Source organism: Schistocerca gregaria, chromosome 5 (assembly GCF_023897955.1).
Source record: "Schistocerca gregaria isolate iqSchGreg1 chromosome 5, iqSchGreg1.2, whole genome shotgun sequence".
In the NCBI taxonomy this organism is placed as follows: domain Eukaryota; kingdom Metazoa; phylum Arthropoda; class Insecta; order Orthoptera; family Acrididae; genus Schistocerca; species Schistocerca gregaria.
The window spans coordinates 25509714-25653892 of record NC_064924.1 but is presented as its reverse complement, the minus strand read 5'-3'; the positions used below and the strand labels follow the sequence as shown (position 1 = coordinate 25653892).

At 41.3% G+C, this 144179-nt stretch overlaps 1 long non-coding RNA gene across 1 annotated transcript; it reads right to left on the bottom strand.

Moving 5' to 3' along the window:
* Positions 1–82436: 82436 nt before the first annotated feature.
* Positions 82437–138174, bottom strand: LOC126272267 (uncharacterized). The gene is made up of 3 exons (XR_007549200.1): positions 138105–138174; positions 137713–137796; positions 82437–82507 (listed from the first exon to the last, which is right to left on the bottom strand). It is a non-coding gene; the product is annotated as an uncharacterized LOC126272267 (long non-coding RNA).
* Positions 138175–144179: the final 6005 nt, after the last annotated feature.

The following is a 144179-nucleotide window of genomic DNA, read 5'->3' as shown; positions in this document are numbered from 1 at the left end:
GTGATGGCAGTCCTGAATCTGGTTGACCAGAGGGTGGACTGGATAAAGAGCTTAGAGACTGAGAAGAGGGCTGAGCGAATTTAAGAATATAATATACTGTATCCGTTTATGTGACGGATGTATTGGACAGCGTGTAGAACAGTGTAGAGTTCTGCAGTAAAAACCGAACACTGGTCAGAAATCCGAAATCTAATAGGGGTGTCATCAATAATATAGGCACTCGCAACACCAAAGGTGGTTTTGGAGCCATCAGTATAAATAAATCTGGCATCCTCCATTTGTGCGCACAGAGCAGCAGATGTCCGACGATAAACTATAGGGGGGGGGGGGGAGGTATTATTCTTGGGAAGCTGACAAATGTCTAGGGGAGGCAAGTCTGGAGGTGAAGCAAAGGCGGCACCGTAGCCCCTTTTGTCAAGAAAGTTTTAGGAAAGTGGAAGGAAAGGGAATGTAGATGTCGATGGAAGCGCACTTCCAGTGGTAGTAGAGAGAAAGGGTGGCCTGCATATCCTAAATCTAAGGAGGCGTCTAAAAAAAGGATATGGATTGGATGAGCAGGCATGGAAGACAGATGACTTGCGTAACGACTCAGGACACTTCGCCGATTGGACAGAGGAGGCTCAACAGTTTCGGTATAAAGGCTCTCCATGGGGCTGATGTAAAAAACTACAGACGCCAAACGCACTCCACAGTGGTGGGCAGAGTCTTGATGCCGAAAAATAGATGGCCGTGCAGAGGGGTAAACTATGCTTCCATAGTTCAATTTCGAGCGCATTACGGCACGGCATAGGTGGAGGAGGACCACTCGGTCCGCTATCCATGAGGTACCACTCAGGACACTGAGGGTGTTGGATCTCAGACACTGAGACGAAAGATATGAAACATGGGTAGGCCAGCATAGTTTTCTGTCAAACAGACGTCCCAAGAATTTGGCGACGTCCGCGAATGGAAGGTGAACAGGGCCTAGATGTAAGGAAGGTGGATAAAATTCTGTATGACGCCAAAAATTTTCACAGACAATTTTACTGAGAGAAAATCGGAAGCTGGTTTCAATGCTCCATGAGTGGAGGCGATCAAGACGTCCTTGAAGACATCGTTCAAGAAAGCTGGTCTGTTGAGAGCACCAGTAGATTGTAAAATCGTCGACAGAGAGGGAGCCCAAGGCTTGGATCCATGGCAAACAGTACAATACTTAGCATAGAGACCTGGGGCACCCCGTTTTCCTGGGAGAGAGTACAAGGGATGGTTGGTTGGTTGGTTTGGGGTATAAAGGGACTAAACTACATGGTCGACAGTCCCTTTTTCCTGATTCAAGCTAGGCTGAAGGTAAAAATCACCCAACACCCCACCTAAAAAGGAAACAAACGGAATGTACAGAACACAGGGAAAACATACACCATAAGGAAAAGTGGAAGAAGATATGAAAATCATAGAGCATATGGTCTGGGCTAGTTGATCACAATAATAAAAAGAGGATGAGCCAGCCACTCTGCAACACATTAAAATGTCCATCCCAAAAAGACAAGGCGAGATGAACACATGTAGAGAAAACACGACCACCAAGATAAACAAATGCAAAGAAAGTGTGATAGAGTTAAAATGGAGGGAGGGTGGCGGCCTCTGAGAGAAGGGTAAATGCCCACCCTTAGATGGTATGATTAAAACCCTAATCATGAATAAAACGTAAAACTGAATCTGCTGTTGAAGCACTTTCGCCCAACACCAAAGGCAGTGTGCTGGGAAGGTTAAAAGTCCGCCGCAGAGCGGCTAAAGGTGTGCAGTCCAGAAAGATGTGGACGACAGTCATATGTGAACCACAGTGGCACCGAGTTGGGTCCTCGTGACAGAGGAGGTAGCCATGTGTTAGCCACGCATGGCCAGTGGGGTGCCGACAGAGAACCATAGAGTCCCTGCGAGAGGCCTGTAAGGAAGTCTTCCACACATTCGTAGTCTCCTTAAGGGCATGTGTGTAATGAGATTACGCCATTCCGTGTCCCAAACCTCAAAAAATTTGAGGTGTAATAATGATTGCAGGTCAGTTACATGGACACCGATCTCTAGAATCGGTTTCCACATAGCCTGTTGGCAAGTTCATTTCCTGGGATTCCGACATGACCTGGGGTCCAGACAAACACCATGAAACGACCGGACTGATCCAAGGCATAGATGGATTCCTGGATGGTCACTACTAAAGGATGGCAGGGATAGTACTGGTCGATAGCTTGTAGGCTGCTCAAGAAGTCAGTAAAGAGAAGTAACGAATCACCACAGCATGAACAGATGTGCGAAAGAGCACGAGATATATTCACCAGCGTGGTAGTGAAAACACTGCAGCCATCAGGCAAAGAAGCTTTCCACTTAATCTGACGAAGGTGAGGAAGCCAAGTCAATCGGGCATCAAAAACCAGTTCTAAGAATTGTAATGTCTGCACTACCGTGAGTGGATCGTCATTAAGGTAAAGTTTTGGTTATGGATGAACGGTACGACTTTGCGGCCGAAAACTGGAAACTGTGGGCTAGAGCCTATGACTGCGCCTTCTGGATGGCTCCCTGTAGGCACTGCTCAGCAACACCAGTACTGGTGGAGAAGTATGAAATGCAGAGGTCTTCTGCATACAGAGAATGTGTGATGGACAGCTGTACAGTTGCTGCTAGACCATTAAAGGCCACTAAAGAGAGATATACACTCAGCCCTGGTGGACCCCATTCTCCTGTATGTGGGGGAAACCATGGGAGGCACCAACTTGGACACGGAAAGTACGAAGCAACAGAAAATTTTGGATAAAAATCGGGAGCAGGCCTTGGAGGCCCCACTCGTATAATTTGGCAAGGATATGATGTCCCCAGGTCATGTCATACACTTTTCATAAATCTAGAAAGACGGAAACCAGGTGTTTAAGTCTGGAAAAGACTGTTTGGATGGCAGACTTAAGGGACTCAGTGGTAGAACGACGCTGGAGGAAGCCGCTCTGACATGGAGCCACTGACCACGCAGCTCCAGGACCCAACCCAGCCGCCAACACACCATACATTCCAGCAGGTTACAAAGAACGTTGGTGAGGCTGATGGGCAGATAGATATCCGAATCAAGTGGGTTTTTACCACGTTTGAGCACTGGAATGGTGGTGCTCTCCCACCATTGCGTAGGAAAGACACCTTGGCACCAGATCATGTTGCAGATGATGAGCAGATGTCGCTTGTAGTCAGATGAGAGATGTTGAACCATCTGATTGCGGATCTGATCTGGCCCATGAGCTGCTTTGCGGTAATGTGCAACGGCAATGAGGAGTTACCACTCTGTAAAGGCGGTGTTATAGGATTCGCTGTGGTGCATAGTGAACGAGAGGACTTTCCCGTCCTGACGCCATTTGAGAGTGCGAAAAGCTGGAGGGTAATTCTCTGATGCAGATGATCGAGCATAGTGTTCAGCAAAGTGCTCAGCAATTGTGATTGCATTGTAAAGATAACACGCCATTTATGTTAACACTGGGAACACCTGTTGGGGTCTGGTATCAGAAAACACGTTCCATCCTTGCCCAAACTTGGGATGGTGACTATGGCACCCAATGGTCGAGACATCTCTCTACCAACACTCCTGATTCCGTCGTTTGATAAGTAGCTGAACACGGGCACGGAGCCGTTTAAATGCTATGAGGTGCTCCAGGGAAGGGTGCCGCTTATGCCACTGTAGAGCTCCTTAATTGCCTCAGCAAATTCTGGCGACCACTAAAGGACTGCCTTTCGCCAAGGGCACCCTAAAGAGTGAGGGATTATCTTTCCTGCCTCAGAAACGATTGTTGTAGTCACCTGCTCAACCATCATATCAATTTTCCCGTGTGGGGGAGATTGAACGGTGACAGCAGAGGTGAAAGTTTCCCAGGCTACCTTGTTTAAAGTACATCTGGGCAGGCGTCCTTGTGCCTGATACTGGGGCAGTGACAGGAAGATGGGAAAGTGGTTAGTACAACACAGGTCGTCATGTGCTCTCCAGTGGATAGATGGGAGAAGTCCTGGGCTGCGAATTGATAAATCAGTGGCCCAGTAACTACCATGAGCCACACTGAAATGTCTGGCGACCGCAGTACTTAAGAGGCAGAGGTAGAACTGAGACAGTAAATTTTCGACATCTCTGCCAGTAAGCAGTGTGCCACCCCACACGGGGTTATGGGCGTTAAAATCTCCCAAAAGTAGGAAAGGTTTAGGGAGTTGATCAATCAGTGCAGTTAATACATTCAAGGATACTGCACCATCTGGAGGAAGATATACATTGCAGACAGTTGTTCACTGCGTCATCGTCATTCTGACAGCCACAGCTTCAAGAGGGGTTTGAAGGGGCACAGTTTCACTACAGATGGAGTTTAGGACATAAACGCAAACTCCACCTGACACTCGATTATAGTCGCTATGGTTACTGTAGTATCAGTTATAGCCATGGACGGCAGGGGTCTGCACTGATGGCAACCAGGTTTCCTGGAGGGCAATGCAGAAAGCAGGTGTAAAGCTTAACAGTCGCTGTAGCTCAGCCAGGTGGTGGAAAAAACCGCCACAATTCCACTGGATGATTACGTAAGGGTGAGACTGGGAAGGCATGAAACACTCAATGAGGCAGTCTACGCCTCAGGGTCACCTGCTGCCACCAGATGAGTACCTGTGCGATCGACATCCATTGTGTCTGAGGGCTGAGTGAGATCTAGGTCCTCAGCGGATGCCAGAACCTCCACCTCATCCTCAGACACAGAGCTTGTAGGTACTGGTGGTGTGAGTGCCACTGCAGTGCCTTCGTTCTTGTGGGTCTTTTCCTTTTTAGGCTTCTCTCGCTGCTCCTTAGGTTTGTCTGGCTGTGAGGGCTTCACTGATTCAGTCTCAGGGACTTAGGATGAGTGTCAAGCCCTATGAACAGCTGTTTTTGGGTTCTTCAGCGACTGGTGAGTGTTATCTTTCCCACTAGCAGCAGGTGTGCTAGGAGCAACAGGGAGGGAAGTGTCCCCCACCATCAAGAGGGCAGGTGGAGTCTTCCAGCTCTGAGAGGTGACTGGGGTTGGCGGAGCTGATAGGGGTAGAACTGTTCTAGCGGCAGCGTAAGACGATTTCATATGTGCAGGATGTAGATGTTCAAATTTCCTCTTATACTCAGCGTAGATCAGTCGGTCAAGGGTCTTTTACTCCAAGATTTTCCCCTGTGTCTGGAGAATCCTGCAATCAGGCAAGGAAGGTGAATGGTGCTCTCCATAGCTGACACACATGGGACGTGGAGCGATTTTGAGAGGAGAAAGCAATACGTCGCACTTCCGCTGCTCATTTCTTTGGGAGAAAGGCTGGTGGGTAATTTGAAGAGCTCGAAATCTCAGCAAAGCGCTGACTCAATGAGTTAGAAACTGCGACTAGGTCCACTAAGGTATCTTGCAGAACAGTTAGCCCAGAGTTTGGGGATAAAGTAGATGTGCCAGATAACTGACGAATTTGACTCCAAACTGCGGATGAGGGTGTGAAGGTTTTAAAGGAGTGCGTTTAGAAGTCCCAGCTTGCCTTCTTGCTGTCACCTATGACGCAACGGCATCACGCACGTAACTGCTTATGGCATACGTACAATGATGGCGGGAAATGCTAAGAGCATGTCACTGATTGCGTATTGCATCACGGCATGCCTCGTACCACCAAGGAACTGGGGGGCACCAGGGCAAAGGGGAAGTACAAGGCGTTGAATGTTCTGCGACTGTAAAAGTAACTTCTGTAACATGGGTGACCTGACCGTTGATGCGAGGAAATTGGCGGCTATCAAATGTTTTTAAAAAGGAGAAAAGTGTCCAATTGGCTTGGGAAAACTGCCAGTGTCTTGGGCCCATAGATGGCAGTTGTGGCTGTAATCTAAGGACACATGGAAAATGATCACTCGAATGTGTATCAGCAAGAGCAAACCACTTGAAGCGCCAAGCTAGCTGAACAGTACCAACAGAAAGTCCAAATGAGAGTAGGTTGACGTGGAGCCAGACAAAAATGTAGGTTCCCCAGTGTTGAGGCAAACAAGATCCGCTTGGTGAAAGAGGTCAATCAATAGCGAGCCTCTTGGACAAAGATGGAGAGATCCCCAGAGTGGGTGGTGGGCACTGAAGTCCCTAACCAGCAAGTAGGGGGATGGGAGCTGACCAAGAAGATAATGGAGATCGACTCTTGCCATTGGTGTGGAAGATGGAATATATATGGTACAAAGAAAGAAGTTGTATCCAGAAATGGAAAGACATACAGCTACAGCTTGGAAGGAGCTATGTAAAGCGATTGGGTGATAATGGATACTATCATGGAGAAGACTCACATGTCCCCCGTGGGCCAGAACTCCATCGACAGTGGGGAGATCAAACCAGACTGACTGGAAACGAGGGAAGACAAAGGGATCATGGGGATGTATCTTTGTTTCCTGAAACAGAAGATGACTGGGGAATAGGACAATTCATCCTGATAGGAGTGAATTCTGCAGATATTCCAATGGATAATTGACATAGGGTGGACTGAAAAGGGAAATATCTCACCACGGTTGCCGTCAACTCAGAAATCGTTGAGAGCCAATGACCGATGGCATGAAATGGCATTCAGCCAGTAGCAGAAGATCCTGACCCGTAGGTTGTTCACGGACAGCTCCTGCCGCCAGTGATCGGCTGGTTGATCAGCGACACGGAAGACGGCCGAGAGTGGCTACCACTGGTTGGCGATGTAGAAGAGACATGCCGTGGTGGAGAAGGAAAAAAGCTTTGTTTCCTATGTGCCTTCTTGGAAGCAGGACGTTGAGAAGAGGGAGGAGAAGATGGTTGTGAGGTTTTGGTACATAAAAAATCTTCCCAAGTAGGCTCTTTTTTGGAAATCCAGGCATACGATTTTGGGGCCATGATTTAGCAGGAGCCCATGAAGGTTGAGCCTTAGAGTGAGCGGGTGCTAATGGGGAGGTGGAACCAGCAATCTTTGGACTGGCCGATCTGACTATTCTGGCGCTACAGGTGAGATCGCAATGTGCGTGGCTATCTCCTTAGTAGGCGGAGGAGAGGCAACGACAGTGCTATATGTACCTGCTGGGAGCACAGTGGGCTTTCTACTGGCAAATAACTTACGAGCAGCAGTCCTTCACTTGGATTTCCTTTAACGGGAAACGCAAAAAAAAAGAAAAATAGGACAATCTCTACAGGAAGGAGCGTGGTCGCCTATACAGTTGATGCTGCGAGGCGATGGGGGTGGACAATCACCATCATCGACATCCCTGCCACAGGTAACGCATTTGGCCATATTGGAACATGACTTGGTGTTATGATTAAACCTCTGACACCGATAGAAACGCGTAGGGTTGGGGGTGTAAGGGTGAACTGAAATGATCTCATGTCCCACTTTAATGTTCGTCAAACATCAAGAAGGGAGTCCAGGTCAGTACCAATCCTTTTCAATGCATTTCAATACTCAATGTACGGCCGTTACTCACTCATCAGATAGGTAATGTTTAATGTCCTCATTTGATTACCCGTCAAGAGATCAGGTATAAATCAGCCTGTGTGGTGAATCTAACATTGGCACCAGGACAGGGAAGGTGTGTAACAGTGCAGTTTAAAGCAATTTTTGTGTCTGTTTCTAACAACAAGGTGCCATTTCGTAACCGGGAACAAGACTTTATAGGACCTGAAATTGCGTCGACACCTTTCTGAATAATGAGTGGGTTTACTGTCGAGAAGTCTTGGCCTTCGTCAGACCAAGAAATAACTGGGAACTTTGGCACTGAGCCAAGAATTTTCTTTGGCTGAGACTCATCTAGCTTTCTTTTGTGGACAGAAGTTGTAGAAGTAGAAGAAACCATTGCAAAAGTATCGCCCATGATTATGGGCGTCTGTGATGGGGCGCTCCTTCCTATTGAGGGCTCTCTCTGGGGTCACTCCCACCTTAGGTGATTGTCCACACCTCCCAATAAACAGACAGAAGGACCAATCGGCACGTTCGGAAGGCCCCAGCTCTTCTAATCACACCTCCTTGGGCCTGGCCTTTACCAGGGGGTACGTACGTGTCCTACTTGTCTACCTGGAGTGGCTACATGTGGAAACAAGTGGGTAAGCCTTCAGACGCGCACAGGGAGGAAAGGGAGCCACAAATAAAAGGAAAGAAGAGATGAATTCTCAAATGCCACCGTGGAGGAAAAGGTAAAGAGAAGAATCAAGAAAAAAAGAAGGACAAAGTAAGGACAGACTCTTTCCGTTATAGAGATAAAAGAAGAGAAACCTTGTCCTACATTCAGATGCGTCCGTCTCTGGATGTAGGCACAAAACATACTCGCAAAGAGAGGGAGAAGGGGAAGGGAAGGGGCAGGGAGGAAGGGTGGGAGGATCGTGGACGGGGAGGGACGTGGAAAAGGAAGGCATGCAGCTTGAAAAGGAAAGTGAGCTGCACTAGCTCGGGGTCCCGTGCTCGCCAAGCACGTATCCACAAAAGAGATGTGGACCCACTGGGGGTTAATGTGTGTGTTATTTCTGCAGAAGAAGGTATAGAATTTGACAGGTCTGAAGTATTGTGGAATTTATTGAAAGAACCAGATCCTGAAACTGTTGAATCATTAGGACAACTGGTAATAGAGGTAGCACTTTTTGGTGAAAAAGTTCCATATTTACTTGATAGTGGCTCACATGTTTGAGCAGTGTCAATAAATTTTGTAGATGCTATTACCCATTGGAAAGAAACTGTTATTATGCCCATCTCCAGGATAAACATTTTAGCAGTCACACATCCCAATAAGGAAACAGTAACTCGTGAGGTCACGCTACCTATAAAAATTTGGGGCGAGCAACTATACCAGAGCCTCCTTATAACTTTTGGGTTAAGTGTGGAAATGTTGGCTGGGGCAGATTTTTGCAAAAATACATAGGGGACGCCGATTTTGGGAATAAAGAGGCTGTCATTACCGTAGATGGAAAGCATTTAACAGTGACATTTGGAGGTAGTATGCAAATCTGGCATGTGAGCAATGTGATGTACCTATATGTTGCTATAGGAAAAAAGACTACATTATATGGTACAATGAATTTGAAGAAAGGAGGGAAACATGTTCCGATGAAATACACTCCTGGAAATTGAAATAAGAACACCGTGAACACATTGTCCCAGGAAGGTGAAACTTTATTGACACATTCCTGGGGTCAGATACATCACATGATCACATTGACAGAACCACAGGCACATAGACACAGGCAACAGAGCATGCACAAAGTCGGCACTAGTACAGTGGATATCCACCTTTCGCTGCAATGCAGGCTGCTATTCTCCCATGGAGACGATCGTAGAGATGCTAGATGTAGTCCTGTGGAACGGCTTGCCATGCCATTTCCACCTGGCGCCTCAGTTGGACCAGCGTTCGTGCTGGATGTGCAGACCGCGTGAGACGACGCTTCATCCAGTCCCAAACATGCTCAATGGGGGACAGATCCGGAGATCTTGCTGGCCAGGGTAGTTGACTTACACCTTCTAGAGCACGTTGGGTGGAACGGGATACATGCGGACGTGCATTGTCCTGTTGGAACAGCAAGTTCCCTCTCCGGTCTAGGAATGGTAGAACGATGGGTTCGATGACGGTTTGGATGTACCATGCACTATTCAGTGTCCCCTCGACGATTACCAGAGGTGTACGGCCAGTGTAGGAGATCGCTCCCCACACCATGATGCTGGGTGTTGGCCCTGTGTGCCTCGGTCGTATGCAGTCCTGATTGTGGCGCTCACCTGCACGGCGCCAAACACGCATACGACCATCATTGGCACCAAGGCAGAAGCGACTCTCATCGCTGAAGACGACACGTCTCCATTCGTCCCTCCATTCACGCCTGTCGCGACACCACTGGAGGCGGGCTGCACGATGTTGGGGCGTGAGCGGAAGACGGCCTAACGGTGTGCGGGACCGTAGCCCAGCTTCATGGAGACGGTTGCGAATGGTCATCGCCGATACCCCAGGAGCAACAGTGTCCCTAATTTGCTGGGAAGTGGCGGTGCGGTCTCCTACAGCGCTGCGTAGGATCCTACGGTCTTGGCGTGCATCCGTGCGTCACTGCGGTCCGGTCCCAGGTCGACGGGCACGTGCACCTTCCGCCGACCACTGGCGACAACATCGATGTACTGTGGAGACCTCACTATCCACGTGTTGAGCAATTTGGCGGTATGTCCACCCGACCTCACGCATGCTCACTATACGCCCTCGCTCAAAGTCCGTCAACTGCACATACGGTCCACGTCCACGCTGTCGCGGCATGCTACAAGTGTTAAAGACTGCGATGGAGCTCCGTATGCCACGGCAAACTGGCTGACACTGACGGCGGCGGTGCACAAATGCTGCGCAGCTAGCGCCATTCGACGGCCAACACCGCGGTTCCTGGTGTGTCCGGTGTGCCGTGCGTGTGATCATTGCTTGTACAGCCCTCTCGCAGTGTCCGGAGCAAGTATGGTAGCTCTGACACACCGGTGTCAATGTGTTCTTTTTTCCATTTCCAGGAGTGTAGAAAACATTAGGATCAGAACTGAAGAAAAAGTAAAGGAGTTATCAGCTTTGTCAGAAACACAGAAAAAGAGATGAAGTGGGTTTTAAGTAAACACAAGGGCATATTTTTAGGACAGCCATGACTAGTCAAAGATTGTGAATCAAACAATAGAAAATCGAGGATGGAATGTAACAGTATTATGAAAAGTATAGTTGTAACTCACCATATAGATGCTGAGTTGGAGACAGGCACAACAAAAGACTCTAACAAATAATGCTTTTAGCCATTAAGGCAGATGTACTCTCTCTCTCTCTCTCTCTCTCTCTCTCTCTCTCTCTCACACACACACACACACACACACACACACACACACACACACACACACACAACTGCAGTCTCAGGTAATTGAAACCACACTGCAAGCAGCAGACCAGTGAATGATGGGACTCTCGACTGGGTGGAGGTAGGACGAGGCTGGGGTGGGGGAGCGATAGTATGGTGGGTGTAGGGAACAGTGAATTGCTGTAGGTTAGATGGGCAGGGGAGAGGTGAGGAAGGGGTGGGGGTAAAGTAGCGGAAAAGGAGAGAAGTAAAAAAAAACTGATTGTGATGGTGGAATGACAGCTGTGTGCTCTAAAGGTAATAGGGAAGGGGCTTTATGGGTGAGGAGAATGACTAATAAAAGTTTAGGCCAGGACATGTGTGAAACAAGCTGGGATAATTTTAATTCCCATCTTCTTTTGCTATCTGTCTCCTTAAATTCATATTTTCAAGTTTAACTAATTACCATTAACATATGTGAATGTTATCGGCATTTTCATAAAAGAGAAAGATTAGACCTTAGTTTTAAAGAATGGAATACCAGATAATTTTGTTTCTAATTTATTTCGGCTATTCCTAGTTAGTATCTTTTGTTATAGGATGAAATCAGTAATTGTCTCGTAACTTAAATTCTGTTGTTGACATATAAACAAATATAAATTCTGTACTAATTATAAAAATTTGGAAAATGAAATGCACTAACGTTAAAGTATCTGTTTGGCTCTAACCGGAAACATGTTAGCTAAATCAGCCCTTTATTAATTCCAAAGTGATTAACAGTTCTGTCAAAAGTATTGTTTGTGTCTCTATATTTATTAATTTCATGGTTTAAACAAATAATTCGGCCTAATTATGGTAGTAGATGAAACTGTTGAAACGATAGAAATTTGTGATGTATTCATTTAATTTAATGAGTTAAGTTTTAATTGTAATTTCTGTAAATTTAACTTCGAACAATATGTAGTTTCAGCAACTATTATTGTTAGACTATATGAGGGCCCGATTTTTGGGCCCGAAACAGTCAGTCCATTGCCGAGTTTCAGACGAGGAACCTGTGTCACTTAGAATGACAACAATGTATCAACTTAACAGTGACATAAGTGTTACACCAATAGAACCGTGTGTTTAAGCAATGACAGTGACTGTTCAGTTTATTTGATGGACTGTGAACTATGTGTGCTCCCTGCCGCCGTTGGATAAGCAGCTGCAGCAGCAAGTCGTATACTCCTAGCTCACTCATTTGTTACATAGTTTAATTCTTAATTTCTTTGCGTGTTTTTGGTACTTGCATTGTTTAATTCATAAATTTCGGGCTTATTATAGTACTTGAGAGTTGTAGCATCGCGTTTTTAGTACCTGAATAGTGTAAAATCGCGTAGTCTCCTTCCGCCGCCAAGCAGTGTGTCAGCAGTGCGCAAGTAGCAGCATTACTGCATTTACTAGGTACTCTTGTATTTTAATAACCGTTTAAATTTTGTGTCGAATTGTTTGTGCTCTCTGTAGATTAATTCAGACGTTCTTTGCACAACAGTTTATAGCATGGATAGGGACTGCAACTGCTGTGTTCGGATGCAGGCTGAGTTGGCATTCCTTCGTTCCCAGCTTCAGGCAGTGTTGGCTTCGGTCACACAGCTTGAGGCTGTTGCCAATGGGCATCGCTGTGGGGGTCCAGATGGAGGTTTGTCGGGGACGGCCAGCTCGTCCCATGCATCCCCCGATCGGACTACGACTGTGGCTACCCGGTATACTGCCCACATTGAGGCTGATCCTTCACCTGTGGTAGAGTGGGAGGTCGTCTCGAGGTGTGGCAGGGGGCGAAACACATTCTGGAGGGCTGAACGGAAGGCCTCTCCAGTTTGTCTGACGAACCGGTTTCAGGCTCTGTCTCCAGCTGATACTGATGTTCGGCCGGAGATGTCTGCTTGTCCCGTTCCAGAGGTTGCCCATCAGTCTGCAAGATCCGGGCAGTTGCAGAGGGTGGGCTTACTGGTAGTTGGGAGCTCCAATGTCAGGCGCATAATGGGGCCCCTTAGGGATATTGCAGAAAGAGAGGGGAAGAAAAAAAATGTGCACTCCGTGTGCATACCGGGGAGAGCCATTCCAGATGTGGAAAAGGTCCTTCCGGTTGCCATGAAGGGTACAGGGTGCACCCATCTGCAGGTGGTCGCTCATGTCGGCACCAATGATGTGTGTCGCTATGGATCGGAGGAAATCCTCTCTGGCTTCCGGCGGCTATCTGATTTGGTGAAGACTGCCAGTCTCGCTAGCGGGATGAAAGCAGAGCTCACCATCTGCAGCATCGTCGACAGGACTGACTACGGACCTTTGGTACAGAGCCGAGTGGAGAGTCTGAATCAGAGACTAAGACGGTTCTGCGACCGTGTGGGCTGCAGATTCCTCGACTTGCGCCATAGAGTGGTGGGGTTTCGGGTTCCACTGTATAGGTCAGGAGTCCACTACACTCACCAAGCGGCTACACGGGTAGCAGGGGCTGCGTGGCGTGGACTGGGCGGTTTTTTAGGTTAGATGGCCTCGGGCAAGTACAGAAAGGACAACAGCTTCAAAGGGTGCGGGGCAAAGTCAGGACATGCGGGGACCAAGCAGCAATCGGTATTGTAATTGTAAACTGTCGAACTGCATTGGTAAAGCACCGGAACTTCAAGCGCTGATAGAAAGCACCGAAGCTGAAATCGTTATAGGTACAGAAAGCTTTCTGAAGCCAGAGATAAATTCAACCGAAATTTTTACAAAGGCATAGACAGTGTTTAGAAAGGATAGATTGCATGCAAAGGGTGGTGGCGTGTTTGTCGCTGTTAGTAGTAGATAATCCTGTAGTGAAGTAGAAATAGATAGTTCCTGCGAAATATTATAGGTGGGGGTTACACTCCACAACCGAGATAGGTTAATAATTGGCTCCTTTTACCGATCTCCCAACTCAGCAGCATTAGTGGCAGAACAGCTGCGAGAAAATTTGGAATACATTTCACATAAATTTTCTCAGCATATTATAGTCTTAGGTGGAGATTTCAATTTACCAGATATAGACTGGGATACTCAGATGTTTAGGACGGGTGGTAGGGACAGAGCATCAAGTGACATTATACTGAGTGTACTATCCGAAAATTACCTCGAGCAATTAAACAGAGAACCGACTCGTGGAGATAACATCTTGGACCTACTCATAATACATAGACCCGAACTTTTCGACTCTGTAAGTGCAGAACAGGGAATCAGTGATCATAAGGCCGTTTCAGCATCCCTGAATATGGAAGTTAATAGGAATATAAAAAAGGGAGGAACATTTATCTGTTTAGCAAGAGTAATAGATTTCAGACTACCTAACAGATCAAAACGAACATTTCTGTTCCGACACTGACAATGTTGAGTGTTTATGGAAAAAGTTGAAGGCAATTGTAAAATGCGTTTTAGACAGGTACGTGCCGAGTAAAACTGTGAGGGACGGGAAAAACCCACCGTGGTTCAACAACAAAGTTAGGAAACTACTGCGGAAGTAAAGAGAGCTAAACGCAGCCAAAACCTCTCAGACAAACAGAAACGATGTCAAAGTTAGCGTAAGGAGGGCTATGCATGAAGCGTTCAGTGAATTCGAAAGTAAAATTCTATGTACCGACTTAACAGAAAATCCTAGGAAGTTCTGGTCTTACGTTAAATCAGTAAGAGGCTCTAAACAGCATATCCAGACACTCCGAGATGATGATGGCTTTGAAACAGAGGATGACACGCGTAAAGCTGAAATACTAAACACCTTTTTCCAAAGCTGTTTCACAGAGGAAGACCGCACTGCAGTTCCTTCTCTAAATCCTAGCACGAACTAGAAAATGGCTGACATCGAAATAAGTGTCCAAAGAATAGAAAAGCAACTGAAATCACTCAACAGAGGAAAGTCCACTGGACCTGACGGAATACCAATTCGATTCTACACAGAGTAAGCGAAAGAACTTGCCCCCCTTCTAACAGCCGTGTACCGCAAGTCTCTAGAGGAACGGAAGGTTCCAAATGATTGGAAAAGAGCACAGGTAGTCCCAGTCTTCAAAAAGGGTCGTCGAGCAGATGCGCAAAACTATAGACCTATATCTCTGACGTCGATCTGTTGTAGAATTTTAGAACATGTTTTTTGCTCTAGTATCATGTCGTTTTTGGAAACCCAGAATCTACTCTGTAGGAATCAACATGGATTCCGGAAACAGCGATCGTGTGAGACCCAACTCGCTTTATTTGTTCATGAGACCTAGAAATTATTAGATACAGGCTCCCAGGTAGATGTTATTTTCCTAGACTTCCGGAAGGCGTTCGATACAGTTCCGCACTGTCGCCTGATAAACAAAGTAAGAGCCTACGGAATATCAGACCAGCTGGCTGTGTGGCTGGATTGAAGAGTTTTTAGCAAACAGAACACAGCATGTTGTTATCAATGGAGAGACGTCTACAGACGTTAAAGTAACCTCTGGCGTGCCACAGGGGAGTGTTATGGGACCATTGCTTTTCACAATTTACATAAATGACCTAGTAGATAGTGTCAGAAGTTCCATGCGGCTTTTCCCAGATGATGCTGTAGTATACAGAGAAGTTGCAGCATTAGAAAATTGTAGCGAAATGCAGGAAGATCTGCAGCGGATAGGCACTTGGTGTAGGGAGCGGCAACTGACCCTTAACATAGACAAATGTAATGTATTGAGAATACATAGAAAGAAGGATCCTTTATTGTATGATTATATGATAGCGGAACAAACACTGGTAGCAGTTACTTCTGTTAAATATCTGGGAGTATGCGTGCGGAACGATTTGAAATGGAATGATCATATAAAATTAATTGTTAGTAAGGCGGGTACCAGGTTGAGATTCATTGGGAGAGTCCTTATAAAATGTAGTCCATCAACAAAGGAGGGGGCTTACAAAACACTCGTTCGACCTATACTTGAGTATTGCTCATCAGTGTGGGATCCGTACCAGATCGGGTTGTCGGAGGAGATAGAGAAGATCCAAAGAAGAGCGGCGCGTTTCGTCACAGGGTTGTTTGGTAACCGTGATACCGTTACTGTGGCAGACTCCGCAAGAGAGGCGCTCTTCATCGCGGTGTAGCTTGCTCGCCAGGTTTCGAGAGGGTGCGTTTCTGGATGAGGTATCGAATATACTGTTTCCCCCTACTTATACCTCCCGTGGAGATCACGAATGTAAAATTAGAGAGATTCGAGCGCGCACGGAGGCTTTCAGACAGTCGTTCTTCCCGCGAACCAACCGCGACTGGAACAGAAAAGGGAGGTAATAACAGTGGCACGTAAAGTGCCCTCCGCCACACACCGTTGGGTGGCTTGCGGAGTATGAATGTAGATGTAGATGTGGTTATGTTATTACTGCTCGTAGATGTTCAAAAGTACACTATTGTAGCAGTAAGAGATGGTTCGCCTGCTAACTATTTACGAGGTTTATGGAAAGGTTAAACAATAGTGCACTTGACATATAGATACAAATGTATATTAATGGGGGGGGGGGGGGGGGGTTATGCAAAGTGAAAGGAAAAGGCAGTGAGACATAACTGCTCATGTGTCGGCTACATTATTCATCGTAGTCAGCGTCCAAATTACAAACCCCCTTTTTCAGCCAGTGTAGCAACGCAGTACATCGTAACCCAGAGAAACAATCAAAATAAACAAATCAGGTGAAATCGCTTGATGTGCTGCCTTGCTGGCTGAGAAGTATTGTACGTAACCACAATAAGCAAAGACTCACGAGCTTTGAAAGGTGAAATCAAGAGCGGTCTACAGTGTAGTGATGATACAGCCAATCAGCACTGAGGTTTCATGGCCACAGTAGGATAGCAGCCAATCAGCGAGCGGGTTCTATAGAAGCAGCCATTAAGTACATGAGCAGGAGAGCAGCACACAGGTGCACACAGCTGATCGAGATGAACAAGATATTTCGCCGAAAGAATTATAACTTGCAGCAGACGAAAAATTGAGATGACAATTGCAACAGCGGCAGCAGAGCAGCAGAAGATGAGTAATTAAAAACAAGGTAATTCATTGCAAAAGCAGTTTTGTATTATGTGATACATAATGAGTGACTTTAAGAAACAAGACAGTGTGACAGGGAACAAAGTTGTAGAGGTTAATTTGTTAAATGAACAGTAAGACCTAAGTGAGACTGTTTCAGTAGACTATTATAAATCAAACCTGAATGTAACTTTGAAAGATAGGGACAAAAGTCCTATTGTAGATGGGATGATAAAAGTGTCATACATTGCGTGGTGATGTGAGTGAAATGGACAAAAACGGTACTGAAGTGAGTGAGATCGTTAAGGCTAAGGAGGAGGAATCTAGTAACGAAAGTCAGCTAGTGCAAAAGTTGGTGGCAGATGAAAATTTTGGAGTAATGTTAAGGCAAATTATGAGTTGTTTGAGTAATATGAGCACGATGGAAGACCTGGAAAGTAATATGAATAGGCTGGAAAGTAGTATGAAAGAAGACATTAGCACGGTGCAAAACAAAACTGATAGCATTAGAACTGACATTGTTAGCTTAAAGGCTAAATTAAACAAAGAAAATGAAAAGGTGATTCAGGTAGTCAGCTCTAAGCTTTCATAATTAAATAAGAAGGCTGAGTCAGAAGCTAAAGATTGTGTAGAAAAGATAAAGACGGTAATACATAACACTAATGAGAAATAAGCATTGATGAGTAGCAAATGTGTAGGAGAGAGAAATAAGCTTTGTGATACTGAAAAACAGTATTGAAAACTGGGTTAAACTTGAAATCCAAATAGATCAGATGAAAAATTCTTTTGAAACGGAGGTAGAAACCAAGACTGCAGTAGTGGTAGAGAAATAACTGGTAAAAGTAAATAAAAATGTTGATTCAAAATTGGCTGAAATAGAGCAAAAGATGGAAAAGGTACAAAATCTGAAGCATAGAGTAGGTAATGTCCCAAACAGTCCCTCATTTGTCAGTTGTAAGAAATTTAATAATTTTGAACCATATGGGGAAATGCATCCACTGGATTTCATTAGGGAATTTAATGATTTGTCTGAAACATGGAATGACAAAGAGAGGTTTTTTTGAAGGGGATGCTTATGGATGGGCACCTCACATAGCCGATAGTTATACTTTGTGGCAAAGGTCGGAGAAAGCATTTTTAGATGAATATTGGTCCAATGAGAAGCAGCAGAGAATTTTGAATGAATTTTGGGGAGGAGGTATGGCGAAAGGTTTCTGTCAGCTGTGGATAAAAAAACTGAAATGTTTGGACAAAGATCTAGGTAATGAACCAACAATTATGGGTTTAGAAACTATGTTGCCTCAGAAACTTAGAGAATTGCTTCTACCTGCTCCTTGGGGTAATATTAGTGATTTCTTAAATTATGTTGATAAACTGGAGAGGATAAAGCCCTTGTAGAAGGAATTTTGATGACAATAATCAATCAGCAAGAGAATTTCATGTAAACAGCATAAACAGGACTACTTATAGTAGACATTCAAGGAATGGTTGGGTGGAGGATAGGCAGAATGGACACGAAAGCGGTAGGAGGAATTGAAGTAAAAGGAATGAGGAGATGACTTTCATTCTGGACCAAGCCATTTGAACTACATAATGGCCTCACACTCGAGCAGGTAGTGATGAAAAGCCTGTAATCACAGGTAAGGGTAATTGAAAATGAGAATAGTAAGACGAATGTAATTTCCAATTCTAGTGAGAAATGATAGCGTTGGTAGTAATGTTTATCGCATAAAAGGTGAAGAGGAAGTTACTATAATAAAAATTAAGCGATGAAACAGAGAGTGTTAATCTTACTCAGGACGTCCAAAGTGTCGAAATGGATGTTAAAATGTTAAGAGCACATAAGGAAGTCAGGTGTTTCGCTCTGTAGTCTAATACTGGAAACTAGGATCAACTAATTAGCAAAATATTTGAGGATAGTGAAAGTGACAATTGGCCTGATTTTGACAGTAGTTGTAATGATGATAGCAGTGATGAATCAAATAGTGATGATGATGAGGTATTTGAATTTACGATGGGTGGAACTTTAATGGTGGCAAATATTTATTTACACCTTATACAAAATAGATGCATGTTTCGAGGTTTTACTGACCTTCAAAGTAGTCACCAGCATTGTGTATAACATGTTGTCAGCGATGTGGAAGTCGTAGGATAGATACTATTAGCAGTCCCAGTTGTGTTGACAGTTCGAGCGGCACGTTCTATTGCTCGACGAATTTGTAGCAGTTCTGAAGCGGATACCGTGAAGTGTTTCCTTCAGTTTAGAAATCATGTTAAACTCACGAAGGCTTAATTCAGGGGAGTGAAGTAGGTGGTACAACACTTAGCAGCTCCACCAGTCAAACAAATCAGTAACAGCTTCCACTGTACGTGCTTGAGCTCCCTTAACCAGAAGGTCATGCTGGAGTCGGTATCGATGCCTGATCTCCACAATTGTTTCACTTGTTTCACTGGAGCACTCTGTTTTTCCGTTCTGGATTTAAATCAGGACTGTTACCAGATATCACTTACTGAGGATTTTAAGCATGTAACCACCTTCGCAACGGATTGGAATCTCTTTTGAGTTCAGTCGCTTTTCCTTTGTACTTGCTAGTGGAGTAGCAGCGCTCTCCCAACTTTTGGATAAATTATTGGGTGATCTAAAATTTATCTGTGTTTACAATTATTTAGACGACGTTGTAATCTACAGGCGTAGCTTTGATCGACACTTACAACATCTGACATTGCTTTAGACCGCTTGAGTAAGGTGGGTTTGACTGTCAACACCGATAAAATTAAATTTGTCGCGGAGAGGTTTCCTTCCTTGGGCACTTGGGTTCAGCTGATGGCATTAAGATTGATCAGGAGCGTATTGTCACCTTAAGGGCTTAAGGCGGACATGGGACACACGCACATCCCTCCAATATTTAAACAATTAAATATTATGAGTTTGCGTTAACCAGTGCGTAGGTAGAAAATCACAGGAACAACTGAAATAGCGCATTGCTTCACTGCAATTTGAATTTATTGTAACACTTGATAACAGGCCAAGAAAATTTCGCGTGTTACACTTGACAGATAATAGCACTAGAACAATAATAAACACCTGATTCAGTTTTCTGAACTTTAGTTAAAGTTCAACAGGGGAACACATTTTAAGTTCTCCCATAAATATAAATATGCGCGTAGGCGCGTTAAGGAACTGGTTATGAAACAGTCACATATAACATCAAGGCAGGTACGCTCCATGTAAAGAGAAAATAGCAAGTTTACACCTTGACTAGAACATTAAAATGAATAACAGGAAAGTGTACCGTCCACAACACCTTACAGCAACAGTTAAACGCCAATACTTTCCTCTCTTCACAATATGACATTAATGGTTCAAATGGCTCTGAGCACTATGGGACTTAACATTTGTGGGCATCAGTCCCCTAGAACTTAGAACTACTTAAACCTAACTAACCTAAGGACATCACGCACATCCATGCCCGAGGCAGGATTCGAACCTGCTACCGTAGCGGTCACGCGGTTCCAGAGTGAAGCGCCTACAACCGCACGGCCGCACCGGCCGACGATATGACATTAAGTACAGCTAACTAGTAATAAAAAAATTTAGAATCCACCCATACGCGCCTGAGCAAAATTAAAGACTGGTGCAAAAGCAATGAATTGTAAATTGACAAATCTATGCTCAAAGGGGCCGCACTCCATCTAAACAGCCCAAAAATGGCAACTTAATGGACACCTAGAGTAACAAATTAAGAACAGCATGCCTATAGATTGACTAGAATAAAGCAATAAATAAAACATGCACGGCTTCTGACGGCTGACAAACTGTGTTGGGCTATTGAGCAGTGATTAATTTAAAATAGGCACAACATACGCTAAACAGGTTAGTGGCGTATTTAAAGACAAGCGTCGAGCAAGGACCTTGGTCAGAAGGTAATCAAAACTAGCAGGATTCCCTTACACGGCAGACGTGCCAAAACATCCGTTCATACCCCAGAATTAACTAGATCAACATAAATCATTGACACATTTCAGATAATATTTTAAAACAACATACTTAAATAAGACTGTTTACCACAAGCCTTAATTAGTTAACAGGTTAGTCTCTGTTAATAAGACACGCAAATGAGGTAGCAATTTAAGGTCTACAATTCTTCTTTTCCATTTAACACGCTTAGTCACTACTTGGAACCAGTACCTGACGATCAAATCAACAGACAAAGGCGAAAGTCAAGTTTACACTCGCAAACAGCACACGAAGAACTCTAGCATAAGGTGAACATTAAATAAACTCCTCCTTGTTCAGTTATATACACACACTGACGAAACAAATAATCTTCGCCGAATGCCCAGTTGCTTGCAAATAATGCAAAATAATGGTCAAAATGTCTACTTAAAGTCTGATGACAAATCATCACAGCCATATAATGCTGCATCATTAGCAGTATAGGTTATAGAAAAACTTCTGTTTGTGTTCTGGGGAACAAGTTTGTTAATTAAATGATAACTGTGGTGCTAGACTGATGTGAAAATTTCTGACAGATCAACTATTAGGTACCATTTTGTGATGATTTAATTTTCTGGTGGAATGCGAGTAGTTCTAAGAGTTGAGTATAGAAGTTGGGCAATGATTTGGTACAACTTCCATCCCCTTAATTTTGATCTGAATAGTAATTAAGCTATGTAATGTTGACTCTGTTGTGTTTTATAATGATCTGTCAATCTATGCTACTGCACATCTTAAGTTTTTACTTGAGGTAATGCACATTTTGAGTTTTTGCTATGATGAAAACGGAAGAGAGATCCAAATCTTTCACGTTTAACCAGTTTCAGTCAGAGATATGAATAAGAGTAATGTTTTGTAGTGTAATGTGCACTTGATTTTTAAATTTTTACTAGTCCACACCTTTCGTACTATAGCCAATTTTAGTGATAATTATTAGAATGTTATTTGAACTATGTAAAGTACACTCCTGGAAATTGAAATAAGAACAACGTGAATTCATTGTCCCAGGAAGGGGAGACTTTATTGACACATTCCTGGGGTCAGATATATCACATGATCACACTGACAGAACCACTGGCACATAGACACAGGCAACAGAGCATGCACAATGTCGGCACTAGTACAGTGTATATCCACCTTTCGCTGCAATGCAGGCTGCTATTCTCCCATGGAGACGATCTAGAGATGCTGGATGTAGTCCTGTGGAACGGCTTGCCATGCCATTTCCACCTGGCGCCTCAGTTGGACCAGCGTTCGTGCTGGACGTGCAGACCGCGTGAGACGACGCTTCATCCAGTCCCAAACATGCTCTATGGGGGACAGATCCGGAGATCTTGCTGGCCAGGGTAGTTGACTTACACCTTCTAGAGCACGTTGGGTGGCACGGGATACATGCGGACGTGCATTGCCCTTTTGGAACAGCAAGTTCCCTTTGCCGGTCTAGGAATGGTAGAACGATGGGTTCGATGACGGTTTGGATGTACCGTGCACTATTCAGTGTCCCCTCGACGGTCACCAGAGGTGTACGGCCAGTGTAGGAGATCGCTCCCCACACCATGATGCCGGGTGTTGGCCCTGTGTGCCTCGGTCGTATGCAGTCCTGATTGTGGCGCTCACCTGCACGGCGCTAAACACGCATACGACCATCATTGGCACCAAGGCAGAAGCGACTCTCATCGCTGAAGACGACACGTCTTCATTCGTCCCTCCATTCACGCCTGTCGCGACACCACTGGAGGCGGGATGCACGATGTTGGGGCGTGAGCGGAAGACGGCCTAACGGTGTGCGGGACCGTAGCCCAGCTTCATGGAGACGGTTGCGAATGGTCATCGCCGATACCCCAGGAGCAACAGTGTCCCTAATATGCTGGGAAGTGGCGGTGCGGTCCCCTACAGCGCTGCATAGGATCCTACGGTCTTGGCGTGCATCCGTGCGTCGCTGCGGTCCGGTCCCAGGTCGATGGGCACGTGCACCTTCCGCCGACCACTGGCGACAACATCGATGTACTGTGGAGACCTCACGCCCCTTGTGTTGAGCAATTCGGCGGTACGTCCACCCGGCCTCCCGCATGCCCACTATATGCCCTCGCTCAAAGTCCGTCAACTGCACATACGGTTCACGTCCACGCTGTCGCGGCATGTTACCAGTGTTAAAGACTGCGATGGAGCTCCGTATGCCACGGAAAACTGGCTGACACTGACGGCGGCGGTGCACAAATGCTGCGCAGCTAGCGCCATTCGACGGCCAACACCGCGGTTCCTGGTGTGTCCGCTGTGCCGTGCGTGTGATCATTGCTTGTACAGCCCTGTCGCAGTGTCCGGAGCAAGTATGGTGGGTCTGACACACTGGTGTCAATGTGTTCTTTTTTCCATTTCCAGGAGTGTATATACATGTGCGAAGTAGTGACCATCATTTGCCATTAGTGTTAAACGATTTTTTCTCAGACATAAGTCAGAGGTAAAAGTAAGTGTACCAAAATAGGGAATTTGGTCTAATTTTTTCATGTACTGTAGGGGAGGGAAACAAGTTCCAAGGAAACTAATCGCAGCGCACTTCCTAACTAACCGCCACTTGGACCTGTTGAAGGCGTAGACAGGAGTGGACCCTCCACCACACACCGTCAGGTGGTTTGCGGAGTGTGGATGTAGATGTAGATGTAGGAAGTGTGAAAAAATTCATTGAAAGAGTGAAAGTGCTAGTGAAAAATACTGAACATTGAGCAAGTGGACTGCAGTGTAATTTAACTTTGTTTCTTTTTTTTTTTAACCAATGAGCATTTATTTTGTTTAGCGAGATAGAAATTGCACAAAGTGGTATGTGTTTTAAAATGTAATTCTTGATTAACCCAAAAAGGATGTCTCTTATGATAAAGATACATAAATTTTGTTAAAAGTACTAGATTTTTGTGATTTGTATGCAAATATTTTGCACAGCGATTCTCATATGGCGAGTTCATATAAGTTAGAATTTGAAATCATATTTCCTTTAGTTCTTGATAACATTTCCTATGTAATATTTCTTCTGTGTGTAGATTTTAAACCCAATTTCTGGCCTCGCTTGTGGTCACTGAATTGCCCATTTAGCTATTAGCAATATCTATCTGGCCAATCCAATGAGGGGGTGATGTGACAAAGCAAGCTGGGATAATTTTAATACCCCTGTGTTTGGTCATTTGCCTCCTTAAATTCATTTTTTTATGTTTAACTAATTATCATTAAAATACATGAATATCACCTGCATTTTCATAAAAGAGAAAGATCGGACCTTAGTTTTAAAGGATGGAATACCAGATCTAATGTTGTGCTTAGTTTTAAGTATGTAATTGATTTTCCAATTTATTTTGACTATTCCTAGTTAGTAACTTTTGTTATGGGGTGAAATATAAACAAATATAAATTCTCTACTAATTATAAACATTTGGAAGACAAAATTCTAGTAATATTAAAGTATCTATTTGGGTCTATTCGGAAACTTGTTAGCAAAACCAGTCCTTAATTAATTCCAAAGTAATCAACAGTTTTGCCAAAAGTATTGTTTGTTTAGCTATATTTGTTAATTTCACAATTTAAACAAATAATTCAGCGTAAGTTTAGTAGTAGAAAACACTGTTAAATAGACGGAAATTTTTGATGTATTCAGTTAATTTAATGAGTTAAGTTTTAATTGTAATTCCTGTAAATTTAACTTTGAACAATGTGAGGATATATAAGGGCCCAATTTCTGGTCACAAAACAGTCAGTCCACGGCCAAGTTTCAGGCGATGAAACTGTGATGCTTACAATGGCGCAACAATGTATCAGCTTAACTGTGAAATAAGTGTTACAAAAAAACGTCCAAACGTGTGTGAAATCTTATGGGACTTAACTGCTAAGGTGATCAGTCCCAAAGCCTACACACTACTTAACCTAAATTATCCTAAGGACACACACACCCTTGGCTGAGGGAGGACTCGAACCTCCGCCGGGACCAGTCCATGACTGCAGCGCCCTAGACCGCTTAGCTAATCCCGCGCGCTAAGTGTTACACCAATAGGCTGTGTGTTAAAGCAATGACAGTGGCTGTTCAATTTATTTATTGGACTGTGAACCATGTGCTCTCTTCTCATAGATGTTCAACAGTAAAATATTGTAGCACTTTCAGGTGGTTCCCCCACAAACTATGAATGAGGAAGAAACAATTGTGCGCTGGACAGACATACAGGTATAAAAATGTGTATCATTGGGGGGGGAGGGTTGTGCAATGTGAAATTAAAAGGCAGTGAAACATAATTGTGCATCTGTCTGCTACATTATTTACCATAGTGAGCGTCCAAATTACAAACCCAATTTTTCAGCCAGTGTAGCAACGTAGTACGTCGACACTGAGAGCACCAAACAAAATAAACAAAGCCAATGGAACTGATAAAAAGGGTTACAGGAATGTAGGCTGTTTTGCAGGGAGAGTTCCCATCTGCACAATCCAGAAAATCTGGTGTTGGTGAGAAGGATCCATATGAAGCAGTAATTGAAATGAAGGATGTTATGTTTGGCAGTGTGCTCGACCACCAGGTGGTCCACTTGTTTCTCAGCCTCAGTTTGTTAGTGGCCATTCATGTGGACAGACAGCTTGTTCGTTGTAGCTTAGCTTGTAGAGCATATGACTCGTTTCACAGATAGCCCTGCCTTTGATGGGATATGTGATGTTCGTGACCAGAATGGTGGTGGGAGGATATATGGGACACGTCTTGCATCTAGGTCTATTACAGGTGTATGAGCCCTGAGGTAAGGGGCTGGAAGGAGGGATTGTGTAAAGATGGACGAGTGTATTGTGTAGGTTCTATGGGAAGGATGGAAAGGATAGTGGGCAAGACATGTCACTATCCTCACCCATCCATTCCCTTGCCTGTTCCTTCCACTGCTCCCCCCAGCCACCAACCCATGCCCTCTGTCTAACCTGCTGTACTTCACTGTCCGATACGTCCACCACACTATCCATCCCTCTCCCCACCCCAGCCTCCGTCATGCACTGGTCTGCTGCTTCAAGTGTGGTTTCAGTTGCCTGAGACTGAAGCCATGCGTGTGTGTGTGTGTATGTGTGTGTGTGTGTGTGTGTGTGTGTGTGTGTGTGTGCACCTATGTCTGTTGTCGACAAAGGCCTTAATGGCTGAAAGCTTTATTTGTCACAGTGTTTTTGTTGTACCTAACTGGGACTCAGCATCTCTGCTATACAGTGACTAGCTGCTATCCTTCTCATAATATTGTCAAAGTTATAAATGTTATCTATTGGTAAAAGGTGATGAACAGTTGTGATAGTGGAGGTGCATAAAGAAGTGGTAAAGGAAATAATTCCGGATATGCTTCAAAAGAACATAATCAAAAAGGTCAATAGTGTATATAATAATCTCTTAGTTTTAGTCCCAAGGAAAGATGGATCGATTAGGCTTGTGCTTTGAACAAAATAATATTGCCAGAAAGTGACAGGCCCAAAGATATAGAGGATCTACTACAGATATTTAAAGGCACGAAATTTTTTATCTATATATGTGTAAATTGTGGCCACTAAAACCTTCTGTTAGTAAAAGAATCATGGCAGTACACAGCTTTCCAATTTGAGAGACGGTGTTACCCTTATAAAGTAGTTCCCTTTGATTTGAATATCAGTGTTTGTGCTTTTGTCAGGACAATGTTCTGAGTATTAGGTGACAAATTGTTGGAGCAAATAACTGTGCATGTGGACGATGCATTAATCTCAACTCTCACTTGGGAAGAACATTGCATGTTACTGGATAGAGTTTTGGGAGCCTTAGAAAGGGATGGAATAAAGTTAAAATTAGACAATACCAAGTTTATGAAGAAAGAAATAAAATTCTAGGGGCATATTGTCAGTAAAGAGGGGATCGTGCCAGACCCTGACAACATAAAAGTTATCTGAGAACAGCCAAGTTCTGAATCATCCTTATTTCTCCAAGCCTTTCTGCCTAGCATCAGATGCCTGTAAGTACAGTCTGTGTGTGGAACTGTTTCAAACTGAAAATGAATGAGGAGAGCAAGTCCACAAAATAATAGCATTTGCTAGTAGATCTTTGCAACAGCCTGATAAGAACTATGGCATAGCCAAATCAGAAGTTCCCACAGTTACATTTTGGTTACAAAAATTTCAACATTACCAATACATTATAAAGTAATCACTTACAGTGATCACCGTGCTTTGACATTTTTGCAAATTTGTAAGTTAAAGTACCCAAGACTAACAAAATAACTATAGAAATTTAATGTATAAAGGGTTCTGAGAATGTGCTAGCTGATGCATTGTTGCACAGTATAGAGGAAAACCAAGGGAAAATAGAACCAAGATAAGATCCAGGAGAGGTACAAATTTTTAATATAACAATCCACACTGAAGAGGAGGGACAAGTGAAGATAATTTGTAATGACTTTAGTAGAGAACAAAACCACGATGATAAGCTGAAATTAGTTAAAAGCAGATTAGGTCATCTAAATTTTCCAAAATTATAGCACATTATAAATTGCATCATGATACCATGTTTAGACAAAACAAGAAGGAGAGGGAGGACTGGTGACTTTGATTTCCAGAACAACATGTCAATTTATTAGTAAACTATATGCATCGACAATATGGGCAATATGAGGGCAGAAAACACATCCAAAAGTCGAGTGAAAAAGTAATTTACAACAACATGTGGCAAAGAGTTCAAAAGTATTTAGAACCCTGTGATAGATGTCAAAAGGTGAGAGCTACCAACAGAATAGTACAGAAGTGGATATAGTCGATAGAACCTCAAAGTAAAGTGGATTCAGTGGCAATTGATCTATTTGGTGCACTGCCTTCTTCAAGGGGGGTTGTGAGTATGTATTTGTATAGTTGATGGATTCCCTAAGTATGTTAGATTTTGCCCCATTAAGAAGGCAAATTCCAGAGGAATGGTTAGTAAACTGGAAGATGGCTTTTTTATGAACATTGGTATACCAAAGTCAATATTGTCAGATAATGGGCTACAATCTGTATCTAAAGGATTTGAAGAGTGTCTGAGAAATAGAAATGTTGAACTCACAAAGATTTCTACATATTACCCACAAGGAAAAATGTGTGAACAAATAATGAAAGAGCTGAATCACCTGTGCAGGACATATTGTCATAAGGAACACTCAGCTTCGGCCAACTATCTTGGATATTTTGGAGAAATGATTAAACACGAAGCCACTGGATTTGCGCTATAGAATTGATGTGTGGGATTAAACCCAATAATTTATTGTTCAGGCTTGTGAAAATCCCCTAAACTAACAAAAGCGGTTATGGAGCAGAAAAAGAAAATAGCAAAGAACAAATATTATGAAGAAGGCCTTATAAAGAAAGAGAAGACATGATTCTAGAGTGCCTCCCACAAATTTTCGGTTGGTACTCGCTATAACTAAGAAAAGGTCAGAAAATCTGGCTAGAAGCCAAGAAATTCACAGAACAATAAGCAGGTCCTTTTAGAATAGTGGACAAGCCACATGTGAATCAATGCCTACTGGATAGAGTATTGTAAGTCACACAGACTGCTAGAGATATACACAGAAAGACGATGAGGGCAGTAGTAACTAACTGGCATCAGGGGATGCTCATTTCTTAGGACTTCAGGTGTCTGCCGAACACAAGGCATCCCAGGTCATTTCGTTTTCGTATTGTCAACCTACCTCATCCTCATTCAGTACTTATGATATCATTTGTTCTTTCTTCATTATCTTGTGTATATAGTGTACATAGTGTTTTATAGGAGATAAGAGTTATTGACAAAGCATTTTTGAACTAATTTCAGTACTGAAAACAGTACTAATACACTAATTAGAGGATGGGGAATGAGTGAGGAGAATATGTGAAAATTTTGTAGAATAAGACAATTTAAAATGCAAACGTAATGAAATTTGCTCCTACCAGTATGTGTAACAGTTTAAGAACACATGCATTATTGTTATGGTTATCAGTGTTCAAATCCAAGAGATTTCGTACAGAGATGAAGGTGAACAGGTCCTGCATTTCATGACAACTACAAATTTAGATGCATTGTTATCAAAACCAAATCATAAAAATTCGATGTAATACTGTAACAGAGTTAAATGTTTCATACATTTTCATTTTACAATCGACTTTACGGCATTCAAAATTTTGTACAGAATCGGTAGGTAATTAGTTTCGGTTTGTCTGGTTCAAATTATGTCACGGTAATAATTTTGCCGTTATATGACCTCAAATGTACTTGACGGTAATTTTAGGCTCATAGGAGGTTTATCATGTTGCTAAATATTACAAGTTGTCATCAAGCACTGCGACCATAGCTTGCTGTTGAGGCGGGAGGAGAGCAGATTTTGGTTCTCACACTGGCACAGCTGACACTGGCAACTGGGCCGAGCAAGCCGTATACTTGCCTAACGCTGTGTGAAATACATTACACGTACTCCCTACAAATCTGAAGAAGTACTATTAAATATTAATCAATCTTTTCCGTATTTAGCATACCAAATTCTATGAACTACACAACCAACTTATAAAATTTCAAAACAATAACAAATACTTTCAGAGATACAAGTTTTTACCTAATTCACTTAACAACAGTGCTGGAAATGTAAAACTGAATTAGGGACTGTAATATATTCATCTACATTATCTACTGAAACTAAAACCAAGAGGATAGGTATATATAACCAGATTTTCTGGAATTTTTTTTGTTTCATTGCCACAGATTACTGTCATTAGGAAAATTATTATTTCATCATATTTTGGTTGTGTGAGACTCTTTGAGGCACAGAGGACACTTGTAAATTGAGTATCTGATACATTAAAACTATGTGTGTGTGAGAATTTGTTTTGCAATAGGGGTATTTATGACGGATATCTTTACAGACGAATGGAAAAATTGGTAGAAGCTGACCTCGGGGAAGATCAGTTTGGATTCCATAGAAATATTGGAACACATGAGGCAATACTGACCCTACGACTTATTTTAGAAAATCGATTAAGGAAAGGCAAACCTACATTTCTAGGATTTGTAGACTTAGAGAAAGCTTTTGACTATGTTGATTAGAATACCCTCTATCAAATTCTGTAGGTGGAGTGGGAAAATACAGGGAGCGAAAGGCTATTTAGAATTTGTACAGAAACCAGATGGCAATTATAAGAGTCGAGGGACATGAAATGGAAGCCTCTCTCTGATGTTATTCAATCTGTGTATTGAGCAAGCAGTATAGGAAACAAAAGAAAAGTTCGGAGAAGGTATTAAACTCCATGGAGACGAAGTAAAATCTATGAGGTTCACCGATTACATTGTAGTTCTATCAGACACAGCAAAGGACCTGTAAGAGCAGTTGAATGGAATGGCAGTGTCTTGAAAGGAGGATATAAGATGAACATCAACAAAAGCAAAACGAGGATAATGGGATGAAATCGAATTAAGTCGGGTGATGCATAGGGAATTAGGTTAGGAAATGAGACATTTAAAGTAGCAAAGGAGTTTTGCTATTTGGGGAGGGAATATAGAATGTAGACTGTCAATGGCAAAGAAAGTGTTTCTGAAGAAGAGCAATTTTTTAACATCCAGTCTAGATTTAAGTATCAGGTGGCCGTTTCTGATGGTATTTGTATGGAGTGTAGCCATGTATGGAAGTGAAACATGGGCGATACATAGTTTGGACAAGAAGAGATTAGAAGCTTTCGAAATGAGGCCCTACAGAAGAATTCTGAAGATTATATGTGTAGCTCACATAACTAATGAGGAGGTATTGAATAGAATTGGGGAGAAGAGGAATTTGTGGCACAACTTGACTATAAGAAAGGATCGGTTGGGAGGACATGTTCTGAGGCATCAAGCGTTCAACAATTTAGTATTGGAGGGCAGGGTGGAGGATAAAAATCGTAGAAGGAGACTAAGAGATTCAGAAGGATGTAGGGTACGGGAGGTGCTGGGAGATGAAGAAGCTTGCACGGGATAGAGCAGCATGGAGAGCTGCATCACACCAGTTTCAGGACTGAAGACCACAACAACAACAACCAACATCCATATGAGCTTGATTTTGTAAAAGGTAGCGAGAAGGGACATTGAGTGTTAAATTTATTAGGAATTTATTTTGTGGACAGGAATTGTACTTTGTTTTCATTAAATTTTATTTGGTTTCAGAACTATTAGAGTCGTAGTCTAATTGACATGTGGTAATCTGATTGGCTGACATTAGAAATACCGCGAGTATAGAAGTGCTCAAAATGATCGGACTGGCTGCTTAACACACTAGACAATAGGAATTCAGCATTTCCCTCACTATCGAGTATAGCTTTGTGCCTCACCTCTATGAGTCAATACAGTAGATTGGTAGCGCACAAAGAAATTCACGTGTTTGATTGGTTCTCGTATAGTTGACGAAAAGCGACTACAGTGCCCAGTATCGTCTTAAAGTTTGAGCTTTGTGAGTGTTTTATTTTAGGAGATATTCACGTATGAACATTTCATGTCGTACATAAACTCCGCATGGCACGTTTCGTGCAATTTACGAGACATTATGGTGACCGACCATTTCTTTATATGAAGTCTTCTGAACAACTGAATGTGTTCCTCACAAGTGGTCATGGGTCAGTGATTGTTTAGGATGTTAAAAATATCAGGTCAGACTAAATATCTTCTGGCTGTTTTCAGGTGTGAAATTTTGACACAGACATTCGGTAACATTGCATAATTAAATACGAACTTGATAGTCATTTTTCGTGCTTTAAAGGCAATAAACCAACTTTCGTTCAAGAATATTGGACGCTAAATAATTTAACTAACTTTCAGCTACTGTCCATGTAGTGGAGTTATGCAACCTTTGTGTATTAGGTATTTAGTTGAATTTTTTTCAACACTGCTTTTGTCAGCTAAACCAGTACCTAGCATACCAGAGTGAAGGGGCATACAAACTGAAACCTATCCAGGTAGGTGAAATGATTGTTTAAAGGAGAGACAAACCCACCCCACCGCAAGGTGTGGGTGGAGGTTGGAGTTGGGTGGGATGTGGTTGTTGCTGCACCTTGGGGAGGGGCGGGGGGGAAGAGGTGTAGGTGTGGGAGTGAGGGTTTTGGGGAGATTGGCTAGAGCATTTCATAGTGAATTTTCATAAGCATTCACCTTAATTGTCCATGCTTCCTCCTCCTTCTCCTGTTTCAAAATTCTGTTGCAACTGCAACAGCATTACGACAATAGTGAGGTGACATAGTGAAAACTAGTCACACAAACAAAGAATGTTTTTCTTAAATTTCAATTCAAGATTTGTAGCTTAGTTTTTATTATACTTTGGTCCATAATTGGAAAACTGTCTAGAAATCTTTCAGACATTACTTTGTTCGCCCCATTTTTTATGCTTTTGTTTGCGTAATGTTGGTGTGTCAGTTTTCACAAACAATGTGTTTCACAGCACAGGTGTATAAGTTTTTCAATGTGGTCATAGGTCCAGTAGTTTCATTATACTTGTAACAACTAAAGCATAAAAAATGGGGCGAACAAAGTAATGTCGGAAAGATTTCTAGACAGTTTTCCAATTATGGACCAAAGTATTATAAAAACTAAGCTACAAATCTTGAAATGCAATTTAAGAAAAACATTCTTTGTCTGTGTGACTATATTACCCGTAGCTGCTTTATAAAAGTTGAAGGTATTTTAAACCTGTCTTCACAACAATGGTACAAGAAACAACAATATCAAACGACAGAATACCTAAAAAACATGCTAGCAGAAGGCATTTCCTAATGTAACTGAAACTTGGCTGTTTACATATCATAAGTAACATCAACTTCTTCTTTAATGAACTGTTTCAGATGTAAAAAGCAAGCCAGATTTTAAATATGTTTCATTACAGACCACTTACGACATTTTATTTCAATACAATAAAGCACATTTTATAACAAAAGTAAGCATTTTATCAGGGGACGGTGGAAAAATCTTGAAAATCAGCCAATTTATGCCACAAGCGATTGGACCCTGCCTCAAGGCAGATCAGAGAGACTAGATCAGACGTGTGGGGGGACGTACATCAGATGGAAATGACGGATCCCGAGCTAGCCGGCCCGACCTATCAGAGATACCCGCGGAACAGGACAATGTAGAAGTACGTCCGCGTGTGGCCGGCTATTTTCACCTGCAGTTACGAGACTCTGACGACACGTCGCCGAACCGAGATGACAGTGACTGGTGCACAGGTACTCCCAGATGTGAACAAACCACTCCTCATGTCAACCTGCGCTCGTCTAGCCGCCGAGCAGTCTGTCAGCAGTGCGCAAGTAGCAGCAAGTGGCTTCTTTAGCGTTCATATAAGTGTAGTAGCCAAGATGAAAATTAGAGTGTTCTTAGCGCACTTGTTTAGTTAAATCCGCCAAATCATTGTGTAGTTTCGTATTTAGCAGGGGCAGATTTGCATTTTAATATCTGCAACGTGTAAAGTCACGTAGTCGTTTGTCATTTGTTTATTTCTTTCAAATAGTCTTTGTACGTTACTGACCATACAGTTAGCCTTCTGCCTCCGAGCAGTGTGTCAGCAGTGAGCAAATAGTAGCATCACTGCACTTACTAGGCAGTCTTGTATTTTAATGACCGTTTAAATTTTGTGTCGAATTGTGTGCGCTCTCTGTAGATTAGTTCAGACGTTCTTCGCACAACTGTATTTAGCATGGATAGAGACAGCGACTGCTGTGTTCGGATGCAGGCTGAGTTGGCATCCCTTCGTTCCCAGCTTCAGGCAGTGTTGGCTTTGGTCACACAGCTTGAGGCTGTTGCCAATGGGCATCACTGTGGGGGTCCGGATGGGGGTTTGCAGGCGATGGCCAGCTCGTACCACACATCCCGTGATTGGACTACAGCTGTGGCTGCCCAGGCTACTGCCCACATTGAGGCTGACCCCTCACCCGTGGTAGAGAGGGAGGTCGTCTCAAGGTGTGGCAGGAGGCGAAAGACATTCTGGAGGGCTGAACGGAAGGCCTCTCCAGTTTGTCTGACTAACCGGTTTCAGGCTCTGTCTTCGGCTGATACATCAGTTGATGAACTACTCATTTGTATCGATGAAATGAATTCATCTAACGAAATTGACATAATCTGCCTCTCTGAACATCAAGTGAACACTGGTAGAGATATGTTAGACATTTCAGGATTTAAGCTAGCTTCCTACTTCTGCAGAGTAGATATGGAGGGAGGAGGAGTTGCCAAATTTATTAAAAACTACCATAAATTCAAGAACATTGACATTAATAAATTCCGTTTAGAGCAGCATCTAGAAGCATGTGCAGCAGAAGTAGAGTTCCATAACAGATCCTATATAATAATAACTATTTACCGAGCACCTGCAGGAAATTATAATCTAGTCATAAATCATCTAGAAGCTCTTTTGGGTTATTTAACAGTAAGAAACAAAGAAATTTTGATTGCTGGTGATTTTAATACAGATTTTCTAATTCAATCTTCCAGTAAACATTTACTGCAGTTAGTAATGTTGTCTTTCAATCTAACTCACACAGTAAACTTTCCAACTAGGATCACTAAATCCTCAAGGACAGCCATTGATAACATTTTTATAGACAAATCAAAGGAACAAAATCATATCATAAAACCTGTAATAAATAGACTATCAGATCATGACATACAGCTCCTTGTTTTAGATGTAAATTCTAAGCAGATTATCAAGACAGCTAAATCTGAGTACAGGAGAGTATTCAATCAACCAAAAATTGAGTGTTTTAGAAAATTGCTCACAGATACACTCCTGGAAATGGAAAAAAGAACACATTGACACCGGTGTGTCAGACCCACCATACTTGCTCCGGACACTGCGACAGGGCTGTACAAGCAATGATCACACGCACGGCACAGCGGACACACCAGGAACCGCGGTGTTGGCCGTCGAATGGCGCTAGCTGCGCAGCATTTGTGCACCGCCGCCGTCGGTGTCATCCAGTTTGCCGTGGCATACGGAGCTCCATCGCAGTCTTTAACACTGGTAGCATGCCGTGACAGCGTGGACGTAAACCGTATGTGCAGTTGACGGACTTTGAGCGAGGGCGTATAGTGGGGATGCGGGAGGCCGGGTGGACATACCGCCGAATTGCTCAACATGTGGGGCGTGAGGTCTCCACACTACATCGATGTTGTCGCCAGTGGTCGGTGGAAGGTGCACGTGCCCGTCGACCTGGTACCGGACCGCAGCGACGCACGGATGCACGCCAAGACCGTAGGATCCTACGCAGTGCCGAGGGAACCGCACCACCACTTCCCAGCAAATTAGGGACACTGTTGCTCCTGGGGTATCGGCGAGGACCATTCGCAACCGTCTCCATGAAGCTGGGTTACGGTCTCGCACACCGTTAGGCCGTCTTTCGCTCACGCCCCAACATCGTGCATCCCGCCTCCAGTGGTGTCGCGACAGGCGTGAATGGAGGGACGAATGGAGACGTGTCGTCTTCAGCGATGAGAGTCGCTTCTGCCTTGGTGCCAATGATGGTCGTATACGTGTTTGGCGCCGTGCAGGTGAGCGCCACAATCAGGACTGCATACGACCGAGGCACACAGGGCCAACACCCAGCATCATGGTGTGGGGAGCGATCTCCTACACTGGCCGTACACCTCTGGTAATCGTCGAGGGGACACTGAATAGTGCACGGTACATCCAAACCGTCATCGAACCCATCGTTCTACCATTCCTAGACCGGCAAAGGGAACTTGCTGTTCCAAAAGGGCAATGCACGTCCGCATGTATCCCGTGCCACCCAACGTGCTCTAGAAGGTGTAAGTCAACTACCCTGGCCAGCAAGATCTCCGGATCTGTCCCCCATTGAGCATGTTTGGGACTGGATGAAGCGTCGTCTCACGCGGTCTGCACGTCCAGCACGAACGCTGGTCCAACTGAGGAGCCAGGTGGAAATGGCATGGCAAGCCGTTCCACAGGACTACATCCAGCATCCCTACGATCGTCTCCATGGGAGAATAGCAGCCTGCATTGCAGCGAAAGGTGGATATACACTGTACTAGTGCCGACATTGTGCATGCTCTGTTGCCTGTGTCTATGTGCCTGTGATTATTTCAGTGTGATCATGTGATGTATCTGACCCCAGGAATGTGTCAATAAAGTTTCCCCTTCCTGGGACAATGAATTCACGGTGTTCTTATTTCAATTTCCAGGAGTGTATGAACTAGAAAGATGTTTATAGTGCTCGTGACATGAATGAAAAATATAACACATTCATGAATAATGTCACTACCATGTTTGAAAACTGTTTTCCTCTAAAAGTTACTCAAATTATACAGAAACCTATAATAAAACCATGGATCACACAAGGAATAAAGATTTCCTGTAAGACAAAAAGGAAAATGTATCTCTCGACCAAGAATAGCTCCAATGCTGATGATTTAGCTAAATACATGGAATACTGTAAAATATTAAAAAAAGTAATTGAGGCATCTAAACAAATACACTACGAGAAGAAGATAGCAATGTCAGGGAACAAAATAAAAACAATATGGGATATAGTGAAAGAGGAGACTTGTAGAACCAGAAAGGAACAGGAGCAAATAGCACTAAGGGTAGATGACACATTAGTAACCGATGGGCATAGTGTGGCAAATCTATTTAACAAGTACTTTATATCCATTACTGATAGAATGGGATTGTCAGGATCAGTAAATAATTCCCTTGAATATCTGAAACTAGCCTTTACAAATAGCTTTAGGGACATGAATATGTGGTTCACATCACCAAAAGAAATAACTTCCATAATAAAATCTTTAAAAACAAAACATTCTATTGGTTACGATGAAATATCAACAAAGTTAATTAAGTCATGTTCTTGTGAGTTTAGTACAATTCTAAGTTACTTGTGTAACCAGTCAATTATAACTGGGACATTTCCTGACTGGCTGAAATATACAGATGTTAAGCCTCTAATCAAGAAAGGGGATAAAGAGATGCCATCAAACTGCAGACCGATTTCCCTTTTGCCAGCATTCTCAAAAGTTTTAGAAAAAGTAATCTACAGGCAGCTTCTCAACCGTCTGACCACAAATAACATGTTATCAAGAACACAGTTTGGATTTCTGAAGGGTTCAGATATCGAAAAGGCTATTTACACCTACAGTGAAAATATACTTAATTCATTAAATAACAAGTTACAAGCAGCAGCTATTTTCTGTGATTTGTCAAAGGCATTCGATTGTGTAAACCACAACATCCTTTTAAATAAATTAGAATTCTATGGTGTCACAGGCAGTGCTGCAAAATGGTTCAAGTCATACCTCGCTAACAGGAAACAAAGGGTGTCAGTGCAAGGGACTAATGAATTAAGTCATCAGTCATCGTCAGAATGTGAAGAAATTACGTGTGGTGTCCCACAAGGATCCATCTTAGGGCCATTGCTTTTTCTTGTGTACATTAATGATCTCTCATCAGTTACACTGCCAGAAGCAGAGTTCGTTTTGTTTGCAGATGATACGTGTATTGCAATAAATAGTATGTCGAGTGTAGTTCTAGGAAGATCTGCTAATGATATTTTCATGGATATTAATAAATGGTTTAAAGCCAACTCACTGACATTAAACTTCGAAAATACTCACTATACGCAATTCAGAACCTGTAAGAGCTTTCCACCCAGCATATGCATAAGTACAAAGAAGAGCAGATAGAAGAGGTTGACAGTCTTAAATTCCTGGGATTACAACTTGGTAATAAATTCAGTTGGGAGGAGCACACCACAGAACTTAACAAATCTGTATTTGCAATTAGAGTGTTAGCAGACATAGGCGACATAAAAGTGAAAAAGCTTGCATACTTTGCCTACTTTCATTCCATAATATCATATGGTATAATATTTTGGGGTAACTCTTCAAGTCAAACAAAAGTTTTCAGAGTCCAAAAGCGTGTAGAACGTATTATTTGTGGAGTAAACTCACGGACGTCTTGCAGAAACATCTTCAAAGAACTGGGTATACTAACTACTGCCTCTCAGTATATTTACTCCTTAGTGAAATTTGTCCTAAATAATATACATCTTTTACCAACAAACAGCTCAGTTCATACATACAATACCAGGAACAAAAATGATCTGAACAAGGACTTAAAATCACTTACTTTAGTTCAAAAAGGGGTCCACTACTCATCTTCAATAATTTGCCAGAAAACATAAAAAATTTAGTTACAAATAGAGATCAATTTAAAAGAAGCCTGAAAGACTTACTAGTGGCCAACTTCTTCTACTCCATTGACGAATTTTTTAATAGATACAAATGATGTGTTGTATATATTTATACTACTAGTATTGTTATTTCAGCTTAAAAAAATAATAATAAAAAATAAAAAAAAGGTGACATGTTCCACATCCATGAGAATCTCCTCAACACGGATCTATGGAACGAAAACTAATCTAATCTAATCTAATACTGATCTTCAGCCGGACACGGCTGCTTGTCCTGCTCCAGAGGTTGCCCCTCAGTCTGCAAGATCAGGGCGGTCGGAGAGGGTGGTCTTACTGGTAGTTGGGAGCTCCAACGTCAGGTATGTAACGGGGCCCCTTAGGGATATGGCTGCAAGGGAAGGAAAGAAAACCAATGTGCACTCGGTGTGCATACCGGGGGGAGTCATTCCAGTTGGTCCTTCCAGATGTAATGAAGGGTACAGGGTGCACCCATCTTCAGATGGTCGCTCATGTCGGCACCAATGATGTCTGTCACTATGGATTGGAAGAAATCCTCTCTGGCTTCCGGCGGCTATCTGATTTGGTGAAGACCGCCAGTCTCGTTAGCGGTATGAAAGCAGAGCTCACCATCTGCAGCATCGTCGACAAGACTGACTGCAGACCTTTGGTAGAGAGCCGAGTGGAGGGTCTGAATCAGAGGCTGAGACAGTTCTGCGACCGTGTGGGCTGCAGATTCCTCGACTTGCGTCATAGGTTGGTGGGGTTTCGGGTTCTGCTGGATACGTGAAGAGTCCACTACACACAGCAGGCGGCTACACGGGTAGCAGTGGTTGTATGGCGTGGACTGGGCGGTTTTTTTTAGGTTTGATGGCCTCAGGCAAGTACAGAAAGGACAACAGCCTCAAAGGGTGTGGGGCAAAGCAATCGGTATTGTACTTGTAAACTGCCCAAGCTGCGTTGGTAAAGTACCGGAGCTTCAAGCGCTGATTGAAAGCAGCGAAGGTGAAATCATTATAGGTACAGAAAGCTGGATGAAGCCAGAGATAAATTCAACCAAAATTTTTACAAAGGCACAGACGGTGTTTAGAATGGATAGATTGCATGCAACTGGTGGTGGCGTGTTTGTCGCTTTTAGTAGTAGTTTATCCTGTAGTGAAATAGAAGTGGATAGTTCCTGTGAATTATTATGGGTGGAGATTATACTCAACAACCAAGCTACGTTAATAATTGGCTCCTTTTACCAAGTGGCAGAACAACTGAGAGAAAATCTGGAATACATTTCACATAAACTTCCTCAGCATGTTATAGTCTTAGGTGGAGATTTCAATTTACCAGATATAGACTGGGATACTCAGATGTTTAGGATGGGTGGTAGGGACAGAGCATCGAGTGACATTATACTGAGTGTACTATCCGAAAATTACCTTGAGCAATTAAACAGAGAAGCGACTCGTGGAGATAACATCTTGGACCTACTCATAACAAACAGACCCGAACTTTTCGACTCTGTAAGTGCAGAACAGGGAATCAGTGATCATAAGACCGTTGCAGCATCCCTGCATATGGAAGTAAATAGGAAAATAAGAAAAGGGAGGCAGGTTTATCTGTTTAGCAAGAGTAATAGAAGGCAGATTTCAGACTACCTAACAGATCAAAACGAAAATTTCTGTTCCAACATTGACAATGTTGAGTGTTCATGGAAAAAGTTCAAGGCAATCGTAAAATGCGTTTTAGACAGGTACGTGCCGAGTAAAACTGTGAGGGACGGGAAAAACCCACCGTGGTTCAACAACAAAGTTAGGAAACTACTGAGAAAGCAAAGAGAGCTTCACTGCAAATTTTAACACAGCCAATACCTCTCAGACAAACAAAAGCTAAACAATGTCAAAGTTAGTGTAAGGAGGGCTATGCATGAAGCGTTCAGTGAATTCGAAAGTAAAATTCTATGTACCGACTTGACAGAAAATCCTAGAAAGTTCTGATCTTACGTTAAATCAGTAAGTGGATAGAAAAAGCCTATCCAGACACTCAGGGATGATAATGGCATTGAAACAGAGGATGACACGCGTAAAGCTGAAATACTAAATACCTTTTTCCAAAGCTGTTTTACAGAGGAAGACCGCACTGCAGTTCTTTCTCCAAATCCTCGCACGATCTAGAAAATGGCTGACATCGCAATAAGTGTCAAAGGAATAGAAAAGCAACTGAAATCACTCAACAGAGGAAACTCCACTGGACCTGACGGGATACCAATTCGATTCTACACAGAGTACGCGAAAGAACTTGCTCCCCTTCTAACAGCAATGTACCGCGAGCCTCTAGAGGAATGGAAGGTTCCAAATGATTGGAAAAGAGCACAAATAGTTCCAGTTTTCAAGATGGGTCGTCGAGCAGATGTGGAAAACTATAGGCCTATATCTCTGACATCGATCTGTTGTAGAATTACAAAACATGTTTTTTGCTCGCGTAACATGTCATTTCTGGAAACCCAGAATCTACTCTGTAGGGATCAACATGGATTCGGGAAACAGCGATCGTGTGAGACTCAGCTCGCTTTATTTGTTCATGAGACCCAGAGAATATTAGACACAGGCTACCAGGTAGATGCCACTTTCCTTAACTTCCAGAAGGCGTTCGATACAGTTCCGCACTGTCGTCTGATAAACAAAGTAAGAGCCTACGGAATATCAGACCAGCTGGCTGTGTGGCTGGATTGAAGAGTTTTTAGCAAACAGAACACAGCATGATGTTCTCAATGGAGAGACATCTACAGACGTTAAAGTAACCTCTGGCGTGCCACAGGGGAGTGTTATGAGACCATTGCTTTTCATAATTTACATAAATGACCTAGTAGATAGTGTCGGAAGTTCCATGCGGCTTTTCCCGAATGATGCTGTAGTATACAGAGAAGTTGCAGCATTAGAAAATTGTAGCGAAATGCAGGAAGATCTGCAGCGGATAGGCACTTGGTTTAGGGAGCGGCAACTGACCCTTAACATAGACAAATGTAATGTATTGAGAATACATAGAAAGAAGGATCCTTTATTGTATGATTATATGATAGCGGAACAAACACTGGTAGCAGTTACTTCTGTTACATATCTGGGAGTATGCGTGCGGAACAATTTGAAATAAAATGATCATATAAAATTAATTGTTGGTAAGGTTGGTACCAGGTTGAGATTCATTGGGAGAGTCCTTAGAAAATGTAGTCCATCAACAAAGGAGGTGGCTTACAAAACACTCGTTCGACCTATACTTGAGTATTGCTCATCAGTGTGGGATCCGTACCAGATCGGGTTGTCGGAGGAGATAGAGAAGATCCAAAGAAGAGCGGCGCGTTTCGTCACAGGGTTGTTTGGTAACCGTGATACCGTTACTGTGGCAGACTCCGCAAGAGAGGCGCTCTTCATCGCGGTGTAGCTTGCTCGCCAGGTTTCGAGAGGGTGCGTTTCTGGATGAGGTATCGAATATACTGTTTCCCCCTACTTATACCTCCCGTGGAGATCACGAATGTAAAATTAGAGAGATTCGAGCGCGCACGGAGGCTTTCAGACAGTCGTTCTTCCCGCGAACCAACCGCGACTGGAACAGAAAAGGGAGGTAATAACAGTGGCACGTAAAGTGCCCTCCGCCACACACCGTTGGGTGGCTTGCGGAGTATGAATGTAGATGTAGATGTGGTTATGTTATTACTGCTCGTAGATGTTCAAAAGTACACTATTGTAGCAGTAAGAGATGGTTCGCCTGCTAACTATTTACGAGGTTTATGGAAAGGTTAAACAATAGTGCACTTGACATATAGATACAAATGTATATTAATGGGGGGGGGGGGGGGTTATGCAAAGTGAAAGGAAAAGGCAGTGAGACATAACTGCTCATGTGTCGGCTACATTATTCATCGTAGTCAGCGTCCAAATTACAAACCCCCTTTTTCAGCCAGTGTAGCAACGCAGTACATCGTAACCCAGAGAAACAATCAAAATAAACAAATCAGGTGAAATCGCTTGATGTGCTGCCTTGCTGGCTGAGAAGTATTGTACGTAACCACAATAAGCAAAGACTCACGAGCTTTGAAAGGTGAAATCAAGAGCGGTCTACAGTGTAGTGATGATACAGCCAATCAGCACTGAGGTTTCATGGCCACAGTAGGATAGCAGCCAATCAGCGAGCGGTTTCTATAGAAGTAAAGTTCCATCCGTCCACACCGTTGGGTGGATTGCGGAGTAGATGCAGATGTAGTTGCGAACGGTCGAGGCAGCGCCAAATGCGAGTCGGCGGAGTGTTCGGTCGGTCAGTGCTGAAGGGGGGGGGGGGGGGGGGGGGGGGCGTCTCTCGGCAGCCTGCGACGACGCGAGTGTCTCTGTAAACCGACAATTTCGTTGCTGAAACGAGATTTTCGTGTTCTGCCCGAATTTCCCTTACATTTCCCTACCGCATTTGAAATGTCCTGATGTTCTCTGAATTGTAGAACTTGTGACAACCCTGAAACCCTGACTGTTCTTTGGGCATATGTACCAAATGAATGAGAGAAGGCTAACAAAACAAATACTTGTGAATCTGTAGAAAAAGAAACCGATAATACCAGGAATTCCATAAATAAAAAAATACCTGCAAAGAAATATTAAAAACACGGAAAGAAAATATTTTAAGAATAAAATACTAAATGAAGTAGCCTGTTGAGACAAAAACAAAATAAATAATAAACAGAAGAAGTGCTGAGAGAATATGGGTGAGAAGAAACATAACAACTGACAAAAACAGGAAGCAGTGAATATGGATGAGAAATTCATGTCGTTACATGTCCTTGTTGGTCAATGCAAAGATAAAATATTATTACTATTATTAATAAAAGAAGAAGAAAGCTGGAGTTGTGCCACTGATATAAATTCCCACGATAACAATTCTTGTACAAAACTTTAGGACAGACAAAATAACATAAATCTCAACAAAGATGGTTCCCCTTCAACAATCATTTTTTTATTTTGAAGTAATTCTGCACATTACTCATCCGTTCCTATTATTCTTCAGCACGCACATGCCAGAACACCCTGCCCCTCTCCCCCAACAACAGGGAACTGAAATAATGAACTGACTAATTAGTATTCGATTACTTGCACAACATTTTTTTTAAAAAGAACCTGTGGCATACAGTACATTACCTGTGCTGCAGACTCGTCTGAAATGCCGCTGTCTGACTCAAACTCCGACTCTTCTTCTTTCAGCAGTTCGCTCGAAATAAACTGCAAATAGAAGAAAAGTTTCAAATGAGCCGACAATGCCATATCCCAAATGAGCCGACAATGCCATATCACAAACACGGTATCCTACCGACAAACATTTTCTAAACTGATGAATGCAATATCACAAAGAAACGCTTGTGAATTTCAGTGTCTGCGCTGTTTCAGGATACTCTGCAAATCACATTTAAGTGCCTGGCAGCGAACCACCTTCAAAATTCTCTATTATTCCAATCTCATACATCACGCGGAAAGAATGAACACCTATATTTTTCCTTACGAGCTCTGATTTCCCTTATTTTATCGTGGTGATCGTTCCTCTCTATGTAGGTCGGTGTCAACAAAATATTTTCGTATTCGTAGGAGAAAGTTGATGATTGGAATTTCGTGAGAAGACTCCGTCACAACGAAAAACGCCTTTCCTTTAATGATATCCAGCCCAAATCCTGTATCATTTTGATACACTCTCTCCGATATTTTGCGATAATACAAAGCGTGCTGCCTTTCTTTGAACTTTTTCAATGTACTCCGTCAGTACAGCAGTATTCAAAAGAGGACGGAGAGGTGTAGTGTAGGCAGTCTCGTTAGTAGATATCTCACATTTTGTAAGTGTCCTACCAATGAAACGCAGTCTTTGGTTAGCCTTCTATGTGTTCCTTCCAATTTAAGTTGTTCGTAATTGTAGTACCTAGGTATATAGTTCAAATTCCGAATTTCAGATTAGACTGATTTATCGTGTAACCGAAGTTTAACGAGTTCTTTTTAGCACTAATGTGGATGACCTCACACTTTTCGTTATTTAGGGTCAATTGCCACTTTTCACACCATTCAGATATCTTTTCTAAATTGTTTTGCAGTTTTTTATTATCTTCTGATGACTTTATTAGTCGATAAACGACAGCGTCTTCTGCAAACAACCGCTACTCAGATTGTCTCACAAATCGTTTTTATAGATAAGGAACAGCTAAGGGCCTATGACATTACCTTGGGAACGACAGAAATCACTTCTGTTTTACTCCATTATTTTCCGTCAATTACTACTAACCGTGATATCTCTGACAGGAAATCACAAATCCAGTCACATAACTGAGATGATATTCCATAAGCACGCAATTTCACTACGAGCCTCTTGTGTGGTACAGTGTCAAAAGCCTTCCGGAAATCCAGGAATACGGAATCGATCTGTAGTTCCTTGTCAATAGCGCTCAACACTTCACGTGAATAAAGAGCTAGTTGTGTTTCAAAAGAACGATGTTTTCTAAACCCATGTTGACTGTGTCAATAGACCATTTTCTTCGAGGTAATTCATAATGTTGGAGCACAATATATGTTGCAAAATCCTGCTGCATATCGACGTTAACGACATGGGCCTGTAATTTAGTGCATTACTCCTACTACCTTTCTTGAATATTGACGGCTGGAGTGGCCGAGCGGTTCTAGGGGCTACAATCTGGAACCGCGAGACCGCTACGGTCGCAGGTTCGAATCCTGCCTCGGGCATGGATGTGTGTGATGCCCTTAGGTTAGTTAGGTTTAAGTAGTTCTGAGTTCTAGGGGACTGATGACCTCAGATGTTGAGTCCCATAGTGCTCAGAGCCATTTGAACCACTTTTTTTTTCTTGAATATTGGTGTGATCTATGCCTCTTTCCAGTCTTTGTATACGGATCTTTCGTCGTGCGAATGGTTGTATATGATTGTTAACTATGGAGCTGATGCATCAGCATACTTCGAAATGAACCTAACTGGTATAGAGTCTCGACCAGAAGACTTGCTTTAATTAAGTGATTTAAGTTGCTTTATTATTCCGAGGATATTTACTTCTACGTTACTCATGTTGGCAGCTGTTCTCGTTTCGAATTCTGGAATATTTACTTCGTCTTCTTTTGTGAAGGCAGTTTCGGAAGGCTGTGTTAAATAACTCTGCTTTGGCAGGACTGTCTTCGATAGTATCTCCATTGTTATCGCGCATAGAAGGCATTGATTGTTTCTTGTCGCTAACATGCTTCACATACGATCAGAATCTCTTTGGACTTTCTGCCAGGTTTCGAGACAAAACTTCGTTGAGGAAACTGTTATAAGCATTTCGCACTGAAGTCCACGCTAAATTTCGAGCTTCTGTAAAAGATCGCCAATCTTGGGGATTTTGTATCTGTTTAAAATTGGCATGTTTTTTTCGTTGTTTCTGCAGTACAGTTCTAACCGGTTTTGTGTACCAAGGAGGATCAGCTCCGTCATTTGTTAACTTATTTGGTATTAATCTCACAATTGGTGCCGATACTATTTCTTTGAATTCTAGCCACACCTGGTCTAAACTTATACTATTAATTTGGAATGAGTGGAGATTGTCTCTCAATTAGGTGTCAAGTGAATTTTTATCTGCTGTTTTGTATAGGTATATTTTTCGCTTATTTTTCGAGGATTTGGGGATTACAATATTCATTCTCGCTACGACAACCCTGTGTTCACTAATCCCTGAATCGGTTTTGATGCTCGTTATTAACTCAGGATTATTTGTTGCTAAGAGGTCAAGTGTGTTTTCACAAGCGTTTCCTCAAGCGTGGGCTCATGAACTGCTCGAAATAATTTTCAGAGAAGTAGAAGTAGTAGCAGCAGCAGTAGTAGTAGTAGTAGTAGTAGTAGCAGCTGCTGCTGCTGCTTCTTCATTCCATTGTAAATCACTTTTACATGCATATAGGACATGTGATGGTACTACAATTTAAGAATAGTAAAAAACCTAATACAAATACATGGTATCTCAGAAGGAATGGTCGATATTCAGGGGAATGACAGGAAGAACCATTCAAAGCAAAAACAGTCTAATGAACACTACCTCTAGTCGTAAAATAGGTACACCTGAATTGCTACGAGCACCTCATCTCTATCAAGACGAAGCAAATCTCTCCTACTGCTACCTCTTTGCTTTCCATGCTTTGAGAGATGGTAGAGTTGACCAAAATAAGAAAATAATGTCTACTAAATATGGGCTCTACAGTGTAAACCCTAAGTGCTATGAGCGCTTGTTCATCTGCACTTCTGCAAAACACATCTCCTCTACCGAACAAGAGCACACAGCTCTTACGGTGTGCGTTTTAGATTGTGAGTTTAACAGACCATTTTCCCCTCGAACGATAAAAACCCGTCGTATCCCCAAATACTGACCATTACTCCTGGCACACTACGTATACAGGAAATTACATACATACTAATCTGATCTGACTAGGACGGGACAGGCATTTTTGTAGCAATCATCTTGGAGTGTGCCTGTAGTAATTTCGGGAAACCACAGAAAACCTAAATTGGGATGGCCATATGACGAACGGATCCTCCACTCTCCAGAAATACAAGGCCAGTCAGTTTAAACAGTGCTGCACCATTCGGTCTGTCCCCGGTGTACAAACCGTTATTTAATAACGGTGCTACACTGTTCATTCATTACTCACTCTGAGTCACACATACAGTTTCATAATGCAACACTGTACATACTGTCAGGCCACACCGGCTCCATAGAGATGATGTTTGGTTTTCATTTTGTGTAGGACAACACCCCATTTGCTAGGTGTTAGTATTATGTCCTTCATAGCTTCGGGAGCAAAGCTTTCCAAGAAGGCAGTGGGGATATAGTGTGTAAGCGTTATGAGACAAACTTTTACTATTATTATTGTTATTACTGCTACGCACTTACTTATGTCACTTTTATTTTACCAAAGCCATACTCTGTGTTAGTTAAGCAGTCCTTCACTGTACAGAATGTATCACTTAATAAACCGAAAAATCAACTGTGGTCCAGGGGACATCAAGAATCAATATTATTATTCCCCTTTCATATAAAATCATCCCTGAAATCTGGCATTTTGTGCCACCAAGGTGAACAGCTGGATATGCAGAACCCAAGGAAGTTGCTTTCAAAACTACTTTCACCATGAATAGTATTCTATCAGTCATCTCTTTCAATTACATTTCAATGATTTTCTTCAGTAGTTTCTTGGATGAATGATGTGGAAAAAAATGTTCCTGGCAATAAGGAGAGAAATAAACCACTGTTTTTACTGACATGGCCTGGAATCCTAAAAATGACAAAAAGTGAGAGCAGCCAGTAGGCGTCTCTCCTTTTCCAAAATATCATTATTCAGTCTGCATGTTCATCAAGCAGTGAAGGAAACCAAGAAGAAGTTAGGAGAGATAACTGAAGGACAGAGAGAAGAAATAAACACAGTTTGCATCGATTATGAATTGCTTTAAGGTACAAAACAATTAAAAACTTCAGAGTTTGCCAATGACACCAACTGTGTCAGACATGACAAAATAACTTTAAAGAGAAGTTGAAGGTAGTGGGCATTGAAAAGAGATTTTCATATGAATCGCAACAGAGGTAAAACACATGTAATGGAATGGAATGTAGCAGTATTAAATCAGGTAATTACGAAATCAGACCTTAAAAGTTGGAGATGAGTTTTAATTTTGGGATGCAAAATAACTGACAGTGGCCAACGCAGATAGTATATAACATGTACACACCAATGGCACAAAAAGCATTCCTGAAAAAGCGGGATTTGTTAACATGTAAATTAAATTTAAGGATTAGGAGGTCTTGTCTTGAGTGTAGCCTCATTCAGAAGTAAAACTTGCATGGTGCACACTTTGACTGAAAGAAAGGAATGGTTGAGAGGATGGATCCTGAAGCATCAACACATCCTGTTTATTGTGTGTGTGTGTGTGTGTGTGTGTGTGTGTGTGTGTGTGTGTGTGTGTGTTTTGTGTGTGTGTGTGGCCTGTATCAAATCAGTCCTTGGACTGAAGACCACCACCACCACCACCACCACCACCACCACCTCAAGAACAGAAACAGCAGCAGCAGCATCAACATCACTGGAGAATGTTGTGGAAACAATGACTACTGCACTCCCACTAGAGGAGAGACTGCAGAGAAACTGTCAGAGAAAACTTGATATCAACTTATGATTCTGTAAGAGAAGAGAGACATGTGAAGCCTACTGTAATTTTCACAATCAGAATATTCTAGAAAGTTCTGGCCATATGTCAAATCAATCAATGGATACAATTCTTCCTTTACATTCCTCACTGATTCACCTGGTGTCGAAGGTGAAGACAGGAGACGGAAAGCAGAAATTTTAAAACTCATATTTTAAAAAGCATCTGTCCAAAACGACTATCACATTATGTACCACTTCGGGAGTGATGTGTGTCCCTATGTCTCTTACTGATGAACTCAACAATGAGATATCATATGTAATGGCTTAGCTATCTCGTTAGTCTTATTTTATTTGCTTTGTCGCGCCATATTCGGGGACGACGTCTGCCTCGGAGATGGAATGATGATTGCAGCAACTCTGTGAGAGGAAGTACCTGCTCGGACATGAATACACGCATTCTGGGTATTGTCCACTTACTTCGGAGAGGTTCATGTGTCCTAAAAATATACGATGTAAAGTGGCAAATGTTATTTTAAAGTGTCACTTTCTATGTTGAGCTTCTGTGTTGGGACGTTGTAATTCACAGAAGTTACTGAAGTCTGTTCTAAAAACTTAAGAATTTCCAAACAATGGCACATTGAAGTAAAATAAGAGTTGGCATCCTGCAGACACCTATGTTTAATGTGTAACTGCTGGAAGTTTCAGTGTTGTATGCCTGCTAGCTATTATTCAATACTGTATTGAGGAGAACATCGTTTTGCACCGTTTGTGAATTTCTAGATGGCAGAGTTAGAGGAGCAATGCATCTGCTTTAAATTTTGCGGGAAACTTGAGAAAACCTTTACAGAGGCACACAAAACGGTGCATGATGCCCATGCTGATGAGTAATTAAGATGTACTCAGAGTTAGGAATATTTCACACAGTTTAAAAATGTCCAGATGTAAGTTAAAAGACGACCCTTGTTCAGGAAGCCCTTCAACATCTACCGACACTCTTGGACGTCAGTGAAATTTTGCGTGCCAGTGGAAGATGGACTGTGCGAGACATTGCAGACGAACATAACACTTCAGTTGGATCATCCTGACACAGCATACTGGAATGCATTATGTTGCCACCAAGCTCATCCACGACTCGAGACCACAAAGACCTTCACCTTGTATTCTGTGAAGAACTTTCAGACTGCACAAATGAGAACGAGGCGTTCATCAAGAGAATCATAACTGGTGATGATATGTAGGCCTACTGTTATGATGATGAGACAAAATTTCAATCTTCACAATGGGTCAGAAGACGTCCTCCAAGACAAAAAATATCTCATCACATCAGGTCAAATGTCAAAGCCATTCTGATAGTTTTCTTTGACTCTGAAGGATTTAGAATTCAGGCTACAGCGACAAATTGTAATCGATAGTATTATCAGGACGCGTTGTGACGGCTGTGAGAAAATGTGAGAAGGAAACACACTGAAATGTGGCGAGACAACTCGTGAGTTTTGCATGATGGTAATGCACCCGAAGATTTACCTCTGTTGGCGTGTGACTGTTGCACACAAAACGAAATCACTGTGCTGTCTCAATCTCAGTAATCTCCATACCTGGCCCATATGGACAGTTTTTCTTTTATTTATTTATTTCCACAGCTGAAAACCCTGTTGGAAGAACAAAGATTTGGAACAACAGACGAGATAAAAGAAAATCTGCAGATGGCACTTTGTGCAATGTGGGAAGAGGCGTATCGAGACACCTATGGGAACTGGTAACAGGAGGGGTGTATCAGTTGTGGAGGAGAGAATTTCGAAGGAGACCGTGCAAAGTAAGCAAAAGGTAAGAGCAGAAAAATTTTGTGGACAAAGTTTTGGAATTTTTAGAACACACCTTGTATACCATTGGGTTATGTACATTGACAATATACAGTTTGTCAATACAATTCTTCTTTGAAGGAAGTCAAAATTGTGGGTTTAGTTTATTAACAGCAGTAGCACAGAGTCTAGTGCAGATTTACATGAAGTCACAGTCCATAACATAAACTACACAGTGCCCAGTGGAACACAACTAAATACTACAATACCAACGTTTGACTGCAGCACACACTTAAAAATGAGAGAAACTGGTATTGGCACCTGCAGTATTGAAAGACAAAACTATTTAAAGCTAACAAGACACCACATCGCAATAAAATTCTAGCTCGATTTTATATCAAATATGAAGGAAAATCGTTCCTCCCTGGTTTTGTACACTGAGAATCTCTTGCACAGCTAATAGTTCGTGGTGCCTGAAAAAGAGCAAAGCTCACCCCTGCTTACACAAAGTGTAAAAGATCAGACATGCAGAATTACAAGCCGAAGTTGCTGACACCAGTCTGTCAGAGGAGCCCAGAGCGTACCGTGAATTCTAGCAGTATGACATTCATAGAGGTAAACTAGGTTGTTTCAAAGTATCAGCACAGGATAAGGTGGAACCACTCATGTGAGGTACGGCTTCCTCCCTTCACATGTCTCATGAAAAACAGGTTCAGCTGAAGACAAGCAGCCTGAATCTTTCTGCAAGCTAACATCCCATTGATGTTTGGGCGCACATGCAGTTCCTCTTCATTGAAATGTCTTGGCATAAACTCGTCTAGGGGTTGAACCGTATGTGTCGCATTACATGCCTTAAATTAGACACTTGTGACCTCTTGGTTAAATTGTCTGGCTGATGGCAAGTTTCCGAAATACAAAGTTAACATGACATATAATAACAGTAATAATAATATCAGGAACTAAATTAACAACCCATAAATGATGTAGGCCACACAGTTGTGATTTGGTTAGAATAATGTTTATTCAGAAAGCAAACTAATAGCGAAAGTGGTCGTATTAGAGTTACTGTTACACTTGAGCGAATATCCAGTTCACATAGTTCAATCATTCACAATCTCATCGCAGATAACAAGTCCACCTCATTAAATACGTGAAAAGTTGTTTCACTTCCTAGCTGGATAAATAGCAACTGTCCGCTTTCATGTCTCAATCCAAACTACACACTTTGGCGTCTAGACCAGAACTGTCCATTTTCGCCTCTCCATTCTAACTGTCCCCTTTTGCTGTCAGCCAGAACAGACTTTCTGCCAATGCCAAATCACTTGATGAACTTTCATCAAATGTAAAGAATTATTTAATTTATTAATTAAAAAGGCGTTTATTTATATATGGATTCATGGAATAAACATGAAGAAACACAATTACCAGCAAAAGAAAATTTTTATAGTTTATTAAATGATTGTAATATAACTGATGAAGATCAGAAACATGCAAAGTCAGTTTGGGAAAAATACACTATAAAAAAAATATTGGTGACTTACATCTTAAAACTGATCTCTTGTTGTTACATGATGTTTTTGAAAATTTTAGAAAAGCATCTATACAAACATATAATCTAGATCCTTGTTGCTATTTTCAGTTCCAAGTTTATCTTGGGATGCAATGATAAAAATTATTGAACAAGAACTTGAATATTATATGCTTATGATATTCTTCTAATGTTTGAAAAAGGAGTAAGAGGTGTAATTTCACAACGTTGTAAAAATTGTAAAACGAAATAATAAATATTTAAAAGATTTTAATAATAAAGAAATATCAAATTATACAATGGATCTAGATGAGAATAATTTATATGGTTAAGCTATGAACCATTATTTACCATATGATTGATTTAAATGGGAAGAACTAAATAATATTAATTGTACAAAGACAAAGGAAATTTCAAACAATTCTGAAAATAGTTATATATTTTACGTACATTTAGAATAAACAAATGAGTTACATGAATTACGTACAGATTTACCATTAGGTCCTGAATCGAAACTTGTTCCAGGTACAAATGAAAGTAAATTAATAACTACTTTAGATAAATGCATAATTATGAAGTACATCTTTTACAATATTTATTTTTAGAAATGCAGCTTACAAAAACAGATAAAGTTTTAAAATTTAAACAATGTTATTGGTTAAAGATTTATATAGATAAACACACAGTCGACGTCTAAAGCTACAAATGATTTTGAAAAAGATTTCTATAAATTAATAAATAATTCTGTATTTGGTAAAACAATGGAAATATAAGATGCAGACAAGATACAGAATTAGTTTTAAATAGTAAAGTATATGATAAACTTGTAGCTTAAACAAACTTTAAATATAAAAATATATTTATGACAATCTTGCTGCTATACACATGAATAAAACAAAAATTATATTTAAGAAACATATTTATATTGGATTCAGTATACTTGATTTTATCTAAGGAATTAATGAATGGTTTTCGCTATAGAGTTATGAAACCAAAATGTGGAGAAAATTTTGAATTATGTTTTCAAGATATTTACTATAGTAAAACTGAAGATTTCTATGAGATATAAAATCCATGATTGATTACTTTGATACAATTGATTATGCAACAGACAATATATATGGCATACTACAAGTAAACAAGAAAGCTGTTGGTAAAACGAAAGATGAATGTAATGGAAAAAATGGAATAATTTTCTAGTTTAATTGCGAAGATGTATTCTTATAAAGTTGACAATAAGAAATCTAAAGTAATTAAAAATGTGTTGTTAAAATCAGAATAAGTTTGGGAGATTGTTTGATTAACAAAATAGAGCAACATAGAAAACTTAATATAATTAAAAGTGAAAATCACAAAATATACACACTTCAAGCACACAAAAGAAGCACTAAGTCCTCATGATAATAAAAGATATGTAAGGCAAAATAAAACAGATACATTACAATATGGCCATTGTAAGTTATAAAATTATAAAATTATTCTATATAAAATAAATAATTGTTTATATATAAAATTAACCTATAAAAATGGATCTTTTTACAAAGATAAATAAAATATTCGAAAAGTCAAATAAAACATAAAGATTATTGTATACGAAATCTACAAAGACTAAATAAATTAAAAAATATAATAATTAAAATGAAAGATGATAGAATTAAAATGAAAGATGAAAGTATTAAAATACAAGATGAATTAATTAAATGAAAATATGTGGTAATTCAAAATTTGATAGAAATACTTGATACTCATTTAAAACGTAACTTATTGTTAAACTAAACAAGTAAATTAATACTTTATAGAACTAGCATCAGCTAAAGCAGGCTTTGGACTTAATTAACAATTACTTTATCTATTTACCCAACTATTATGTGAATTATCAAAACCTAACCATTTAACATAAACCTTATTATCTTACTTTTTAAAACTTTTTCAAGTAAGTATACACTTTGATATTTAGTTTTTTGTAGTTCTTGTTCAAAAAAATTGTTTTCACATCTTTTTATTTATATATAATTGAAATAGAATAACTTACATGTACAGTTTCAAATATTTCTGTTGACCAGTTAGCTGTATAATTTATTTAAAAAAGACCTTTATGTTTAGTAATTCCAATTTTATCGACCATATTAAATTTATCTGTGTCATTCTTTAAAATATTACTTATTTTTTTATTTTTATTATTTACTTCTATGGTTTCTGTTTTATTGATGAATGTTTTGTATTATTATATTTATCTATTAGATGTTTAACTGAATATAACCATTTATAAATTCCTTGTAAAGCTAATTTTTTCCACATTTTTTTCTTCTAGTGTTCTGTTAAATCGTTCAACAACAAATGCTTTTAGTTCTAAAAATGTTGAATAGTGATTAACATTATATTTCTTCATAAATTCTTTAAATTCTATGTTATAGAATTCATTACCATTATCTGTTTTTAAATTACTTTGCTTTCAAACTATATAAACCTACTGAAAAGCTTCAACTATATTTTTAGCTGTTTTATCTTTTATAGGAAAAGCAAATGCATATTTTGAAAAAAAAACATCAATTAATGTTGTTAAATATTTATAACCTTTATTTCTTTCAGAAATGCCTTTTAAATTACCAGAATCCATTTCAACCAAATCAGCTTGCCATAAATCATCTATACTGAAAGAAGAAAATTTTTTTTCTAAATTTCTTCCTATTTGGTTTATACTATTTATCAATTATATTTTCATGAATAATATTATTATTCATTTAAACCTTGAACAGCAACTGCTGAAGCAGAACTTTGTACATTTACAAGTTTTTTAAAACAAATTTACTCTTTTTAGGATTACAAATTGTAGAAAAACCTTCAATTCTTTATCTTTCATTTTTCGTTGTTACTCTATGTGCATTATGTGTTCCGTAAACTTTTTACATTTTAAACAATGAATATGATCATCTTTAAGAACTAAATGTGAATTGTGATTTTCCATTTATAAATATCAAAATTTAAATAGATTAAAAAAAGTTTAATAAAGTCAAAATTAATAAAAATTTTCGAATACTTATAGTTCAATACCTACTATATCATCTAAGCTATGTTTAATTTCTGATTCTAATGGGTCATTTCATACCAAGTGGTCTAAAGATTCCAGCATGACCATCAAGGATTTTGATGAAATTTTGTGCGTTGGTAAAGTTACACCATTATTAATTAAATACTTCCGGAGATACAATCATTTGTTTGACCCTATAGCACAGCCAACAACAGTGGCCCATGTGTTTTCAGCACTTTCCAGACATAATATCTCCAGTAATTTTTTTGTGAAAGAAACAATACCAGGTCGCCTTGTACAACTGTGCACTCTCTTAACTGAAATAATAATAATAATAATAATAATAATAATAATAATAATAATAATAACAAAAGGCTTCCTGAGTGATTTGCATATGTATACTTTCAAGCAAAGACAGATGAAAAAATAGACACTCGAAAAAAGTGTATAATTCAGGGTTTTATATCTCTGGAAATAATTTTGAGATACACATGAAACTTTGAACATAATAACCTACCAATTTGTCTTAGAATATACAATTAAATCCTCCTACAGTTAAATCCACCTACAAAACTACATTTGGTTTTGCAAACAACAGTAAGGTGGAGGTGCCTTCAAATAGTGACAATATTCTGCTGCACTTAAGTAGAATCTAACATCTTTTATCACATTCTGTAATTGTTTAGTTCTCTCTGTGGAAGGCTATATCAAAAGTTTTGATCACTAGGAAGTGACAAACTCCGAGTAACTCAAAACACTTCAAAAATGGAGTATATTTTGTCACAAGTCACAATGACATATTCCAGTTTGTTTTTCTGCTATAGCTACAGTATCAAGCTGATTATAAACTTCACAATTTAACTATGCATTACCAAAGCAGTGGCGGTCATGACAGTACGACTGTTGCATAACAACTGCAGTGCACGTTGTTTAAATCACATTTGGGTTTTATCTCACTGTCACATTGTGTAAATTTTGGTGAGGTTCACAGCAGTCTTCCTGACATTTTTTAAAGTGGATATGTGTGACGGAGAATTATTACAATGTCCTTTTATTGTGTAGTTTGATTCTAGTTTAAGTGACAGTGTGTGTTATTATAGCTTGCAGTTAATGTTGAACATTAGTGTAAACATAAGAAACTGTATAAATGTGTTGGTATGGTCCATGGCAGCTTGACCACTGCCGTTTTCTTTTAAAATGAGAAAACAGCATCCCCAGTTTCCAGCAGTTAGTTGCCTTACCAATACTTTCCAAATCTGGTAAGGGTTTCTTTGCACAGGGTCCCAAGCTGATGATACATTTCTGAAGTGTCACAGGTCAATGGAAGAACAGGTCTCTTTTCGGGTCTTAAGCACATGTTTACCTCAAGATACTCGAGTTTTTTTACAGATTTCCTTAATCTGCTGTTGAATGTAATGAGGAAAACAATACTGATGGACAGATGATGTCATTGAGGGGGTTGTCTGGGAAAAAATTTGATAAGACAGAACCCAAAAAATTACACTTTTCAAATGTGATTACCTCAAATTATTATAGCTACAAAAAAGATAAAACTAGTCTTTATACTATGTTCTTATTCTATTGTATTTTTTGTAAAATAAATTTCATGAAGCTGAATGTTATAGAGATGTCTAAAAAACTAGCAAGTTTACTGCTTTGCATGGAAGATAAAATCAGAAGTCATGATGAGTATACAATAATCTTTAGTCAGAACTCAAGATTATTTTCTAGTCATCAGGAATTCTGAGTTTATCCTCCACACACAGCACTAAACGACTGCATAACATAAATGACAATTATAATTTGAGTACCAGAGGAATATGGGCCCATCCTCAACGAATCTCCATAGTGTAGTTCTTTTTATAAAACCTTATATGCTTGCACTGGAAAACCTAATATTGTTTTTAGATGGTTTGAAACATGGTCTTCCTTCTAATGAAAATGGGTTAAAGAGTTTACAAATGGCATTTTTGTGAAAAGGTGGCACAGAATAGCCATTTTTGGCATTTTTAGCTAAAATGTCAAGTTTGTTCTCAATTTTGAAAGTGTTGGAAAGCAGTTGCAGAACGGAATTTTATATTCTAATATCTGGTATTGGTAAGATTTTTTGTGCAAAGATTCAGGTGGTATCCCACAGATACTTTCAGAGAGATAAAAAGCTTCAGACATTTTTTCGAGCATCAATTTTTGGGCTGATTTTGCTTCAAATTATTCATTCCGAAATCACTCAGGAAATCTTTTTTGTCATTTATTATTTCACTTACAAGAAAGCAAAAAATATTACACAGTTTTAAAGTTTTGCTCCTGGCACCAGGTTTTGCTTGTTTCAAGAAAACACTGGCAGAGATATTACATCTCAATGTTGCCAAAAACGTGGAGCTGCACTGCTGATAGATGCGCTGTAGTGTCAAACAAACGACTATATCTCTGGAAGTATTGAATTAATGATCATGAGACTTTGCCAACGTTCATTGGGCACATGTGCAAATGCTCATACAAAATTTCAACAAAATATATGTCAATCAAGCGGGAACTTCGGAAATTAGACCAGTTGGTGTGGAATGGCCAAAATGTTACTTGACTGTATTAAGTTGTCTTAATACATTCAAAATTCAAATATATGTGGTCAGTGGTATGAAATACCTCACCTAAAATGAAAATTCGTAGTTGGTTATGTACACTGACATCGTTAATCACTGATTAAATTTGTTACAGTGCCCATACTGCCAGACTTGTGTACAAACGATCAACAGCTACAACAGCTGCATTGTCCACGAGTGAAGTTAAATTCATAACAGAAAGTTGTCAGCCAACTGCCTTAAGTTTAGCGTCACGTCTACTGACTGCCATCTGTGCATTCGCGGTTTTAAATTAGGATTATTATTGCCAGTCTCATTCATTATCAGACGATATGATAAATTACTATCAAATATGTCATAAGCTTAGTGCTGCACTGAATCATAAATCATTTTGAAAAGAACAAAAAAGTCATTGTATACACACTGCTTGTAAATCAATTTGTGAAATGTGAAAAATTTTCAAAATACTGTATGTTCTGTGCATCACAAATGATGTTTGGGCTGATATGTTCTTTGTAACTTATTACAAAATTTTGGCCAGTTTGGTGTATATATAAATTATCACTTTTTCCACATTGTAAGCTATACACATCAGATGCGTGTCCTACACGTGACTTTTAACCAGCAGTATCATAACATTTAAAAACACTTTACAGCAGGGCTGGCCGAAACTTGCTCTCCCGGCGCACGAGCGCCCTCCAGGACCAAAAACTAAGTTTAGAGAGCACTCGCACTTTCCTCACTACAGCGCTATCTCCAGAAAGTGTGGGACCGACACAGCAATATGGTAAATGCTGCGCAAGTGGAAAGTGCAGGAAAGCTTGTTTCCAACACAATGGAACTACTTCTGAGTGGCATACTTTTATAAGAAGAATTTTATCACTAAGTAGCTGAGAAACTCGGCATTGCGCGGGTACTCATATTTCCAATCTTCTATTAGAAACAAAAATAAAAAGTGTTGAAAAAGTTTCACTTCCAGGAGCTCGTGAAAACAGCTTAGAAATTACGAAAAAGTCAAACAGAGAAATATGTGTGACACGTACAATTAGAAGTTGTTTGTTGTTGTTTTTGTGGTCTTTAGTCCTGAGACTGATTTGATGCAGCTCTCCATGTTACTCTATCCTGTGCAAGCTTCTTCATCACCCAGTAGCTACTGAACCAGCATCCTTCTGAATCTGGTTAGTGTATTCATCTCCTGGTCACCCTCTACGATTTTTAACCTCCACGCTGCCCTCCATTACTAAAGTGGTGATCCCTTGATGCCTCATAACATGTCCTACCAACCGGTCCCTTCTTCTTGTCAGGTTGTGCCACAAACTCCTCTTCTCCCCAATTCTATTCAATACCTCCTAATTAGTCATGCAATCTACCCACCTAATGTTTAGCATTCTTCTGTAGCACCACATTTCGAAAGCTTCTATTCTCTTCTTGTCCAAACTATTTATCGTCCATGTTTCACTTCCATACATGGCTACACTCCATAAAAATACTTTCAGAAACGACTTCCTGACACTTAAATCTATACTCGATGTTAACAAATTTATCTTCTTCAGAAATGCTTTCCTTGGCATTGCCAGTCTACATTTTATATCCTCTCTACTTCGGTCATCATCAGTTATTTTGCTCCCCAAATAGCAAAACTCCTTTACTACTTTAAGTGTCTCATTTGCTGATCTAATTCTCTCAGCATCACCCGACTTAATTCGATTACATTCCATTATCCTCGTTTTGCTTTTGTTGATATTCATCTTATATCCTCCTTTCAAGGCAGTGTCCATTCCGTTCAACAACTCTTCCAAGTCCTTTGCTGTCTCTGACAGAATTACAATGTCATCCGCAAACCTCAAAATTTTTATTTCTTCTCCATGGATTTTGATACCTACTCCGAATTTTTCTTTTGTTTCCTTTACTGCTTGCTCAATATACAGATTGAATAACATTGGGGAGAGACTACAACCCTGTCTCACTATCTTCCCAAGCACTCTCTCCCTTTCATGCCCCTCGACTCTTATAACTGCCATCTGGTTTCTGTACACACTGTAAATAGCCTTTCGCTCCTTGTATTTTACCCCTGTCAGCTTTCGAATTTTAAAGAAAGTACTCCAGTCAACATTGTCAAAAGCTTTCTCTAAGTCTACAAATGCTAGGAACGTAGGTTTGCCATTCCTTAATCTTTTTTCTAATATAAGTCGTAAGGTCAGTATTGCCTGACGTGTTCCAATATTTCTACGGAATCCAAACTGATCTTCCCCAAGGTCGGCTTCTACTAGTTTTTCCATTCGTCTTTAAAGAATTCGCGTTAGTATTTTGCAGCTGTGACTTATTAAACTGATAGTTCGGTAATTTTCACATCTCTCAACACCTGATTTCTTTGAGATTGGAATTATTATATTCTTCTTGAAGTCTGAGGGTATTTTGCCTGTCTCATACATCTTGCTCACCAAGTAGATGTGAAAGTATATCCTCTCTTATCTATCGCCTTAGAACCATCAGTGTAGAAGATAGCAGCACCCTGGGAACTCCGCAATGACGAAACATATAAGACAGACTATAGGTGTGATCTTAGGACCCTGGAATAGGTCAGCCCTAATCTGTGGTCTAGACACCATCCAGGTGAGGGGGAGGGGGGCGAGAGGAAATATATGGGGCACTTTCCAGTTAGAGGAAATGGTGATCCTGACAAAGGGAAGTGAGATGCATTCCAACCGGCAGTCCCACCTGTGGATGGTTATCAGGAGGGAGACATCCCTCATTTTCAGAGAGGACAGGGTACACTGGATGGTCAGCGAATTGGCGAATGGCGATTGCGTCAGAAACCAGGAGTGGGCTCCATCGTATTCGTAGTAGAAAGATCCTGGCTTCTGCGAAGAGACTGTCGACAGGAATAGTGCACATAGCAATTATAGCCGCACAAACCACATAATGACGAACAGGGTCAAGTAGTTTAACTGTGGAAGGAGCCACTGAGCCATAAACCAGACAACTATTATCTAGTCTGGACAAAACCAGAGTGTGGTAAAGATGGAGAAGAATAGCATGGTCTGCACCCCAAGATGTATGAGGCAGCAGGTGGAAATCATGAAGTTTTGCCTCCAGGAAGTCTTCAGGTGGTGAAGATGGAGCAGCCATGTCAGCATTTCATAAAAAATAAGGTCAAAGAAACAGGATTGTGCTACAACATTGAAGTGCTGGTTGCCAAAATAAAATTCTGGGTCGGGGTGTACTGTGGGTCGATGACAAAAATGCATAATTCGCGTTTTGGAGGGAGAAAACGCAGCTGTGGGAGAGGGCCTACACAGAGGCCTGTCAGATGACACCTCGGGGCTGGCGCTCAGCAGATACTACCAAGCAGGAGCTGAACCCGATGCAAAAATCATCAACAATGCCGTGGTAACCAGAGGCCCAACAGAAGACACAAACCAATTGATGGCTATAAGGAAGATTGTGACACTTAACGAAGAACCCTGTGAGATACAATTCTCCTGGATCCGAGGGATGGTGAATGAAGTGCCAACTCTAACCTGGAAGAGCCAGCTGGATAAAAACACATGGATAAAAATCTGAAGGGGCTGCGAAAGGTCCAGTCAAAAAATGTGTGTGCAATCTTATGGGACTTAACTGCTAATGTCATCAGTCCCTAAGCTTACACACTACTTAACATAAATTATCGTAAGGACAAACACACACACCCATGCCCGAGGGAGGGCTTGAACATCCGCTGGGACCAGCTGCACCAGAGCCCCAGTCACGGAAGGTAACTAAAATGTGATGGTGCCAAGCCGTGTCATATGCGACATGTAGGTCAAAGAAGAATGTGACTAGGTGCTGGCAGTTAGTAAAAGCCTGTCAGATTGTTGTTTCCAATCTGAGTAAATGGTCAACTTGAGATCGTCCTTTCTGGAAACCACACTGCCACATGGACAAAAGGCTCTGAAATTCGAGTACCCAACATAATCAGAAGCAAACCATCCTCTCAAGCAGTGTAGAACGTACATTCATCTGTCTAATCGGGCAGTAGCTGTCAACACACATTGGGTTCTATCTAGGTGTAAGGAGGGGGATAACTATACTGTCTCATCACTGAGAGGGGAAAGCACCTATGAGACGACTGCAGTTGAAAACCCTGAGAGGATGATAGAGTAGAGGCCGAAATACTAAATGTCTTTTTCCAAAGCTGTTTCACAGAAGAAGACTACACTGTAGTTCCTTCTCTACATTGTCGCACAGATGACAAAATAGTGAATATCGAAACAGATGATAGAGAGATAGAAAAAAATTAAAATTCCTCAAAAGAGGAAAAGCCGCTGGACCTTATGGGATACCAGTCCGATTTTACACAGAGTACTCGAAGGAACTTGCCCCCCTTCTTGCAGCGGTGTACCGTAGGTCTCTAGAAGAGCGTAGCGTTCCAAAAGATTGGAAAAGGGCACAGGTCATCCCCGTTTTCAAGAAGGGACGTCGAACAGAAATGCAGAACTATAGACCTATATCTCTAAAGTCGACCAGTTGTAGAATTTTGGGACACCTATGATGTTCAAGTATAATGACTTTTCTGGAGTCTAGAAATCTACTCAGTAGGAATCAACATGGGTTTCGAAAAAGACAATCGTGTGATACCCAGCTCGCACTATTCGTCCACGAGACTCAGAGGGCCATAGACACGGGTTGCCGGGTAGATGCCGTGTTTCTTGACTTCCGCAAGCCGTTCGATACAGTTCCCCACAGTCGTTTAATGAACGAAGTAGGAGTATACGGACTATCAGACGAATTACGTGATTGGATAGAGGAGTTCCTAGATAACATAAAGCAGCATGTCATTCTCGATGGAGAGAAGTCCTCCGAAGTAAGAGTGATTTCAGGTGTGCCGCACAGGAGTGTCGTAAGACCGCTGCTATTCACAACACATACAGGGTGGTCCATTGATCGTGACCGGGCCAAATATCTCACCATATAAGCGTCAAACGAAAAAAATACAAAGAACGAAACTTGTCTAGCTTGAAGGGGGAAACCCGATGGCGCTATGGTTGGCCCACTAGATGGCGCTGCCATAGGTGAAACGGATATAAACTACGTTTTTTTTAAAATAGGAACCGTCGTTTTTATTACTTATTCGTGTAATACGTAAATAAATGTGAATGTTTTAGTTGGATCACTTTTTTCGCTTTGTGATAGATGGCGCTGTAATAGTCACAAACACATGGCTCACAATTTTAGACGAACAGTTGGTTACAGGTAGGTTTTTTAAATTAAAATAAAGAACGTAGGTACGTTTGAACATTTTATCTCACTTGTTCCAATGTGATACATGTACCTTTGTGATCTTATCATTTCTGAGAACGCATGCTATTACAGCGTGATTACATGTAAATACCACATAAATGCAATAAGTGCTCAAAATGATGTACGTCAACCTCAATGCATTTGGCAATACGTGTAACGACATTCCTCTCAGCAGAGAGTAGTTTGCCTTCCGCAATATTCGCACATGCATTGACAATGCGCTGACGCATGTTGTCAGGCGTTGTCGGTGGATCACGATAGCAAATATCCTTCAACTTTCCCCACAGAAAGAAATCCGGGGATGTCAGATCCGGTGAACGTGCGGGGCATGGTATGGTGCTTCGACGACCAATCCACCTGTCATGAAATTGCTAGTCAATACCGCTTCAACTGCACGCGAGCTTTGTGCTGGACATCCATCACGTTGGAAGTACATCGACATTTTGTCATGCAGTGAAACATTTTTTAGTAACATCGATAGAACATTACGTAGGAAATCAGCATACATTGCATCATTTAGATTGTCATCGATAAAATGAGGGCCAATTATCCTTCCTCCCATAATGCCGCACCATAAAATAAACCCGCCAAGGTCGCTGATGTTCCACTTGTCCCAGCCATTGTGGATTTTCCGTTGCCCAATAGTGCATATTATGCCGGTTTACGTTATCGCTGTTGGTGAATGACGCTTTATTGCTAAATAGAACGCGTGCAAAAAATCTTTCATCGTCCCGTAATGTATCTTGTGCTCGGTGGCAGAACTGTACACGGCGTTCACAGTAGTCGCCATGCAATTCCTGGTGCATAGAAATATGGTACGGGTGCAACTGATGTTGATGTAGCATTCTCAACACCGACGTTTTTGAGATCCCCGATTCTCGCGTAATTTGTCTGCTACTGATGTGCGGATTAGCAGCGACAGCAGCTAAAACACCTACTTGGTCTTCATCATTTGTTGCATGTCTTGGTTGACATTTCACATGTGGCTGAACACTTCCTTTTTCCTTAAATAACGTTACTACCCTGCGAACGATCCGGACACTTGGATGATGTCGCCCAGGATACCGAGCAGCATACATAGCACACGCCCGTTGGGCATTTTGATCACGATAGCCATACGTCAACACGATATCGACCTTTTCTGCAATTGGTAAACGGTCCATTTTAACACGGATTATGTATCACGGAGAAAATACCGTCCGCACTGGCGGAGTGTTAGGCGACAGCACGTACTTATACGTTTGTGACTATTACAGCGCTATCTACATCTACATCTACATGACTACTCTGCAATTCACATTTAAGTGCTTGGTAGAGGGTTCATCGAACCACAATCATACTATTTCTCTACCATTCCACTCCCAAACAGCGCGCGGGAAAAACGAACATCTAAACCTTTCTGTTCGAGCTCTGATTTCTCGTATTTTATTTTGATGATTATTCCTACCTATGTAGGTTGGGCTCAACAAAATATTTTCGCATTCGGAAGAGAAAGTTGGTGACTGAAATTTCGTAAAAATATCTCGCCGCGACGGAAAACGTCTTTGCTGTAATGACTTCCATCCCAATTCGCGTATCATATCTGCCACACTCTCTCCACTATTACGTGATAATACAAAACGAGCTGCCCTTTTTTGCACCCTTTCGATGTCCTTCTCAATCCCACCTGGTAAGGATCCCACACCGCGCAGCAATATTCTAACAGAGGACGAACGAGTGTAGTGTAAGCTGTCCCTTTAGTGGATTTGTTGCATCTTCGAAGTGTCCTGCCAATGAAACGCAACCTTTGGCTCGCCTTCCCCACAATATTATCTATGTGGTCTTTCCAACTGAAGTTTTTCGTAATTTTAACACCCAGGTACTTAGTTGAATTGACAGCCTTGAGAGTTGTACTATTTATCGAGTAATCGAATTCCAACGGATTTCTTTTGGAACTCATGTGGATCACCTCACACTTATCGTTATTTAGCGTCGACTGCCGCCTGCCACACAATACAGCAATCTTTTCTAAATCGCTTTCCAACTGATACTGGTCTTCGGATGACATTACCAGACGGTAAATTACAGCATCATCTGCGATCAACCTAAGAGAACTGCTCAGATTGTCACAGAGGACATTTATATAGATCAGGAACAGCAGAGGTCCCAGGACGCTTCCCTGGGGAACACCTGATATCACTTCAGTTTTACTCGATGATTTGTCGTCTATTACCACGAACTGCGACCTTCCTGATAGGAAATCACGAATCCAGTCGCAGAACTGAGACGGAACCCCACAGGCCCGCAGCTTGATTAGAAGTAGCTTGTGAGGAACGGTACCAAAAGCTTTCCGGAAATATGGAAATACGGAATCAACTTGAGATCCCCTGTCGATAGCGGCCATTACTTAGTGCGAATAAAGAGCTAGCTGTGTTGCACAAGAGCGATGTTTTCTAAAACCATGCTGATTACGTATCAATAGATCGTTTCCTTCGAGGTGATTCATAATTTTTGAATACAGTATATGCTCCAAAACCCTACTGCAAACCGACTTCAATGATATAGGTCTTTAGTTACATGAATTACTCCTACTACCCTTCTTAAACACTGGTGCGACCTGCGCAATTTTCCAATCTGTAGGTACAGATCTATCGGTGAGCGAGCGGTTGTATATGAGTGCTAAGTAGGGAGCTATTGTATCAGCGTAATCTGAAAGGAACCTAATCGGTATACAATCTGGACCTGAAAACTTGCCCGTATCAAGCGATTTGAGTTGCTTCGCAACCCCTAAGGTATCTACTTCTAAGAAACTCATGCTAGCAGCTGTTCGTGTTTCAAATTCTGGAATATTCCATTCGTCTTCCTTGGTGAAGGAATTTCGGAAAAATGCGTTCAATAACTCCGCTTTAGCGGCACAGTCGTCGGTAACAGTACCATCGCCACTGCGCAGCGAAGGTATTGACTGCGTCTTGCCGCTTGTGTACTTTACATACGACCAGAATTTCTTCGGATTTTCTACCAAATTTCCAGACAATGTTTCGTTGTGGAACCTATTAAAGGCATCTCGCATTGAAGTCCGTGCCAAATTTCGCACGTCTGTAAATTTTAGCCAATCTTCGGGATTTCGCGTTCTTCTGAACTTCGCATGCTTTTTCCGTTGCCTCTGCAACAGCGTTCGGATCTGTTTTGTGTACCACGGGGATCCGTTCCATCTCTTACCAATTTATGAGGTATGAATCTCTCAATTGCTGTTGCTACTATATCTTTGAATTTGAGCCTCATCTCGTCTACATTTGCATAGTCAGTTCGGAAGGAATGGAGATTGTCTCTTAGGAAGGCTTCTAGTGACACTTTATCCGCCTTTTTAAATAAAATTATTTTGCCTTTGTTTCTGGTGGATTTGGAAGAAACGGTATTAAGCCTAGCTACAACGACCTTGTGATCACTAATCCCTGTATCAGTCATGATGCTTTCTATCAGCTATGGACTGTTTGTGGCTAAGAGGTCAAGTATGTTTTCGCAACCATTTACGATTCGCGTGGGTTCGTGGACTAACTACTCGAAATAATTTTCGGAAAAAGCATTTAGGACAATCTCGGAAGATGTTTTCTGCCTACCACCGGTTATGAACAAGTATTTTTGCCAACATATCGAGGGAAGGTTGAAGTCCCCACTAACTATAACTGTATGAGTGGGGTATTTATTTGTTACTAGACTCAAATTTTCTCTGAACTGTTCCGCAACTATATCATCGGCGTCTGGGGATCGGTAGAAGTAGCCAATTATTAACTTAGTTCGTCTGTTAAGTATAACCTCCACCCATACCAATTCGCACGGAGTATCTACTTCTACTTCACTACAAGATAAACCACTACTGACAGACACAAACACCCCACCACCAATTCTGCCTAATCAATCTTTCCTGAACACCGTCTGAGACTTCGTAAAAATTTCTGCAGAACTTCTGCTATCCATCACAAATCGAAAAAAGTGGTCCAACTAAAACAGTCATAGTTCTTTACGTACTACACGAATATGTAATAAAAATGGCGGTTCCTGTTTAAAGAAACGCAGTTGATAACCGTGTCACCTATGGCAGCGCCATCTAGCGGGCCAACCATAGCGCCATCTGGTTTCACCCTTCAAGCTAGACAAGTTTCGTTCTTTGTAGATTTTTCGTTTGACGCTTATTTCGTGAGACATTTGGCCCGGTCACTATCAATGGACCACCCTGTATAAATGACCTAGTGGATAACATCGGAAGTTCACTGAGGATTTTTGCGGATGATGTAGTATATCGAGAGGTTGTAACAATGGAAAATTGTACTGAAATGCAGGAGAATCTGCAACGAATTGGCGCATGGTGCAGGGAATGGCAAGTGAATCTCAATGTAGACAAGTGTAATGTGCCGCGAATACATTCTTTATCTTTTAGCTACAATATAGCAGGTCGGCAACTGGAAGCAATTACTTCCATAAATTGACTAGGAGTGATTTAAAACGGAATCGCCATACAAAATTAATCGTCGGTAAAGCAGATGCCAGTTGGAGATTCATTGGAAGAATCTTAAGGAAATGCAGTCCGAAAATAAAGGACGTAGGTTACAGTACACTTGTTCGCCCACTGCTTGAATACTGCTTACCAGTGTGGGATCCGTACCAGATAGCATTGGTATAAGAGATAGAGAAGATCCAACGGAAGCAGCGCACTTCGTTAAGGATCATTTAATAATCGGGAAAGCATTACGTAAATGATAGATAACCTCCAGTTGAAGACTCTGCAAGAGAGGCGCTCAGTAGCTCGGTACGGACTTTTGTTGAAGTTTCGAGAACATACCTTCATCGACGAGTCAAGCAGTATATTGCTCCCTCCTACGTATATCTCGCGAAGAGACCATGAGAATAAAATCGGAGAGATTAGAGCCCACACAGAGGCATACCGACAATCTTTCTTTCCACGAACAATACGAGACAAGAATAGAGGGAGAACCGATCGAGGTACTCAAGGTACCCTTCAGCACACACCGTCTGGTGGCTTCGGAGTATGGATGTAGATGTAGATGTAGATAGCCATGTCGACATAAATCAGAACAGTAAGAGAGGGGAAGGAGAGGACAACGAAGAAGGAGTGAGGATAGGGAAAGAGGTGCACGGTGAAGGAAATGCAGCCAGGGAAGAAAGAATGGGATGCAATAATTCGGTGCCCATGTGCACTGTGCATAAACTCACAAAAGAACAGTGAGCCCCCTGTAGGAGGATTATAAACAATATTTGTGGTCAAAGCATCGGACACGATGCGGCAGTTTTAATACGTGGCTACTGTGTGCGAAATGTATTACGAATAGAGTTAGTAGCATGGAAGAAACAAATTTAAACGTCATGTCTGATGCAGCAGCTTTACTGCGTGAACAGCGAAAATGTAGTAAGTGATAAAAATTTTTCCTTTCATAATTTTGTGGGGATTGGCAATGAGAAAAAGTTCCGTAACAATCTGAAATTGTGTGGTAAGTCTGTTGTAGTAATATCGGATTCATCTTACGCATATACGATCACACGTTGTTATCGAAAAATGCATGTGGACTTTATGCAAGTCACAACACTACACCATGACATGACACAATATAAGTTGTAACTATGGGTACTCATAGAAGCAGCAGAGGCACACACTGTAAAACGTATGTACATAAGCTGATGTCAAGCATGTCCCTGATAACAATGCAATGCCGAGATTATCTCACCACATGAATTAAATTATAAAGTTCCGTATACAACTTACAACGGATAATTTTTTCATTTTTTCAAATGTACAGAACCTGTGGACCCACACACAAACAAAATTTTGATTTGAAAGTTATATTTTCTTTACCAATGGGCCACTTTCATTTCATTCAGCATTCTGTCTCGTCTGTCACAGGACAAGTGCATCATATTGTATTTGTGATTGGTCTCATAATGGTATTCCGCTGCGTCTTTTTTCCAGCTTGTTATAGTACAGTATCATAACAAGCACTTTGCGTGGACTTCAAATGATACAAAAAAGTAACATAATTCTCTTCCTTTTTGAACAATAAGGCTCCCAGTTTTTTTCTTTTTTTGTACAGGTGCATAGACGCCACTGTGTTCCTGAAAGCAAGTGTAAATCTAATTTAGCTAAGATTGTGTGCTAGTGAACTGGTTGACGTGTCAAAAAAAATGGTTCAAATGGCTCTTAGCACTATGGGACTTAACTTCTGAGGTCATCAGTCGCCTATAACTTAGAACTAATTAAACCTAACTAAACTAAGGACATCACACACATCCATGCCCGTGGCAGGATTCGAATCTGCGACCGTAGCGGTCACGCGGTTCCAGACTGAAGCGCCTAGAACCGCACGGCCACTTCGGCCGGCCTTCACGTGTCACTCTACAGAAATAATCTGAAAGCAAAATTAACTTCTTAGACTTACAGTAATTACGGAAGAAAATAAGTTCAAACCGACACACGCAAATGCAATAATAACTGTCAACTCCAATATCACAACATAAAGAGAACTGCTGTAATTTACAAAACGACACATTTCCTTGCTATGGTAATTCCCATATGGAAGTTTCCATTAGATTTACTCGAATTCTACCAAACGCAGCACATTAGCTTCTGAAGTATTGAAATCGAGATTGCGATGTGCTTTTTAATTCAATCATAGCTCATATCATGTGAGCTCACCAGCCTATGACAACAGATGTACAGAGAATAGGACACGTGATGCAGTCAGCCAACAGCAACGTCATTGTCAAGTAGCACAAACACACAAATAGGAAATGTTAATGGTTTAAATTAATATACATAGTGCAGCTACAAGAAACACTTTCACATATAATATTAGTGATTTTTTGCATGTGATACATGTATAAGATACATCGCACAAATGTGCCAGTAAAATTTTAAATATTGACAAAAATGTTTGGTCTTGTGGGCTCAAAATTCTTGTAAGTGGCTGGTCCTCAAGGTGTTAAGTTTGAAATGACAGTCAAACGTGCTGTTATTTAAGAAATTCATCCAACATTCTCACATATAACATAATTCACCTTGTGGATAGGAAATTTACTTTTAAAGCAACACCTTTCAAAGCACGATTCACACTATTTTACTGTGACCTGTTAGTAACAGGCTCGTTTCAGTAGTTGCCAGACACAGCCAAGAAACAGGAGCTACCGCATGCACAGCTACGATGACCTATGAAGCCCACATGTTCGTAGATAGAAAAGCATTATGAGATCGTACATTATATCGTAAAAGAAACAGGACATCAGTGGCTACTCCAAGAGAATCGGAATTTCGTAAACCATATTAAAATCCATACTTCAGCTTATAGTGCTCATTCGTGTGTCCAGATTCGCAATGAACCCACTATTAAGCTTTTCAGTGTGGTTTTTCGGGTGTACATTTTCTTAGAATACCAGTACTATATCATCTCATGTTTGGTTCTTCTTTATGGCATAATGCCATACATGTCATAACATGAAAAGGTGCACCTGAAATTCAGCGAACAGTTGAAACTAGTCAACAGTGTTGGGTGAATGAAACACTTAATTTCAAATAAATGGACTGCTTCAGCAGAAAATATTACTGAAAGCTAAATTTCCTTCACAAACCGACAAAAATAACTTAATTGTTCTGAAAGGTGATTAATGTTTGACTGCCAAAGCAACATCAGAAAACTGAAACAAATAACTTATTTTATCGTTCTGTAATTATGTGACTGTTTTTCAATTCACTTGATGGCTCTTGTCCACAGAAACTTGTTTTGCTTTCATTTGACATGAGCGCTTGAAACTAAGAGGAAACAGAAAATCTCTAAACACAGGCTACATGGAGACTACCCCCTCCCCACCACAACTCAGACTGCTCTGCGCACGTGCAATTCTGGCAGAAGTTTTTCCACATAGCATCTGGCTGTCTGTTGCTGCTGGCGATAGAGCTAACAGCCACACTTCAAGCAGACAGAGCGGTAGAAGGTACTGCTCATACATGACAACTGCTCATGTGCACGAGCCCACTGGCAACAACCAAAATGAAGCTAATGTAAACAAATGTGACTTCACACTCATCAGAAGCAATTTGTTGTTATGAAGTATTGCACAGTCTTTGTCCTAGAGCCTTTGACATGCTTTGCTGGTGGCAGACCCCTGTGTGGGCACTGTGTTTTGTTGTAAATGGCCACCACACACCGTTGGGTGGCTTGCGGAGTATAAATGTAGATGTAGATTTAGATTTCCTACGCTACTTAAATTTTACTTTTTTTCCTCCTTTATGTTTTATTGCTGTAGTATTATACAGCAGTAGTGGGATTTAGTAAAATTCTTTGTTAGAGTAATAGTTTATACCATTTAGAAATACAAAAATTTCACCGAAATCTAAAATACTGACAAAATCCCGGAATTCTAAAAAATTCCCTTATTTTTCCCAGTTTACTCCCAGGTAAAAAAAAAATTCCCGGGTTTTTACAGATCACAATGGCTCTCAGCACTATGGGACTTAACATCAGAAATTATCAGTCTCCTATACTTAGAACCATTTAAACCTAACTAACCTAAGGACATAACACACATCCCTGCCTGAGGCAGGATTCGAACCTGCGACCATAGCAGCAGCGCGGTTCCGGACTGAAGCGCCTAGATCCGCTTGGCATCAACAGGAGGCACCGAAGAGTATATTTTAATGATAGAACACTCGGAAGGTGCAACAGATATACGAAACAGACTGCCTACACTGTGATCATCTGTTCTCTATTGGAGCCTTGTCGTGCAGTGCATGATCTTTAGCAGATATGATTCGTGGAGGACATCGAGAAAGCTAAAAAAAGATGGCACATTTTGTATTGTTGCGAATCAAAAAAGCAGACGCCATGGATACGATAAGCGAGTTGGGTCCCCGATCGTGAAAAGAAAGGCTTTTTTGTTGCACTGAGGTCATTTCCCGAAAAATCGATGACAAACTTTCTCATTTTGATGCCAAATTATTTTCTCAATTGAGCCTACATAGGGTGGAAGCGCTGACACAATCAGTCTTCCCCGAGCACAGTCTGGCAGTGAGACAGTCGAGACAAAGTCTGCGAATGGTTCCACGAGACCCCTCTGTCAGGCCGTCAATTGAGAACTGCAGAACAGTCACGTAGATTTAGAATACTTAGCTGATACAATACAAGAGATCTCAAGTCCAAAGGACTTTAGACTCACACGAAGATCTGGGAGTCGAGATTATCACCATTAAGATAAGGCTCTCGCAGTTGTAAGCTCAGTCCAAACACTATAGTACTTCGGCACAGGTTGTACTGTCGCCCTCCTCGCACTTACCTAGCTGCTCGGAGTGGGATCTGTAGTTTGATGTGGACTCCGAATAGCAGAGTGAGATGACTACTTCCACGTAAACAAATCTTTACTGGAGATGAATACACATTGGTAATCTCCTCAAGTAGAACAATACAATGTCAGCTGTAAACTGAATCTGAAACTGGTTCTATGACTAACATTTAATACATCGTAGCCATGGTCATACAGTCACGATCACCACTATCGTGGAAGCTGGGGTGACATTAGCGCTCTGAGTGGTGAGGAAGTTAGTTGCCTCTCAGTGTCAGGTATGCAATAACACACTGTCAGTAAGTTTTTCATTGCATTTCTTCATAATTAATGAAATACTTTATAGTGCTGCCTACTGAGCATTAGAATAATCTTAAGAGAAATGAATGACTGTAAAATAATTGTTTGTGAAATGGAAAGTGAAAAGGGACCTCTTGTCGAAAATTTTGGATTTTGATCTATTGTAATTTTTATGATCAGCATTAAACTCTCCAATTTGTAAGAAAAAAAAAGATTTCTATCTGTAAATTTGAGTGCATTATGACAGGCTGAATATTTTTTATTTATTTATTTATTTATTTAACCTGATCAGATTGAATATTGGTCATGAAAACTAAATGTTCTGAGGTAATTTGTCCTAAACTTTCACTTTATCGCCATTGTTCAATTTGCATTTATATTACGCTCAAAATGTCATTTGTCAAATGGCACAGAGTTTTTTAAGTTTAAAATCCTTAAATGGTTAATGGTTAAATGGTAAATAGTTGAATGGTTAAAAAGTTTAAATGGTTAATCCTTTCCAATCTATAGCACATTATACAGTACAAACATTTAAAACCAATTAAGTTGGCCCCACATTGAGCAAAATTAGCGCACCAAGAACAGATTTTTTTTTTAGGGCACAAAGTACTGGTCTTTTTACTCTGTGTTAAGGCAACATTTAGATTGTATTTTGATTCTGAAGCCATTACAAGGCCTAAAACACATAAGATTTTGAATTTGCAAAACCTGCCCCACATTTCTGAGATCCCACACCTCGTATAGCAGCCAAAGGATTTCAGTTTCTGTTTCTAAAACACTTGCGAATGAAGGGATTCAAGATTGATCACAAACAGAATTTATGCCTAGGTTCTGGAATATCTGGGTCCTTACGTTCTTCCTCTAGATCAACACTTTCAATGACTTGAGGTTCTGGTTCAGGTTTTTCTTCTACTGCAGGAAACAGTATGTCTTTTTATTCCTCTCTACAATAGGTCCTGATGATTTTGAAAAGATTTTTTTTTTTCATTGTGTTGTCATCCCTGCTAGATTTCCTGCACTAGGAAACCCAACCAGCCCATTTTCTCTGGGAAGATGTGGTGCACATATTCATTTCCATTAATGTCCATTTTGCAATGTACACTACCCTTTTAGCTAACACTCAAAGTTGATATATTTATTTATGCGAGATACATAGTTAGCACTCTTCAACATATGTACCCAGTACACAGCAACTTTGTATTTTCCATTTCTAGCACCAACAACGTAGTTAACATGTGTTGCAGGTGTAGGTTTCTGTTTCTACAGTAATGTCGGCTGTCCTCTGGTATTTTGGGGCTGCCAACTCCAAACTGGTAACATATGTAGACATTTGTAACTCTCGTATAAAAAGGGTCCACTTTTCTTGCTTGGAATTATTGTATTCACAAAATGTTCTTCTTTTATACAAAGTTACTCTGAGCTCGTCCAAATACCTGTAAAATTTAGATGATACTATTCTGTAAGCATTGCATACACCACTGTGAGGCTTCGAAAAGAGGTAACTTATCAGGACTATGTTATTTCCCCCGTAATAACAAGAGGTATTTTCTGAGAAGCCTGACATTAATTGCCTTTAATGATGTTACTGATTCCTATTGTATTCACACAATTTTCAAATTGATATGAATGCATACCGAATTAAGTAAATTACTACAAAAAATGGAAAATAGATATTTTAGACAAAAATAAATATTTGACACATCAAACATTGAACATTTGTGCTTGCACTGAAATTTTTACTTCTCAAACAAAAGGTCTATATTTGAATCGCACATATACGCAGCTGAAGCTCATTAATCTGTTTTCATACGCTACAATGTAATAGTGGAAAAACACACATGTAGTTGAATATCACTCCACAGGTCCTGAGAGAATATAAACACACTGCATATGTAAGCAGCAGGAGCATGTACTTCCACATGTAAAAAGAACTCATTATTTGTTATTTTGTTCTGCTCTGCTATCATCATGACAGTTTTCAGAAAAACTGCTACTTTATTATTATTATTTGTGTGTGTGTGTGTGTGTGTGTGTGTGTGTGTGTGTGTGTGTGTGTGAAGAGGTATTCAAACCAACTTTTTTATATTACCTAATAACTACAGGTCACTTAAATGGTCATATGTCAATGGTTCTTAAGCAATTAATCTGTCACTAATCAGATGCCACACAAAACAATGCCACGAAATAAACTGTTGAAGGAAAAGCCACTATCCAACACAGAAGTAGTTTACACATTAACTGAATGCCCCAATCAGAAGATACCCGTAAGTGCAGAGAAAATTGTAAAAATTAGTTTTTGAAGGCTAGAAAAAGTTTGTGCAAAAATCTCGAGCCTAGTTTAAGACATAATTACGTCGCGAAATATGATGATTAAAATAAATGAAAGAGGATCAATCCAAGTGCAGTGATCCAATAAAAATTAAATTGGTTGCATTTTTTTGTAAGTGCATGATGGTTTTGCAATTTGGAGACACTAGCGTTAATATGAACGTTCTACACTGGTTTAAGTTACAACATTGCAAACGACATGATAATTTTTATAAAGGTCTCCTATACAACATTGTTTATTACCCAAAATACCCTGAATTCAAAAATAACCAGTGAAAGTGACCTCCAAAGATTGGTAGAGAATATTTTGAAAATCCTCTTTTGAGACCTAAAAATAAAAACCAAGGGGTCGTTTATCAGAGTGTATCTTTTTCTCTATTTGCATATCATAAACTATTGCCCTTATATGGCGCAATAACACTGATAAATGTTTCCTTAATTTTTTCTAAATTTTTGAAATTTGGAAAATCTTAATTTTTTGTAAAGTTTGGGAATAATTGTCTATGATGGGACTGAATATAAAACTTTGATTTTTGCACTTTCAGTATATAATCACGAAGTACTTTAAAAACTTCAACACTGATATTTAGCTGTGAACAAAGACATGAATTTTTGAGAATGGCAAGTAATTCACATTACACTACAACAGATCTTATGGGCATTGGCTAATTCACGTCTTATACTGGCTAGATGTAATCAGTTACTACTGAAGGTATTGAACTATTGGGAAAAAGTCACATAAATTACTGAACTAAATATTTATAATATCTTAACAGGTTTAAAATACATAATTTCAATTAACATACTTTCGAGATGCTGTGCTTCCAAATCCTAGTGGTGATTGTAAAGAACATTTACGTCTTCAAAGAGCTTTTGTGTTATAGAATAATATCTCCCAATAGTTGCGGTAAGTTCAGGCCCTGAAAGTTTCCTTAATATATTTTGAATTGGTATCTAAACTTCTTCACTAATATATCTCTCGAATGATGTTCTTAGGCCAGCAGGGTGGTAAAAGCACACAAAAACAACTTTTATCCCGAAACTATTCTATCAACCTGTGAAAGCCACCTCTGTCAATTATATACACATGCCACTATGTCATTCAATGTTAAAGACGGAGATGTAATTTTACTGACACAATATCCTCATACATTTCTATTTCTGGTGTTACATAGCATCGAACTAAGTTTTATGCAACGCCAAGGAATTTGTGGAATTGCCTTATTCTTTTTATTGCTTTACAGTTTTCAAAGTGTTGAAGTGTTGTTTTGATATGAAAATTGTCTCTTCTTTCTTGATGAGAAATAGATGACGCTTTTAATATTAGCCTTGCGAAAGGTATACATGTCCTCTATTGTAAGAATTTGGTCTGTAGTCATTCTTTGTTGGATGGTATTACTCACTTCACATGCTGTTGTACCTCCTACTTCATCACACACATTTTCACCATTCCATGAGGCAAGAAAGTACCATTCGGCCACCAACCCAAAATCTACTTTGTGGTTTCAAAGATTTGAAAACTCTTTTTGTTCTTGTATTGGCTGCCACATCCATGTGAAAAATATGAGCTTCTCAACCTTGGGCTATTTTTCTTTTATGCAATTTGAACATACTTTTGAAACCTTTGGACAACTGAAGTATTTTGTTCTAAGTAGTCACATAGAATGCAATTGGAGAATTGAAGTACCAAACAAATGGATACTCTGTTAGCTGGTCATTCCCCCAGTGGTGCCCTTGCATTTCACCCTGAACCACAACCAAAGTTTTCTGCAAAATCTGCTACGACTGTATTTTCAGTTTCATGAAGTTGTGCTTTTTTGTCCTTCAAGAACTTGCTTTGCATTTTAGAAACATAGTGGTGAAATGATGCAGGCAGAAAAGAATACAAACATCTCAATAATAAGATCGAAAGGAAGTGCAAAATGGCTAGAGGACAAATGTAAGGATGCAGAGGCATATGTCACTAAGGGTAAGATAGATACTGCCTACAAGAAAATTAAAGAGATCTTAGCAGAAAAGAGAACCACTTTTGTGAATACCAAGAGTTCAGATGGAAACCCAGTTCTAAGTAAAGAAGGGAAAGTAGAGTGTCTATACAAAGGCGATGTACTTGAGGACAATATTATGGAAATGGAAGAGGATGTACATGAAGATGAAATGGGAGATATGATACTGCGTGAAGAGTTTGACAGAGCACTTAAAGAACTAAGACGAAATAAGGCCCTGGGAGTAGACAACATTCCATTAGAACTATTGATACCCTTGGGAGAGCCAGTCCTGACAAAACTCTACCATCTGGTGAGGAAGATGTATGAGACTGGCGAAATGTCCTCAGACTTCAAGAAGAATATCATAAATCTAATCCCAAAGAAAGCAGGTGTTGACAGATGTGAAAATTACCGAACTATCAGTTTAATAAGTCATGGCTGCAAAATACTAAGACGATTTCTTTACAGATTAATGGAAAAACTGATAGAAGCTGACCTCAGGGAAGATCAGTTTTGATTCCGTAAAAATGTCGGAATATGTGATGCAATACTGACCCCATGACTTATCTTAGCAGACAGATTAAGGAAAGGCAAACCTACGTTTCTAGCATTGGTAGACGTAGATAAAGCTTTTGACAATGTTGACTGGAATATTCTCTTTCAGATTCTTAAAGTGGCGGGGGTAAAATACAGGGAGCGAATGGCAATTTACAATTTGTACAGAAACCAGACTGCAGGGGCACGGAAGGGAAGCAGTGATTGGGAAGGTAGTGAGACAGGGTTGTAGCCTATCCCCAATGTTATTCAGTCAGTATATTGAGCAAGCAGTAAAGGAAACAAAGGAAAAATTCAGATCAGAGATTAAAATCCATGGAGTAGAAATAAAAACTCTGAGATTCGCCGATTACATTGTAATTCTGTCAGAGACAGCAAAGGACCTGCATGAGCAGTTGAAAGGAATTAACAGTGCCTTGGAAGGAGGATATAAGATGAAAACCAACAAAAGCAAAACTAGGGTAATGGGATGTAGTCAAATTGAATCCGGTGCTGCTGAGGGAATTAGATTAATAAATGAGACACTTAAAGTAGTAAATGAGTTCTGCTATTTAAGGGAGCAAAATAATTGATGATGGTCGAAGTAGAGAGGATATAAAATGTGAACTGGCAATGGCAAGGAAAGCTTCTGTGAAGAAGAGAAATGTATGATCACTGAGTATAGATTTAAGTGTCAGGAAGTCGTTTCTGAAAGTATTTGTATGGAGCATAGCCATGTATGGAAGTGACACGTGGACGATAACTAGTTTAGACAAGAATAGAATAAAAGCTTTCGAAATGTAGTGCTACAGAAGAATGCTGAAGCTTAGATGGGTAGTTCACATCACTAATGAGGAGGTGTTGAACAGACTTGGGGAGAAGAGAAATTTGTGGCACAACTTGACTAGAAGCAGGGATAGGTTGGTAGGACATGTTATGAGGCATCAAGGGATCACCATTTTAGTACTGTATGGCAGCGTGGAGGGTAAAAATCGTAGAGGGAGAACAAAATATGAATACATTACACATTTTCAGAAGGATGTCGGTTGCAGTAGGTACTGGGAGATGAAGAAGCTTGCACAGGATATAGTAGCATGGAGAGCTGCATCAAACCAGTCTCTGGATTGAAAACCACAACAACAACAGTGGTGACTTTTGAGATTTTCTAAGTTATCAATTAAATATTCAAAGTACTCTTCCTGAGATTGAAACACTGTTCTCATTTCAGCCCTGTCGCTTGTGAACGACTGTTTCAAGGTAACATAGCCGCGCATTTCGTCCTCAGATTCGTTAAAAAATTCACTTGGTTCCTTTATCACACTAACTCATCATGCAGTCATTACTGTTATCATCATAGACCATTAAATCTAATAACTCTTTGCAGTTTACATTATTGAGTTTTGCACCTGCACTCATCAGTTTGACACTTTCATGATATAGACAAATAAATACGGCATGTGTTCCTGAGGAGTCCACTCAGGGCGAAAGTTATAAAATTTGTCATTCCAATTTTGCATTCAACATGAGCCTTTTGAAAGCTACATAAAGTTCATTTAAATATGACAGCACTAGTCGTTTCTGCCTTGCTTACTTTATCTCAATTGCTATCTCTGCGACCCAAGCATCATCTTCAAAAAACTGCCAGATCTTTTCAATTGGCTTCACTGGTAACTACTCCTTTACTCTTTCCTGAAACTGGTACAATGCTGTGCTCTTTCAGTAATGTCTGGGGTAAATCTAACCAAACAATAAGAAAAATTAAACTCCTGAATTATTTTTTCTCTTGACTGTGAGTTGGGGAGCAAACTCAAAATTTTAACTTTTACTTCTTTAGGTGTCACTGAAAATTTAGTTTTGAATTTCTCAGTTAAGATCAAATGTTCGGTGTCAGATGATTCTGGAGACAGGTTCTCTTCTTTTTTAGAAACACTGTTGGTATTTGCATAATTTAGTGATGATTCTGAGGCTTTTGTAATTTTGTCTGAAATTCTTTGTACCTCGCTTTCAGTAGCTACTTTCCTTTTTCCACTACTCCATTCATTCATTTTCAAAGCAGGAGATACTCCTAAATTGGAACAAGCGAGATCCAATTTGCTAATTGCTTCCTCATTAGGAGTATAAATGTCATCAACAAGTTTACATGATTCTGGTTCTGGATTCACTGTAAATACTTTTGAACAGCAATTTGAGCACAGGGAGTTTCTAGGAATCACATTAAGTTACACTCGAAAAGCAGTTTTACTTGCACTTAACAAGGACAAATGTTCAAATTTTACTTCCCTCGAACCTTTAATAATGAGTATTTATTCAAGAGGTGTAGCTATACTTCAGCATATATATTTTTCTCATGATACAAACTGACGATACAGAAGAACTTACTCGTAACGGCCGGGCAGTGTGGCAGAGTAGTTCTAGGCACTTCAATCTAGAACTGTGCGACTGCTACGATGGCAAGTTCGTATCCTGTCTCCGGCTTGGATGTGTGTGATGTCCTTAAGTTAGTTAGGTTTAAGTAGTTCTAAGTTCTAGGGGACTGATGACCTCAGAAGTTAAGGCCCACAGTGCTCAGAGCCATTTGAACTGTTTACTCGTAACGACAAACAAAGGTTGTCTACTGGTTTATGACTCTCATACACTCTATCCAATAGAGTACTGTTCATCGATTTTATCGTACTCCAATTACTCTTTCAAATTTATTTCCTATTAAATTTTAAAATTGTTTTAGTTACTAATAAATCACACAACAAAAGCATGTAAAATATTGTACACTATCAGCGAAGTACATAGATCCACTCTAACAGAGGCTTCTGAACAGACCGACTCCAAGAGTGCCACAACCAGCACATTTAGTGGTGGTACACAGTTTATGTACAGACTTGTCACTGACTGCTGGGCTCCTGTGCAGATTTGTTACTCTATCCACTGAGCTCCTGACACACTTGTCTTAAGGACTAAACTCATGTGCAAAAAAACTGCAGCATCCTCAGCAATAGAGAAATTTCACATGTATCTCATTTTATTTTTTTCATTTTTATCTTGTAATAATGTGCTACTTAATTGAGAATAAAGCAAAATATAAATGGGCAATTTTTTAACATAGAACTAAAGCAGAAGCCCCTATTGTTCAGTACTTTATTATCAAAATAAGCAACACTAATTAAATATTTGGTAGTAGTATTGACTAAATATAGATTAAAACTAAATTTTATTACAATGAAACAATACACCATTTACATAGGTAACAACCATAACACCAACTGTAGTGTAATTACTTCCTCATTTCCAAGAATTCGAATCCTTTGTACACAGTCAGATATCGACGTTCAAATTTTTACAGTCATCATCTAGTGATACAAATTGTACAATAAATAGAATTTTTATATTGTCCCACAAGAGGTAATTGACCCCAAATTTTTACAAAATACTGAAATTTTTCAAATTTGAAAAAATTATAAAAAATTGTCACTGTTCTTGCTCTATATAATTTATGATATCTAAATAGAGAGAAAAAGCACTCTGATAAATCACTCCTTGGTTATTTTTGGCTCAAAAAAACGAATTTTCTAAATTATGAGTACAAAATTTTAGAGGTCATTCTAAGTGTTTATTTTTGAATTTAGGGTATTTTAGGAAATTAACAATGTTACAGAGGAGTATTTTCTAAAAACAGTCATGTCAACTGCAATGTTGTAACTTAACTCAGTGCAGAGATATTCTAATTAATGCTAACATCTCCAAATTGAAAAACCGTCATGTGGTTACAAATAAATATAGCCGCCTTTCAGTAAGGGTGCAAGATAAAGTATTATTAAAAACTGTTTAGAACTTATCAGTTATAGGCTAATCACATATAAAAAATCAAAAAATTTAAAATGCTCAAGCAACCCTCATTGGATCATTTCATATGGATCGACCCAAGAATGAAAGACAAGGAAGAAATTATTTCATTCTCTGGTTTTCAATGTGCTGGAAATATGGGTAAGGCCAAAATCAGATCATTTTCACTGTAAAACAATACCCAATTTTAGAAAGAAGGTGGTAGAATAAATCGTGCCAGATTATTACTGTATCACCTTCACAGTTCTCTATTATTGCAATTTCGTACAGCACGCGGTAAGAACGAACACGTACATGTTTCTGTAAGAGCTCTGATTTTCCTTATTTTATCGTGGTGATCATTTCTCCTTATGTAGGTCAGTGTCAACAAAATATTTTGCATTTGGAGGAAAAACTTGGTGATTGGAATTTCGTGAGAAGATTCTGTCACAACAAAAAACGCCTTTCGTTTACTGATGTCCAGCCCAAATCCTGTATCATTTCAGTGACACTCTCTCCCACATTTCGCAATAATACAAAACGTGCTGCCCTTCTTTGAACTGTTTCCGATGTAGTCCGTCAGTCCTGTCAGGTAAGGATCCCACACCGTGCAGCAGTATTCTGAAAGAGGATGGACATGCGTAGTGTAGGCAGTCTCAGCAGATCTGCTAATAAAACGCAGTCTTTGGTTAGCCTCCCACACAACATTTTCTATGTGTTCTTTCTAATTTAAATTGCTCGTAATTGTAATTCCTAGGTATTTAGTTGAATTTAAGGCCTCTATATTTTACTGATTTATTGTGTAATTCGTAAAATTACCTGATGTTACCGTTTGTAGGCATACACAATGAAACAACTGTACAGGCTCAGTTGTAGATGAGGCAGGGGGCAGACTGATTCATTGGCAGAGTACTACAGAAACGCAGTCAGTGTGTAAAGGAGCCAACTTACAAATCACTTATTTGCCCCATTTTAGAATACTGCTCGAGTGTATGGGACCTGCGCCAAACGGGAGGAAGAATGGCACCAGGAACAGTCACGTATGTGAGAGGATCATGGAAAAGCTGAGAAATCTGAATAGGCAGGCACTTCGCAATAGAACGATTATCCATGAAATGCGTTCTTACAGAGTTTCAAGCGACAATACTGAGTGAAGAATCTACAAATATACCTCAGCCCTCTACATATCGCTTCCACAAGATCTACAAAGGTTTTTAAGCAGCCGATCTTCCTACGACAGGACAATTGTAGCTGGAATCGGTAAATACCTCAGCTTAACAGTTTGTGAGGATACGAAATGAAACGGTCACGTAGGCTCATTGGCAGCACGAACGGTCACACGGTATCCCCACGGGATAGCATCACAGATATAACGGAATATGAAGATGAGACAGATTATGTCTTGAAAGCCTATTTACAAAGTTTCGAGGACCAGCATTATTGACCGCTCTACGAACGTACTGCAGCCCAACACTTGTTACTCCTATTGGGTCAGTGAAGATGAGATTAGATTAACTGCTATGTGCAAACAGGCATTTATGTAGTCAGTCCTTCCGCGCTTTGTACTCAAACAGAATGGGGAAAGAATGTAATATTCAGTCAGTACCCCCTGGCGTGCATTTCACATCGGTTTCGAGAGAGCAGCTGTAGGACAAGATGTACGCGTCGGTTCCCTCCCCGAGTGAACAGAAGCCTGGCATTCGGCCTGCTGTGTAATGAAATGCAGGACTGCAGACAATGCTTGTGACAGAAGCGGGAATAGGCCAGCCTTACCTCAGACGGGCACTCCTCGACAATCCCACTGTCCGAGTCCCGGCTCCATTCCTCTGCCTCATGCTTCGATGCTGTGTTTGGCGCAAACTGAAAACAAACGAAAGCAAATTTCACTTGAGAAAAACTATAAAACTGTGACAAAACTTCAGGCCGCTACTTACATTTAGAAGGCAACATTTCTACATGGGAAAGAGGGGGGATAGGTGTGCTAGGTATGGTATCAGCTTTTTTGGAACTACCAGTCAGTGGTTCGGATTAGGTTCGGGTCTTGGGCATCACAGGCTGCAGCCATTTACCCTGGTGGGCCCTTGTTTGTGAGTAAAAAATGAAAAAGAATTTCTCGCAGTCTACTGCAGCCTCGAATATAACACCTAATTTCAAAATGGCTCTGTAGCGTACGGGTTACGTTACTTAACTGGTGTGCTAAAAATTGTACGTTAAAGTGCTGTTGGGTGCTATCTACTTTTCTTACATATTTATCAAAAGTTGAAGAGGCTATTGCAGCAGTCATTGAGGTAATAGGGTTCAACCAACTGCAGATTGTGGCAGACGTTGGAACGAATTATGCCTGTCGTCTGGCCTTCGGGTTCATTCTCGGATCACTGCAGCGACTGACAGGGAAGGATGAGAAGACCAGCCTAGCACGTGGAGTTTCAAAGAGATTCACAATTCACAATATTGTCTCCAGTGGAAGGACTGAACCACAGACTTTGAATGTTGTACGACAAGTCAGGCCGTCACTTCCTGGACTTCCTTCATAAGGCTGAGAACTGTAGGGTCCCCTTAAATAGGTCAGGTGCACACTACACATCGGAGGCTGCTACTCTGGTACCTGACTGTGTGTGGAGTGCACACAAGGGTTCTTAGATTAGGCACACTCTCCATCTAACTCAGATAACACAGCTGTGGGAAATCCAGAAGTATCAGTGTAAGACCGAAAGAAATGACTCCCACAGGTGAGTTTTACAATCCTAATGCTAAATCACCATAGATAGCATTCACAAGACAGTACCAGAATTTGAAGTGATCGTGAAAAGCAGTGAAGCTCCCATTATACTAGGTACAGAAAGCTGATTGAAACCTGAAATTGATAGTAGTGAGATTTTTGCGGAGAACAGGATAGGCAAATGGGAAATGGAGATGCTGTATTTGTCACAGTGGACTAGTAACTCAAGTGGATCGAGACAGAAACTGAAGTTGCATGTGAAATTGCTTGCACAGGGGTGGGCATAAAATGATATTTAGGTCATTCTATTGCCCACCAGATATGTCTCATGATGCAGAAAACATCAGTTCACTTGTACCTAAGTTACCCAATAATACTGCAATCATCGGTGAAGCCTTCAATCATCCAACAATTAATTGGGAAAATTACAGTTTAATTAGTGGTAAATGAGATAAGACATCCTGTGAAACCTTACAAAATGCCTTCTCTGAAAGCTACTTAGAATAGATGGTCAGGAACCTCACTCATGACGGAAATACATTGGATCTAATGGCAACAAATAGACCTGACCTCTTTGAGGATGTCCACATCAACACTGGTATCAGTGACCATGACACGGCTGTGGCTACGCTGATTACCAAAGGGCACAGGACAATTAAAACAAGCAGAAAGATATATATGTTCTGTAAAGTAGATAAAAAGTCAATAGTGTCATATCTCAATGAAAAACTTCAAACTTTCGGCACAGGGCAGAAGCATGTAGAGGAAACCTGACTCAAGTTTAAAATAATAGTTAACAATACTCTGGATAGATATCTACCCAGTAGAACAGTTCACAGGACTATGCAAAAATTAATTTGCTACTGGGTGAAAATAACACAAGTGTTATGCAAGACTAAGCGCCGATTCTGATTTTTACAATCAGAGATGTTGTAGGACGTGTGGATTTAAAGTAATAGGTGAAAGCCTGTACACGGATTAATATGTAGCTGCATCAACGATCCGTGTTTGGTGTACGATTGTGTGAATGTGTATTCTCCAGGTTGCTCTGCTTTATGCGTCTGTGGAAAGATAAGTGTGCAGTAGTACTAACAAATAGGCAAACTCCGACAAGTTCTAATTAGTCCACGACAAGTTCTAACTTGTCCGTGAGTTATAGCATTTAGGCGGGTTCCAATATTTTATAAAATTATTTCCCGTGTAATTTCTCCCATTCGTCCATCAGTTTGATTCGAAGGTGACTAGAGTGTGGTTCTCTGTTTTGTTAACCAACAGTCACAGTAGCATGTATTTGAGTGATTTCGTATAAGAGAATTTGGTATCTCATGATTTAGTAAATGAAAGATGAATAGGTTCAGTTGTGTGAATTGTCTGGACTGCTTTTGCTACATTTGCAGCAAGTATACGTTAAATCTGAGATCAAACAAAATCCAGGATTTCTCATTTCTGTAGCAACGTCTATTACTGCTGCTTAACCCAGTCGTTAAATGGTAAGCGAAATCGAATGCCTTTTACTTTTCCCACAAATTCGTAGGAGCAGAAAGATCACCACTCGATCACTATTTCTGCCTGACCACCATATCGGGGTACAGCAGGAAGAACAAGTCAAGAATCGTGTACACTGATTGACAGTCTGCTCTAAAGCCTGTGGCGAATGGAGAAAATTACCCAGTACCAATTCTTCTTCCATTCAATGCAAGGAAAGACAAAGAAGGCGACACTTTAGGTAATGACAGTGATGCCGTGGCTACGGAATAAACGAGCGATCCCGAAAATGGCATTAAAAAGCGACATTCGATCAGCGAAGCCGAATTGGACTGCTCAGTTCGTGATTTGTCCCTGTCGAAAGAAAAGTCTGAAATGTTGCGTTCCAGACTGAAGGAGTGGAGAGATGTACAGTTACGAATTTTCAAGATCGTCACATGAAATTCACAGCATGTCGAACGCGGTGTCGTGACATGACAGGACACGTAAAGAACTAGATAACAAATACGTGGCAGAAAACTGGAGACTTCTGGTGATTCTAGCTTGAGCAGACTCAAAGCCGCACTACTATACAATGTAAACCACAAACCATAAATTCCTATCACTCGTGCCACAGGAATGAATGAAACCTATGAAACAATTAACACTCTTGATGATGGTGAAGTACTCTGAGCATAACCGGGATACTTAGCAGTGATCTGAAGGTTGTAGCGCTTCCGCCAAGAAAGCAGACAGGGTGTACAAAGCACAATTGCTTTCTATGCCTGCCGGATAGTCATGATGACACGAATCATTACATAGTGAAAATGGAGTTCCCAGAAATTTACCAGCAGTCAGAAGGCACAATGTTCAACATGTGCCTCTTGTGGATAGTAATAAGATTTCCTTTCTCCACTCCATATCAAACTGGGTTTTGTGAAATAGTTTGTTGCAGCGACTGATTAAACATGTCAAGATTCTCATTACCTTAAAGGCAAGTCTGAAAAGATGAAATCTGATACAAAAATTGAAAGCAGGAGCCTTCGTCGGACCAGAAATGCGAAAGTTGATTCCAGATCCACAATTCAAGTTGGAGTTCACAGAGCGAGAAACAGCAGCTTGGGATGCATTTGTGCTTGTTGCGAAAAGCTACTTTCTTGAAAACCACAGAGCAGACAATTATGCAGAAACTGTGGAAAATTTGCTAACAGCTTTCCAGCACCTCGGTTACCGAATGTCACTAAGATGCGTTTCTAGCATTTTGCATCTCACCTTTTTCCCGTTAAATGCAGGGGCAGTGAGTGACCAGCATGCTAAACAATTCCACCAGATATCCGGCTGGAAGCAAGATATCGACACCACTTCAATCCAAACACGATGGGGAATTACTGCCAGTTTTTGCCGAGAGTGACAGAAGACGTTCACAGGCAGAAAGTAAGACTCTCTGAACACTTATAGCCATGCTGTTGTCAGTCTTAATGTAACTAAGGATCCCAGACTCATTTCAGAGGTAAGAAAACTTTTATAATTCACCTCTTAATCGTAACTTTTAGTGTTTTCATCCCAACGTACACACATTAATTTCCCCAAAATTTTTCACATTCGCAATTCAATGCAGTTAATAGCACTGCCCTCGATAACATTTATATGTACATAACTTTTTTTCCCGACGTGCCACAGCAAATCTGACTGCAGTTCTGTATTCGACACTTATGAATTACTATAAGGAACATATTTTCAACCTAGTAGCAGGGAATTTGTTTTTATTTTGTTGCATAGGTTAATGAGAGGGAACCTCTGTGGTATACAGTTATGTAAAGAAACTTTTAAAGAAACAGACATCACTGCACAATAGGTGTAAAACAAAGTGTAGGGCTACAGACAGAGAGATGCGGAATGAAACATGTTTGGCTGCCAAGAGAGCAATGTGTGATGCCTTCAATGACTACCGTAGCAGAATATTGTCGAGTGATCCTTCACGGAACCCGAAGAAATACTGGTCATATGTAAAAGCTGATAGTGACACCACGGTTAGTGTCCAGCCCCTAGTCAGTGAGAGAGGAACTAAGCTTGAGGGTAGCAAAGCAAAAGTTGAAATGCTTTACTCCATTTTCAAATGTTCCTTTACGAAGGAAAACCCATGAGAATTGCTCAAATTTAATCCTCGTAATGCTGAAAAGATGAATGAAACAAGTAGCAGTGTCAGTGGTGTTTAGAAACACCTGAAAACGTTAAAAATGAGCAAAGTTCCAGGCCCAGATGGAATCCCTGTCAGATTCTGTACGAAATTTGTGGCTGAGTTGGCCGCTCTCCTACCTACAATCTATTGTGGATCCCTCGAAAAAAAAAAAAAAAGAAAAAAAAACTGTGCACTGTTCTCGAAAAAAGGTACAGGTCAGACACACCCTTCTAAAAGAGCGGCGCTAGAAGTGATCCAGGAACTGCCGTCCTACAGAATGACCACTTCAATGGCAACCGGCACGGATTCCAAACTCATAGATCACGTGCAGTCCAGTTCGCACTTTTTTCATGTGACATACTGTAAGCTTTTGATCGAGGTAACCATGCAGATGCAGTATTTATTAATTTATGAAAAGCATTTGACACAGTACCATACCATTACAATTTTACCCAAGTGATTTTAATTGTTGTTAGATATTCACATTGTGCTAATTTGTTCCTCTGCTCGATTTTATATTTTCATCCATCTAATTGCAAACGTTACTTCTATTCTCCTTTGATCGAGTTCCGTGTTATTTACAAAACCTTCTTTTGCTTAAATCTTCATTTGCATCACTTATCCATGGTGCAAGAATAATTTATGCTTTATATGTCTGTATGAGGATTACAGTCCCACCTAGTAAGCCGGCGCAGTGATTAGCACACTGGACTCGCATTCGGGAGGACGATGGTTCAATCCCGGAGCCGGCCATTCTGATTTGGGTTTTCCATGATTTCCCTAAATCGCTCCACGCAAATGCCGGGATGGTTTCTTTCAAAGGGCATGGCCGACTTTTCTTGCCCATCCTTCCCCAATCCGATGAGACCGATGACCTCACTGTCTGGTCTTCTCCCCCAAAAAACAACCCATCAACAACAACAGCATTATCATCCAGAAACCCACCATCTAAAGAAATATAAGTTTTTGATTGCACTGCACACACCAGATAAATAGATTATTTGGTCTTTTCTTTTTCCAACACTTTGGAGACCCAAGTCCGAGCACAAATCTGGCCACAACAATGTGTTGAAAAAGACAGGTCCGATATATTTCTAAGTGGCCAGTCTCCAAAATATTAAGTGATGGATTCACTTCTTTTAGTTCTTACGTATTATGAGAGAGAAGCAAAAGTATTCTCATGCAGAGAAAGATTGCAAATGAAAAAAATAAAATAAATCATAAACTGAATGGAAATAAAAAAATTAATTTGATGATTAAAATTTCATGGCATAGGATTAGAAATGACAAAAAATTAAACTAATTGACAGAATAAAAATAAATATCACAGTCATTTCGTAAGGAATTTAAAACATATAGATGGCACTTGTGAGGGTTCAGACCCACAACCTTTGACACATCAGCTAAGTAACGTAAGTGCTACATTATGGTACCACTTTTAAATCTGTGTTTCTGTATTCACTTTGAAATTGATGTTATTTTCAAAGCTCTACTGGATTACCAGAAATATTTTTGATCAGTTACTCATAAATATAGGCCGACGACGGTGAACTGTGCAGGGTGTGACACGTGGGACTAGTGATGGGAACAAGCAAATGAAAGGAATCGATTCAGTCGGTCGTCGGAAAGCAATCAACTCAGTTGGTTGTAGTTTTATGTGTCTGCTTATTTTTAATTCATTCTTTTAAGTGAAGTCAGTATGTGGGAGAAAGCGACCAAAAAATTGGATTCCTTTGGCATCGTTAAATCGTCGATATTAACTGCAGTCTGTTATTGACTGTCATCAGTGTTATTTTCAATCTGGTATTTGCATTTTACTGAGTGCCAGTAAGTAACTTTTAGTTCAGTTTTTTACTCCCATTTACGAACAGTTAATAATGAACTTAGACTCAATCAAATTGCCGACACCTTCGATGGTGTAGGAATCTAAGAAATTGTTTGAGGGGGGGGGGGGGGAGGGTCAAAGTAACCTTCGAGATAAATTCAGTATGACATACATACCAGGCTGGTTCATATTCTAAACCGTATTCTTTCTATAACATAAAAGAAAATTGACAAATATTTCTTGTGGAAAATATGCTTCCAAAAAGTGACAGTATATTCTTAAAAAACAAGTGATTTAGTGACCAAACAATTGAAAAATGTATCATATGTGTTTTCTTTCTGTCATTTTGGAATTTACCGAAACGTGTCGTCTGGCCACATGATATGGATAAACTCCTTGACTTCCTTACACATCTAAACTCCATACCCCCCAACATCAAATTCACTATGGAGACTGAAACGGAGGGTAAATTACCTTTCCTTGACGTCTTGGTCAGGAGAAGGGCTGACGGCACCCTAGGTCATGGGGTGTATCGAAGGACAACACACACTGATCTGTATCTGCACGCAGACAGCTGCCACCACCCTTCACAGAGGAATGGGGTACTTAAAACTCTAGTACATAGGGCACGCACTATCCCTGACACAGAGAGTCTACCCCAGGAATTAGAACATCTGAGAACTGTGTTTCGAAAAAATGGGTACTCGGAGTGGCAGATCCAACGTGCTCTCCGCCCAACCACTGCAGCACAACCTGTTGAGATGGACGAAGTCACGAGGGAGGAGGTAGGCACTGCATTTATTCCAAACACAGGCGCACTCTCGGGGAAAATCGCCCGCCTTCTGAAGAAACACCGGGTCGGAACTGTGTTTTGTCCCCCGAATAAAACTCGTGCACTGGTGGGGAGCGCCAAAGATGACCTCGGTTTGAGGAAGGCCGGCGTGTACCAGATTCCGTGTCAATGTGGCAAGTCGTATATTGGTCAGACGATGCGTCGTCAAGGATCGCTGCCGTGAACACCAGAGGCACACTCGACTGATGTATCCGAGCAAGGCGGCGGTCGCTGAACATTGTTTGTCGGAAAATCACGCTATGGAGTATGACCGCACGAGGATTCTGGTACAGACGTCGAGATACTGGGACAGCGTTGTTAGAGAGGCCATCGAAATTCGCACCAATAACGACTTCATAAACCGTGACTGTGGCTATAATCTTAGCAAGGCTTGGGAACCAGCGATTGGGTTAATCAAGAGTAAGTCGATCAAACGCATAGTTGTGACGACCACGGCGGACAGAGCCATCACACCGACATCATCTCAGACGCCGTCGCAATCTGTTCCACCGCGCTACCGTGGCGCGGGGCGTGGACGGCGGAGGGAGCGCGCCGCGGGCGGAGGGTATTTAAATCGGCCGCCGCCGCGACCGAACCCAGTTCCCCCTGAGCAGCCATAGCGTACGGATCTCCGTGCCGGCACGTTCACAGGAGCTCAGTCCGTCAGTTCACCTGATGATGGCGTCATGTTTGATCGCCGAAAAATTGTGCCCGTTGGACACTATAGACCAGCAGTACACCCGTGGATATTTTGATTATCAAATACGCCGGGAGAAACTCAAGAATCACACAATAGAGTGGTTAATTGGCTATAAAATGAGCTGGTTGCCCCATGACTACCTACACCACTGTACGTGTGGTTTCTAACCCTGGGAACACTCTCGTCATGGATGCCGACACTAAACGCAGCAGGTGGTTTTCCCTGGGTGACGCAGACAAGCGAGGAACTAACAGTTCCCGGGTGGCACAGACAACCGAGGAACTATCAGTTTCTCCGTATTTAAGGTCGATTCACATCGGACACCGACGGAACTGAAAAGTAGGCGACGTCACCTCCAAGTGCGTGTGTCGCTGCGCTTATTTCAGAACCGAATGCCGATAGTGAAATCTTACGGTACCGTCCAAATATTAGACGTCCAATACAGTATCAGAATTAAGGTGTATAAATGAGTTTGTTGATGGCCAATGCAAAATTCGTAACATAATTTCTCGACAAAGTTCGTACGGTAAAGTGAAACAATAGGAAATATATAGTACAAACATTTCATAACACTGACATGTATTTGATAAAAAAAATATAGATACATACACCTCAAATGATACTTAGAAAGCAATACACTGAGCCATTTTACCTTAACTACTCGGCTTTTTTCCTCCATCCTTTATTGTTCCACCTCAAATACAGACGACCTTTTCACCGATATTTAACATCAGTTGCTTCATCAGTTTACGTTGCTGTTTCTGCACAGTACATGTTTTTTCCTTGTGCAGGTAATGTAAAATCTAAATATACTACTGGCCATTAAAATTGCTACACTACGAAGATGACGTGCTAGAGACGCAAAATTTAACCGACAGAAAGTAGATGCTGTGATATGCAAATTATTCGCTTTTCAGAGCATTCACACAAGGTTGGCGCCGGTGGCGACACCTACAACGTGCTGATATGAGGAAAGTTTCCAACCGATTTCTCATGCACAGATATCAGTTGACCTGCTGAAACGTTGTTGTGATGCCTCGTGCAAGGAGGAGAAATGCGTACCATCACGTTTCCGACTTTGATAAACGTCATATTGTAGGCTATCGCTATTGCGGTTTATCGTATCGCGATATTGCTTCTCACGTTGGTCGAGATCCAATGACTGTTAGCAGAATATGAAGTCGGAGGGTTCAGGTGGGTAATACGGAACGCTGTGCTGGATCCCAACGGCCTCGTATCAGTAGCAGTCGAGATGACAGGCATCTTATCCGCATGGCTGTAACGGATCGTGCAATCACGTCTCGATCCCTGAGTCAACAGATGGGGACGTTTGCAAGACAACAACCGACTGCCCGAACAGTTCGACGAGGTTTGCGGCAGCATGGACTATCAGCCCGGAGACCACGGCTGCAGTTACCCTTGACGCTGCATCACAGACAGGAGCGCCTGCGATGGTGTACTCAACGACGAAGCTGGGTGCACGAATGGCAAAACGTCATTTTTTCGGTCACCTCTTGTTCGCATTGACGGCACTTTGAACAGTGGACGTTACATTTCAGATGTGTTACGACCTGTGGCTCTACTCTTCATTCAATTCCTGCGAAACCTTACATTTCAGCAGGATAATACACGACCGCATGTTGCTGGTCCTGTTCAGGCCTTTCTGGATACAGAAAATGTTCGACTGCTGCCCTGGCCAGCACATTCTCCAGATCTCTCACCAACTGAAAACGTCTAGTCAATGGTGGCCCTGCAACTGGCTCGTCACAATTCGATATTCACTACTCTTGATGATCTGTGGTATCGTGTCGAAGCTGCATGGCCAGCTGTACCTGTACACGCCATCCAAGCTCTGTTTGACTCAATGCCCAGGCGTATCAAGGCCATTATTACGGCCAGTGGTGGTTGTTCTGGGCACTGGTTTCTCAGGATCTATGCACCCAAATCGCGTGAAAATGTAATCACATGTCAGTTCTAGTATAATACATTTGTCCAATGAATACTCGTTTATCATCTGCATTTCTTCTTGGTGTAGCAATTTTAATGGCCAATAGTGTAATTTTATTGCTTTTAGAGACCTGCCCTTCAAAGGAAAAATATCCAAGTCCTTACGCAACCTTCAGAAAGTGACACAGAATCCACTACAACAGAAGTGAGGACAGAGAGAATAGGCTGGTCCTGTTCTGTCATGTGTGACAAGGGGAGCCCACGACGCTAGGATCAAGGGTTTACTACAAACTTTGTACGCCTTTAGTAGGCCATTAAAACAACATAATGTCTAAGAAGTAAAGTGCAAGAGACGTTTTATGCAGCTATTATGTAACTGAAGGTATCTGTGCGTAGGTACCAAATGTTGGAGTTCATGGTGGTCAAGTGGTTAGTGTTTGAGCTTCGCAAGACGACGCAAACGAGGCGATGGACGAAGCTTCATTTCTGTTAAACAACTGTAAATTCTGTGATGTTCGAAGAATTCGCACCTCACTATTCCTTCTCGGTACATGTGCAACATCTCACTGTTTCGCAGGTTAACTGCCAAATGGCTCCTGCCTCTATATCTGCAGCTCGAGGCTTCTTAAGTGAAAATTAGTTCTGGGGTACCTTAACAGATTACAGGTATAATGGATTTTACAAATCGGAACAGGCATACACTTTCAGGAAATTTATCATTTACTTGTCAACAGCTGTGAACGTCTGCTCTAACAATTAAATTTTATTGAAAACAGTAAGTGGTCAAATGTGAAATTCACTAAAACACTGTTTTTTTTAATTATATTACCTCTCAAATGTCATATAAATTAAATAATACAGCCAGTGATGATAAAAATATAGATCACAAATTGAGTTCAAGGGAGAATCTAACCGTCGCCTCACACTCCAGCGGCCTCGAGAAGCTCGAACACTAACCAGTCGACCACACTAAACTCTGATGTCTGGCACCTACGCGCAGATACGTCGGTCACGTAATAGAGGCTTAAAACTTCTGTCGCGATATTCTCAGAGTTGCCAGAGTAGTACATCTTACTACTTGCACGTTATGTTGTTTTAATGGCCTACTAAAGGTGTAAAAAGGTAGAAGTAAATCTGTGATCCCAACATCGTGACCTCCCCTTGCTAGAATCTCACTTACCACCCGGCGATATTGAAATAAACAGACATATAATGTGAGCACTATTTTATTTTACACACATATAAATGCATTACAACATGGTATAAGGTAAACCATTTTCTATAACATACCTCGTTTTTCATTATTTTCCTTGCAACCGTTTGTAAGACTTTAGATTCATCAACTACACAAATTTCTAACACACGGATTCTATATTTTACATTAATTTCAGCTTAGAATAATACTTAACTGCATTTTATTGTTATAACTATCTCTTGTTGCATGTTGACCAAATAGTGGAGGCACTGACTCATTGATAGACACATTAACAAGACTGAAAACTTGTTTTAGCTACAGGATGGATGGGTGGATGGATGGACGGAGATGGATGTAGGTGTAAACACACACACACCTGTTCAGCTTAAACAGGCTGGCTGAATACACACTGAGGTGAGGGGAGGTGTTGCAGCAGCGGATGTGGGGAGGTGTTGCAGCAGCTGGAGTGGTGGGAAAGGGGAGAAGGTAACCAGCGAATGATACTGGGTGAGGGGGGGGGGGGAGGGGGGTCAGGTGTACGGGGAGGGTAGCTGACGGCATGTAAATAGGCAGTAAGTGCAAGGGGTAGTAATACCTACGTTTAAAAGATTATAATTATACTCAACTTAGCAACAAAAGAGAGTGAGGCAATGCTGACGATTATTAGGAAGGGGGGCAAGCACTGACTGTATGCCAAATACGAGGACGAATTGAGGAAAGTTCGTTCTGTCGTACTTTTTATGTGGGTAGGTGCTGAGCATCTGTAATTTGTAATTTATACAGCCATAAATGTTGAGAAAGGTCAGCTTGTGCACGTTGCATCTGAAGTGGCACGTAACTGTTTTCTTTATTTGGAAGCCAATAAAATTTCTTTAATGTTCCTTTATAGAATAGATAATGAGACGAAATCAGTGGGAATCACAGGAAAAGAACACGATTTCACTAGCTGAGGACTCTCCACCAAGACTGTATTACTTTCCCAAATGATTTATATACTGTTTTTAATGAATATGCTGTGCTATATACTACTAAATCACTATCTTTTTTTGTTTCAAATGTGTGGGTAATAAAACACAACCAAAGCCACACTGACTGATAATGATGAGATTTAAGAAGAATATCATGAAAAAAAGGCAAAATTTCCAGAAAAAATTTTTATTTGCATGTTCTTTAGGACAACTGGACCGAGGGGGTGGGTTGGGCAGACCAGTTTATATTATTCATTTCAATTAGCTTGTCGCAAAAATTGTGATACTATCTACATGCCATTTATTCTAGAACAGAGTTTAAAATTACTTCCCCAAAATTACACTTTTATCAGCACACACTAAATTTTCCTCAGATTTAGAATTTTTTTCACCCAAAAATTATCGTTTTAGCAAAAATTTCATTTCGGCTCAAGTTAATCTTACGCATCTCAAAATGTTCACTATCATCATCACTTGATGCTTTAAATTGAGGAACCAGAGCAGCAATACTGGTGAGGGCAAGAATAACACCAAAATATTAATAAACAATATTGTTATTGTTGTTGTTGTTGTTGTCTCCAGTCCTGAGACTTACTGCAACCTACATCCTTCTGAATCTGCTTAGTGAACTCATCTCTTGGTCTCCCTCTACGATTTTTACCCTCCACGCTGCCCTCCAATGCTAAATTTGTGATCCCTTAATGCGTCAGAACATGTCCTACCAACCGGTCCCTTCTTCTTGTCAAGTTGTGCCACAAACTTCTCTTCTCCCCAATCCTATTCAATACTTCCTCATTAGTTATGTGATCCACCCATCTAATCTTCAGCATTCTTCTGTAGCACCACATTTCGAAAGCTTCTATTCTATTCTTGTCCAAGCTATTTATCATCCATGTTTCACTTCCATACATGGCTACACTCCATACAAATACCTTCAGAAACGACTTCCTTACACTTAAATCTATACTCGATGTTAACAAATTTATCTTCTTCAGAAATGCTTTCCTTGGCATTGCCAGTCTACATTTTATATCCTCTCTACTTCGATCATCATCAATTATTTTGCTCCCCAAATAGCAAAACACCTTTACTACTCCAAGTGTCTCATTTCCTAATCTAATTCCCTCAGCAGCACTGCATTTAATTTGACTACATTCCATTATCCTCGTTTTGCTTTTGTTGATGTTCATCTTATATCCTCCTTTCAAGACACTGTCCATTCCGTTCAACAACTCTTCCAAGTCCTTTGCTGTCTCTGACAGAATTACAATGTCATCGGCGAACCCCAACGATTTTATTTCTTCTTCATGGACTTTAATACCTACTCTGAATTTTTCTTTTGTTTCCTTTACTGCTTGCTCAATATACAGATTGAATAACATCGGGGAGAGGCTACAAGCCTGTCTCAATCCCTTCCCAACCACTGCTTCCCTTTCATGCCCCTCGACTCTTATAACTGCCATTTGCTTTCTGTACAAATTGTAAATATCCTTTCGCTCCCTGTAGTTTACCCCTGCCACCTTAAGAATCTGAAAGAGAATATTCCAGTCAACATTGTCAAAAGCTTTATCTACGTCTACAAATGCTAGAGACGTAGGTTTGCCATTCCTTAATCTATCTGCTAAGATACGTCATGGGGTCAGTATTGCATCACGTGTTCCGACATTTTTACGGTATCCAAACTGATCTTCCCCGAGGTCGGCTACTACAAGTTTTTCCATTCGTCTGTAAAGAATTCGCGTTAGTGTTTTGCAGCTGTGACTTATTAAACTGATAGTTTTGTAATTTTCACGCCTGTGAACACATGCTTTCTTTGGGATTGGAATTATTATATTCTTCTTGAAGTCTGAGGGTATTTCGCCTGTCTCACACATCTTGCTCACCAGACGGTAGAGTTTTGTCAGGACTGGCTCTCCCAAGGGTATCAGTAGTTCTAATGGAATGTTGTCTACTCCCAGGGCCTTGTTTCGTCTTAGGTCTTTCAGTGCTCTGTCAAACTCTTCACGCAGTATCGTATCTCCCATTTCATCTTCATCTACATCCTCTTCCATTTTCATAATATTGTCGTCAAGTACATCGCCATTGTATAGACCCTCTATATACTCCTTCCACCTTTCTACTTTCCCTTCTTTGCTTAGAACTGGGTTTCCATCTGAGCTCTTGATGTTCATACAAGCGGTTCTCTTTTCTCCTAAGGTCTCTTTAATTTTCCTGTAGGCAGTATCTGTCTTACCCCTAGTGAGATAAGCCTCTACATCCTTACTTTTGTCCTCTAGCCATCCCTGCTTAGCCATTTTGCACTTCCTGTCGATCTCATTTTTGAGACCTTTGTATTCCTTTTTGCCTGTTACATTTACTGAATTTTTATATTTTCTCCTTTCATCAGTTAAATTCAATATTTCTTCTGTTACCCAAGGATTTCTACTAGCCCTCGTCTTTTTACCTACTTGATCCTCTGCTGCCTTCACTACTTCATCCCTCAAAGCTATCCATTCTTCTTCTACTGTATTTCTTTCCCCCATTCCTGTCAATTTTCCCTTATGCTCTCCCTGAAACTCTGTACAACCTCTCGTTCTTTCAATTTATCCAGGTCCCATCTCCTTAACTTCCCACCTTTTTGCAGTTTCTTAAGTTTTAACCTACAGGTCATAACCAATAGATTGTGGTCAGAGTCCACATCTGTCGCTGGAAATGTTTTACAATTTAAAACCTGGTTCCTAAATCTCTGTTTTACCATTATATCTTTTATGTGATACCTTATAGCACTCACCTGGATGAAGATGTAAATGAAAGAAGGGATTATAAGTAAAAAGAAATTCGAATAAAATGAGGAATAAAATGATGAACGCAGTAATGTGGAGCCCCATGAATCATGGACCTTGCCGTTGGGAGGCGTGCGTGCCTCAGCGATACAGATGGCCGTACCGTAGGTGCAACCACAACGGAGGGGTATCTGTTGAGAGGCCAGACAAACGTGTGGTTCCTGAAGAGGGACAGCAGCCTTTTCAGTAGTTGCAGGGGCAACAGTCTGGATGATTGACTGATCTGGCCTTGCAACACTAACCAAAACGGCCTTGCTGTGCTGGTATTGCGAACGGCTGAAAGCAAGGGGAAACTACAGCCGTAATTTTTCCCGAGGGCATGCAGCTTTACTGTATGGTTAAATGATGATGGCATCCTCTTGGGTAAAATATTCCGAAGGTAAAATAGTCCTCCATTCGGATCTCCGGGCGGGGACTACTCAAGAGGACGTCGTTATCAGGAGAAAGAAAACAGGCGTTCTACGGATCGGAGCGTGGAATGTCAGATCCCTTAATCGGGCAGGTAGTTTAGAAAATTTAAAAAGGGAAATGGATAGGTTTAAGTTAGATATAGTGGGAATTAGTCAAGTTCGGTGGTAGGAGGAACAAGACTTTTGGTCAGGTGAATACAGGGTTATAAATACAAAATCAAATAGGGGTAATGCAGGCGTAGGTTTAAGGGGAGCCGGAGGTGGTCAAATCCAAAAAATTACGATTTTTTTTGCTACCGAAAATTAATTGAAACATTCCTCTTTAATTTAGACTTTGAATTTTAGTTCTACTCGCCCTAGAAGTGGAGTTATTACCATTTTCCCCCACGCCTGAAGAGAAAATGGGCGGCCGCTGAATGCATCACACTTGCTGGCGAACTGCTTGTGATTTTCTCAGCCAGTTACGCATAAAGCGCCTTATGTCACGCATACAGTGAGTGTGCAAGGGTTGGCTACATTGTTTTCTGTGACAAATGAAGCGCTAAGAGGGATTTTGTAGTGGCATTAGATGGTTCCTGGCAAAAGAGGGGTCATAAATCCCTTAATGGGGTTGTAACTGCTACTTGTGGTGATAGTGCAAAAGTGATAGATGTTGCAATATTATCAAAACATTGTAGGTGCAAAAATAAAATCAAAGGAGAGCACAGTGGAACCAGTGAGGCAAATTTTAGTGGATCAAGTGGAGCAATGGAAGTGGATGGAGTGAAACAAATTTTTGAACGTTCAGTTCCCAGATACAACGTTAGGTACAAACACTATCTTGGGGATGGAGACTCCAAAGGTTTCAAGACTATAGATGAACTGAAACCATATGGAAATGAATTTGTAGTTGAAAAGTTGGAATGCATTGGGCACGTGCAAAAGTGTATGGGTGCACAGCTTCGAAGGCTCAAACTAACTTTGGGTTTAAGTAAGCTCAGTGATGGAAAGACAATAGGAGGGAGAGGCAGGCTTACTGATGAGGTGATTGAACGTCTACGGAGACACTATGGGTATGCTATAAGGCAAAATACTAGTAGTGTTAGTGACATGCGAAAAGAAGTGTGGGCATTGTTCCTTCATACTGCCTCTTCCAATGAATGCCATCAACACAGCCTCTGCCCAAAAGATTCCTGGTGCAAATATAATGCAAAAAATGACTATGATCACAAACATGGTTTGCCAGCAGCTGTGATAAATGCAATAAAACAAATTTTTCATGACGTAACACAGCCAGAATTGTTACACAAATGTCTACACGGAAAGACGCAGAATCCTAATGAGAGCGTAAACAATTTGATTTGGAAAGTGATTCCTAAAAGGGTGTTTGTAAGCATTAAAACACTGCACTTTGGCATTTATGATGAAATAGCAACCTACAACCAAGGGAACAGCGTGAAGTGTGAAGTTCTGAAGGCATTAGGATTTACAGATGGGGTGAACACTGTATGAGCACTAAGAAATATTGACAGAGAAAGGATAAGAGGAGCAGAAAGAAGAGAAAGGCATATGAAGTATGATAGAACAACAGGCCAGAAAAGAAGACAGACGAGGGAGCTTTTGGAGGATGAAGAAGAAGACCCTGATAATCCATCCTATAGTGCAAGAATGTATTGAGAAACTATGATAGCCATTTCCCGTAAATTAGAATTTTTCGAATATAAGGAACATTTTCTCAAAATCCACTCAAGCTAGAGAGATGAAATTTTCATACAGCACTCCTAGTGGTCAAATTTACATTGTAACACAGCCATTTGGCAATATGTTCAATAGTTTCATTTCAGTTTAATTATAAAGCAATTATTTGTAAAAAAATTGGGTCATTAATAAAAAAAATAATTGGAAGGAAACTAGAAAAGATACTCCAAAATCCCTCTGTCATAACTGCAATACAAAACCACTCTATATGTAAAAAAAATTCAAATTTTTCTATTTGGTAGTTTATTCATAAATGTTCCTCAAACTTAGTGACTTTAACATGGGCAGCATAGGCACCTCCGGCTCCCTTTAATAATGAATAAAAAAAATAGGAGTGCGTGTAACCTACTACCAACAGCATAGTGAACGCATTATTGTGGCCAAGATAAACACGAAGGCCATGCCTGTTACAGTAGTACAAGTTTCTATGCCAAGTAGCTCTGCAGATGATGAAGAAATTGATGAAATGTATGATGAGATAAAAGAAATTTATTCAGTTAGTGAAGGGAGACGAAAATGTAATAGTCATGGGTGACTGGAATTCGAGAGTAGGGAAAGGGCGATAAGGAATCATAGTGGGTGAATATGGATTGGGGGGAGAGAAATGAAAGAGGAAGCCTTCTGGTAGAATTTTGCACAGAGAATAACTTAATCGTAGCTAACACTTGGTTCAAGTATCATAAAAGAAGGTTGTTATTGTCAATAAACAATATTGTTACATTCCGTCCTCGATTGATCATAGACTGAAAGCATTAACAAAGAAATTTTACTCATTCTGCTAGGTCAATAAATATTATCAGTAATTAACCAGCTCCTATTCTCATCTGAGGCACAAACCTGGTAGCAGAAAAGACTATAATGTTACCAATAATGCTGTTGCTACTCCCAATTACATTCATTATCAATTCAAACACGCCGATCCAGCTCTGTAAGCACATCAGGCTGCGTCGCACAATTTTTAACGAGAGGTGGGAGCCGGCAAAATCAGTATTGTGGGTCAGGGTACTGGCGGGTGCAGGGGGTCAGCAGATATCGAGGCCTGGAGGGTTACAAGTTGTGAGGACAACTCCCACTGAGGCAGTTCCAAAAAGCTGGTGCTGGGGGAAGGAGCCAGACGGCACAGGCTGAGCAACGGAGATCGAGTACGTCGAACCCGGCAGCGCATTCCGTTACTCGGTCATCGACTGCTCTCTGCAGAGTTTGTTTTGGTGGACAGCTGGACAGTTGTCTTGCCCACGCAGAATGCTGTGCAGAAATTGCAGCGTACCTAGTATACGACACTGCTGCTTTCACCGTTGGCCTCGCCTCTCGTGATATTTGATAAGCCTGCGACGGGACTGGAGTAGGGTGTGCCAAATTGGTGAACAGGGTAGGCTTAACTACTAAATCTTTCACAAAGATATGATTTCCGTGACCATCTGTCAGGAGAGGGTGCGAAGTGAGGATGGACCACGATATTGAGCAGACTGGTGGGCGGGGGGAGAGGGGTGTAGTGCAGTATCACTTTAGGAGAGATGGGAAGAATTGTGACTTATTTTCTGCCGGAATGTTGCATGCCGTATTTGTTCCGAGTCGATATTTCTATGTGGACACCATACATTAAGAGTCTCGGTCGGGCACACAGTTTTAATCTGCCAGGAAGTTTCATATCAGCGCACACTCCGCTGCAGAGTGAAAATCTCATTCAAGAACTTAGAAGTTATCTCACGGTTCTATTTACACATATGCCCATTTTCTCATAGGCAAGCAAGACCGATAACTAGCAGAATACACACCAGCCTCCAATTCGAAGCAGTCCAGTTACATATTGTATGCCCTTTACCAGGATACAGATTATCTGGCAGTTTTTCAACGAGTTCCTTGTGGGGTGGTGGATTGGCCATGTAGGCAAAAATCAATATTCCATTTTAGTCCTTAGGAAGTACCAGAAATTAAATATATGTCGTGACTTCAATATTAATTTTGTGTATGACTGTGCCCTATAAAGGATGCTGGCTGATCTCCTAAATTCATATGGTCTGATGCAGACGAAGGTTTTTCCAACTAGGGTGCAAGGGAACAGTAGCACAGCCATAGACAATATTTTTATTCATTCTTCATTACTAGAAGGGCATTCTGTTAGTAAAAGGGTTAATGGCCTTTCAAACCGTGATGCACAAATTTTAACACTAAAAGGCTTTTGTACTCAAACAAATGTCACATATAATTACAAACTATGTAGGAAATTTAATCCAGCAGTAATATACAGTTCTTTAAAAGTCATCAAAGAACAAGAGTGGCAGGATGTTTATAGTGCCGACAACATAGATGTCAAATATAGTGCTTTCCTTAACACATTTCTCTTTGAGAGCTGCTTTAAAAATGGGATACTAGCAGTCAGTTGGTCAGGCAAATACAGGGTAATAAATACGAAATCGAATAGGGGTAATGCGGGAGTAGGTTTAATAATGTATAGGAAAATAGGAATGCGGGTAAGCTACTACAAACAACATAGTGAACGCATTATTGTGGCCAAGATAGACACGAAGCCCATACCTACTACAGGAGTACAAGTTTATATGCCAACTAGCTCTGCAGATGACGAAGAAATTGAAGAAATGTATGATGAAATAAAAGAAATTATTCAGATAGCGAAGGGAGACGAAAATTTAATAGCCTCTCACCATTACTGTTCAACCTATATTTATCTGATCCACCTGACACTTCGTCCAGAAGATATTGCTATGCCGATGACCTGGCCTAGCCTTAAAACACCAGGAAATGAAGACAACAGAAGAGATTCTAACCAACGACCGGTCTGCATAAGATAATTACTTCAAAATCTGGAGAGTCCAACCCAGTGTGAGTAAGACAAAAGTGTGTTTCTTCCATCTAAATAATCGGTTGGCGATCGTAAAACTGGAAGTAAGTTTCAGAGGCAGAATAGTTCGTCATAACTGGAATCCAAAATATCTTGGTGTCATCTTGGATCGTACACTATGCTTCAAACAACACCTTCTTAACTCAGCTCAAAAGTTGAGGACTCGAAAGAACATCCTCCATAACCTATGTGGAACTACCTGGGGATCTTCGGCAACCACCCTGAGGTCTGCAGCTCTGGGATTTGTGTACGCACGTGCTGAGTATTGTGCACCTGTTTGGACGAACAGTCATCACACAAGGCTTGTTGATACCCAGCTGAATACGACAATGCGCATAATATCTGTCGCAGCCAGATCTACTCCAGTTTATTGGCTTCCACTGTTCCACAAGATCTCCAGGAATTCTAACCTACCTGCGCATAGCGATCTACCACTTTTAAATCGTAAGAGACTGAAATCACGCCATCTAACTCTGTGCAATGCTGCTGACGTGGTTCCTAAGGATTTCAAACCTCTTGAATGGAAACGTCGGTGGGAAGCAGTGACAGATGTGCAGCTACATAACATCTTCTCAGGTGCTAAACTTCCAAGTGGATTCGACCTACCACGCAAGACCTGGACTACTCTCAACAGAATCCATACCAGCCATGGCCGATGCAGGGATGCTTTCTTTACGTGTAAGAAGCTGCCTGATCCAGCCTGTGACTGCGGGGCTCCATACCAGAGTGTTCACAACATTGTCAGTGAATGTAGGATTCGAGACTATGACGACGCCAAAGAGGACTTCCTGCAAGCAACTCCAGATGCAGTGCGCTGGATTGAAGGACTGGATATTCAGTTGTAAAGACAAACTGAAGTTTCTTGTGTGTCAATATGTACACATGTATTTGTAATTTAATTTCTTGATACGTCTGTAATAGCCATACGCTAAATAATTATAATCAATGCACATTATAAGTTTATTTATAATGCTTGAAGTGTTGAATCTAATTGATGACAGGAGAAAATAGGAAAATGTAGCACGTGAGGAAAAGAGGATGGAGATCGTTAGACGTAAAGTGCAAGACTGTAGGAGAATGCATCAAAGTGGGACAGATAGATGTAGAATATGGGAAAACTGAAGAGACCATTCTAGAAAAGAGAAACAGCTGTATGAATATAAAGACCTCATCTGGCAAACCAGTACTAGGCAAATAAGGTAAAGCTGGAAGGTTGAAGGACTATATATATATATATGGACTGTGCAACTGGAGTGGACAACATTCCCTCAAAATGACTGAGATCCAACCATAACAAAATTATTCCATCTAGCATGCAAGATATATGAGACACAGAGACTTCAAGAAGAATTTAATAATTCCAATTCTGATAAAGCCACGCACTAACGAGGGTGAATATTACTGAACTATAGCTTGCACGCATCCAAAGTACCGATACAAATTATTTACGAAAGAATGAAAGAACAGGTAGAAGCGGTCCTTAGAGAAGATTAGTTTGGGTTATGAAATGGCAAAGCTATATCTGTTTAGAGCACGTGTAGTTTTAGAAGAAGCTTTTGACCATGTTGACTGAAACACACAGAAGAATTCTGAAGGAGCCAAAAGAAGAAGAAGAAGAAGAAGAAGAAGAAAAATACACACCAAAATTCTGAAGAAGAAGAAGACCCCACACACCTGTGCAGGTACAGTGTGCCTGCTGCATATATAATGTTGCTCCCAGCATTGTGCTTTCAACCAGCCTTGTGTGTGTGTGTGTGTGTGCGCGCGCGCGCGCGCGCGCGTGTGTGTGTGTGTGTGTGTGTGTGTGTGTGTGTGTGTGTGTGTGCGTGAGTCATTAGGTTACCTTACGTTAGGTTTTTAGTAAGAGGCTCCTTGGGAAAAAATTTATTTTTGAACATGTTCTCTCCAATCAAAGTTACAAATTTTTTTGACATAAAGTGTCTCCCTTAGAGGTTACATCACAGCTATCCTAAACTTACGCCATTTATTCATTGTCTGCATGCTGATAGTACAAGGAGAAATTGTGAAACTTGTAGCCTTGTTGTCACAAATTTTTGGTTGTTTTTTCTGAATATGTTGTGAGTGAAAAAACAGATTTTCCTTTTTTACTTTTCTCTTCTCGCCCTCCCCCCCCCCCCCTCCTCTGAACACACACAGGATTTCCCTTCTATAATGGAATGAGAATGTCCAGGGTTTCTCGCTTCCAACCATATCTTCTGTCCTCCGCTCCATCATAGGTCGTGTAGAACTAGCAGCTGAAAAATTCTCTATTGTTCCCATCATACGTCACAGTCTGTGTAAACTATGATGAAAGAAATACGTAAGTATACCACTGGCCTCGATCTAGTGTTTTAGCATTTGATGCTGAAATGTGTGCTATTGTTGAGTATTTGTTCGATTTTAAAGCCAGTCTGATTCCAAGTACAAATGAATTCAGGCAAACCGCAGTTTAAATACGACAGATGTTCTTAAAAAGGCAAAGAACGCAATATAGATTCCCACAGTTTGGAACACAATTAAATTTGCTGCCCGCTCTTCACTCCCCTCACTGCACTCATCATAGTTCCTCTTCCAACCCTTCCATATTGCTGCGATCGAGCAATAGTGAAACACTTCTAGGGCGTAGGTTGTTCCGGCACAACCGAGAAGGATGTGAGACTGGAGCCACACCGTGGCAGGAGCGGCCCATATACGAAGAGAATATAAGCGCTGTTCCAGGCTAGCCCCGGCCACACTAGAAGAGCCGCATTAGAAATCGAGCAGAAATCCAAACGATTTAGCCGTGACTTTTGATCTATATTAATAGCTTGCATGGAAATTGTATATATCGAAGGACATTGATTATTTTCATGTTGCCAGTTGCTTGCAAATCCTGTTTGTGAAAAGGCAAAGTTAAGTATTGTTACTTCAATTTACTTTAATAAACTCCATTAATAAGCTCTGCTTGAACGTTGTCTCGCTATCCGAGAAAACAGTTTCATAGGCACCCTATATTAGTCCAGTGGGCAGGGTCCCACATAGGTCATATGTAACAATAGATCGTTGTTGTTGTGGTCTTCAGTCCTGAGACTGGTCCGATGCAGCTCTCCATGCTATACTATCCTGTGCAAGCTTCTTCATCTCCCAGTACCTACTGCAGCCTACATCCTTCTGAATTTGCCTAGTGTATTCATCTCTTAGTCTATGATTTTTAACCTCCACGCTGCCCTCCAGTACTAAATTGGTGAAAGTGTGATAGTGTAAACAGGCGTTACAAGATCGTGGGATGAGTAAAAGTTCGAGATTGCTGTAACAATAGATACTAATACATAAATCCAGCCCAAACTCGAACGTTCACTCATCCCACGATCTTGTAACGCCTGTTTACACTATCACCACAATAGGTCTTTCTGCTGTAATTTGTTCTTTAGAACACAACTCCAGCGAATTCAATGTGATTTATTTCATTTGTTAGAAATTTAATTCCAGATTAATTTTCTTTCTCGTTTTATCTTAATATCACTATCATCATCTAAAGCGGATTAAAAGCTGGTGACATTTTTCCACAATATCCTAATATACGAACAGCAACTGAATTTATCGTTTCCGACCCGTGTGGTAAATTGTTACAGTTTCTCATTGTTGTTGTTGTTGTTGTGGTTTTCAGTCCTGCGACTGGTTTGATGCAGCTCTCCATGCTACTCTATCCTGTGCAAGCTTCTTCATCTCCCAGAACCCACTGCAACCCACATCCTTCTGAATCTGCTTAGTGTATTCATCTCTCGGTCTCCCTCTACGATTTTTACCCTCTACGCTGCACGCCAATACTAAATTGGTGATCCCTTGATGCCTCAGAACATGTCCTACCAACCGATCCCTTCTTCTGGTCAACTTATGCCACAAACTTCTCTTCTCCCCAATCCTATTCAATACTTCCTCATTAGTTATGTGATCTACCCATGTAATCTTCAGCATTCTTCTGTAGCACCACATTTCGAAAGCTTCTATTCTCTTCTTCTCCAAACTATTTATCGCCCATGTTTCACTTCCATACATGGCTACACTCCATACAAATACTTTCAGAAATGACTTCCTCACACTTAAATCAATACTCAATGTTAACAAATTTCTCTTTTTCAGAAACGCTTTCCTTGCCATAGCCAGTCTACATTTTATATCCTCTCTACTTCGACCATCATCAGTTTCTCATAACCAAATAGAATACTGACTTGGATTCAGAATCACACATTGGTTTTTGAAAAACAAGACGAACGTTGTCTTTACTTAAAACAAATAAATGTGTATGTACAGTATCTGTAGATGTACAACAACTTTTATTGCAAATCTGTTCAAAAACACAAGTTTGTAAGCTGAAGAAATTTAATGCTACTTCCTCCTGTGTTTCACAAAATCGTTAATTTTAAACCAGACCATTAAACTGTTATACTGGCTAGTCCACACTTTCTCGCGTATCGCGTAGTGCGAGCTAGTACCCCGAGTCAAATATCACACAATCGAAAGAGTAAGGTCGATATTGTATCGGGCGCTTCGGGAAATCGGTAAGTCTCAAACGTATTTGCTTGGTTGGTTGGTTTGAGGTGGGCTTGGGGGCGGGGGAGGGGCGAAGGAGGGATAGGACCAAATTGCCTGGTCATCGATCCCTTGTTCCTATAAAACTAGTCCATGCGGAAAAGAACAAAACAAATGAGACTTACAGCACAAAACCGGAAGAAAAGAAAACCACAAGAATGATAGAAGGCCAACAAACGCAACAATGGACAAAGTAGGACACGAACATCACAGAGAAGCAAGAAACAAGTAGAACATGAGAGCAGATGACGGTGGCTGGCTGATCGTGGGAATAAAAAAGGATAAACCAGCCACTCTGCAACACATTAAAACCTCCAGCCTGAAAGCACTAGTGGAGAGAACACATGAGTGACAAAGGACATGTGCTAAAACATGTACGAAACGTAAATCTAAGTCATCCGATGAGGCGTTGTCAGCTAAAATTAATGGTAACGAGTCCGGTAATTGAAGGTTATGGCGTGCGGCAAGTAAAGAAGGACAGCGCAACAGAATGTGGGCCAGCATCAACTGGCCGTCACATCGAGAGTGGGGTGGGTCTACAGGGCGGAGGAGATAGCTGAGGGTCAGCCAAGCGTGGCACATTCGGAGCCGGCAGAGGACCACAGAGTCCCTGAGAGAGGCCTGCACGGAGGACTTCCATATATTCGTGGTCTCCTTGTGGCACGCAGTTTATTGTGCATACCGAGGTTATACCATTCCGTAACCCAAAGCCAAGAAACCTTGCGGTCTAATAAGAAACGCAGGTCAGTTTCAGAGATGCCAATCTCCAGAACTGGTTTCCGAGTAACCTGTTTGGCCAGCCTGTTAGCAAGTTCATTTCCTGGGATTACGGTATGTCCTGGGGTCCAAACAAACACCACCGAACGACCAGACCATTCCGGGGGCATAGACGGACTCCTGGATCATCACTGCCAAAGGGTAGCTCGTACGCTGCTGAAGAAGTCATTACAGACAAGAAAGGACCGCCACAGCACGAACCATGGACAAGTAAAAAAAGTCCCCGGATTTCACGTTTAAATATATACATTTTTCCAGCTGAAAATACACTTTTTATGTGTTAAGTGACAGTGTACTTTTCCTCGGAATTCAGTCCTTTGAATTGTTATGGACTTTTGCACCGGTGTAGAATTTCCCAGCACTTAAGAAAACAAAGCTCAAGGTAAAAAAAAGTTTTGGAGAGATCTGTAATGCGCAGCAACATGTACACTGCATATTTACATATTACGAAGTATACGAGGATGAGACAAATGAAAACCTTAAATACATTTTTAAATATTATTTATTGTGCAGAAGTGGTACAAATCTGTATCACTTTTCAACATAATCTCTCCCATACTCAATGCAAGTCCTCTAGCGCTAACAAAGTGCATAAATTCCTTTAGAAAAAATTCTTTTTGTAGTCCGCTCAACCACTTGTACCTCTTCATCAGAACGGAACTTCTTTCCTCCCATTGCGTCTCTGAGTGGTCCAAACAAATGGAAATCACTTGGGGCAAGATCTGGTGAGCATGGTGGATGAGGAAGACACTCAAAATGCAGGTATGTGATTGTTGCAACTGTCGTACGGACAGTGTGGGGCTTTGCTTTGTCAGGTTCCAAAAGGACACCTGCTGACACCAATCCACGTCGCTTTGATTTGATTGCAGGCCGCAGATGATTTTTTAGGAGATCTTTGTATGATGCACTGGTGACAGTGGTCCCTCTAGGCATGTAATGCTCCAAAATGACGCCTTTTCGTCCCAAAAGAAAGTCAGCCTAACCTTCCTTGCTGATGGCTCTGTTAGAAACTTCTTTGGTTTTGGTGATGAGGAATGGCACCATTCCTTGCTCGCTCTCTTCATTTCCGGTTGGTGGAAGTGAACCCAGAATTCACCGAACGTAACAATTCTTACAAGGAAGCCACCACCTTCTCGTTCAAAGCGCCGAAGTTCTTCACAAGCATCAACACGTCGTTCTCTCATTTCAGGAGTCAGCTGCCGTGTCACCCATCTTGCAGACACTGGAGCACATCATGCACAATGTGGTGTGCTGACCCATGACTAATCTATAAACATGCTGGAGTGTCATTCAGTGTCACTCGGCGGTTTTCCTTCACTATGGCTTCAACTGCTGCAATGTTCTGTGGAGTCACAACTCGTTGTGCCTGACCTGGACGAGGAGCATCTTCCACTGAAGTCACACCATTTGCGAACTTCCTACTGCATTCATAGACTTGGTGCTGTGACAAACATGTATCGCCATACAGAACCTTCATTCGTCGATGAATTTCAATAGGTTTCACAACTTCGCTCCGCAAAAACCGAATAACAGAACGCTGTTCTCCCCTGATGCAAGTAGCAAGTGGGGAGGCCATCTTTATATTGATAATGCGACGGTATGTGTGCCTCTGCACTATGCTGCCACCTACAGACCATTCTGCACGCTGTTTTTTAGCACGCTTACCAGCTTACAGTATAACGGCCCGAAATTTCGATTTGTTATTACAAATTTAATGTTATCATTTGACTCACCCTCGTAAATTCAAATTCCACCAAAAATTGGCATGTTACTTTCCAAAGCATTAAAATCGATATTGCGATGCGCTTTCTTAAGCCAGTCATAGTTCACGTCACGTGATCTCGCCAGCCGATGACTGGATGTTCAGAGCATAGAACACGTGATGTGGTCAGCAAACAACAACATCACTGCTAACTACAGCAAACACAGAAATAGTACAAGTTAATAGTTTAAATTAATATACACAGTGTTGCTACAAGAAAGGCAAAGCTTTCACATGTAATGTTGGTCTCAAAGATTAATAAACTGCAAGAGAAGCTAAGCTTTCACATATAATGTTGATCTATTTTGCGTGTGTTACACTTTAAGATTCATCACACAAATGTGCTAATAAAATTTTTAATAATGATGTAAATGTCTGATCATCTGGGCTCGAAATTCTTCTAAATTGCCACCCTCAAAAAGTTGATATTTAAAATGAGAGTTAAATGCTCTGTGAGTTAAGAAATTCATTGTACATTCTCCTACATATTTCGTCTTGCGTAAAAGTAAATTTAGTTTGAAAGTAACTCTTTTGAATCCACCATTCACAGTATTTTCCCGCGATCTGTTAGAAACAGGTTTATTTCAGCAGTTGACAGATTGTCCTTGCGCAGCTATGACAACGCAGGAACCTCGTACGTTTGTGTGTATAAAACATTAAACTTCTTACATTATGTCATAAAAAAATAGGACATGAGAGAATACTCCACGAGCATCGGAATTTCATTAACCATTCTAAAAGGCTGAAAGTGCAGATTCGTACGTGCAGGTTCAGGTGTAAATTTTCTTGAAGTACCAGTACTGTATTATCTCGCATTTGGTTCTTTATTACGGCATAATGTCATATGTGCTAGAAGATGAAAACGTGCACTTGAGATGCAGTGAATAGCTTAAACTAGTGAATATAGTAGGTTTAAGCACTTTATTTGAAATAAATTGACTGCCTCAGCGGTAAAGATTAATAAAAGCCAAATTTCTTTAGCAAACAGACAAAAATAACTACATTGTTCTTCAAGGCGATTAATGTCTGACTGTCAGAAGGGTAGAAATAAAATAAAATCTGAAACAAATAACATATTTTAGCCTTCCGCAATTATGTGAATGTATTTTAATTTACTTGATAGCTCCCGGCCACAGAAATTCGTTTTGTTTTCATTTAACATGAGAGCAATAAACAAATACGAAACACTAAAATCACTAAACGTAAACAGGTCACGTGGAGACTACCCACCTCCCCACTACAATTAAGACCGCCTTTGTATCAATGCCGGATATACAATACTTCCGAACCGGGGCAATGCAATACTAGATAGTAGTGGTGCCTCCCCCCTCCCCCCCCCCCCCTCTCTCTCTCTCTCTCTCTCGACGGTTGGAGGTAGGGCGCCAAATATTTAAAAAATATATACTTTTCAAACATATGTTCATTTTGTAGTGCACATCTTTCTGAACCCCCGCCCCCTCCCTCCCCCCTCCCCCCTCCCGTGACCCGTGGACCTCGCCGTTGGTGAGGAGGCTTGCGTGCCTCAGCGATACAGATAGCCGCACCGTAGGTGCAACCAACACGGACGGGTATCTGTTGAGAGGCCAGACAAATGAGTGGTTCCTGAAAAGGGGCAGCAACCTTGCTGTGCTGGTACTGCGAACGGCTGAAAGCAAGGGGAAACTACAGACTAATCTGGTTGTGTAACACTAACTAAAACGACTTTGCTGTGTTGGTACTGCGGACAGCTGAAAGCAAGGAGAAACTACAGCCGTAATTTTTCCCGAGGGCATGCAGCTTTACAGTATGCATGGAGAGATGAATCAAACCAGACTCAGGACTGAAGACCACAACAACAACAACATCTTTGTGAAGGGTCTGATCGTAAAACGTGTGTGTTCGAGGAAATGTAAGACATGTTATTTGGTCTTAAGTGTGCCTAAGTGGAATGTCAGGCCTCTTCACAAAGCATTCTGCTATCTATTAAAAAACTAATAACCCGCCTCGATTGCAAAAGAACCACTTAGTGTTAAGTGTTAACCCAGGTTTCGGCGTAGATAACTACACCTTCTTCAGTTATCTACGCCGAAACCTGGGTTAACACTTAACACTAGGTGCTTTTTTCGCAATCGAGGTGGTTTTTTAGTTTTTTAGTATATTAACCAACGATTGCTGACACGCTGCGATGTTGAAGGTTCTTAAATTCTCCTATCTCACATCGCTGTATTTCGCTCTTTGGAATGGATGCCATCAAAGTATATTCAGGACATTGGAAATTAAAATGTTCTGTGGTATCTCTCTTGCTCCCAGTCAGCCGTTTTGACATCCCACCCCACTTAATAAAAAAACTCACAATTAATACTGGATGGGATCATTTGTAACCGGGCGAAGAAGAACTCTTCAGAAAATTTGCACTCTTTATTGCCTATTAGCTAATAACTTGCTGTTTTGTGTGACATAAAATGAAATATACAATACACCGAACCAGTAAAGATAAGAGACAAGCAGGACAGTACACGTTTCATATACCTTTAAGTCCTAGCTTTGTTTTCTCTCTAATGTTGCTACAGCTTTACATGGGGAGCCTTCATTTCTGCCAAAGAAAGTATTACCTCATCAAAGGTTTTGCTACATGAAAAAATAAAATATCGGTTTCTAATACTGAAAAAGCTGTCAACACAAACAGTACCCCCAAGACTGATGTGGTTTCTCGAGCTTCTTATGTGTATATTGTCACTGTCTGATACATAAAACGTAATTGGCCTTTCGCATATGGCAGCAATTGTAACACACACCAAATAAACGAGACTGCTTTGGCACAACTGGTCGTTTTTATAACGCGAAGTACTAATATCAAATGCCTGTTTTAGACCCACTATGAGCAAAAAGCTTTATGTTAGGAAATAGTTTCACATTTCATTCATACGTTCCAGCTTGTCGAGTACAATAACGAAAAGCAGCAATAAGAAATTTTTATATCAATTTGCAATCGTCATTTTCTTCAATAATTTGTATGATCTCCAAACTTCTTCTCCTTCCTCGGATAGCAAACAATCTTGTTATCACTAATTCTATAACTATTCCTGCCAGTGTCAAAACTTAATCTCAGGTTAAGTGTTATTACGTGTTCGTCTAATGCGTTTCCCACGCTACTCCCAGAACAGATTACTAGTGCAGTAGTCTGACCAAAAATTTTCTGTCAATATTTCATTTTCTTGGGTATACTGAGAAGATAAGATGTCATCTTTCTTACCTATTATGCCTGTTGGTCATTTCCACTCTGATAGTCTGAATCTTTGGATTTCGCTAGTAATTATAACGATGCTGATCATTAGCAGACCCTGTCAACCACATAAAGAGAGATTGACATTTGCCCTTTCAGCTTTATTCCGTTCAGCTCATACAGCCGCATCCCCTTCTGTCTGCAAGAAAGTTTACTTCTAAATGCGACGAGCATTCACCTGGCAGAGACATCACATACACTATGCACGCATTCAAAAATCTACTTATGATTCACTCAGAAAGCAACTTAGAATGTGTTCAAAAATGTTTAAAAACCTACAGGGAGCATTTTAAACATTCGACAGACCTGTTGCGCATACGTGAATCTGGCAGCTTGGGTGTGCCGGTAAAAATTTTCCAGGTAGCATCTAGCAGCTTGCTGCTACTGCTTATACAGCTAATAGACACACTTTTGTGGCCAGAAGCAGGAGAAGGTATATCCAAACGCGACTGAACTATGCATGCGCATGAGTCCGCTCGCAACTGCTCAAACGAATCTAACGTAAACAGTTGTAACATCAAGCTCATCGGAGGCAATTTGTTGTTATGAAGCATTGCATAGACTTTCTGAAGCCTTTGACACATTTTGCTGTTGGCAGACGTTTGTATGAGCACTGTATTTTGTTGTTGTATATAGCGCAGTTCCTTTGCAACTTGAGTTTTATTTTGATTTTTCATTTCTTTGCCACCCTCCCCCCACCCCTACCCCTACTGGTTCACCTTTTATTACTGCAGTATTATTCTGCAGTAGTGGGATACGGTAACATCCTTGTTTAGAGTATTGGTTCTTACCAGTCAAAATTACAGAAATTTAACTGAAAACTAAAACAATGAAAAACTGCCGAAATTCTAAAAAATTTCCGAGTTTTAAGGAGCTCTCTCCCAGATGAAAAAGTTCCCTGGTTTCTCCCGGGTCTCCCAGTTGGTCCCGGTCATATACACCCAGACGAATGGGAAATGCTCAAAGCATGATATGTAGTCACCAGCTCTGCAGTGAAAACACTGCAGCCAACCAGCAAGGAGCGCTGTTCAATACGTCCTGTACGAGAATAAGTGAAGCCAACATGACTCTCAGCCAGTGTAAACTACTTCAGAGCCGTGGGAAGCATCGAGAATCGAGAGGAAGTGACAGCGGAGAGCCTCAGGAGGAACTGAGTCCTTAGGGCCATGTGAAGGATCCAAACAAAGCTGCAGCCTAGGTATACACTTTGGAGGCGTATGTGAATGGACCTGGAAGAGAGGTGGTAAAGGAAAGGAATAATCTAGACAGGAGGGTATGGACACAAACTGCAATCATGCTCCCTGAACTCGGTCGCCAATGCAGGAGGAGAACTGCCGCGGTTGGGAAAAGGAAACAGTAATTTGGATGCTAAGGAGTGCTTTAAATGTGTGTGACACAATTGGCAATCAGTTGGTGGCTCCTGATCTGCAACAGAGGGACCCCAGACTCCACCAGTACGCTGATCACCAGACTCGTCCTGAAAGCTCCTGTCTCTAGTCGAACTCCACAGGGGTGTATGGGTCGAGTAAACGCAACACTGAGGGTGGCGTCGAGTCATAATCCAGATTCCCATAATCAAGGTGGCATTTGTAGAACCGCTGCAGTGTAGAGCGATCTGCACCCCAGTTGGTATTGCACAGACAGTGGAGGGTACTGTGGTGTTACCAGCACTTGGCTTAAGCTGATGATGATGAGGAAGCCAAGTCGAATGGGCGTCGAAAACCAGTCCTATGAATCGATATGTCTCCACTAGAGTGAGGGGATTTTCATCATGGTAAAGGTATGGTTACGGATGGATGGAACGACGCCGACAGAAGTGAGTGACGCACGACTTCACGGCTGAAAACTGAAGCCGTGAGCTGGAGTCCAGGACTGCACCTCATGGATGACTCCTTGTAGGTTCCGCCAACTGGAAGAGCAATAGGAAATGCAAGAGTCGTCTGCATACAAAGAAGGTGAACTGTACAGCCACGCAGCTCCTGCTAGACCATTAACGGCCTCTAAAAATAGAGACACACTCAATACGGAACCCTGGGGGGATATGGGAGGAACTATGGGTGAGGCTGATGGGCTGATAGCAATCCACATCAAGCGAGTTTTTACCAGGTTAAGCACTAGAGCAATAGTGCTCTCCTGTCACTGGGTCAGGAATACACCATAGCTACAGATACATTTGAAGATGATGATGAGATGTCACTGGTAATCTAATGAGAGATGCTGAATCATCTGAGCACAGGTGCGATCTGGTCCAGGGGATGTGTCTGGACAATGGGCATGGGCGAGGAGGAGCTCCCACTCAGTAAATGGAGCATTATATAGTTCACTGTGGCGTGTAGTGAACGAGAGGAGTTTCCCTTCCATATGCCATTTGTGGGTGCGAAAGGCAGGATAGGAATTCTCCGATGCAGAGGTCCGAGTGCTGACAGGAAGTTGGGGAAGTGGTCACTATCACACAAGTCACCGTGGGCTCTCCAGTGGACAGAAGGGAGAAGTTCTGGGCAGCAAACTGATAAATTAATGGCCGAGTAAGTACCCTGATCCACACTGACGTATGTAGGGGCCCCAGTGTTTAAGAGGCAGATGTCGTGTTGAGACAGTAAATACTGGACATCTCTACCTCGGCCAGTAATCGTGGAGCCACACCACAAGGGGATGTGTGTGTTTAAAATCTCCCAAAAGTAGGAAAGGTTTGGGGAGTTGATTAATCAGTGCAGCCAATTTGTTCACAGGTACTGCACCCTCTAGGCGAAGATATACACTGCAGACTGTTATTCCTTGAGCTGTCCTAATCCTAACAGTTGCAGTTTCGAGAGGAATTTGAAGGAACACAGGTTCGCTTCCTGCTGAGGTCAGTACAGATACTTACTCCAACTGACACTATTGGAGCCACTACGGTTTCTGTAAATTTCCTATAGCCTATGAGGGGCAGGAGTCCAATATTGCAGGGAACCAGGTTTCCTGGACGCCAATGCAGGAAACAGGTGTAAAGTTTAACAGTTGTAGCTCAGCCAGGAGGTGAAAAAAACCGCCGCAGTTCCACTGGAGGATAACATTGCCTTGAGGCTTGGAAGGCATGCAGCAATCAAGAAGGCAGTTTACACCTCATGGTCACCTGCTGCCACCGACTGAGTACCTGTGCGATCTATATACACCGTGTCTGAGAGTTCGGCGAGCTCTGCGACTGCGGACGCCAGAACCTCCACCTCGTCCTCAGATGCAGAACTTTTAGACAGTGCTGGTGTGGATGTCATCGCAGTTTCTTTGTTCTTGGGAGTCTTCTTCTTCTCCTTCTCCGATTTATCTTGCTGCTCCGTGGGTTTCTCTAGCTGGGAGCGCTTCATTAATTTAGTCTCAGGGACTGAGGAACATCTTCATGCCATACGACCAGTTTCCTATGGGTGCTTCAGCCACTGGCAGATGTCTTCTTTCCCACTGGTAAGAACCTGAGAAGGCCACCTGGCAGGATGTCCATTTCCAGGAATCTCGATGTCACAGGTAGATGGGCATCTACTCCTTGGTATATGTGGGGAATTGACGGCGCAGGCATCAGCAGAGTGATCCCAGTGTAGTTAGGGGGCTACAACCAAGAAGCTAAATGGCGACCCCACCACAATGGACAGACTACCGTGCTGGATGTTGGGTGCAACCAAATCTATTATCATCGTCGGTGCAGGAAACGACACTGCACGGTGGATGGAGGAAACTGTAGTGCTTCGAGAATTTCCGCTTAAATTCTAGAACCACTCGTCCTCCTACCATCTCGAGCACATGATATTTTAAAAATAAGTGTGAGAGAACGTACATACAGCGCGACACATGTTTGTGTGTGAAGGCTGGCGAGGAGTGACGAGCACAAGGTAGACAATGGTCGAACATTATCGACAAGTGTTTGCCGCTCATGCTACGGAAGTCGTATTGGAAGAACAAGGAATGTTTATGTATCTCATGGTGTTTTATATCGTTGATTATTGTAATGAGAAAAAAGAAGAACAGTTGAAAAAATTGTTCATTGTACTTCACGTGTTGGACTTGCTAGAAGCAAGACAGGTTGGTAAATTATGTGGTTGTAAAAACTACGCTATTGTAAATGTATTTAGTGGAGTCTAATGCTAGACGAATCAGAGAAGTGGTGAATTTGTTCTTTGTGGCTGAAATATACCAAGACTAAGCTTCTAATATTCTTCGAGTATCCGTTTTTTATGAGTAAAGAGAGAGAGAGAGAGAGAGAGAGAGAGAGAGAGAGAGAGAGAGAATCTGATAAATTCCGTTAACTGGCAGTCTTCTTCAAAGAACATTATGAATCACCTTGAAGAAAATGGCTTATTGATACATAACCAGCACGGATTCAGAAAATATCGTTCTCGTGCAATGCAGCTTCATTCCCATGAAGTCATAAGTGCTGTCGACGAGGGATCTCAGATCGATTCCATGTTCCTAGATTTCCAGAAGGCTTTTGATACTGTTCCTTACAAGCGACTATTAATCAAATTGTGTGCATGTGGAATATTGTCTCAGTTGTGTAACTGGATTCATGATTTCCTCTCAGAGAGGTCACAATTCGTAGTGATAGACGGTAAATCATCGAGTAGAACAGAAGTGATATCTGGCATTCGGCAAGGTAGTGTCAAAGGCCCTTTCCTGTTCCTGATTTACATAAATGATATAGGTGATAATCTGAGCAGCACCCTTAGATTGTTTGCAGATGACGCTGAATTTACCGTCTAGTAAAATCATCAGACGATCAATTCCAATTACAAAATTATCTGGAGAGAACTTTTGTATGATGCGAAAAGTGGCAATTGGCAGTAAACAAAGAAAAGTGTGAGGTCATCCATATGGGTATTAAAAGAAATCCGATAAATTTTGGGTATACGATAAACCTCTCGATATAAGGGCTGTCAATTAGACTACATACCTAGTAATTACAATTACGAGCAACTTAAATTGGAAAGACCACATAGATAATATTGTAGGGAAGGCGAAACAAAGACTGCGCTTTGTTGGCAGAAGACTTAGAAGATGTGAGAAACCAACTAAAGAGACAGCCTACATTACACTTGTCCGTCCTCTGCTGTAATACTGCTGCGGGGTGTGGGATCCTTACCAGGTGGGACTGTCGGGGGACATCGAACAAGTGCCAAGAATGGCAACTCGTTTCATGTTATCGTGCAATAGGGGTGAGTGTGTCACTGATATGACATGCGAGTTGGGGTGGCAGTCACTGAAACAAAGGTGGTTTTCTTTGCGGCGAGATCTGTTTACGAAATTTCAATCAAAAGCTTTCTCTTCTGAATGCATAAAAATTTTGTTGGCACCCATCTACGTAGGAAGAAATGATCATCATAATCAAATAAGAGAAATCAGAGTTCGAACGAAAAGATTTAGGTGTTCCTTTTTCCCACGCGCCATTCGAGAGTGGAATGGTAGAGAAGTGGTATGAAAATGGTTCGATGAACCCTCTGCCTGGCACTTAAGTGTGAGCTTCAGAGTAACCATGTAGATGTAGATGTAGAAGAAGTTTTAGGATTCGACGTAGCCGGCTATCCAGAGAAGAAGATCGGCTGTGCATGACACATAAGTTAACTGATGAGAGAGAGGTGTGAATTGTGAATGAAATCCAGTTTCGCACCACTCCTCATGTCGTCAAAACGTTAGAACGTGGTCACCTAAGTGACAGAAATCGAAGAAAAAAAAAACAAGAATTTTAAGACTGGAACGGGAGGGAGACATTTTGAGTTGCTATAGCAACCAGTCATAACAAGATAAGACTACTGTTTCGAGCAACTGGGTTGAGTCCAAGAAAGCAAATCGAAGAGAGTTTCGTGTGTAACAGAGTAAAAGACTAACGAAAGTAATAACGTCAAAAGAGCAGAGAATAGACCTCAATATTTTAGGCTAAGAAGAGTTACGCCGAGAACACTTGGACTAAGAAGACTTGCTGTGGAGAGTACACAGCTCTCCCACACACACCGCAACTGACGCCGGCGCGGTAAGCACCAGTGCCGCTCGCCGACGCTGTCCCCACGTTCGCTCGCCGACGCCGACGCCGACGCAGACGCTTACACCAACGTTCGATGCCGCCGGCGCCAGTGCTGTTCAAAGGCGCCGAATACACATCCGCTCACCAATGCAGCTAGAACCATACACCGGATGAGCGTAAAACAATAATTGTTTGAGTTTAAAGTTGAAGGAACTGTTGAAATAATCTGTAATATTGCAGTTATTGTAAGTAGAGTAGATTTTTTTAAATGCTCACAAGGTCTAAAACTTATGAAGTTATGGATCAGGAACAGCACTAGGAGAAACTTCAGAACCAGCCAAGGCTATTAAAGTGAGTAGGAAAATGCCAGACTGGTCTGAAGTAGGGAATTTAATCAAAGCTTAAAACGACCAAATTACTTCCTTAAGCAAAAATTTAGAAGCACAGAGAGCAGTTTGAAATGCTCAGAGGCTTAAGTTAGATTCAGTAAATACTCAGTAGAATGCTAAGTTGGATGACCGGAAGGCAGATTCAGCAACTCTAACTGAAAAGCTCGATTCACAGAGCGCTAATTCGAGTAGAGAAATAGACACTGTGAATACTCAACTAAATAATAAATTGGACATTCAGAATAAAACTTTACGATTGTTAAGGGCAAAAGTAAATGAGAAAATAAGGAATTTAGCCGGTTGTGTGAAGACATGGGAAATTTGAAGACTGAATTTGACATTTTAACCACTAAAGTGGAAAATTTTGAAATAGTTTTGAAAGATGAATTAACCAGTTCTTTAAGTAGTCACGTCAATCAGCTGTTCACTGACTTTAAACTGACACAGAGTAACCAATTCCGAGATTTAGGAAATAAGTTCTAATTCCATATTGAAGATAAATGTAATAGTGTAGAGTCTGAATTTAACGAAAAATTAGGATCATTTTAGAGTGTATGTAACTTTACATTTGATGCTGTAAACCACAGATTACCCACGTTAAACGAAAGTGTTGTGAAGCAGGACAAATTATTTCCTATAATCCAGTCGCAAATTGCATGCGTCAACACTCAAGTCGATATCGTGGAAAGAAATTTTAAAGAGAAACTATCCACATCAGACATAATAAATATCAGTAATCTGGAAGAAAAAGTAGAAGAGATGATAGACAGAAAAGTTGCCGCTAGAGTACCCTCCGACAACGTGTCTCCGATTTTATCCTGCGATCTTAGTAATACTAAGAGAAATATAGATGAGCTATGGAAAGAATTCAGACTTGTACAGGACAAAGTGGAAAATACTATTATCTAGTGAAGTAATGACAGATTTACAATGGGGATCAAATTCAGAGTTATCTAGGCAGTTTCCTAAGTTTAAGCTGGATGGGGAAGCACACCCTACTATTTTTTTGAAAAGGTTCAATCAAGTCTTGCTAAAGACTTGGGGACATTAAAAAATGTTGAATTTGCAGTGTGGTATCTGACGAGAAGCATCAGAATGGGTTACAGTAAACATCAAAAACTTTTCATCTTGGGCAAACTTCCAGAAGAAGTTTAAGGAGAAGTATTGGTGAGCGAGTGACCAAGAAAAACTAATATCCGATTTGTGGGACCCGAAGTATTACAACAGTACATGGGGTACAACGCGAAAGTATTTCGACTGGCATTTAACGAGAGCAAACTACTTAGATAAGCCCATGGAAGAAGAAGGGTTGGTCCGAATTGTAATAAGACGCTTACCCCCATCTACGCTAGGAAAGATATATTATGTAGTGGGTAGGAAACCGTGATTCAGTGTCTGCAACAATATTTTCTCGTGGAAGGGAAACCAAGATGATTTCTTACAGATAATGGGCCACAATTTTTCAGTAACAAATTTAATGAATTTTTTGCGGGGGAAGATATTTATCAAGTATTAATATCCATTATAGCCCGTCTTCGAATCCATGTGAACTAGTAATGAAGGAGATTGGGAAATTACGCTGCACCTTCTGCCTTGAACAACATACGTTATGGGCAACAAAGATCAAAGACTTTGAACTTATTTTAAATGAACTACCACATTTAGTGACGGGATTAACAGTTTTAGAAGTAATAGGCAAACCCTTTATAGGAGAATCTCTTATTAAATATTTTATTTGGCCTGAACAGCCTACTGACGATTACAAACTTAAACAGAAAGTAGTATCTAAAAATCTAGTTGACAAGGTACAGCCTGCATCGAATTCCCCCTACATCTTACACTATCCTATTATCCCCCGATTACAGTTTAATAGAGTAACATACCAGTGAGGAACTGTGATTACGTCACCCAAAACTGCTCCTGGTATGTGACTGAGTCGTCCTCGGTTGTTAGAGGATTGTGCCCACTAAGTATTTGGAGTTAGTCGTCTTCAGTGTTAGAGAGAGTTGTGCCCGCTAGGAAATTTTAGTGTCATCCTCGGTTATTCCAGGGGTGCTTCTGCCTGTCTTCATGACTCATCCCGTGCTATCCCACCTTATTTTGACTTGTTAGGCGCCGAAATAAGATGGGAATGGGTGCGCACATTACCCCTGAAGTAAGATAAACTTAATCTGCCTAGGCAGCCAGTCTCTCTTGTTCTCCATGTATAGTTAGGTCTTATTTTTAATTAGCCAGCCAGTCTCTCCCACCATCCACGTATAGTTAGGTCTTATTTTTGCCTAAGGTATTCTTTGAAGGTAGTCTCTTCTCCAGTTCGCCTTGCAAACCGGTTTGTAGAAGTCTAAATGGAAACAACGTCATTAATGGAGTATGCTCTATAAATATGAAATGTCATTATAAGGATTCTAACAATGAATTCTTTAAAAGATGCCAGGTAAACCCTTATTTTGCACATGTTTTTGGGTAGATAGGGACGACTTTTAAAATAATTTCAGAATTCATGAGATTACTTTGTTTCATGCTGAAGGTAATATGTTTTGGTAAAATTTAAAATTTATACCTTTTGGAGCATATTCAGTTTGATAAACTGAAAAAGATATTAAGTTAACACAAGATATAATATTATGTGAATAATTAAATAACAATGATAATATGTTACATAATTTGATACTTAATACAGAATATTTTTTTATCTTTTACGAGATGTAATGTAGATAGAAGGGTTTGTATCGGTTTTCAAAGGTGTGGGTAATGTAGGTACAAGCGTGACTAACACTAAACACACATCACACCCTTCAAACGACCCTCGCAAACAAGTGTGACTTCACCATTTGCCATTCCATAGGGGTTGCTAAGATTTTTCTTTGGAGACCTCAAGGGTGAAGGTGAGAATGTCCGTTCTGTAGGAGACGATTAACACCATACCGGCTCCTCACTCAAGTACCAGCCAGGTAGGGATCCCGGGGAAGGGGGGGGGGGGGGGGGGGGAAGGGTTTCCAGTCTTTGGGGCTATCTTCTTTCACTTCTTCGATCTTAGCTACCATTTTTTCTACTTTCTCCTTTCTTACTTCCCATTTTAGTACCTATCTATCTTTCTATCCATATTGAACTATTTCTATTGGAGAAGTCCTTCCTAATTTCTGCAGTTTCCAATAACATACAACTTATTTCATATAAGTATGCCGAAGAATCAGGCTACACAAACACACTTACGCATACAGACGAAGAAATGCGAATACACAAACAATGAAGTTACACATCAAAAAGGGGAGAACCATCAAGCGTTGTAGGGGAAAAGGAATATGTACATCTGGAAACGATGCACACATTGTCGTTTACTGTGACGGTTCTACATCGCAGACATGGTTAGCTTAAGTAAAGTACATTGAATAATATATGTAGGCATAGTGCATGATGAAAGCGTAGAAGTTGATAAGAAAATTAGGACTCTAGGGTATGAAATGAAGTATTAAAAAGCAAGTGTAAGTATAGTTTTAATTTTTTCAGAGAATATTTATTTATAGTGTACATAAAGATGTATATTAGGGCAATGAAACATGAGGCCGACTCAGGAAGAAGAAGGGGGAGGGGGGAGGCGCACCCAGAATTTATTGGATATAAAAGGCAGTTAGGCAGACCTAAGAAAGTCTGACCTACACTGTGCAGACAGGGGCACCAAGAAGGGGATTGACCTGTACCATAGGAGAATAAGAATGAAAGGGGCTTACCTACCGAAACGGAAGGAGGAAGTGCACTCATAGGGTGAACCCTATGTAAGGTATAGGTACTGTTCCTAAAGGGAAAAGAGCAGTATCGTGACAGAAGTCACACATTTGGTAGGAATTATACTGGTAAGTTTGGATTCTATATACCAGTAGCGTTATTAGGTGTTATGAATGTAGGAAAATACGTTCATTTTTCCCAGAGTCCCTCCAGATTGCAGATGGTAATAAATAATGAAACTGATCAGTACTGAGAAAAAAAATAGTACAAAAAATTAGAATAAAGGATGAAATACTGAAGTGTCCATGACACTTGGAATTTACAATTAGAGCTGAAGAGAGAGTCCTCGCCATGCATAAGTAAGAGTAATGCAAAATGATATCATAAGTAGAGGCTTAAGTTCTAAAAACCAAGTAGAGTAAAGAATCAGTGGAAAGACCAAAATTGGAAGCCTGCTATGTGGAGTTCAAGAATTTACGAAAAAAAATGTGTATATAAACTTATGTAGTACAAGGGTGAGTCAAATGAAAAGTTTAAGTATTTTTTTAAATATTATTCATCGTGCAGAAGTGGTACAAATCTGTATCACTTTTCAACATAACCTCCCCACGTTCAATCACATTTCAACATAATCTCCCCCATGCACGATGCAAATCCTCCAGCTCTTACATTGTGCATAAATTCCTTTAAAAAAAAATTCTTTGGTAGTCCGTGCAACCACTCGTGCATCACGTGGCGTACCTCTTCATCAGAACGGAACTTCTTTCCTCTCACTGCTTTTTGTGTGGTCCAAATATATGGAAATCACTTGGGGCGAGGTCTGGTGAGCATGGTGGATGAGGAAGACACTCACAATGCAGGTATGTGATTTTTGCAACAGTTGTACGGGAAGTGTGGAGACTTGTGTTGTCATGTTGCAAAAGGACACCAGCTGACAGCAATCCACGTCACTTTGAATTGATTGCAGGTGATTTTTTAGGAGATCTGTGTATGATGCACTGGTGACAGTGGTCACTCTAGGCATGTCATGCTCCAAAATGAAACCTTGTTCGTGCCGAAAGAGAGTTAGCATAACCTTCCCTGCTGATCATTCTGTTCGAAACTTCTTTGGTTTTGGTGATAAGGAGTGGCGATATCCCTTGCTCGCTTTCTTCATTTCCGGTTGGTGGAATTGAATTCAGTTTTCATCGCCAGTAACGATTCTTGCAAGGAAGCCATCACCTTCTCGTTCAAAGTGCCGAAGAAGTTCTTCGCAAGCACCAACACGTCGTTCTCTCATTTCAGGAGTCAGCTGCCGTGGCACCCATCTTGCAGACACTTTGTGAAACTGGAGCAAATCATGCACAATGTGGTGTGCTGACCCATGACTAATCTGTAAACATGCTGCAATATCATTCAGTGTCACTCGGCGGTTTTCCTTCAGTATGGCTTCAACTGCTGCAATGTTCTGTGGCGTCACAACTCGTTGTGCCTGACGTAGACGAGGAGCATCTTCCACTGAAATCACACCATTTGCGAACTTCTTACCCCATTCGTAGACTTGCTGTTGTGACATACATGCATCACCGTACTGAACCTTCATTCATTTCAATAGGTTTCACACCTTCACTCCGCAAAAACCGAATAACAGAACGCTGTTCTTCCCTGGTGCAAGTAGCCGGCCGATGTGGCCGCGCCCTCCTAGGCGCTTTAGACCGGAACCATGCGGCTGCTGCGGTCGCAGGTTCGAATCCTGCCTCGGGCCTGGATATGTGTGACGTCCTTAGGTTAGTTAGATTTAAGTAGTTCTAAGTTCTAGGGGACTGATGACCACAGATGTTAAATCCCATAGTGCTTAGAGCCATTTGAACCATTTTTGAACCTCGTGCAAGTCGCAAGTTGGGCGGCCATCTTTATACTGATGCTGCGACGGGATGTGTGCTCTGCACTATGCTCGGAACTACAGGCCATTCTGCACGCTGTTTGTAGCACGCTTACCGACTTACAGGATAACGGTGCGAAATTTCGTTCGTTATAAAAAATTCCAGGTTTTAATTTGACTCACCGTCGTAGATGGTTACTTTTAAAATGTGGATTGTTACTAGGTTCGATATTAATGTACATAATGATTATGTATAAAATATCGCGTGTTCGATCTAAGGAGGTGGATATGTAGTGGTTCGAGAATTTCCACGTAATTCTGGAACCATTCGACCTTCTGCCGCCTCTAACATGCGATGCTTTAAAGATAAGTGTGAGGCAGTCGTTTATGGTACTATGATAATAATTATTGTTAAGGAGACAGATGAAGAATGGACTGATTAGCGACTTTTACTTACTTCATGTATGGGACTCGCTAGAGGCGAGACATAATGTGTGGTGGTTATTAAACCAACCATGATTAAATGTATATTAACAGAGTCTAATGTTTGATGACTCAGTTGGCTTAACAGGGTTTAAAGGTTTATACAAGAAATGGTAAAGCGGTTTCCTGTTGAAGTGAAAATATACCATGATTGAACTGAAAGTTTCCTACAAGAGTTGTGGGACAACCTTTGTACAACGCCACTCTGCATGTTGCCAAATTAATTCAAGATGGCGGCAATGACGGCATCCAAGATGGCGGCATGTACACTTGGCAACAGTGCATGACGTCATCCAAGATGGCGGATTTTTGGCACGGAAAATAGACCAACTGGGCTATGTCTACTAACCTAACCCTCCAAGGAAATGGCGGGAAATGTGGATTTTGGCGGGAAGGAAGCCAATTGGGCTACCTCCACTAATGTAACCCCCAGAAAATTGGCGCAAAATTTGAACTTTGGCGCGAAAATAGGTCAATTGTGCTTTGTCCACTGACCTAACCCTCCAGAAAAACTTGGCGCCAAATTCAAATTCCAAGAAGTACTCTTCTTTACTATTGTTCATTATTATTCATTATCATTTATTATCATTCATTATCATTTATTATCATTTATTATTATTATTTATTATTATTATTGGCCTACCTTCACTAAAAAACTGCGCCAAATTCAAATCCAACATGATACTGTCTGCAAAAACCGTACTTGTCTTTATTATTATTCATTATCATTTATTATCTCTCATTATTAATTTATTATTATTATTATTATTTATTATTATTATTATTGGCCTACCTCCACTAGAAAATTGCACCAAATTCAAATTACAAGACGATAATGTCTCAAAACCGTACTTTTATTTATTATTATTATCATTTATTATTTATTCAAGATGTCCGAACTCAGTGGGAAGAAAGCCATTTGCGTTACAAGTATAACAAAAAACTGTCACAAGTTCAAATTCCAACACCATAATCGATCACAGGCACGAAATAGTCCACATCCTACGAACTTTGACTGTTACTTATCTTTTTTCACTGCTAACCTATCAAAATCGCATCAAATAATAAACTGCACTTGTACTAACGTAATTTACATCCTCTGATTCTGCAAGGAAAAAGAAGTGAAGTCTTAATTTCAAGCAGTACAGTCATCACTTGTTCTCCAACAGACTTAGCAACACCCAGTGCGCTTGCCACTAGGTCCGGACTCCAATTGGCTCAGTTCAAATCGTCGCCGGCAGAGGAGGCCACCCTGGCGCCACTGGTCAGCACTAGCCCGCCGCTGGTCGACTGGCCACTTGGACTGCACTAGCCGATGCACTTTGTAAACATGTTTTTGCCGGACACGCTGGAACCTGCCAATTCTGACGTCACAATGGTCTGTTATCTATCCACCACGTGGAAAGAACACGCTTGGCGCCGAAGTTGTTTGCTGGAGAGTGGAATCTGCCCCGGCGTCACACAACCGTCGGTCCATCACGTGGCATGCTCGACAAAGAACGCTCTCTCTAAGTTAACTGCCTCAAGACTGTCTGCTCTCTCGCGGACGCATTACAACTGGACACGCGCCGTCGCCCCGCGGGCGTCCGACCGCTTACGTTACACACCCTCAATCGCCGCCTCCATACTCGCGCTGGACATAGTCTTCTTAAATATGCTAACACCCACATCGCGCATCTAAGTTATCAATTGCCTAAGTACTTAGTTGCATTCCAATTTTAATCATATTAAATAATTCAATTTACAATTTCATATAAGTATGGAAAACGGTTCAATTACCTAATTTCATCTACTTTCAAGGTCGAGACCGCCACCTTTTCCTAGGAACCAGCGCCGAGTTTGAATTCTGGGAGTAAAGAAAGGTCATTGCGCTTTCTCTACCAACCTAAGAAAATTGTTGGAAAGAAAGGACAGTCAACCGCTACTTCCTCCTAGGAACCAGCGCCAAGTTTGAATTCTGCCAGTAAAGAAAGGTCACTTGCGCTTCTGCCACCAACCTAAGAAAATTGATGCAAACGAAGCTCATTACCACTAACCTAAGCCTCCAGGACACAACCTCTAGCTAAGGGTTTCTGGTAAAAGGACTCACCATGCACTATTCCCATGCAAACCACTCTTACATAACTCATGTATAAAGCTCTACACACACTCTGCCTAATTGTAAACTGTCAAAAATAGCACACTGCACAGCCTAAAAACATGTGAACGACACATAAACAATGCACAGCATTTATGGCCATATAGCCAAACAACTCCTAAACTGTCAAAATAATAATCCATCAAAAGGACTCTGCCTGCTAATCGTCAGCTGTCGAAATCATACACCAGCCTTTATTTAAACAATTAGAGGCAACACCACCACCAAGTGTATTCGCCACTGAGTCCATAGCCCAATTGACTTAGTTCATATTGATGCCACTAGAGGACGCCATAGTGACGAAAGTACCGTAATCGAAGATGGTGCGACCTAGTGGTGTTCATCACGAGCTCCAGACCCCAGACATTTCCTCGTCGTCAGAGGACGACACAGTGGCACCAACTGGTGATGGAAGTACAGTTATCCATGATGGCGGTAAACAGTGTGTTCTCCACGAGGTCTACGTCACTGTCGTCCGTTTCGTGACATAAATCAAGATCATGAGAGAAGACGACTCAGCCTGCTCTGGGCTGCTGGGGGGGGGGGGGGGAGTAAAGCCCAAGTTCACTCTATTTAGTTTCAAACATTTTCATTAGCGATCGAATATATCCATCATACTGTCACAAAACATCCACCCTAATGTGCTTGGTGCCACAATACACAATCTGCAGACACGAAAACAACTCCTAATTTCAGAACACAATAGCAAACTGCTCCTAAATAATGCAGTACACGTATCTGAAAACACCCTCAGCACTCGTAAACTGTCCAAATAACGCGTGGCACAGCCTACAGGGCCGCTCGCAAAATAACGCAACAGACGCGAACAAGCAGCCACTACCACACCGTCTCCTCCGCGAAGTCGCACGCCCCAAACCACACACGGTCCCCGCTCGTCTTCCGCGTGCATGAGGAGGCGACAGCCGCGCTCACACTCCATGCCCGTCAAATCCCTATCCAGATACGTGTTCACCCAGACACAGCTCCTGGCGCGACCGGCGAGGGACGCGCGCTCCACCGCATCCGCCAGCCGCCGCCACCGAACACCGGTGAAAGTTGCACCCCTCTATACAGTCACCATTATACTATCAAAGCACACAAAAGCGCGTTCACGCTAGTCTCATATTCGAGGCATCTCCAGGGGCCGCTTGTCTCTGCTGTTGAATGCAAGGTGTGTTGAGACACACACATACCTTTAACCATACTTAACTACCCAGCACGGCTTTCGCCTCGCCGCTAAACGTTTCCATGACGACTCGCCATCTAAAACGTTCTCAACATTATTATTACGTCACATCTTTTTGCAAAAAATAAGAGCCACGTCGATCTCTCATGGACTGTATAGTGTCCCAGAAATAGTTAACGCTTGCTTTCTTCATGCCTCAGCTTGTATGCACGGAAATTCCTCCCATAACAGAACCTGTTTACCAAAATATCGCCTAATCCAGTCTTCCTCCCGGACATAACGTGATAGCGTTCCTGCTCACAGCATACGCACTTGTTCTCACGCTCCTATATCACATAACAATCAATCGAGCATTCTCATCAGCTCTTATCGAATTTGCAAGTCGAATTACTAACTCCGTCGCTATCGAAGCACAATCCACCTTTTCTTTCTGGCGCTCTCTCTCGTTATTTTGCAAAGATTGCTAATTTGCACGGACAGTTCCCTCAATCTATACACCGTCAATCTGTTCTTTCTTTCTACAGACGCTACACTCTATGGTAATAAACTACGTTACACCGACCACCATTTTTCACAGACAACTAAACATCGCGAAGTTGTGTACAGGTCATCAAATACAAACCATACTCGCAAGAATATTGGACCGTCAAATCGATCTCCAACCAGGGAATATACCACCGAGTACCGTCAATTTTTTCTGTACTTCTCGATATGAAGAAGCCGGCCGCGGTGGTCTCGCGGTTCTAGGAGCGCAGTCCGGAACCGAGCGACTGCTACGGTCGCAGATTCGAATCCTGCCTCGGGCATGGATGTGTGTGATGTCCTTAGGTTAGTTAGGTTTAACTAGTTTTAAGTTCTAGGGGACTGATGACCTAAGATGTTAAGTCCCATAGTGCTCAGAGCCATTGGAACCATTTTTTCGATATGAAGAACACCGCACTAGCCTCCCGATCGCTAATGTAGCATAATGCGCAACATATACAATGTAAATTATTTCTCCACAAACACCAAACTATAGTGATGTGCTGCGTGCTGTAAACCATTGACTGACTAGAAACAAGTAGAGTAAACTGATATTCGCAGTCTCGAATGCCGAAGTCGGTCATCTAACAGATCCCAGATGATCAGTATTCTCTACAAACCAACTATGGACGTTCCCACGTCTAGGGAACAGGCAAACGAGTGTCCAACACACCACAGTCCTTATTCCCTCAACTAACTAAAGGCATCAAACGTGCAGAAACAGTCGACCGAACAACTTACAATGGAGGGAATAACGGTCCACCGCAAACGCGCCATCTTCTCAAAGCTACACTTGATCACGAAAGCAGCTCAGGACATGCTTAGTTCGCTATTCGGTCGCCTAGAACATTATAAAGTTAACTATCATACATTCCTACACTCCAACAGGCCGTTGGATCCGGAAGACCGCTACCATTAACGTGGGAACGCGAATAAATTCCACCACAGACTTTGCATACACGAACACATTTTCCTTAGCACTAGACATACTCTTCCCTTCGCCATCACAATACCCCAAGTCAAATCCCCCCCACCCCTCTCCCTACAACAGCACATAGACATTACATTTCATTTACACAATCAGATATACTTTATAAACCTGATCCTCAAATGCGGACATATCACACACCGGTATTTGCCACTCCCTGACCCCGCTAGGTATTTATCCAGTATGTGTAACGTATTCTGTCTCGATACCATGTCAGATGTTCCGTTATATATCCACTGAGTTAAAGGCGATGACTCATTGAGAAAGATCACAGCCACAAGTGAATCGTATCTCGAAACAAGTCACCTTTCTCGAACCTGTCTGCTAAAGTAAAAGTCCAACATGGTCTTAGTCAGTCCCTACACGTCTTGCAACTGCTCCCATTTATACAGCTTTGCACATGTGATCATACAATTTTAAGTCGGCACTGAGCAGAAGTCGAACAAAGACATATCCACCACCGTCTGCAGCCCGTCTAGAAACAGAGCGAACTGAGTGACTGCGACAGGACCGTGTTTTGACGATTCAGCGGAAATGCGCGCATTGTGGTGCGTCCCCAAACTACATACAAGCACTGCAGATCCACATCCATTCTTATCTATAAGACCAACATGCTGTCATCGTTATTCTTTACCCCCCAGCAGACAAAATTTAACAACTATAGAAGCTCAAAAAAACTTTATCCTATATAGAACTCACATAGACGCCGTTGCTCGCGCGTTGACACAAAGCTGCGCTGGGGGTCCAGCGCCGAGAGAGAGAGAGAGAGAGACAGAGACAGAGACAGAGAGAGAGAGAGAGAGAGAGAAATATCGCAATGCTTCCCAGAATAGCGCAGCGTGCAGCCCTAATGGCATACTTCGCCCCTCACGGAATTTTCCCCTCAAACTGCTGCTGCTCCTGCTGCCTGGGTCGACCAAACCTATGAAATACACACTTATTGATACACTACAGAGAGTAATTTAAAGTTTCATCAACTCTACTCTAGGAGAATAATTGTATCCCACGTATTATACTGTAAATTGCAAGAAACGCCCACTGTGGCCCTGTTTACTTGTTCGAAAGACTGTTTTCTAACTCTCTTTGTACACCGCCAAACATTTATTTTTTTCTGCCACTTCGACCAGTATGTCGCATTCTAAACTGGCATTAAGACGCTCCGATCCACGACCTCTCACAGAAAACTAGACATCACACTATGTAAATCATATTCTTACCACGGATAGCATAACACTGAATTATTTTTAAATAAAACACACTTACAACATAAGGAAACTAGAAGAGTTTGGCAGCGTTGTGGAGAGTTTCCAAACTACCGTGCGAAAGTCTTTCATGACCTCTACATTTCATTTCATATGTCGCCGTGACGGAACAGATGATGTCTTGGCGTTCCATTTGGAGTTATTCGTAATTCTGCACTCATGTATGCGATCGCTGTTTAGCTGCTAACAACCCCTAGAAGTTTGCTCCCACCCACAAAACTTCTCCCCCAACTCCAACAGGCTATCTCACTTGATCATTATATGGTAACCGATGCGTGGATGTGATGCAAAAGACACCTTCGATGTACTGTAATATTAAGCAAGAGACTTCATAGTTCGAAGAATCTTACACCAAGTTCAGCACTGGCCATTGATGTGACAGCATGCCCCCCCCCCCCAATCCCCAATTTCAGTATCACAGCTAAACAGCCCCTTTTACATCACTTTGAGAGTATCATTGTGAATGTGGATAGATTACTGTGCTGTACGTCCAGTAATTGTTAATTCTCGAACACAAACATGATCAAAGTACTCCATTAAGTTTCGGGAATGCAGCCGCATGAATTCTGCTTCTTCTAATATTTCGGCTGTATACCTTTCAGCCATCTTCAGAGAGAGCCGTACGACTGACGCTCCAGCGCTCGCTCCATCCTTTTAAACTCGCGAACCGCGCCACTGCGCATGCGGCCACAGATAAACAAGGCGCCAGTGAAGTTGATCGGCGGCAAAGGCGTACAATATGCATGAGTTACGTCTGTGGCTGCGCATTCGATCCATGCTGGTAGGTCGATGTATTACTGGGAGCTGAACTGTAGCGACGTCTTTGTAAGTTCCATATTGAAAGTGCCGGATTCCATGATTTATCTAATGTGAAACCGCTGTCTCTATTAATTAAATTGTTCGTCAAGCGGATTTCAATGGCCTCTTTTACTACGGAGTCCCAGAAAGATGAAACAGAAGTCAGAATTTCGACATTTTCATATACCATAGAGTGACCAGAATCAATACAATGCTCTGCCACAGCCGATTTACTGGGTTGTAAAAGCCGAGTGTACCTGCGATGTTCCGTACACCTCTCTTGGACTGTCGATTCGTTTGTCCGATATATGAAAGGAAACATTCACATGGTATCTTGTAAACTCCAGGCTTGCGGAGTAGTAAGTCATCTTTAACGGAACCCAGGAGTGCAGCCGTCTTCGCTGGTGGACGAAAAATCACTTTTACTTTATGTTTAGTGAGGATCCTTCCTATTTTGGATGAAAGGCTTCCCACATACGGCAGGAAAGCCATGGATTTAAATGTTTCCTCGTCATCTTCTGCATTCCTTACGGACACCTTAGGTTTTATTTGTAGTGCCTTACGTATCTGTTGTGGAGAAGGACTTCGAAGAGAAGGCCCTGGAGTCTGCTATTTTGAAGCCTACAGTTTTTTGGAGGTACGTTGATGACACCTTCGTAGTGTGGCCCCATGGCGAGGACAAATTGCAGGACTTCTTAAACCATGTGAACTCCATCCATGGACAAATTCATTTTACAATGGAAGTGGAAAAGGAGGGATGTCTTCCATTTTTGGATGTCTTGGTACGGCGCAAAGAAGATGGCACTTTGGGTCATGCAGTATATCGGAAACCGACCCATACGGACTTATATTTACATGCGAATAGCTGTCACCATCCTTCGCAGACGAGTAGTGTTCTAAGAACTTTGGTACACCGAGCACACGTCATTTCTGATGAAAGTAGTTTAAAAGACGAACTTTTACATCTGAAGAGAGTTTTTGAGGACAACGGGTATTCTCCACAACAGATACGTAAGGCACTACAAATAAAACCTAAGGTGTCCGTAAGGAATGCAGAAGATGACGAGGAAACATTTAAATCCATGGCTTTCCTGCCGTATGTGGGAAGCCTTTCATCCAAAATAGGAAGGATCCTCACTAAACATAAAGTAAAAGTGATTTTTCGTCCACCAGCGAAGACGGCTGCACTCCTGGGTTCCGTTAAAGATGACTTACTACTCCGCAAGCCTGGAGTTTACAAGATACCATGTGAATGTTTCCTTTCATATATCGGACAAACGAATCGACAGTCCAAGAGAGGTGTACGGAACATCGCAGGTACACTCGGCTTTTACAACCCAGTAAATCGGCTGTGGCAGAGCATTGTATTGATTCTGGTCACTCTATGGTATATGAAAATGTCGAAATTCTGACTTCTGTTTCATCTTTCTGGGACTCCGTAGTAAAAGAGGCCATTGAAATCCGCTTGACGAACAATTTAATTAATAGAGACAGCGGTTTCACATTAGATAAATCATGGAATCCGGCACTTTCAATATGGAACTTACAAAGACGTCGCTACAGTTCAGCTCCCAGTAATACATCGACCTCCCAGCATGGATCGAATGCGCAGCCACAGACGTAACTCATGCATATGTTGTACGTCTTTGCCGCCGATCAACATCACTGGCGCCTTGTTTATCTGTGGCCGCATGCGCAGTGGCGCGGTCCGCGAGTTTAAAAGGATGGAGCGAGCGCTGGAGCGTCAGTCGTACGGCTCTCTCTGAAGATGGCTGAAAGGTATACCGCCGAAATATTAGAAGAAGCAGAATTCATGCGGCTGCATTCCCGAAACTTAATGGAGCAGTCTTTGCGCCGCGAAAACTTGAAGATTCACATGATCAAAGTACATCAAATAACACTTCAAGCTTAGTGTTTAATTTACGATCTATCTCTCGGCGTATGGGAGCCACAGAGCATTCTCCACATCTTAGGGTAAAAGACCAACCTCACACAGTCATTGACCAACACACCCTGCAGCACCGTTAGAGAATTAATCTCGAAGCGATCAGAAGAAGAGCGCTACTCTCCACGCCTCATGGATAAATGTTGCTCTCCAAGTCCCAACCCATCCTAGTGCGCCGGATTTCTCGAGGTGGTGTCATGTCGAGGAGCATGGCACTCCTTATCCATGTATAGCATGAGTTGGATACATTTTTACCTAAATCAACGAAGCTATCAAGTCTACATTATTGTTCTCGAGTCTAGGGTCTGTACTTGGAAGGTATTGGTCAGATTGAGAACATAAACACACACACACACACACCTAAGACTGCGACGTTCTGAACTTAAAAACTGGCTATAATGTTAGATAGAAAACCTTTCCCCCCTATCAAACATACATCCTTCTTCACAGTTTCTCTACGCTGTACTATCTTATCGAATGGTGAAACATTTGCTGTGCATCATACGAGCGCAATATAGCTTTGCAAAGACGTATAGTATCCACTGTTCAAATCCGATCATGGTTCAGAAATTTTACGATGCCTGCATAAGGACTACATAAAATGATATTACTAGCGAGGGATACATCCTACAAGAAAACAGATAAACGCAAAGCAGCAGCGTCCGAAATGTGAAAATTACAAGTAATTCTGTTACTAACTCTGTAAACAGCGCATCAGTCGGGCAAATCCTACTGAGGGGTTGCAGCGCATCACAAGCTCTTACCACTAAGTTAGTTAGGACGCTCAAGTCTCGATTTTATACCCAAGATGCGACAGGGGTGATCGCATAAATGAAAGTTCCTTTAGAGGAGTGTGTCAGGTTTCTTCACCCATGAGACGGAAGTCCTCTGATGTCCGACAGGTTTACCGTTAACGATCGCAAGTAGACAGTGCAAAAAACACATACGGAACACGTAGCTCTATAGGAGTAGATCGCAGGCTATGTCACGTGACTGATGCATCCGAAATCACTGGTACCTCAGTAGACATACAGTATAATGCATCCACAATGGGAAAAAAATTACCTCCCTCTCTTATTCCCTTCGTTTTGATGTCCACGTTTTCCGGGATTCCTCTTGTTGCAGCATACTTGGTCTGATATACAAAGCGCTCGGTGCGAACTAGAAGATAGCCGGCCGGAGTGGCTGTTCTAGGCGCTACAGTCTGGGGCCGCGCAACCGCTACGGTCGCAGGTTCGAATCCTGCCTCAGGCATGAATGCGTGTGATGTCCTTAGGTTAGTTAGGTTTAAGTACTTGTAAGTTCTAGGGGACTGATGACCTCAGAAGTTAAGTCCCATAGTGCTCAGAACCATTTGATTTGAACCAGAAGATAGCAAAGTACTTTCTCAAGTTCACCGCATTAGGCTCTATATTCGGTCGATGTATATCTATTCCCTGGTCACTTTTCGCAATTCTATCTATTTGAGGTCAGGTCTATATATGCAATCATGACATAACATCTCGTTCAGTGTTCTAAAACTGATTGTAAATGTATCGCAGGTGCAACCACCAAATGCATTGATCGGGACGTGTAATATAGCACTGCACTCGACTGCATGAAGTCACTTCCACATTCGGAGAGCGTTTGCTTTCTCTCCCATGTACGTTGTTCGGTCGACTGTTTCTGCACGTTTGATGCCTGTATTTAGTTGAGGGAATAAGGACTGTGGTGTGTTGGACACTCGTTTGCCTGTTCCCTAGAGACGTAGAGAATACTGATCATCTCGGATCTGTTAGATGACCGGCTTCGGTAAAAGGTAGACGCGATGGTCGAACGGCATTGACAAGTGTTTGCCACCCGCGCCACGGAAGTCGTATTGGAAGAACAAGGAGTGTTTATGTATCTTATGGCGTTTGATATCGTTGATTATTGTAACGAGAAAAAAGAAGAACGGTTGAAAAAATTGTTTATTTTACTTAATGTCTTGGACTTGCTAGAAGCAAGACATGTTCATAAATTATGTGATTGTAAAAACTACGCTATTGTAAATGTATTTGATCGAATTTAATGCTAGACGAATCGGTTGACTTGCAAACATTCGGATATTTATGTGAGAAGTTGTTCTTTGTGGCAGCTGAAATATACCAAGATGAAGCTAAAAGTATTCTGTGAATATCCGCTTATTTCATGAGTAGACAGAGAGAGAGAGAGAGAGAGAGAGAGAGACTGATAAATTCCGTTAACCAGTAGTATTCTTCGGAGAAGAAGTTTTTGAAGATTGACGTAGCCGGCTATCCCCAGAAGAAGACCGGCTGTACATACATTTCAATGAAAGCATTATTTGCTAAGCTGTACCCTCGAAACGATTCAAAATAAAGTTGAACGAAATCTCAATAGCCAAATGTAATTGCAAGACAACCCCTATATTAATCTAGTAAACAATGTAAAAATGTTGACCTCAGCAGCAATAATTTAACCTGTAAACATAAGATGATCCTGTATTTTTCGAATGAAGAACTTGGGAAAAACTTCATGATATAATCTGATAATTGCAGTAATTTTGAACTATGTGTGTCTATGCCATCAAAGTCAATACGCTGAGCCACAAGCTATGCCAATCTTCATTAGTCAGCTTGTTGTCCCCAGGACACCGTAAATTATGTATCTGTAGTCAGAACAGACATTTATTAATTGCCACTCCTGTAAATAGGTTATACTTCGTAGACCTTTGTAAGTTACTATCCTGAATTTGCGCAAATTAATAAACAATTTCCACTGCAAGTTTGTTAGTAAATACACGGCAGAGATCATTTAGCATAAGAGAAATGGAGATGATATGCTGGTACTATTCTGTGGAAATATATACAGGATCAAGGACCAACAACATGTTAATACAACTCAACTACTTACTTCCAAGTATTAAACACAAGGTGGAATTCTCTAGGGTTAACTTCTTGCAAATGACCATTGCTAACAGTAATGACATCCACCGAGAGATAGAGGTATCCATAACTCGTCACACCAAAATGAAATGTACATGAATTCTTTCAAATCAATGACTGCCCAAGTTATAAAATAACATGTAAGTCTAGCAGAAGTTAAGAAGATATTGTCACTACTGGGAAAGGCTGCTTTTATGAATGATTAAACAGTGAGTACAAGTGACCAACCGGTTAAAAATAAAAATATAACAACTGGGGCTCAAACAACAAATAACAAAAATCTGCTCTACAATCCTATTAGGAGAGACCCCCCCCTTTTTTTCCTTTTTTTTTTTGGGGGGGGGGGGGGAGTGCTTGATGGTCTACTAGATTTCATATGAGCAATACGTCAAAGAAATACACCAGGCAACACATAAACAAGTCTGTTTACGCAGCTGAGGAGTTCTTAAGTTGACTGTGGTGTGTGTGTGTGTGTGTGTGTGTGTGTGTGTGTGTGTGTGTGTGTGACTATTTGTACACTATGCAGTTGAGCAGATCAAAGATACATCCTTCCTAATGAAAGTGAAACGACATCATAAAAGTTTCACTTTCATAGCAAGACCTGTACCTTAAGCAAGCACATATTGTACGAAGTCAAGGGACTCGTTAAGGATACCTTCGCTGAAATGTAAATTTGTAACTACTTTAATTAATTCCTGGAAAATTTATTAAAGAAACAAACAGGAAACTTTATATTGCCCAAGATATCACTGGAGGAATGAAATGTGTGTTCCAAATAAAAAAGGTGTCATACATGAAAAATAACCGTTTTGAAAAAAAAAAACAGATGCAACACACACCTGTCCTTCATGTGTGTTGCCAATTTCTGTGTCCATAACTGGCTGCTCCTGCTTCACCTGCTTAACCGAGGGTTCCCAAGTCTCCTGTAACACAAAACAAGTAATCCAGGAACACACAAAAACATAAAAGACAAAGTCAATAATGAACTTTCAATTCTGAAACAGGTTGCTTGCAGTAACAAAATCACTGTAATGTTGTAGAAAAATTACACAAGGAAATAAAAGATAGGGTTTAAAACAAATCTTCAGTGATAAGAGTAACTGAACACCAGTACAACAACAACAAGAGAAGTCAAAATAATATTGCATAACAAAATATTAGTCACCCCTATTTGGTCATGGAAATAAAAATGAATAGATTTAAAAAGATTGTCATTTCATTTGTACAGTACCTGCATCTCATATTCGTTGTCAAATGATTCTCCAGGAATTTCTCTCTTCACTGATATCCTTTTCCAGCCCTGCAAACAAATGTATTAAATTATAGCTTTATTCGGACCCTACATGCAAAAGGATGACTACATATACGAGCAGAGAATGGCCGACCCACATCCCCGCCCACTTTACACACACATCTAAGCATCCCTAGTGCCCCTACTTGCCTCCAACTCTACCATTTGAAGACCTGTGAGGACTGTCGACATGTAGTGAGTAATGAGAGCAATCAGTTAAGTATGATATATACTTCAATCAAAATAACAAAGGACCGAAAACCAAACACGGGATCTGGACTGATGTTGTCGGTTCACCTCCGTCACACACAGATTATAGATATGGCAGCTACAGCTGTGTGTTTCCATTCTAGGCAGATTCACACTCTGCCCATTAAGGTACAGTATTATTTTTTTATTTATTGCTTATTTAGACTGAGCAGATTAAGGCCTCATTATGGTCCCATACCTCAATCAGTATAAACAGAGCCCTTGTGATGTCGATCTATCTGTCTGTCAAATACCCATTTTTTCAGGAACAGACATACCAAGTCGAAATTCAATGCACATACTACGATCTACGGTCCCTCGGAGGTGTACGAAGTTGTAGCTTCTAAGTTAATCCAATCAAAAGCTACCGACAGCCATTTGTGTCCAATATTTTGATTCTTCCAAACTCACCTAACAAAACCTAGGGGGTACTTTCTGTTAGACTATAACACTAAAATTTGGCAAGATGCAGTACAAATAAACGAAGAAAGTCCAAAAATTGGTAACCTGTAAATATATCACACAAAAAAATATTTATTTTGTCATTCGTCACCAGAGTCCAAAATTAAAAGCAAATCATTCTCGAAAGTTTCGAAATTCCTGGGATTGATATTTTGCCAGTATCAGTGTCAACAATAGCAAAAATTGTCACAATTCTCAATTCCCAGCACAGATGAACATAATTTAGTTTATACTACAGACACAGACAGTGAAATAACCAGATTATGACCTCAGTGCACGAGTGTCACTCGCACCTGGCCTTTTCTATTAATATTAATAATAATAATAATATAATAAAGGCATTAAAAAGATACAGATTGATTTAGCAAAAAGAAAAAAAAAACGACATGTCAGTGACGGGCTGTTAGGAAATAACAGAACTCTGCTGACAAGATGGAACAGAAAGTTGTGGGGGATGGGGGACAGACAAGAGAGAGGTACAGACTAGTAGATGGGAGAGATGGGAAGATGGCTACTGTGATGTAAAGTGATCATTAACTGTGTTCTCAAGTTTTAAAGGGATTTAAATTGCATGTTAACTGCGCCACCAAAAACTCTGTGCAACTGACAGTGAAATAATGGGTGCGATTTAAGAAATTTTGCTATTCGTATGGCCAATTTCTTCAGCAAATTTAGACAACACTGCTTCTGGATGTACAGGCCACTGAATCCCATCTATTGACTGATGAGAGCAATGGGGCAAAGTATGTGCCACCCCACTTTCCATTGTTGCCATATTTATTCAAGATGGCGGCGATTATGTCATACAAGATGGCGGTATGTAGACTTGGCAACAGCGTATGGCGTCATCCAAGATGGCGGCTTTTGGCGGGAAAATAGGCGAATCGTGCTATGTCCACTAATCTAACCAACAGAAAAAACGGCGGGAATTTCGAATTTTGGCCGGAAAATATGCCAATTGGGCTGCATCCCTTAACGTAAGCCTCCAGAAAAAATAGGCGTGAAATTCAAATTCCATCAGGATAAGGCATGCAGAACCATACTTGTCTTTATTATTATTCATTATTAGTGATTATCATTTATTAACATTCATTACCATTTATTATTATTATTTATTATTGTTGACCAGCCTCCACTAGACAACCCATTCAAATTCAAATTCCAGCACGATAATGGCAGCAAAACAGTTCTTGTCCTTATTACTATTGATTATTATTCATTATCATTCATCATTTATTATTATTATTATTTATTATTCCCAGAATGAGATTTTCACTCTGCAGCAGAGTGTGCGCTGATATGAAACATCCTGACAGATTAAAACTGTGTGCCAGACCGAGACTCGAACTCGGAACCTTTGCCTTTCGCGGGCACACAGTTTTAATCTGCCAGGAAGTTTCGTATGAGCGCACACTCTGCTGCAGAGTGAAAATCTCATTCTGGAAAGATCCCCCAGGCTGTGGCAAAGCCATGTCTCCGTCCGCAACATCCTTTCTTTCAGGAGTGCTAGTTCTGCAACGTTCACAGGTGAGCTTCTGTAAAGTTTGGAAGGTAGGAGACGAGGTAGTGGCAGAAGTAAAGCTGTGAGGACGGGGCGTGAGGCAAAAGTCCCGAGTTCGAATCTCGGTCTTGCACACAGTTTTAATCTGCCAGGAAGTTTTATTATTTATTATTATTGGCCTATCTCCTCTAACTTAGAAAATCGCACCATGTTCAAATTCACACTCCATAATCTCCGGAAAACCATACTTCTATTTATTATCATTTTTTAGCATGCCTCGTGATGACTGGGTGTTGTGTGTTGTCCTTAGGTTAGTTAGGTTTAAGTAGTTCTAAGTTCTAGGGGACTGATGACCATAGATGTTAAGTCCCATAGTGCTCAGAGCCATTTGAACCATTTATTAGCATTTGTTATGATTTATTATTATTTATTCAAGATGGTCGATTTTTGCGGCAAGAAAGCCAGTTCCCTTACGTCCGTAACAAAAAACCTCTCATAAATTCAAACACGATGATTTGTCACACCTGCGAAAAAAAAAAGAGACCAATTGGGCCATGTGCATTAACCTAAGTCCACCTGTTTGAATTTTTCGCCCTCACTTATTGTTTCAGTCCTAATCTATGAAAATCGCGTCAAATGGTAATTCTACTTCTACACCGCTTGTGAATTCGTGGGAAAAGGACTGAAGTTTTTATTCCAAACAGTACCGTCATCACTTGATCTCCAACAGAGTTAGTACATATCTTAAAAGTTCGCAGTCCAGTCGCCACGAGGTCCCCAGTCCAACTGAATTAGTTCATATGGTCGCCGGACTGCGCGCCACCGGCAAACGAGCGGTCGCCTGATGTGACGGCCGTCTGATGCGTTAGTGCCCGCTGCCGGTCCAGCGGCCGCTCACGTCACAGAATGCTGCCGCCGACTCGCTTCGGATGCCCGTGTTGGCCCGCGAGGCATGCATGTACACAGACATACAGAAAACAGAGCAAGCGCTCTCCGAATGTGGAGGTGACTGGATTCGCCTGGTTTACATTTACAGGCAATTTTAGAACATAGAACGATACGTTATGTCGCGGCCGCATGGATGGATCTGACGTAAAATCGAAAGAAATGCGAAAACTGATTAGCGCATAGGTATAAACTAACGTTATATATACCGAAATGCGGTGAAAATGAGAACGAACTTGCTTATCTTCTGGTTCGGAGGGGGGAATTTATACATAGAGTCACGTATGCTGCAACAAGAGGAATGCAGGAAAACGACGACATCGAAGGTAGCGGACTAAGGAAGGTAGTCAATTTTTTCTCGTTGAGTTGGTTTTATTGTATATGTCTACTGAGGTAGTAGTGATACACACGAATTGAATACTGTTTTTGATGCTTTTGAGGAGAACAGAGAATCATTCACTTCTAAACTTACTCACATCTGTGTTGAAGGATAACAGAGAGCGTACGGGATGATCGATTGAGACAGAGCTGTAACTACGTACGATTTAAACGTTGACTAATTTTTTCTAGAGTAGGACAAGTTGCTGAAGGTCGATTTTTTTCCAGTGTTCTATCTGGACGCTTTAGTCACGTGATATAGCCTGCGTTCCAGTCGTATGCAGCTACAATACTTTACACGATACATTGGATGATTTACGTAAAAATGTGTCGAACTACGTTCAGTATAAATATCACTCCGTTCTTGTTCTTCTTAACTGTGTGCTATTAAATGAAGGCACTTTGAGATCTATTACTATAGATCGATATGGAGTGCTAAGCTCCAATACTTGGGTGCATCTCGAGAAATGTGGTGCGCTTGGAGGGGTTAGGACTAAGAAGGCTCTATTCAGTCAGGAGAGGTGAAGTGTAGCTATATTCGCCTGCTCGATTGAGGATTAATTGGGTAGCGATGTTGCGGGGTAGGCTGGTCAATGCCGAGGTGAGGACGGTCTTTTAACGAAGGAGGGCGAGATTGCTCTGTGACCGCCATAGGCAGAGACATTGATCGAGTACTATGCGCGAGGTCTTAGATATATGTATGTCGTTGTCTGGTACTCTTTGATCGTTTTTATGTGTTCGAGAATCAAGTGTGAATGGATGTACTGAGCAGTCATCTATCAATGCTCCTAATGATACCTGAAAAGTAGACGAGGTACGGCTTAGCTATGATACTGAAATTAGGAAAACATGCTGTCACACGATTCGCCAGTGCTGGACTTACTGTAAAATTTTTCGCGATATCAGTTGTGATTGATAATATTACAGTAGATCCGTGGTGTCTTATTCATACCATCTGTGCATTGGGTACCACGTAATGATTGAGTGAGAATGCTTGTTTGAGTTGGGGAACAAATTCTGGTTGATGGACCGCAACTTCTGAAGTTGCTATCAGCGAAAACGGTGATCCCGTCCTTGTGCGCAAAATGAACAATCACTAGGGATTTAACGCAGAGTTATCAACTATTGGGTCACTGCGACATATGAGTTTAAATGTAGAGGCTGTCAATCACTTTCGGGGGGGGGGGGGGGGAGGTAGTTTGGAAAGTCACCACAACGGCACCAGGCTCTTCTAGTTTCCTTGTGTTGTGGCTGTCCTTCATTTAAAATCATTCAATGTTATGCTATCGACTGTAAGAATATGATTTACAAGGAGCAAGGTATAGTTTCCTGTGAGAGGTCGTGCATCAGTCCGTGCTGATGTCTGTGCAGGGCAGGAATTCTAGTTAGTCAGAAGTGTATGGCACGCTACAGTACTAGGACTGGGCTTAATATTCACGACTACGAGGTGAATTTTATAATATTATATTAAAAATACACTCCTCGAAACTGAAATAAAAACACCGTGAATTCATTGTCCCAGGAAGGGGAAACTTTACTGATACATTCCTGGGGTCAGATACATCACATGATCACACTGACAGAACCACAGGCACATAGACACAGGCAACAGAGCATGCACAATGTCGGCACTAGTACAGTGTATATCCACCTTTCGCAGCAATGCAGGCTGCTATTCTCCCATGGAGACGATCGTAGAGATGCTGGATGTAGTCCTGTGGAACAGCTTGCCATGCCATTTCCACCTGGCGCCTCAGTTGAACCAGCGTTCGTGCTGGACGTGCAGACCGCGTGAGACGACGCTTCATCCAGTCCCAAACATGCTCAATGGGGGACAGATCCGGAGATCTTGCTGGCCAGGGTAGTTGACTTACACCTTCTAGAGCACGTTGGGTGGCACGCGATACATGCGGACGTGCATAGTTCTGTTGGAACAGCAAGTTCCCTTGCCGGTCTAGGAATGGTAGAACGATGGGTTCGATGACGGTTTAGATATACTGTGCACTATTCAGTGTCCCCTCGACGATCACCAGAGGTGTACGGCAAGTGTAGGAGATGTTGGCCCTGTGTTCCTCGGTCGTATGCAGTCCTGATTGTGGCGCTCACCTGCACGGCGCCAAACACGCATACGACCATCATTGGCACCAAGGCAGAAGCGACTCTCATCGCTGAAGACGACACGTCTCCATTCGTCCCTCCATTCAGGCCTGTCGCGACACCACTGGAGGCGGGCTGCACGATGTTGGGGCGTGAGCGGAAGACAGCCTAACGGTGTGCGGGACCGTAGCCCACCTTCATGGAGACGGTTGCGAATGGTCCTCGCCGATACCCCAGGAGCAACAGTGTCCCTAATTTGCTGGGAAGTGGCGGTGCGGTCCCCTACTGCACTGCGTAGGATCCTACGGTCTTGGCGTGCATCCGTGCGTCGCTGCGGTCCGATCCCAGGTCGACGGCCACGTGCACCTTCCGCCGACCACTGG